Source organism: Leptodactylus fuscus, chromosome 3 (genome assembly GCF_031893055.1).
Source record: "Leptodactylus fuscus isolate aLepFus1 chromosome 3, aLepFus1.hap2, whole genome shotgun sequence".
Taxonomy (NCBI): Eukaryota; Metazoa; Chordata; class Amphibia; order Anura; family Leptodactylidae; genus Leptodactylus; species Leptodactylus fuscus.
The window spans coordinates 143,233,423-143,343,087 of record NC_134267.1 but is presented as its reverse complement, the minus strand read 5'-3'; the positions used below and the strand labels follow the sequence as shown (position 1 = coordinate 143,343,087).

Here is a 109,665-nt window from a genome sequence, read left to right as displayed (position 1 = left end):
GATATTTTTTTTTTATTCTTCTGTATTAGCATATTTGATACAAGTAATCACTGTTTTTCTTTTTATCATATAGAAATGGGCACATGTTTACCGACATGGACTTTTATAAGTTGGTATTCACACAAATAATGGACGAGCGACAGCATGAAATACTAAAATATAATCACCTAGATGGATATAAAAGCTGTTCACTTAGTGAAATAATTACAGAGCTTCATTCAAGTTTCTTACCAAACAGCTACATAATGTAAGATTTTAGACATTTTAGACACTAGTTTTCTATACATCTTATTAAGATTTATAAAGTTCTAAAATTGAACCTTTGGTCCACTGACACTGTTCTGGGCAGGTTTTGGGTGACATCAGACTGCAGTAAAAACCTACCTCACAAAGGGTTTGTGACTGTGGAAAGTGGTTTGGAATCTACAGTATGGGAATTATTTTTGTTGATTCACCTGCAATTTTTATCTTTTCTAAAGTGAAACTTTAAACCTGGCCTAGCCCCCCCAGGAGTGACGGCTAAGTGCCTCTTCCAAAACAATAGTAGCATATTATACAGAGAGAAAATGAGAATTGCAATTTATAGGGTTACATTGTTTGTAGTGAGAAGCCAAGTAAATCATAACAGGCTTCCTAGCAATGACATTGACAGCGCTGATATGCACACAGTTACATTGAAATTTGTCAATCATCGTGTGTGGGTGTAGTAATCCCCGCTCTTATCTCTCTCTTACAAAGCATGTAAATGTTTACTACTGTTCAGGCTGGGTTCACATCTGCTGACTGTGTTGGAGACTCCAGCACAGAAAAGCAAAAAAGATCCTGCATTTAGGACGTTTCTCTCTCCTACCCCACTACACACACACACACTTTGAGTATGAAAAAGGAACACACCCGGTGGACTCCATTATAGTTAATGGGGTCTGTGTGTGACTGCTGATTTTGTGCAATAGAAAAATTTGAGCCGCTTCCAAAAAGAGCCTATGGGAGTCCAAAGCATCCAGCTTCACAAAGAATCGGGGTGAAAGCAGACCTTAGGGAAGATATATGGATTATTGATGAAAAGGAGGACTCTTCTGAAAGCAGTACAAGCTCACTGGATATTGTCCTGATAAAGGAGCCTGACACTTGGGTGACTATAAACAAAATAAGGGTCCGTTCCCACGATATAACGCAGCGCTGATTGACACAAAAACTCGTGTCAGAATCAGCGCTGCAAAACAGAATCCCATTGACTTCAATGGGTACCGTTTAGCGCGCATAATACATTGAAATCAATGGGTTAAAAAGCCTCCCATTGATTTCAATGAGTTACGTGTGCTAAACGGAACCCATTGAATTCAATGGAATTCTGGTTGGCAGCGCTGACTGACACGAGTTTATGTCATCGTTACATCGTGGGAATGGACCCTAAGGCTCACTAAGGGCGGGTTCACACCTGCGCCCAAACTCCGTTATGCAGGTTTCCGTTTCCTGCCCATGAAACTGGCACTTTTCAAACCCATTGATTTGAGGTTTTTTTTTTTTAAACGGACACAAAGTCGGACATGCAGGACTTTGTGTCAAATTTAAAAAAAAAAACGGTGTCTCCGCGGAGAGCACAAAACGCTCAAAGGCGCTCACCGGCAGGCAGTGAATGCAGGTTTCCGTCTTCTGTCAGCAAAAAACGGAAACCTGCATAACAGAGTTCGGGCGCAGGTGTTAACTCGCCCTAATACAGATCAGACAGTTTTAGAAAATAACAAATGGCTTGATGACAAAATAATGTCTGTCAGTACCTCATTTCAATTGCCTTTCCTCATGTGGCTAGTCTTTATGATACTTTGTTAGCTTATGAAAAAGTATCCAAAGCCAGTGTGACCGAATGTATTTTACAAATTCACCATACTGATCTGTACTGGCTTTTGTCACATGGGTCTAAGAGGTATCATCATTTGACTCCCTTAAAGAGGACCTTTCACCACTTTTGGGCACATGCAGTGTTATATACTGCTGGAAAGCTGACAGTGCGCTGAATTCAGCGCACTGTCGGCTTTCCCGATCTGTGCCCGCTGTAAAGAGCTTACGGTGCCGGTACCGTAGTGCTCTATGGTCAGAAGGGCGTTTCTGACCATTAGCCAGAGACGTCCTTCTGCCTCGCGGCGCCTATCGCGCTGTGCTGTGGAGCGGGGAGGAACGCCCCCTCCCTCTGCTCACACAGCTCGTCCATTGACCAGCATTATCAGGAGCGGGAGGGGGGAGTTCCTCCCTGCTCCACAGCACAGCGCGATTGGCGCTGCGAGGCAGAAGGACGTCTCTGGCTAATGGTCAGAAACGCCCTTCTGACCATAGAGCACTACGGTACCGGCACCGTAAGCTCTTTACACCGGGCACAGATCGGGAAAGCCGACAGTGCGCTGAATTCAGCGCACTGTCAGCTTTCCAGCAGTATATAACACTGCATGTGCCCAAAAGTGGTGAAAGGTCCTCTTTAAAGCAATACCCTTATAAAAAAAATAAAAAAGTGACATCTGTATAGTGATTTTTTTTTATAGGTAAATATTGATTTCTGGACATAGAACGCCTGTGTTTTTTAAACCAATCTGGGGAAAATCACTGTAGCATTTGCTATTGCAGTTTAAACTGATTCTCAGTGGTGTATTGCCAGCTAACTCAAGTTATGACTAATAACTACATGTCCATGACAGTCTGGCATAGATTAAAGGGCGTTCACACTTCTGCCCCTGTGTCATTCCACCGGGTTTCCGTCCTAAGCCCCAGAGAAACTGGATAGGGTACGTCTTCCCAGCGGTCAGTTTTAAAACCCATTCTTTTCAATGGGTTTTAAAAGCAAACCACTGGTGTCCACATGCAGCCTCTTTGTGGGGAAACCAGTTTTTTTTGGCTGGACAAAGTCGGACATGTAGGACTTTGTTCAGCCAAAAAAAAAAAAAGTTTCCCCTCGGAAAGGCTGCATACGGACATTGGCAGCTTGCTTTTAGAACCCATTTGAATGAATGGGTTTTTAAAACTGACCACTAGGAAGCCATCCCCATCTAGTTTCTCTGGGGCTTAGGATGGAAACCCACCAGAATGACACAGGGCTCAAGTATGGACACCCCTTTCATTTAGCTTTGCATTGAAATGTCCATAATATTTATTAAGTGCAACGATATATACTGCAGAATAGTTTGGTTTAAAACAGTAAAAACAACTTTTTTTCATGAAATTTTAGTTTTTTGCAGTGAAAGGCAGCACAGATTGGTCTGTATCATCCCCTTTAATTTGTCCTATGACTGCCCCGCCTATATAGCAATGAAAGTTAATTAGCCTAATTGATGGTATAAGAACCCCCGTTTTCAACCATTTTATTATGTTTTAATGGACAACTTTTTTTTACTTCATAATAAGTTGGGAGGGGAGGCAGCAAGGCCTTGAACACAAAAAAGAAAGTAAAATTACAGGTGAGACCAAATTGTTTTATTTCATCTTCATTGCAGCACGGATGGGACTTAGCTACCTAAGTGGGGGAAGAAACAGTATTAAGTACTGCTATGCCAAAGGCTGGACCGTCACAGTGGATGTCCAAATGCTTGATGGAAATAAATTTGTTATGCCTAGGCATGTTCCCAGAAAAGTTCTATAAAAAGTGAAGACTTTGCACAATAAAATTATAATTAATTTGATACATGAGCAAGCTGTGTGTGAAGTGTATTCTCCAGGCCTGTATATTATCATTAATTTGGAACCACACAACATACTCCGGAGGGACCACTTTGTTGTCCCTAACACTAATCTAGAGACCTCCAGAATAGTAGATTTGATCCATCTTGCCAATGTGATTTCTTCCCCTTGCTAGAGCCTGAAACAAGTACAAATAGAATTTCAGAAATCAGGAAAATGTATCACAGTTGTGTCAATGTCCAAAAACCGTGGTACTGAAAGGTGCTAGCACTACTAGGGAAACAGGGTAGGTGAGCTGTCCCTAATGCCACGACGGCTGACTAGGCCCTGCCTCAGGGTGTTGGTCAGCTGTACCCGAGCTAAGCCCGGCCCCGACAACTACTGGCTCTCTAAAAACATGAAGACCTAACAGACAGTTAGGATGAGAGCTTTAAGAGGCTAGGGATTGGGAAACTAGAGACTGTCACCACTAGCAAAGGGATTAGTGCCGCTGCAAACAGTACTATCTAGCATGGGGCGTGGAGGAGAAATAACTGGTGCAGCACAACCAAGAACACACAACAGGAATTGAGGAGAGGGAGAGTGGAGTAGAGAGGAAAGGGTATCACAGGACAGGAGCAGAACAGACCTGAAACCCTACACAGAAACTCACTAACCAAAACAGTGACAGGCAGCCAGAAATGCAGTTTAAGGGTTGAGTAGGAGTGTATGAGGGAAAAGCAGACTATCACACAGTACAAATCTCACACTACTTCCAATTCAGCTCCAGAAACAGTACAACTCCAACTAAACTCTCCTTCAAGACTGGCCCAAGAATCCTAGCTGGTAACCAAGAAAACCAGTGAGGACTGAAGCCAGCAGTCAGCCTTATACAGACCCCGGAAAGTCCTGATAGGTTGATGACAATAACACACACCTGAGCTCGCATCCACCGAGACACAAAGCAAGCTCAAGTAAACACTGTGGCAGATCCCCAACCACTATCCCAACAGCTCAGTTGCCAACCGAACTGACCGTGAAAAACACAGGACACCGGCTCAAATCCCCAGACGAACACCATCAAAAACACAATCGTTTTATAAATAACTCAGACTGACAAGGCTGTAGCAGGAAAAAAAAAAACAAAGTGCCATTATGGACCTGTTAGAGTACTGGTCATCAAAACCATCTATAGGATAGAGGATAAATACCTGATGAGTGGGGGTATGAACACCGAGACCCCCACTTATCACAAGAACAGGAGATTCCTTTTGTCTTCTGCACATTGAGGCATAATTAGTAGTGGATGGCGACCTCATTCTCTTCAGTGGGTGCATCGGAGATAGCCAAAGTACAGAAATCAGTATGATCAGGCACGATTCAGGGAAAATATGCGCCAGCTCGTAGCTACCATACGTTTCCTCCCGTCCCCTCGTTTACGCCAGATTTTGGGTGTAAATGATTGTAAATCTGGCAGTTCTTCTGAAGAAGTGGCACAGGCTGCGCAGAAACAAAATAATTTTTTTTTTGTGCAAATTGCTTTTTGCAATTTTTATGCCTTGTATGCCAGAAGACTGCCACAGTTGTGCTTAATTGAAACTGGCAACATTGTGTGAATGCAGCCCAGCTGACAGAAAATTTACTGCAGCTAATGGGGTAACACAGTGGCTCAGTGGTTAGCACTGCAGTCTTGCAGCCCTGGAGTCCTGGGTTTGGACTCCTGCCAGGAACAACATCTGCAAGGAGTTTGTATGTTCTCCCTGTGTTTGTGTGGATTTCCTCCCATTCTACAAAGACATACTTAAATAGAAAAAATAAAAAATGTATATTGTGATTCCTATATGGGGCTCACAATCTACATTTAAAGAAAAAAAAAGCGTCTTGTGCTCCAGTTTTTCTTTCTTCTCGGTTCAGTCCAGGCGGACGAGCCTTCATTCTTCACTTGCATTGATGAGCTTTAGATTCCCATGACCCCGTTTGCTGGTTCATCGGTTGTCCTTCCTTGGAGCACTTTTGGTAGGCACTAACTAATATATACCATGAACACCCCACATAGCCATATTGGAAATGTCCCCCCAATCAACTGGTCATCATAATTCGACCCACATCAAAATGTTTTTCTTTCTTTGAACACAGTGTGGGAAATTCATCAACCCCTTGTGCTTGTGGCAAAAAAAAAGTCGCAAACTTTGGGTTTGCAATATTTTTTTGAAACAGGTTTTGCACAAATATCCTCTTTTACGCCACTATTGGCACTTTCTGAATAGGAGGCAGGGTGTGGATAGGTCATCAATATTATAGCAGTGTTATCACACCAGGTCTCCTCACATATCAGCGGTATGACACCGGGCCCCCTAACATATCAGTTGATCATATCAATCACATGACCTGTTTACAGTTCACTCCTATTCAAGTGAATGAGGCTGAGCTGCAATTCCAAGAACAGCCTGGACAAATTAAGAGGAGAGGTGACAGATAAACAGCATTTCTTCCCTGAACTGCCCTTACCCTCTTGTCTTTCTCTCTCCTTTCTTTCCTTATGTGTGCCCTTCTCAGGGCTTGTCTCGTCTTTTCCTTTTTGTGTATTTTAGTCGTAATGTTGCTGATGCATATTTATTGTATTGTTCCCTATTGTTTGAAGGGATGTTTTGATGTTTCTCTGTTATTGACAAAACTTTAATAAAAATTATAGTTAAATAAAAAAAACAGCATTTCTGATATAGAGTTTTTGCTTTTTCTATGGTAGCCACCTTACTGTATAAATAACATTACATTTACAATTTAGTGGGCTAAAAGACTTATTCACCCGGCCACTAGAATACAGCTGGTTCTGAACATGGGTTAAGCTTCTCTGCGCACCTTGAAGAAATTCAGCATTTTTTTGTTGCAGATTTTGAAGCGGTTTTCTGAGCAAAAGCCAAGAGTAGCTACAGAAGTAATGGGAAATATATAGGAAGCTCTTATACTGTTCTTCTGCTCAATCCACTCCTGGCTTTGGCTCAAAAAAAACGTGGCAAAATCTGCAACAAAAAAAACTTGAGTTTCCGTTACGTGAGGCCTCAGCCTAAGGGTGAGTTCACACGGGGTTTTTTGGACCAGATTTTGAGGCGGGAATCCGCCTCAGAATCCGGTCCAAAAAACGTCTCCTGTGGCTAGCCATGACTGTCGTGGCACTCCACTCCGGATTAGGCCCAAATGAATGGGCCTAGTTGGAAGGGAGTGTCATGCCACAGACGCCCGCGGCTGATTCAACCGTGGAATCCGCAGCAAGAGAGGGCAGCTCGCTTCTTTTTTCCACGAACAGAAAAAAAACGCACGTGGAAAAAGGAAGTGAATGGCTCCCATTGAAGTCAACGGGAAGCGGTTTTTTGAGCCGGATTCTGAGGCAGATTCCGCATCAAAATCCGGTCCAAAAAACCCAGTGTGAATTTACCCTAAGGATGCTAGTTGGTTAAAGGACCAGCTCCTTCTGAGCACTAGAACAGTGTTTGTAATCTAGCCACAAAAAGTTTCAATCAACTACCCCCCAAAGATCAGTTCCAATTGGCAACAAAATAAGGGGATCGTGGTGTATGTGGGGAATCCAAAAGATTGCACAGCTCTTATGGGAGTCTCCCAGACATTTCAGAGAGAGATGACAAGTATTACTATGAAACACACTTAAAGAGGACCTTTCTCCTCATGCAGTTTTATATACCGTTCGAAAGCTGACAGTGCATTGAATTCAGCTCACTGTCGGCTTTCCGGTATGTGCCCCAGAGCTGGAGATATTGGTGCTGTTAGTTTCGGCACCAATCTCTGCCCACTGTCAGAAGGGCGTTCCTGACAGTCTAGCTGGGCTGCTCAATGCTCAGCATCATCGATGGACAGTAAGGAATGCTCCCTCTGACAGTACAGGGCTATGGACTAGTACTGGCGGGGGCATTCCTTACAGCCCAGCTAAACTGTCAGGAACGCCCTTCTGACAGTGGCCAACGTTTGGTGCCAAAACTAATGGCACCGCTATCTCCAGCTCTGGGGCACATAACGGGAAAGCTGAGCACACTGTTGGCTTTCTAGCAGTATATAAAACCGCATGTTCATAAGGACATGAAAGGTCCTCTTTAAAGGGGCTCTATCAGCAAAATCATGCTGATAGAGCCCCACATATGCGTGCATAGCCTTTAAAAAGGCTATTCAGGCACCGTAAAAGTCATATTAAACTACACCCCCCCCCTGTTTTAAAATAATAACCTAAAAAAGAATGTGCTCTACTTACGGATCGTGCACCCTGGGCGGGCATTCAGGGTGTGTCTTCATCTTCCTCCACGCCTCTTCTTCCTCCTCACTGTCCATTCGCGAGCGCTGGAGGAAGACGGGACCGGAGGACATCAGAGGAAGAAGAGGCGTGGAAGAAGATGAAGACACACCCAGAATGCCCGCCCAGCGTGCACGATCCGTAAGTAGAGCACATTCTTTTTTAGGTTATCATTTTAAAACGGGGGGGGGGGGGGGGGTAGTTTAATATAACATTTACGGTGCCTGAATAGCCTTTTTAAAGGCTATGCACGCATATGTGGGGCTCTATCATCATGATTTTGCTGATAGAGCCCCTTTAACTTATTTTATGTCGGTCCATGTGACATATTTAGTCTGAATGACTGCCCCTCATATGAACCAAACTTAGGCCGGGGCTCCACGGGCCAAAAACGCCGCGATTTGCCTCCGGTGTAAATGGCGCAGGAAAAATTGCGGCGCTATACAGTATCTGCAAAGTGGATGGGATTCATGTTAAACTCATGGCCACTTTGCGTTAAAATCTGCAGCACGAACACGCTGTGATTTCTAAAACCAGTGCGGTTTTGGAAATCGCAGCATGGTAATTATATCTACAGAAACACCAGTGGCTTTCCCATAGATATAATGGTAACAGAAAGTCCGTGGAGGAAAACTCTGTGAACTTTCTGTTCAAAGCGCTGAGGGAAGAACCGCGTTGCGTTCCTGCCGCGTTTGTTCCTGCAGTGCTTTAGTGTGACGTTTCCAGCCTCTGAGGCCTTAGCCTTACTGTGTCATAGTGATCTATAATATAGTGAGTTTTGCGCATCTGACCCATGGTCAATCAAGGAAATGCGGCCAATATCGGCATCATTATATAGAGGGGGCTAAATCCAAGTGGGTAAAGGGATCCTTTAGCCCAGTACAAATTATCATCCTTACATAGAGCAGGCTTAATTCTAATGAGCTCAGGGACCTGGTCCTTCTACTCAAAACTAGCTATTTGTAGGGGGAAAATACAGATTGGCTGGAGTCTCCAGCGGATCAGCGTTCACGTGAGCTGTACTTGATTTCACAGCTCAGCTCATTTATTTGAATGGGACTATGCTGAGATCAGGTCATGTGGCTTACGTCATAGGGCCAGTAAAATGGAAGCGGTTTCAGCGAGCGCCACTGCAGCTTCAAACAGCTGATCAAAGCCCCTGATCAGATAAGTCATCAAAAAAAGGAGCAAGAACCTGAAAAGCACTTAGAAATACATTGGCGCTTTCAAAAAATATAAATAAATGAAAATAAACCATTTTGATATTTAAAATAGAAACTACACTTCTCTATATATTACATATCCTTCAGCCCACTAGGATTTAGAATTCTCTATACAGAACAGGCTACATCCTAGAGGGCATCGGGCCCAGGGCCTTTAACTAGGATTTTTACTCAACCACTGTATAATCCCAAACTAGCAGTAATAGCAGTTCTGTACTAGACTCCTCCGGCGGCTGTGCTATACCTCCTTGTGGATGTGCTCTATGTATTTGGGTGTACCAAGATGGCTGAACTGTAGCGTGACCGTACATACTGTTTTTGTCTCTTCTAGGCCACCATAGGCGGCGCCGGGCGATACCGAGTACGGTGGCCGAGAAGGTTAAAGAGTGCATGCGTGAATATCATGGCTTCGCGTGTAGGCAGACGCGGTGCGGGGGGAGACGATGAGCTGCCCCCACTTCAGGCCGTGCTGATCGCGGACAGTTTCAACCGGAGGTTTTATCCCATTACCAAGGATCGGCCCCGGGTGAGCTCTAACAGATGATATGTGTGACCTGGGCAGCACAGTGCCCCTACTATCTATGCAGCAGGTTAAGCGGCTCCGGCTGTGTATTGCATCAGTCTTACTGAAGTCATAGTACTAGGCTGGTTCATCACTAGGCTGCCCCATTGTTGTTGGCTATTCTGTGGGTGCTGAATTAGATTAGTCATGGCTCTAGTTGTGAGGTAGTCTATGGGTGCTGTACTAGATCAGTCATGGCTCTCGTAGTTAGGTAGTCTATGGGTGCTGTACTAGATCAGTCATGGTTCTCGTTGTGAGGTAGTCTATGGGTACTGTACTAGATCAGTCATAGTTCTCGTTGTGAGGTAGTCTATGGGTGCTATACTAGATCAGTCATGGTTCTCGTTGTGAGGTAGTCTATGGGTACTGTACTAGATCAGTCATAGTTCTCATTGTTAGGTAGTCTATGGGTGCTGTACTAGATCAGTCATGGTTCTCGTTGTGAGGTAGTCTATGGGTACTGTACTAGAGCAGTCATGGTTCTCATTATTAGGTAGTCTATGGGTGCTGTACTAGATCAGTCATGGTTCTCGTTGTGAGGTAGTCTATGGGTGCTGTACTAGATCAGTCATGGTTCTCGTTGTGAGGTAGTCTATGGGTGCTGTACTAGATCAGTCATGGTTCTCATTGTTAGGTAGTCTATGGGTGCTGTACTAGATCAGTCATGGTTCTCGTTGTGAGGTAGTCTATGGGTGCTGTACTAGATCAGTCATGGTTCTCGTTGTGAGGTAGTCTATGGGTGCTGTACTAGATCAGTCATGGTTCTCGTTGTGAGGTAGTCTATGGGTGCTGTACTAGATCAGTCATGGTTCTCGTTGTGAGGTAGTCTATGGGTGCTGTACTAGATCAGTCATGGTTCTCGTTGTGAGGTAGTCTATGGGTGCTGTACTAGATCAGTCATGGTTCTCGTTGTGAGGTAGTCTATGGGTGCTATACTAGATCAGTCATGGTTCTCGTTGTTAGGTAGTCTATGGGTGCTGTACTAGATCAGTCATGGTTCTTGTTGTGAGGTAGTCTATGGGTGCTGTACTAGATCAGTCATGGTTCTCGTTGTGAGGTAGTCTATGGGTGCTGTACTAGAGCAGTCATGGTTCTCGTTGTGAGGTAGTCTATGGGTGCTGTACTAGATCAGTCATAGTTCTCGTTGTGAGGTAGTCTATGGGTGCTGTACTAGATCAGTCATGGTTCTCGTTGTGAGGTAGTCTATGGGTGCTGTACTAGATCAGTCATGGTTGTCGTTGTGAGGTAGTCTATGGGTGCTGTACTAGATCAGTCATGGTTCTCGTTGTGAGGTAGTCTATGGGTGCTGTACTAGATCAGTCATGGTTCTCGTTGTGAGGTAGTCTATGGGTGCTGTACTAGAGCAGTCATGGTTCTCGTTGTGAGGTAGTCTATGGGTGCTGTACTAGATCAGTCATGGTTCTCATTGTGAGGTAGTCTATGGGTGCTGTACTAGATCAGTCATGGTTCTCTTGTGAGGTAGTCTATGGGTACTGTACTAGATCAGTCATGGCTCTGGTTGTGAGGTAGTCTATGGGTGCTGCACTAGATCAGTCATGGTTCTTGTTGTTAGGTAGTCTGTGGGTGCTGTACTAGATCAGTCTTGGTTCTCTTGTAAGGTAGTCAGTGGGTGCTGTACTAGATCAGTCATGGTTGTCGTTGTGAGGTAGTCTATGGGTGCTATACTAGATCAGTCATGGTTGTCGTTGTGAGGTAGTCTATGGGTGCTATACTAGATCAGTCATGGTTGTCGTTGTGAGGTAGTCTATGGGTGCTATACTAGATCAGTCATGGTTGTCGTTGTGAGGTAGTCTATGGGTGCTATACTAGATCAGTCATGGTTGTCGTTGTGAGGTAGTCTATGGGTGCTATACTAGATCAGTCATGGTTGTCGTTGTGAGGTAGTCTATGGGTGCTATACTAGATCAGTCATGGTTGTCGTTGTGAGGTAGTCTATGGGTGCTATACTAGATCAGTCATGGTTCTCGTTGTGAGGTAGTCTATGGGTGCTGTACTAGATCAGTCATGGTTCTCTTGTAAGGTAGTCTATGGGTGCTGTACTAGATCAGTCATGGTTCTCGTTGTGAGGTAGTCTATGGGTGCTGTACTAGATCAGTCATGGCTCTCGTAGTTAGGTAGTCTATGGGTACTGTACTAGATCAGTCATGGTTCTCGTTAGGTAGTCTATGGGTGCTGTACTAGAGCAGTCATGGTTCTCGTTGTGAGGTAGTCTATGGGTACTGTACTAGATCAGTCATGGTTCTCGTTGTTAGGTAGTCTATGGGTACTGTACTAGATCAGTCATGGTTCTCGTTGTGAGGTAGTCTATGGGTACTGTACTAGATCAGTCATGGTTCTCGTTGTGAGGTAGTCTATGGGTGCTGTACTAGATCAGTCATGGTTCTCGTTGTGAGGTAGTCTATGGGTGCTGTACTAGAGCAGTCATGGTTCTCATTGTGAGGTAGTCTATGGGTGCTGTACTAGATCAGTCATGGCTCTCGTAGTTAGGTAGTCTATGGGTGCTGTACTAGATCAGTCATGGTTCTCGTTGTGAGGTAGTCTATGGGTACTGTACTAGATCAGTCATGGTTCTCGTTGTTAGGTAGTCTATGGGTACTTTACTAGATCAGTCATGGTTCTCGTTGTGAGGTAGTCTATGGGTACTGTACTAGATCAGTCATGGTTCTCGTTGTGAGGTAGTCTATGGGTGCTGTACTAGAGCAGTCATGGTTCTCATTGTGAGGTAGTCTATGGGTACTGTACTAGATCAGTCATGGTTCTCGTTGTGAGGTAGTCTATGGGTGCTGTACTAGATCAGTCATGGTTCTCGTTGTGAGGTAGTCTATGGGTGCTGTACTAGAGCAGTCATGGTTCTCGTTGTGAGGTAGTCTATGGGTACTGTACTAGATCAGTCATGGTTCTCGTTGTGAGGTAGTCTATGGGTGCTATACTAGATCAGTCATGGTTCTCATGTTGTGAGTTAGGGCTAGTTCACGCGGGGACATGGAGGAGGAATTTGACAGCGGAATCCACTTCATAATCCTCCTCCATACAATGGAGCCATATGTGAACAGCTAGCTTTTCGCACGGAAACGCACGGAAAAAAAACACTAGCTGTTTTTTTAGCCCATTCACTTTATGAGAGGGGAAAACAGCCTGGCTTTTTTTGGAAGCTGTTTTTACAAAAAAAAGCTCCAAAAAAAAGCTTGACAAGGTAAAAAAAAAAGCTTCCTAATTAGGAAGCTTTTTTTTCCAGTGCCAAAATAAGCCACATGTTATTTACGTCTGAGTTAACCCTAAAAAGGATTCTATCATTAGGATGCCATTTTTTTAATATTAACACGTAGGAATACCCTTAAGAAAGGCTATCCTTCTCCTACCTTTAGATGTCTTCTCCATGCTGCTGTTCCGGTGATATTCACGAGTTTCTGCGGCATGCAAATAATTTTTCTGCTGCGAGAAAACTCTCCAGTGCCGCCTCCATCTTCTTCTGCAATGCCTCTCCACCACATCTTCTTCCGGCATGGTCTTCAAAATCCTAGGTGTGCGCAGTCGGCTTCTACAGTGCGCTCGTGTAAGCGGCCACAAGAAAATGGCCGCAGACATGCACAGTCGGCTCTGCCCAAAGCCCGATGGCAGAGCTGACTGCACATGCCTAGGATTTTGAAGACCAAGGCGGAAGAAGACACGGCGGAGAAGCGTCGCAGAAGAAGATGAGATTTTTCAAGCAGCATTGGAGACGCCCCTCAGTGCTGAGAGAAAAATCACTTGCATACCACAGAAAACCCAGAATATCACCGGATCAGCGGCATGGAGAAGACTTCTAAAGGTAGGAGAAGAATAGCCTTTCTTAAGGCTATTCCTATGTGTTAGTCTTAAAAAAATGGGAATCTAATGATAGAATCCCTTTAAAGGGATTGTGCACAAATAAATGAACACCTCCCTTCCCTGTTCTAGCACCACTACTTGATGATGTTACCTTGTAGTGTCCTTGCCTCACTGGTACACACAGCATGTAACCTCTGATACCAGTGGTGACATCATGAAGGGCTGGTCCTCTTTGGAAACACTATTTTTAGCCTGTTACCCTTTTTGTTTAGTACCTATACAGCCTCAAATAATCCCCTTCTTGTGTATTGAAGTTTTCCCGTAGGTATTTTCTTTGGTGTTGGCTTTTGTGAATAACTTGGTGGTCTTTTCCTTTTTTGCTTTCTATTGATGATATCAGTCTGTTTCCCGAAGACTCAGAAAGTGGTAACACCTTGCACCAGCGGAGGCGCATACTACAGCAGTCCATATGTCTATACTGGCCTATATCAAAATTCAACTGTATAGGGATGAAGAATTCTTTTACCGCCATAGCGCTGTGGTAGTCTACTAGATTTAAATCCACCAAACCATCAGGCTTTGATGGAGATCATGTATAAGAGGTCTGTGTATGTTCCTCCAGGTTTAGCTAACACCAGTAATCATCACAAAATCCTATACTGACCTGAGAGACATGGCTGTAGGGAGGCTTAAAATATCTTTTAAATCCCCCACCAATGTTCCCTTTGCCATGTGCTTCTTTTGGGAAGGCAAGTTGGAGGATGTTTCAGATTGCCATGTTGTTCTGCTGGATGATGAGGTGAAGGATGCTTCTACAGATAGGCTTGTGCCAGCTCCTTTTGCTGTTTTGGAGGTGCATGCACAATGTGTGCTTATCTACCTCTGTGCAATCCCATGTAAATGGTATTGAGCACATTCATTAAGTGTGTCAGTATATACTGATTATAGGCAGTCTCCGAATATTTATGGTGTGATTTACTGTGTGCTGTCCAGTGCATATTTATGTGTTATTGGGATTGCATTGAATCATGCCTGTTATGTTCTCCATATAGCAATTATTTTTAATATGGTTGCTTGTCATGTATTATTTATGGTCTCTGCGTAGAACTTGTAAATTTAATAAAGAGGTCAGGTTTGTTTTGCCGTATTATTTTTATGGTTACTGGAGGGTTTTTGTTGGTTTGATGATTTCATCATAAGCTGTTGGCTTGGAAGTTCTTCTTATGATTGTCGTCCTCTCTTCTAGTTGTCTTAGTGACTCCAGTCCTCCACCTACTGTTGTAATGACATTCTTTGCAGCACGGCTGTAAACAGAGATAGCGTTCCTGTTCTGTTCTATTTGTATTTTTTTAATAATACTGTGCAGTAAAAATAAAAAATTCTAAAAACAAATTGTTTTCCATGAATATTAAGCGTGATAAAATTATTTGGTGGAAATGTTCATTTAAGGAGGTTTTCAATATCTTAACAGTGTGATCTGATGCCTGGCACTCCCAACAGTAAGCTGACAGATAGGACTGTGGGGTTCCAGAAGTAGGGACAGCTACGTGATGTATGTAGTGACTCCAATTCAAATGCAATGTGTTACCCCACTCTTGTGTTGTAAATTGCTATAGAAGTATATCAATAATTTGGTGAACTTTCACTACAGCCTAAAACCTGTATACATCCATGACATTAGATGTTGCTACAACAGTACAGTTTTTGCCCAGCCATAGGATGACGTGTTTATTTGACTGAGAATTCACAAGATCAGCAGCCTATAGACATCTGGAATTGCCGATTCATTTGTTGAATATTGTCCATTCTTAAATTTTGCAGTGGACGTTTCGCTTTTTAAGTAGATATCTCTTTGTAGGTTCACAGTGAGTGTATCATATGCTGTTTGGTGAGCAGACTGTTCTCTCAGTTGTATAGTATGATCAGGATCTGTTGCCAGATGAACTTCATTATATTAGGGTATCTATAAGGTCTTATTCACATGTCTGCATTTCATATACGTATGTATGACATCCACAGTTTTCACAGATGCTATATATATAATCACTAATCAAAATGTGTTTATTCGGACATCTGCATCTCCGTTTATTATTTTTTTTTACTTGTTCACCACATCAATCAAAGTCTATGGTTTAGTGAAAAAAGATGACGTTCATCTTGCACAGAGCTAGAGACATACAAAATATAGAAAATGAAAGAAAAAATTGATCTGCTTTCCAGAGATGTACCAACATACCATCCACAAAGAAGCAAGGTGGGGTGCCCTTCATGAAAGGGCACTGATCTCACAAGTCCGTGGATGCAAACGTGTGAATGAGGCCTAAGATGAGCAGTATTCCCTGACTGTAGCTCTTCCCTTCTCCAAATTACAATTTTGGGGCTCCTTAAGAAAATTGTAACACAACATTACTGCTTTCTAATTGTTCTAATGTAACTAAAAATGTGTCTGTGGCTTGTCACAAGATCCCACTGTGGCAGTAGGTAAGAGGACAGGGGCCATTCTAAATTCAGTGCAATATGACTGCCCTGGTATTGGAAGTGAGGATGGGTTCTAGTACTACGCGGGCATTTTAATGGTAAACCATCAGCTCTGGCAAATGGAAAGCCATCCTATCTGTCAGAAAATTTGTTGAAAGTGCTTACAATTTCTCAGTTAGTAGGCACTGCTGTATCTAGTGCTTTCTATCTGTTACACGTTTTGACCTACAGGATAACATTTTCATTGTCGTAAAGTCCTAATCTTATTTCATTTGTTTTTTTATAGGCTCTTCTACCATTGGCGAATGTGGCCTTGATAGATTATACCTTGGAATTTCTCACTGCCACTGGAGTTAAAGAAACATTTGTGTTTTGCTGCTGGATGGCAAATGAGATAAAAGATCATCTAAGGTAACAGACAGCAGAATGACAGAAAATTCCTGACCACAGCAAAATCAATTCTTTCAATCAATATCTTAGTTAGGGGATGTAAAATATAATATATTCACATCCATTGCTCAGCTTTGCATGCAAAGGTAATTCGGAATTCTGTAGTTGGTTAATCTGCTGCAATGTTGCACAGTGTGTGGCCAGCCGGCTATAGTGTCTAGCTTTTTAGTGGAAAAGGGTCATCCCATCAAATATAATCCCTTTCAGAATGTAATTCCTGGGACAATCAATGCTCATGGCACCCTCAGGAAATAGATAATTTTACTGGGTGAGCCATGTCGGACGTGAATGTCCCTTGCAGAGGAAATACAACACTAAAGGGATTCTATCATTAAAATGCTATTTTTTGTCCCTAACACGTAGGAATAGCCTTAAGAAAGGCTATTCTTCTCCTACCTTTAGATGTCTTCTCCACGCTGCCGTTCGGTAGAAATACCGGTTTTCTTCTGTATGCAAATGAATTCTCTCGCAGCACTGGAGGCAGTCCCAAGCACTCAAACAGCACTGAGGCATCCCCAATGCTGCGAGAGAACTCTCCAGCGCCGCCTAAATCTTCGCCTAGAATGGCCTCTCCCTGCGTCTTCTTCTGGCGCTGGCTTCAAACTTCTAGGCCTGCGCAGTTGGCTCTGCTGTCGGGCCTTGAGGACGCCACCAGTACTGTTTGAGCGCTGGAGACCACCCCCAGTGCTTCGAGAGAACTCATTTGCATACATAAGAAAATTGGGATTTCTACGGAATGGCGGCGCGGAGAAGACCTCTAAAGGTAGGAGAAGAATAGCCTTACTTAAGGCTATTCCTATGTGTTAGGGACAAGAATTACCATTTTAATGATTGAATCCCTTTAAATGGCAGCTAATTCAGTTGAATGACTTACCTTGTAAATAGAAGGACCACTCAAGTCCCCAGAACTGCTGAGCAGCTCTCTGTTCAGGCTCATAGAGAGGGTCTGTATGGGGTCCATGTACCTGAAAAATGATTTTTGCAGAAGCTACGGTTAATTGAGTGGTACTGTGTGATGAGTCACCTAAATACTCGTATGTATTAAGCTGGTGTCTAAAATGATTTGCTCCTTGACAGGAATTCTAAATGGTGTCAGCCTACAAGTTCCAATGTAGTGCGTGTAGTGACTTCCGAACTTTACCGGTCTCTTGGAGATGTTCTCCGAGATGTGGATGCCAAATCCTTGGTGCGCTCAGACTTTGTGTTGGTTACAGGAGATGTAGTTTCTAATATAAACATTGAAGCGGCTTTGGAGGAGCACAGGTCAGAATTTAGAATTTCAATAAAATTCTTATTTACACTATTATTTGATTCTCTAAGCCAATTACTAACTTGTCTCCATATTCTCTTACAGGACTCGACGGAAGCTAGAAAAGAATATTTCAGTTATGACGATGATCCTTAAGGAGTCCTCACCAGTGCACCATACAAGGTGTCAGGAGGATGATGTTATTATTGCTATGGATAGCAAGACTAAAAGAGTGCTGTTGTACCAAAAAAGCCAGGACTTGAAGCGCTACCACTTTCCAACGGTTAGAGATGAGTCATCATCCATATTTGCTTGTAGAAACTATATACTGGTTACAGTACCCCTCTTACTTTAATCCAATGGACCTAGGTAGGCCTCCTTAGCAGTCTATAAAACAGCCTTATATTCTGTCACCACCATCTTATGAAGATAAGACAAACACATATTAATTGTTTTAGGTGCTTCCATACAGAGTTAAATGAAATGATTTTTTTTTTTTTTTTTTTTTTTTTATTAATGTTGTTTTAATGTACTTTGTACTCTTAGAGCATCTTCCAGAGTAAGGCGGATGAAGTAGAGTTGCGTCATGACTTGTTGGACTGTCACATAAGCATCTGCTCTCCCCAGGTAAGTGCATTTGGCATGTAAGGGCTAGTTCACATGGAGTTTTTTGGTAGCGGATTTTGAAGCAGAATCCACCTCAAAATCCGCTGCAAAAAATGGCCCCTGTTGACTTCAATGGGAGCTGCTCGCTTCTTTTTTACGCTAACTAGTAGCGGAAAAAAGAAGCAACCTGCCCCTTCTTCCCACAGATTCCGTGGCTGACTCAGCTGCGGCGTGAGACTCCCTCCCGATTAGGCTCATTAATTCAGACCTAATCCGGAGTGGAATGTCGTGACGAAATGCCATTGCACTGCATCGGCATTCCGTCGCAGCTTGTCGCGCAGTATGTTCACAAGCGGAATCCATTTTCCACCGTGTGAACTTACTCTAAGGCTGCAGATTAATCATAAGAAAGAATTAAAAAAACAAAACAAACTTGAAATAGCAATTTCATTTTTGTGCTGCTGACCTGTAAATTAGGATCCTGAGATTGTGGCTAGTAAGAACATATTGTAAACTGCTTATGATGCAGTTTTCTAACATATGATCCTGTGTTCCACCAAGACAGAGATATGTCTTTGTGAAGTTGTTGTTGTTGTTTTTTTAACTATTTATGTGACTATTTGATTAAATTATATTTTCTTTACATTTATTACATTATAGGTTGCAGAACTGTTCACAGACAACTTTGACTACCAAACTAGGGATGACTTTGTTCGTGGTATACTTGTAAATGAAGAGGTGAGAAGATTTCGAGTAGAAAGCAGGATAGGGTGTCTGATGTTACTCCCCATCCCATTTCTATGAATATTTGACCTGAATTAACCTTTAGGAAACTGAAAAAGCTCATTGGTGGCCTTTATGTCTGCTGTGCTGTAATAGCTGCAATATTGAAAGTCCCAGAAAAAAATAAATAAACATAATGCCTCCCCCCTCCCCATAAGTCATTACATCTGTATTTTTTGTACTTGTCTTCTTTGACATTATCACATACATCTCTAAAAGGGTATCTTTCCTATATTCCTATGTACATGTATGTTGTAGTGGTCATGCGAGGCATAGAAGTTATCATCACCTGCTAGGGGCAGGCAACTGTACTATACACATGCTATGATTTCTAAGGTACTTATCTTTTACACAGATATTAGGAAATCAGATACACCTCTATGTGACTCAGGAAGAGTATGGTGCACGTGTATCCAACCTATCAATGTATGAAGCTGTGACTTCTGACATCCTGTGCCGTTGGTTGTATCCTATAACGCCTGAGACAAACTTCACTGACCAGGAGGAGCAGAGTTGCACACACTCCCGTCACAATATATATAGAGGGTCAGAAGTCAGCCGTGGCCATGGCAGTGTCCTACGTGAAAATGTATTAATTGGGAGCAACACGACAATTGGCTCAAAATGCACCATCAGCAACACCAGTATTGGGAAAAATTGCAGAATTGGTGAGCTATAACTGATAAAATGAGATTGGTAAACTAGACTTATACTCCATCAATAGCCTGTTGACCATCACCAGTACATAGATGGCACTAATGTACTGTTAACCCTAACATATACAATCTGGTTTCTTTCCTAGGCGATCGAGTCATTTTGGAGAATGTGTATATATGGGATGATGTCCGCATTGAAGATGATGTCACAATTAGAAAATCTGTAGTTTGCAATAATGTGATTGTGAAAAAAGGAGTGAGGATTAATGAACACTGTGTCCTGACCTCAAGGGTAATGGAATACTTAACCACTAATCTCTTAGAGCTAATTGCAAATTACATTCTCTTATAATTAGCTTTACTTTGTCAACCTTTAGGTCATAGTCGGCCCTGATTTAGAGCTGCCAGAGAACACTGTTATTTCATTGCATCATCCAGATGAGGATGAAGAGGATGATGATGAATTCAGTGATGATGCAGGAACTGGCAAAAAAGAGGAGAAATCAAAGGTTAAAGGTAGTAAACACAATAATAATAAGAACCAGCAAATAATATTATGTTAAGCACAATGCTATTGAATACCCTTAGGTTGTAAATATGCACTAGATTACAATGCAGGGATATTTCCTGTGCCTGAACCTGGTTAGTGAAATTCCATTAGGTCTAGTAATTCCGCCTGCATTGTTCCTGGAGAATATTTGCTGAAATGATGTCAATGGTTGGCATTTACCTTGTCTTTATTGCATTTGTGTCTATATCAGGCAATCCTAGCACTGGTATTCTCTGGGGAGCTAGAGACGAAATATGGCAAGCGAGTAATCGTAGTTCACTTTTCTGTAAATTGATGTACATCTCTACATATAATGTCCTACTGTTTAAAACTATCCTGTCATTTGGAATACAAACTTTTATACCAATTTTCTGTGAACAGTGTACAACAAAGCAGAGGTTGGATCGGAGGGTGAAGGCTATGTCTGGAAGTCTAAAGCAATTCCAGATGAAGAGGAGGATGAGGAGGATTTGCAGAAAAGTCTATGGAGTGAGTGGTTAAAAAGGCATAAACAGCTACCTGTATGGTATTACTATGGGTATACAGTGTGCTAATATGAACAGCTGAAATGGTAGCACAGTAGTCACTACATGCCACAGTGTGTACATATATCTGTATATCTGTGAGCAGCGGCGGACATCTGTCTTAAAGAAACAAGACTCTGTATTTTTATTAAATATGTGGTAAATGTGTGGTAGAATAAAATGGCTGTCTTCTTCCAAAAACAGCATCACACCTGTCTACAGTTAGTGTGTGGGATTACATCTCAGCGCCATTAATGTAAATGGGGCTAAGTTGCAGTACCATACACAACACATAGACTGGTGTGACTCTGGTTTTGAATCAAGGCAGACATGGTTTTGTAATCTTGGAAGACCCCTTTATCTAACAGGTAAGAGCAAATAAAAAAAAAAAGTGTCACAAACCTATCCTTTACGATTTGTCTTATAGATAAAGGATTTGTTTAGCCTCATGTATATTTTATTCACTGCTTAAGAAAGGCTCTTGTGGAGTTAAAAGGTTTCATAGTATATTGGACAATACAAAGTATCTTTTTTTTTAATGGAATTTGACGTCATTTACCTGTTGTTTGAAGTTAAGAGAGTGGCTAGGAGCTAACCTGTGTGAACAGCCCGCTGCATTCCCCTTTCCCAAATTTGGAGTGATGGTTGTGCTGTTCTCATGGTTTGTTTTTTTTTCTGCAAGGCCTTCTTAAATCGGGACTACTGACAGAATTTCAGTGTCCAGCTTCAGATGTAGGACTTTTTGTATCTGTTGACTGTCATAGAGTATATGTACTGAATACTTGTCTATTTCTTTGGTCAGGTCTCAAGATTACTAATGAAGAGGATAGTGACAGTGAAAGTGACAGCAGTGTATGCGCACAGCAGATAGAGATCCGCCCTGATTCCCCCATTTTGGATGACGTAATATGTAAATATCTGTAGTCAATGTGGTTTACTGATATGTGGGGGTTAAACTACCTGTCTGTGAATATCCTTGATATATTCAACCTTGTGTTTCTACCATACATTTGGTTCTGTAAATGACACTGTTTCTTCATATAGTTTTTCAGAATGAAGTTTTGGGAACGTTGCAGAGAGGTGTGGATGAGAATATTTCCTGTGACAATCTTGTGTTAGAAATTAACTCTCTCAAGTAAGTTGGAACATGAAACAAGTGTTTTGTTTTGTTTTTTCGCCTTTTTACATATGGATATATTGGGTCATTAGAAATGTTGTGGTTTATTAAATGAGAGTTCGGTGTGCATTGTATTCAAACAGGAGACTTGTCCCGCTTTATTCTACAGATATGCATATAACATCTCTCTTGCGGAAGTGATGCAGATTTTATGTAAGGTGGTCCTGGAGTTCCCCTTGCAGCAACTGAATGGAGTCCTTGATGTGAATCCTTACTGTGATGTGTTACTACCTGTGAGTGTTGCATTTCTCTATCATAAAGATTGAGAATTACTATATTTTGTTGGATTTTAAGATAAACTTGATTATATGAAGTACCCAGATTTTGGTCACATTTAAATTTGTAGATAATTAGAAGTTAATTTTTGTAAATGTCATGATAGGATGCCAATGGATATAAACATAAATGCAAGAACTTGGTCTAGCACATGTCAGAAACCCAGCCATGAGTTCATTGTTGTGCTCGAGTTATTCTCTATTGCAGGAAGACAGAAACAACAGGGACAAAAGCCTCCATGAGAACATAACCCAACCATAATAAGGCAAATGTGGCTAGGTGTTTGACTAGTCCAGACCATTGGCATCCATTGACAACCTACAAAAGATAAAAGTGACCACTAAATGATTAGAGGAAGATGATTAGAGAAAACCTTGAAAATGCTGCAAATTAAAATTTTATGTTCTTGGGAAAATCCCTTTAATATTTTTAACTGCACTGATAACCCTAATTCTTTCTTGCCATACACAGAACAGCCTCCTACACACTATACATCCCTACTCTGAACACTGCACGGCTGAACAGCCTCCCAAATACAAGGCGTTCCCATGTATAATTACCAGCATTTCTGACATTTCTGACCCCTACTTTTGTCTCTTAATAAATAAACCCCTAGCCACCCCTCTCACAAAGACACAATAGTCTACAGACCCCCAGAAAATGTCAGGAACTGACCCATTTGTGCATGTGGTAATGGTACAGTCATTCATTATGAAAAGTCTGTATTACTACTTTATCTATATCAGGCGCTGTACCTGTGCTGTAGCAGTTTAATAGAAGGATAGAACAGAGATGGGGAGGGGAAATGCATGGCACAAATGGGACTAAAAGCTACTTGGATACAGTGATAGGTGGCAGATTCCACTAAACAGATCCAGAACAGGCTCGCTGTAGACTCCACGACTCCTCTTACCCAATTCTGAAAGCCTTCAGCTTAGGGGGAGTATCCTTGACACTTGAGCGTGTCTCTTCTCCTAAGCTGATTTTCCCTCCCACTAAGCATTTAGGGGGTCTGATACTGCTGGACCTCCTCTCTGCAAACTAGAACGTGCAGAGACTTTTCATCTAGCTCTCAATTACTCCTTATGAGAGGGAATAAATTCCTTCCTAACCCCAAATGTGGCAGCTAGACTAAATCACAGGAGCAGCAGTTCTAGTTCACATAACCTGTGATATTTTTATTTTCAAGTGAGGCATCCAAGCACCTCTTAAACTTGTATATGTTATCAGCCATCACAACAGCCTGTGGCATTCACGAATCCAATCCTGCGTCAAGGATCTCTGTATTTCCATTGATATATTTCTACATTGTAATTAGGTTGCCCCTTTTTTCCCCCAAACTAAATAAAAACCTAGGTACGATAACCTATCTTTACACTCGAATCCACTAATTCCCACGTTCGCACTAACGTATTGGCTAACTTATTGCAGTATGCCAATTTGGGACAGACCTTGCTGATAGTTTTCTGGAACCCTAACAACTTACATATTATAAGATATAAAGTCATATTGAGTACATTTCAGTGAATGCACAATATATAATCATGCATTTTATGTAGATTCATTTTCTGTTTACCCAGCTCCTAAAAAAATGGACTCCAGTTTTCAAGAACTACATAAAGCGGGCATCTGACCACTTGTGCTGTCTTGGTGCAGTGGAAGAATTCTTTTTGGATCATGAACCTCTTTGGGCCGCAACTGCAAAGGTAACAAAGTAGCCAGGCGAAATATAAATTGACTTACACATGTGCAGAACTGTATCATCACATTTGTAGAAATATATGTTATGATAAATAATAATACATTTTATTTATATAGCGCCAACATATTCCGCAGCACTGTACAATTTGTAGGGTTCAAATACAGACAGATACATAACAAAGAATGTCATTTCACACAATGTTCACATATATGTTGTGTATATTTCCAAGGAAAAGGCCATTAAAGGGGATATACCAAATTTTTACATATTTTTCACTTATCCAAAGCATAGATGGGAAATGGTGAGTGACCACTGATACCCCTACCAATCACAAAATCAGGGTTCCTGTGTCCTCCATATGAATGGAGAAACTGGCTGAGCATGTGCATTACTTCTCTAGTCATCTCTATAGAGTGTTGTACTCGGCTTCTCTTTTCAGTCCCCTAGTAAAGAAAGGACCGGCAGCGATGGTGGGGTTGACAGTGGTTAGACGGCTATTTTTTTTATTGGGGTTAAACTGTACCAATTTTCTTTTTTTTTTTTCTTTTACTGTTTTTTTTTTAAAATTTTTTAAATATGTTAATATATGTGTTTTTGTTGCATAAAATGTTCCTTGGGGACACTTACACACTTTTTTCTCCTACTGTAATTGGGACATCCAACAAAACTCAAGTTACATGTGAAAGCAGCCAACATTAGTGATAATAGTCACTGGCAGAGACGAGAAGACCCTGCAGCTTTACTACATTGAAAGTAACCTGACGATCATGTGATTGTTGGGTCCAACAGAGGCAGCGGATCTGCTGTTTCCTCTATTCACTGCAGTACTATGTAGTGTGTAAATGAGAAGCCAGACGCAGTAATAAACTGCTTTTGTCTTCTTCCCAGACTTTTCTGGATGTCTGTGATAGCCAGAAACATGATCTGCTCCTGCTAGATTGCAGGACATTTACTGTAGCAACCCCTAAAGACATTGCTGTGGAGTTAGGATCTGCATCACTTGTTGCCAAAAGAGTGACTGTTGCTCTCATTTGTCACAGGATGAGAGTAAAGGACATTAAATGACAGATGCAGATGGAGCCTCCCCTGTTGGGTGTCTGTCTAGATTTACCCCAGTGTAAAAAACATGACTGAGGCTTTTGTCTGTCAATTTTTTTTACTTTTCTGACGGAAGATATCGTCCATCATGTTTACATTAGAGTCAGTGGGATCGGACGCAGACGAAGGAGCTCCCATCTGTGTCTTAATATGCTATAGTTAATGTCCATTTCTATTATCCTATGACGGAGCACTATGTTTAGGAATCCGCAGATATCCAGTACCCCCACTACTACTACAGCCTTATGACGTTTTGCTATAACATATTCAGAGATCATGATATCCTGGATTTCCTCTTCTAAATGTTGTGTAGCAGTTTTTACTGTGAAAATAAGAGTTTTCCATTGACAGGTAAAACTGATTTTAGAAGTAAACTTCTCTCTCGCTGTTCCCCCTTTCTGTACAGGTTCTAATGGGATTTTACCAGCAGGATGTGCTTGCTGAGGAAATGATTCTCCGTTGGTTTTCACAAAAAGAAATAACAGACAAGGGACGGCAGCTACGTAAAAAACAAGCAGTAAGAATAAGTTTGTGCTTTCTATGTAGTGCTTGTCATTTAATATAATTTTTAAATTATTAGTTTGTATATTCCATAATTCTCCTTAGTGTTAAACAAATAGGATAGATGTACAAGTCCATAACTATACAAATACACACGTGCAAACAATACAGTAGTAGAAATTGCCTTCCAAGTGAGCTTCCATTCTTGAGCTTCTCATACACATTAGTTTTAAGTCCTCTAAACCTGCCAATTTTGGAGAGATCATCTGACTATTTCATGTGTATGGAACTATCCCAGCTCTTACCCATTGACGAAGAAGAAGAATAGGCTTATTGCATTTCAGCATGCCTCATGATTTGTTCTGTAGGAGATAATGGTTTCAGTCAAGCTAAGCATTCATGTCTGTAGTTTTGTTCAGCTGACAGCTATTCAAGGCTGAGGCTCCACATTGTTGAAAAACTGTAAAAAAAATTTGTTGCACATTTTGCTGCAGCTTTTTGAGCCTAAGCCAAGTATGGATTTAAAGTCCAAAAAAGAAAAGGTTTAGAGCTCACCGTGTGTGTTCTGATATTCCAACCGGGGTGCACGATCAGCTTTCCGGGCAGAAAAGCAAGTGAAATGGGTAATCAACAAGAGATGAAGATCAGCATCACTCCGTGGAAAATGTAGAAAAATTCTTTAATCCATTTCAAGCGTAAAAAACATACAACAATGAAGAAAAATTCAGAAAATCATGGCCATGATTAAGGAACTGCGTGTTCTGAAACGCGTCGGCTTTTTTAATGTGTTTTTTGTCATTACTTTTTCTTCATTGTTGTATGTTTTTTACGCTTGAAATGGATTAAAGAATTTTTCTACATTTTCCACGGAGTGATGCTGATCTTCATCTCTTGTTGATTACCCAAGTATGGATTTAGCAGAAGAAAGAAGTAGAAGAGCCTTCTTTAGATTTATCATTCTTTTTAAACTATTACAGGTTTTGACTAAAAAAAAAATGCAACAAAATCTACAACTAAACAACACAGCTTTTCCGCAACATGTAGCCTTTGGCTAAGGCCCCACGTTGTAAAAATATAGCCTTTTTGGCTGCTGTAGAAATGGAGTGGTAAAAAGCTGTACAGTACCAGCAAAGTGAATGAGATTTCATTCATGTGGTTAATCTCATCCACACATTGTGGCAAAAAAAAGAGCTGCGAAAAGCTGAGTTTTTGAAAAACATAGCATGATAATTTTATCTGCAGAATTATGAGCACTTTTCCTTTTCCTTTTTTTTTTTAGATTTACTAGGGGAAGAAGGCAAAAACACAAAGAAAAATGCAGCAAAAACTGCAAGAAAAAATAGAGTTGTCAGGGAGCTTTCACGGAGTTACACTCTGCTCATTCTGAACACAAAACTCGTTCACAATGAGCGCGTAAAAACCAGATCCCATTAATTTCTATGGGTTCCGACATACGTGCGCTCCCCATTGAAATCAATGGGAGGCTTTTTTCCCTATTGCTTTCAATGTGATACGCGTGTATCAACAACAGCTTTAGGCTAAGGCCCCACGGGCCATATCCGCAGCACTAAAGCGCTGCGGGAAGAACCGCTGCGTGAACGCATAGCGGTTCTTTCCGCAGAGCTTTTAAGAGAATGTTCACAGAGTTTTCCTCTGCGGACTTTCTCTTAACATTATATCTACGGGAAAGCCGCCGGCGTTTCCGTAGATATAATTGACAACGGCTTTTCAAATCGCAGCGTCTCCGCTGCGGGCAAATCGCGGCGTTTCCGGTCCGTGAGGCCCCGGCCTTAAGGTGTTTTCTAGGTGTATGAAGTTCACCTGTTGTTTGGATATGTCCTCAGACAGAGATCTGCAGGGGTCTGACACCTGAGAAGCTGCAGATCAACTACTTGAAGCAAACATTTTGTTTAGGGTCCAATAACACAGAGGAAAATGGTAAAGAATTTGGTGTGGAATTTCATCTGAATCTGACACGGATTCCAAACCAAATTCAGCACCATTTTCCTCCGTTTGAATGCACCCTTAAAGTTCAGTCATGTCCGTTTGCAGCTAAGTCCCATTTGAGTGCTTGGGGCTGAGCTGCAAATCCAAGCACAGCCGCAGCACACTGTATGGCAGCGTGCTAGGATTTTATTGACTAGATCTCTGTGATAGTCTGAATGCTGCAGTTTCTTTGAACAGCTGACCAGCGGGGGTCCCAGGTGTCTAACCCTTGCTAGTCTTCGAATGATTATTCATTGGATAGACCACCAAACTTATAAGCCCAGAAACTCTTTAAGACTTATGGCTACCTCAAAGGGATTGAGGAGTGATAAAAGAGCAGGTGACGGTACAAGTTTTTAGAGATGGTACTGAAGTGACATTTATTGCAGATTGTGATTGCAGTATTTTATTAACTTTCCTATTTGTTAATACAGCTTCAGAAGTTTATACAGTGGTTGGAAGAAGCAGAAGAGGAATCTTCAGATGATGAGTGATGTGGAGAAGGTCACTTTACTTTTACTGAAATCCCATATGTTTTTGTTGGCTAGTCTCCTCCAATAAATGGATCAGAATGCAAAACGTTGCTTTTGGAGGATGAGCCACCTATATTTCCTTCATGGCCTTTGTGCCACAAAATACAAATACATCATTTAAGTACCATGAATTACTTAGACCAACCTCTCCACATAAGCATTACTACCAACATTGTAAAAAGCATGTGCAGGTTTCCATAGATATTTTTTACTGCTTGTGCTGGGCTCATGTAAAAACAAGCCTCTTTTAAAGTTTTATACCACAAAAATGATTTATGCCCCTCAGCTTTTTCTGTTACTCGCATTATAATGGGGCATACATTCTGAGCAACAGAAAAACACCCCAGTTCTCTGAATTGGTCCCATATCCGTAATGTTTGTGGTATAATCCCTTTAAACAACCAATTTTGTATTCTCTTTATCACATCTCATTTACAAGCCTCTGAAATGTTCCATGACCTTGTGTCTGAGTGGAGTTTGATATATGGCCAGTTGTGCTAGTGCCGACCTTCACAGGAATAAAAGCTGATGTGTTTGAATGCAAATATTTATTTTGGGGAACAAATAAAGACTATATGGATGTTGACTGGTTTTTTTTACAGTTTCTATTGTAGTGGGGGTTTTTTTTAATATAAATTTGAACATGTTCATTTGTTTGTTTGCTCACAGTTCAACTGCAATAGGCGAGTTTTACTCCCATTATATTAAGGTGTATGATCAGTTTGAAATACATTATTTTCAATGCAGAGCAGCTCTACAGAATGTGAGACAATTCAAAGAAAATTATTTTTTATATTATTATTTATTAAAAGCAGGGAGAGAAAAAAAAAATCACTTTTCTTTTACTATGTTAATAACAGAGAAAATGTTTGTTTTTGTACCGCGTTAGCCAGTGGGTAGGAAATATAAAAAAAAAAAAACAAAAAAAAACAAAAACTTGAGTCTTCAGTAGATGATACCTTTTTTTAATGGCTAACTCATAATGATGACAGAATATAACATTTCAAAGCTCTTTGGCTTCTTCTTCAGATATAACTAAGAACAATTTCTGAAGGCTGCATATTTATGTACAACAGGACACATAGGGATAGGATTTCAGGAGGGAGGGGGGAAGGGGGAAGAGGCTTATTAGTATATACATGTAAACAATTCACAGGTCCCAGGTTCTTATATTTATGGCTGTCTTAGTTCAGTGATTTCTATAGCATGACATGAACCCATGTGAGACATTCATTCCATTCTCCAGAGTGTTAATTAGGGTCATGCTCTTGTATTCATGAATCAGTCGCTGTTTCCTTGATTTAAAATTCCCTCTTAAAATCAAAATTTTCATGTCATTGGTGATATTATGATCTTCATTGCAGAAATGTTTTGGTATATGCAATGATATCTGATGGCCTGGCTGTATACAATGGAGTTGTTTATGTGTTTCGGATGAAAGCTATCCCATCTTAGGTAGGTAGGGCAGTAGTAGGCCAGAGGCCGTTCATACCTCGCTTTTCCATGAAAAACTGGCAGGCGTTTACACTGTCCTGGTGTGGGATGTTGGAGTACAAGGATTCTGCATCCATGGTGACCAGGATGGTTCCATCCGGAAGGGGACCTATAGTGGATAGTTTATTTAATAGGTCTGTGGTTTCCTGAAGGTAGCTGGCTGTATCCTTCACTAAGGGTTTAAGAGTACCCTCCACCCATCCAGAAATCTGTTCAATGAGGGCGCCAACACTTGAAATGATTGGTTTCCCTCCTTTGTGCAGTTTTGGAAGCATATAAAAGGTCCCTGTTCTTGGACTTGCTGGTATGAGGCCGCTTAGGCTTTCTGCTCCATTAGATAAGCCGGAGGACGCAGTCATTAAGATACAGGATAAAAAAATTGAGACATCACTGTATCGGAAACCAATTGACCGCCCTACCTACCTAAGATGGGATAGCTTTCATCCGAAACACAAACAACTCCATTGTCTACAGCCAGGCCATCAGATATCATCTCATATACCAAAACATTTCTGCAATGAAGATCATAATATCACCAATGACATGAAAATTTTGATTTTAAGAGGGAATTTTAAATCAAGGAAACAGCGACTGATTCCTGAATACAAGAGCATGACCCTATTTAACACTCTGGAGAATGGAATGAATGTCTCACATGGGTTCATATCATCCTATAGAAATCACTGAACTAAGACAGCCATAAAGATAAGAACCTGTGAATTGTTTTGAAGCATAATGTAGGGCCCAGTGTGAGAAAGCTGGGTCTCCCTCAGAGGTCATGGGTCTTCCAGCAGGACAATGACCCAAAACACACTTCAAAAAGCACTAGAAAATGGTTTGAGAGAAAGTACTGGAGACTTGTAAAGTGGCCAGCAATGAGTCCAGACCTGAATCCCATAGAACACCTGTGGAGAAAGCCCCCTTCAAATCTCAGGGACCTGGAGCAGTTTGCCAAAGAAGAATGGTCTAAAATTCCAGCAGTTATTTTGTCTAAAGGTTGTGCTACCAAGTATTATGCTGAGGGGGCCAATACTTTTGTCTGGCCCAGTTTTGGAGTTTTGTGTAAAATGATCAATGATTTGACTTTTTTTTTCATTCTCTTCTGTGTTTTTTCATTGCAAGCAAAATAAATGATATTAATACCAAAGAGTTTGTGCTTGCAGTCATTTTCTGGAAGAAAATGAGTATTATCTGACAGAATTACAGGGTTGCCAATACTTTTGGCAAACACTGTATGTGTTCTAGGGAAAGGGTGGGTGATTTGATTATTTTTTTAACTTTTTTTTTTTTTTTTTTGCATTTGTTAGACCCCCCTAGGGGTCTGATCACTAATACAATGCATTACAATGCTAATGCATTGCAAAGTACTGGCGCTTCTATTGCAGGCTACCTAGTGTAGCCTGCAATAGTAGAAGAAGTAGAATGACAGGCCAGGGAGCCTTCGCAATGTGACGCTGGCCCTGGAGCTTACTTGGCAATCACAGGGAAAATGGCGGCGCCTTTGTCAGCTTTGACTGAGGCGCTGGAGGGGTTAATGCCCCTGAACGGTGCAGGCACTGACCAGGGTCATTAGCGCTGGGTGTCTACTGTATAAAATAGTAGACTGCTGGCTCCCGAGTGGCCGCCATAATTAATTGAGGGTTATGAATGATAACCTGTTTCCCTTAGTCCAAACAGCAGCACAACAGATGGGGTATTCCTGCCCCTGTGTGCGGTTTAGGACAGGTGGAATTTTAATTAGTCAAAATTAAATGCAGCCGTACCCCCTCTATAAGAGGGTAAGAGAACCTCCTCCCCTTGTGTTAATTATAAAGTAAAAATAATATCTGCAATATATAGGGAGGGAAAAAAACTTGTGCTGCTGTTTGGACTAAGGGAAACAGGTTATCATTCATAACCCTCGATTCCCCCACGTCCAAACCGCAGCACAGCAGATGGGGATGTAGCGAGATTACCCCTAGGGAGGGCCCCCTCGACATACAGATGACAATACGTTATGACCGAAGGTGGTAGCCTCTGACCTTTGCAGGTCCAGACGGTAATGCTTAACAAAGGTTGAATGAGACTGCCAGGTAGCAGCCATACATATATGTTCTAAGGAGACAGAGTGCCTCTCTGCCCAGGAAGTGGACATTGCCCTAGTGGAATGGGCCTTTACAAAATCTGGGGGAGTAAGCCCCTGAGACACAAAAGACAATCTTATAGCCTCCTTAATCCATTTGGATAATGTAGGTTTTGAAATTTTAGACCCTTTGGACTGCCCAGAAAAGGAAACAAATAAGTTTTCCTTCTTTCTAAACTCACTGGTGCGTTCTAAATAGATGCGTAAGCACCTTACCAAATCCAGCGAGTGCCATCTTTCCTCCTCAGGAGAGGAGGGAGAGGGAAAAAACACAGGTAATGAAATAACCTGATTTAGGTTATTATAAGAGGGAACCTTAGGTAAAAAACCTGGCAAAAACCTTAACTGCACCCGATCAGGGAAGAAGGTTGTATAAGGCTCATGTGCTGATAGAGCCTGCAATTCCCCCACACGTTTGGCTGATGTAATCGCCAAGAGAAAAGCCAGTTTAACAGACATTAGTTTAAGGCTTGCCTCCTGCATGGGTTCAAATGGAGGGCTGCAAAGCCCTATCAAAACCGTTGAGAGGTCCCACTGCGGAACCGGAGGTCTTGTAGCAGGCCTTAGCCTGGTTGCACCTTTAAGGAACCTGGATATAAATACGTCCTGTGACAAGCGCTTGTTTAAACAAGAAGACAAGGCGGACACCTGCACTTTAAGTGTAGCAGGAGTAAGGCCCTTGTCCAGACCGTCCTGCAAGAATTCCAGTAGGCTTTGCGTGGATGGATCAACATGTGATCTCTGCTTATCCATACACCAGGTTTTAAAGGTGTTGTAGACCCTGAGATAAGCCTGGTTGGTAGCTGGAGCCCTTGAATGGGCTATGGTGTTGCGGATGGCTAAGGACAATTCTTATAGTCCTGGTAAGGACCGGTCAACTTCCAGGCTGTCAAGTTGAACCTCTTGAGATCTTGGCATACTCTGGCACCCTGAGTGACCAGGTTGTGCACTGGGGGGAGCCTCCAAAATATCCCTCAACTCATCTGAATGAGCTGGGTAAACCAAGCCCTCTTTGGCCAGAATGGTATGATTGCTATCACGGACGCCTGCTCCTGTCTGACTTTCATCAATACCCTCGGTATCATGGAAAGTGGAGGGAAGATGTAGGCCAGCCTGAACCTCCATGGAATCGACAGGACGTCTACTGCCAAGGGCTCGTCCTCCAGGTAGAGAGAGCAAAATTTTTCCACCTTGGCATTGTACTTGGTGGCCATTAGGTCCACCTCTGGAACTCCCCACATCTCGGTAATTTGGACAAAGATTTGCTTGTTCAGTGACCATTCGCCTGACACCGTCAGACCCCGGCTCAGTTGATCTGCCAATATATTCAGGGACCCCCCTGATGTGGACCGCCATGATGTGGGTAAGGTTCTTCTCTGCCCAGGAGAAAATTAGATTTGTTTCCCTCAGGAGGGCAGGTGACCGGGTGCCTCCCTGTTTGTTCACCGTGGACTTCCCGTCCTTTAGATGGGACCACCACCTGAGTGACAGACGGGTCTTGAGGGACAGGCGGATTGGTGCATCCAGACTTAGAGGGCTGCGGTTCCACTTCTGTAGGACCTCGCTCTGGAGCGGGCGCATGTGCCAAAGGGCCCAAGGGACTGCGTCCGCAGCCGCTGACATGAGACCAAGGACTTTCATGGCAGTTCGGACTGACACTCGGCTGTTCTGGCAGAGATGGTTGACCGCTGCTCTGATTTTCTCCTTCCTCTGAGAAGGAAGAGAGACCGTCATTTGGATGGAATCCAGGATGCAACCCAGAAAGGTTTTCCTTGTGGAGGGTACAATGTCTGACTTGTCCCAGTTGATGATCCATCCGAGTTTCTGGAGGAAGGAAGTGGTCAACCGCATCTGGCTTACCAGTAGCTCTTCTGAGCGTGCTTTCAGCAGCCAGTCTTCTAGGTAGGGCACCACAAATATGCCTTGCAACCTGAGATAAGCAGCAATGGGAGCTATGACCTTCGTGAATACGTAAGGAGCTGAGGTGGTGCTGAGAGGCAGAGCCGCAAACTGTAGATGGCGTAACCGGCCGTCCAAAAGAATGGCTATCCTCAGGTATTTCCTGTGAGCTGGACAAATCGGGATGTGAAGATAAGCATCTCTGAGGTCCAGGGTGGCGAGAGCCTCGCCAGGTTGCAGGAAGGCGACCACCGACTTGATGTTTTCCATCCGGAAATGTAGTTTGCGGATAAACTGGTTTAAGTAACGGAGATCGATTATCATCCTCCAGCCTCCTGCTACTTTGGGCACCAGGAAGACTGGAGAGTATACGCCCAAGCCCTCTTCGGCCGGTGGCACTGGCTCTAAGGCCGCTTTTTCCAGATATTCTCGGATCATTCCTTCCAGCCACACCTGCTTTTGATTGAAAGAGCGGGTTGCGATATATTTGTCGCGAGGCGGAGACACGAAATCTATGCGGTATCCGTGTTGAATTAGTTGGAGGACCCAAGGGTCCTGGATGTTTTGTTGCCAAGCTGGAAGGTATTTCGTTAAGCGACCTCCGACAGGTAGCGAGCTGTCCACCGACGGGCTGCAGTAGTTGTCAAAAAGACTTTTTGGGCTCTTCTTTAGAAAAGTGACGGCCAGATCCTCTGGCCTGACCCCCAGATCTTCTGGAATACTGCCCTCTGGATGAAGACTGGCGGTATTACCCTCTACCACGAGACGAAGTCCCGGGTCTATTCCTGTATGGCTGTGGAAGGGATTTCCCCTTACTGTCAGCAAGTCCCTCCATAATTTCATCCAGACGCTTGCCAAACAACCTGCCAGGCTCAAATGGAAGAGCACAAATATTATATTTGGAGGCGTTGTCTGCCTTCCACGGCTTAAGCCAGAGGGGTCTTCTGGCGGCAGCAGATAAGGCTTCCTCCTCGTCAACATCACGCCCGCCTGGACGGATGGACTTAATCAATTTCTGCATTCTTTCGACAGGGAATGCAGACCCAGCGGACTCCGGATCTTCATCAGAGGAGGAGACATCAACATTATAAGATCCTTCTTCCGAGGGATATACTAAAGGCTGCAAATGTGTACGAGGTCTTTTAGCGGTCTGTGAAAAAGACTCCTTCATCTCATGGACGGTATCCGAGACAAGTTCCTTGACCCAGGCGATCATGTCGCGCATAGCGGGTTCTTCCGGGGGAGGGGCTCGGCACTGATGGCACCTATTAAATTCATAGCTGTCGGGAAGAGGAATATCGCATCCTCTGCAAGCGAGATGCCTACGCTTGGCCGTCCCTTTCCGTCTCGGCGGTTCAACATCCTTAGGAGAGGAAGACTGGACCTACCCAGGAACCCCCCCTTCCCCTAGATCCCAAAATGAGGGCTTAGAAGCGCCCCCTAATACAAAGCTGATAGGGGGAGGGACAGTAGAGACGCATCACGCATCCATCCTCCCCCGTCTTGCTGAGAGCCGGCATCCGACTCCGGCCAGGCGCATGCGCAGAGCGGCCAACGCGCAGGAGAGACGCACGCCGGCCCGAAAAGCAGCAGCCAGCTCCCGCACAGTGAAGAAACACATAGGGAGCCAGCTAGCGTGGACCGGCCGGCGGACTCCGGATCTCTAGGATCAGCTAAGCACTGGGGAAGGGAAACCAAAGTCTGTAAGGGGGTAAGAGAACCTCCTTCCACCTGTCCTGCACAGGACAGAAAAAAACACAAGGGGAGGAGGTTCTCTTACCCTCTTATAGAGGGGGTACGGCTGCATTTAATTTTGACTAATTAAAATTACACCTGTCCTAAACCGCACACAGGGGCAGGAATACCCCATCTGTTGTGCTGCGGTTTGGACGTGGGGGAAACACCCTGCATCTGCCGTACTAGTACTCCCTAAATTTTGTTACACAATTTCTCATGAATACGACAATACCCCATTTGTGGTTTTAAACTACTGTTTGTGTACATGGTGGGACTCAGAAAGGAAAGAGAATTATTTGGCTTTTGGAGAGCAGATTTTGCTGGAATAGTTTGCACGTGCCATGTCCAATTTTCAGGGCCCCTAAAGTACCGATTCGTTGGAAACCCCTTAAAAATTATCCTATTTTACAAACTGCAACCCTAAAGGAATACTGTATATCCAACGGTATTATCAGTTTAAGCACAAGAGTGCTTCCTGAAAGTTAATGTACAAAGTGAAAATTGAAATTTTTAAAGAAATATGCCATTTTCGTGCCCAAAACGTTGCAACCAGTTTGTGTCATCAGAAACATACACTCATAAAACTATTAAGTGGGCTGTCTCTGAAAGAAATTGTGTATGTGGGTGTAAATTTCTGCTTGGGCACACAGCAGGGCTTAGAATGAAAGGAGCGCTGCATTTATTGCCTTTTGGAGTACAGATTTGGAGGAATTTTCTGGACACCATGTTTTTGCAGAGCTCTGGAGATGCCAGTAAATTTGAATTCCCTAAGAGGTAACCTCATTTTGTCGGGGCATTTTTAAAGGCTCTATAAATGTGACACAGCATCCAAAAACCACCAATCTAAGTCAGTGATCCAAAACACATAGCTCTCCTTGACATCTGCACCCTGCTGTGTACCCAAACGACCGTTTTATGCCCACATGTAGGACACCGTTGTATCTGGGATAACGTACTCAATAGAGATGAGCGAATCGTATTCAAATCTATTCGTCGAATACCTCCGCTCCCATAGGAATGTATGTATGCGACCGAATCCCAAGGGGTTAAGCGCCGGCCACTTACATGCATTCCTCTGGATCGAGGTATTCAAATCTATTATTCGAATCAACACTAGTACTTGACAGTGCCATATATGGATATAAACTGCTTTTGGGCACAGAAGGGAAGGTGTGCTATTTTGGAGCACAGTTTGGTTTTTAGACATCATGCCACTTTTGCAAAGCCCCTGAATTGGCAGTAAAGTAAAAACCTGCAGACATAACCCCACTTTGGAAATCACACCCCTCATGGGATTTATCAAGTGGGGTAGCGAGCATTTTTACCCTTGAGTGTTGCATTTATTTAATTTCCAAATTTGAATACGCAGCTGATAATGAATAGTGAAAGCTTCAATTACTCCATAGATACACCATTTCAGTGCTTGATACGTTGCGCCCAGCTTGTGTCAGCAGAGACACACACTCCAAAAACTGTTAAGCAGGTATCCTGGGCACAACAGCTTTTGGAGCTTTCATCTCTGATACAAGCCAGGCATAACATATTATGCACTGAAATGAAGTATTCCTGAAAAAAATTGTCACTTTCACCATCAGCTGCGTATTCATTTCTTGAAAATTAATTCAACACTTGGTGGTTAAACATGCTCACTGTACCCCTTGTGGGGGGAGGTAGGCTCAGTGGTAGCAGCAGTGGACGCACACAGTCAGAGACAGACACCAAAATCAGGTTCAACAGGTTTTTTAGCATTTGTGTTTATTTTGCAAAAAGAAACTGGCAGAAAAATAAACAAGCCTTAGCTTCAGGCAAAAACAGTAACAAAAATCCTGCTCGTCTGAGCGGCTAACTAAATAAAGGTACTCTAACTGTACTTGCTTCAGCCACACAGTAAAAACAAAACAGAAACTATGGTTCACACTGGTCTCTCACCAGATGTCAGGGTGTTGGGACAGAACCTAGCTCCTGCACTCTCCCCCAGGATGGAAGTCTTGACCGGCTTTATAGGCTTTTAATGAGGTCCAGCTCCCACCTGCGCTTGAAAGCTCCTTCCTGCTGTAAGATAAGAAGTGGTTAAGTGGAAGGCTATCTCACAGGTGAGGTTTTGCTACAGCTATGTATTGACCTCACTCACCATACATAAGAGGAATCTGGGGAGAATTTTTGTATCCTTCCAGGACTTTGGGTCCATTCACACGGAGGAAAATGGTGAGGAATTTGGTGTGGAATTGCAGTGCTGAAAAAAGAGCCTCCCATTGAATTCAGTGGGTTCCTTTAGCAGAAAAAGGAACCCATTGAAATCAATGAGTGGCTTTTTTTTCAGCGCTGAAATTCCACACCAAATTCCTCACCATTTTCCTCCGTGTGAATGGACCCTTTACCTGGCACTTTCTCACACCCTGGATAAAATCCTTCAGTGGTGTAGTTTGGAGTTAGGAGATTCCAGTTTACTGGTGTAGCTCTGAAAAAGTGTCATGACGTCCAAAAACTGTCTAAATCTGTGCGCCAAAACCCAAACAGCAGTTTATACCCACATATTACATTAAGTACGTTATCCTGAGTACACCAGCATCATACATGTGGGCAAAAAATGCAGTTTGGCTACACAGCAGGGCTCAAGAGGGAACGAGCGCTATGTGACTTTTGAAGTGTATATTTAGATACACTGGTATCTGGACGCCATGGCATGTTCACAGAGCTTCCAAAATACCAGTAAAGTGGAATTCCTTAAGAAGTGACCCAATTTTGAAGAGTTCACCCCTCACAGAATTTATCATGGCTGAGTGCATACAGGCTTTTTTGGTCCGAAACCTGAAGTGGAGGCCGCCTCAGGTTCGGGACCGAAAAACAGGTAGCCACGACTGGATGCCTGTGCACCACGCACTCCACTCCGGATTAGTCCCAATGAATGGGCCTAGTCGGGAGGAGGGAGTGTCTTCAGGCAGATTCGTGAGGTGAATCGGCCTGAAGAATGAGCATGTCTGTTCTTTTTTCCGGGAGCCGTATGTTCCGGACCTGACTGGCTCCCATTGATTTCAATGGGAGCCATCTTTTTGGTCAGGATTTTGAGGTGAATACAGCCTCAAAATCCTAAACCAAAACACCCCGTGTGAACTCAGCCTTAGTATCCCAGACGTGAATGCCGGGGAACCGTAAATAGTAAATATGTAAGCTGTGCAGAGTACATTGGGAACACCAAATTCCCTACTATTTCCCCAGTAGCTCTTCTGATTGCGGTGGAGGGGGGGGGGGGTTACTCTGGGGGTCACTTCTAGTGTTTTTTCCTTCATAAGCTGTAAATCTGGGGTGTACCCTGATATACTCTGATATATTACTATTATGATCGGTGCCAACACTGATTGCAGCTGTTAACACGTAAAATGCCATAGTCAAAAGCGACCACAGCATCTGAAGTGCGATTGGTTGCCATTAGAGTAGAGTTGAGCTGATCTTGAGATTTCAGGATAATTTTTAAAATCCGATTTCTGATCATTTTCCATTTGAACCCGATCCCAATGCAACTCAATGGGATTTTTTTAAAATAATCGGAGATCAGATTTTAAAAACGATCCTATTCACTACACAGCGTGGAATCCAGAAATTGAACGCTTTAATTTTTAGACTCCACGCTGTGTAGTGATTAAAAAATCCCCCGGCTACTTAAGTCCCCCCTGCTGTCCACTTACCTGCACAGCAGTGTTCGGGAGTATTTAAAATACAACTAATTAAAATAGTATTTAAAATACTTGTCAGGTATTTGAATTTTGTAATTAAAATACTTTTTTTATTCAGTATTTGTAATTAAAATACTTTTAGGAAGTATTATATGTATTTTAATTACTGTCTGAATTCAAAACAAATGTTGTAATTTAAATAACCCGCTTCACCGCACTTAAAAAAAACAAACAAACAACAAAGGCATTCAATGAATTTGGTGAAGAAAATCCATGGTGTTCTGATTTCTGTGCCTCTGAAGATGTCGATTCAGAAGATGAAGATAGTGGCCATGTTGAGGATGACGACTTACAAAGGCTGGACATTAACAAAATTCTTCAGCATGAAGAAATGGACAATAACAGCACCAACGATGCCCTGGATGGAGGTGACGCCATTATCCTGCCTCAGCACTTAAGGTCCTTGAACTTGCTTGCCACAACCGACGTCAAGAACGCTTTTACAAGCACTACAGGATCGGGTCAGTACAAAAAACTGTACTGGTCCACTTTTGCCAAATGCACGAAACTCTGGAATTTGGCATCTCGCTGTACCAAGACCTCAGACTTCATAAACTCCGTCACTGGATTTTCCCTAAAACCACCCGGTTAGACGAGATGGAACTCTACGTACGACTCTGTCTGTCGTTTGATTTCTGAAAGCATGGAGCCCAAATTACACGAAATAACGACAGCCTTGAAACTTCCAGCCTTCAAGCCCTGTGAATTGGAGTTGCTACATCAGTATAAATCCATTATGGAGCCAGTTGCAAGGGGTTTGGACCTATTACAATCAGAAAAGGAGTCGTTCCTGGGGCTGCTCATGCCAACCATCTTGCAAATTCAGAAGAAATTGCTCGCACAAAAAAACAAAACATACTCAAAGCGAATTTCTAGTCAAAGCATTACTTTCGAATTTGAACACGCACTTCTCGCAATTTCTTACGTTCAACGATGACAGTCGTTCAAATTGAAATGGATTCCAGAAGAACATCGGGACTGGGCAAGGGATTGCTTTATTGCAGACGTGCAACGATTGGAGGCCGAAAGAAACGAAGACAAAGGACAAAAACAACGTGAGGAATGTGAAGATTATGGAAATCCAAAGAAAAAACAATGCGAAAACATCAATTCATCACCGTTCTTCGACGTCAGTGATTCGGACGATGGAAACTCCTCTGACAGTGGACCACAAGGACCTGGGCCAGTCGCGAAGCTCGAGTGCCTCAGATATTTAGAGGAGAAAACAAACAGTCAAATTCACGTTCTGAACAAATTCCCTCACATCAAATATACATTTATTTGACTAAACAGTGCATTACCCTCATCGGCTCCAGTCGAACGCTTATTTTCTCGAGCGGGAATAATTCACCAAGAAGAAACCGCCTGTTGGACAAAACATTTGAAATCCTTGAGTAACAGAGATAGAACCATGGTCAGAGCACGAGATAGGCCCAATATCTGCATCTGCCAAAAGTCGGAGAGTCAGCGTGTTACCAAGGAAATAATCTATCCTTGTATGTGTCTTATGAAGATGGGAATAGAAAGAATAGGAGCAAGCAGTAGGGTTATTGACCCTCCAGAGGTCATAAAGAGCTGTGGATTGAACGAGTCGTCGGAACTCTCGGGCAAGGCGCAACTGAGAAGCACCCAAGGGGGCGTCCCCAAGAGTCAGACGGTCCACCTGCTCAGAAAAGATCATATTAAAAACTCCTCCCAAGAGGAGTGCCGCACCCGAGAAGTCTGAGAGGTATTGGGGGCATATATATTACAAAGAACAATGGGACGCCCATGGAGCAGGCCTTCTAATATAATAAAGCGCCCATGGGGATCTAAATGCGAGGCTTTAACAGATATGGGGCAGGACCTAGACAACAAGATAGCCATCCCACCCTTTCTACGACTATCAAATGCTGAGTAAGCCACAGGGTACAGATGGCGGGCAAAGTTGAAAGAGCCCGTCTGGTCGAAGTGTGTCTCCTATAAGAAGGCCACATCCACCCTGAGGGACTTAAGGTCAGGGAGGACCATACGTCATTTCACATTGGAGCCCAGACCCTTCACATTTAAAGTAATACAGTTAGCCATTGGAGAGCAGCAAAAATACGACAGCAAATGGAAAATAATAAAGAGCACAGAAGGGTCTCACCCAATATAAGATCACCAGTGCAAAAACCAGTCGAAGGAGGTCTGAGGGATATGCCAAATACCACCACAGCGGGCGTCCTAGGGCACTACACCTGCAAAGAGAAAAACACAGGAAGGACACAAGAGGACAGGGATCAAACAGGGGGACATAAAACAAACAAGAATAATAAAAAACACAGAATACTATCATAATGGTCAGGGCTAATTCCCCCAACCAGGGCTAGTAGAGCGCCCTAAGCGGGTGCAATCTAATACACCCAACGAGGCCAAACTAATGCCTCACAGCTAGGCCAAGCCCTATAAAAGGGAGTAGGAGGGCGGGCAATACACCGCCAAGAGGCCAGAAATAAAAGAAAAAAGGAATCACAATACTTGCAAGAAGAGGGGGGGTGAGAGTAGAAAAACAGGAACTCACACCCCACTCCACCCGCCAGGTAAACAATAACTCAATGAAAGAACTGATACAGGACCAACCAGTATAAGCACATAAAAGACAGAAAAAGGTGTAGGCATCCTCAAGGGAGGAGGGACAAACAATCATACAAGTCAGGTAGGCGGTGGGACCGCCTGCTGATTTCCAGAAACGGAATGGATTCGTGGAGACTGTTGGGCATGACGTCTAGGTGGCACCACAGTCCACACTGGTGGAGGAGGAGGAGGTGGAGCCACTAATTCCCAATTAGGTAAATCCGGCGGAATCAAATCCAAAGTCTCACAGAATGAAGGCAAATCAGTGTGGCCTTGGAGTGTAGCAGAGCGGCCAATTCTCCGGGCAGTAAGAGCAAAAGGGAAACCCCAGCGGTAAGGTATTTGACTGTCTCTTAGCAATTGAAGGAAGGGGCGTAGATTCCTCCTATTTTGCAGGGTAATCCAGGAGAGATCCTGGTAGATCTGTATTTTAGTCCTGTCAAAATCCCTGAGATTTCGGGTTTCAGACAAAATGGCTTCTTTCGTAGTGAAATCATGCAGGCAACAGATAACATCCCTAGGAGAGGGACCCACACCTTTGGGATGCAAAGCACGATGCGCCCTATCAAGCTTGTTTTTATGAGTTGGAGGTTCCTCTAGGATAGCATTAAACATCCCCTCCAGAGTAGCATGTAGATCCTCAGCCTGGGTGGCCTCAGGTAGGCCTTTAATTTGGATATTATTGCGTCTTCCCTTATTATCCAGATTTTCCAGGTGTCGCTGCATGTCCTGGATTACTTGGCACTGAGAGGAAGCAAAGTCCTGCAACTGAGAAACCGAAGAGTGGGTCTGATCATGGTCAGTCTCAAGGGTCTCAACCCTATTAGAAATGCCTTGGAGATCCTGCCATAATGTAGAAATTTCAGCACGTATTTCAGCCCGACAGGCAGTCTTTACTTCTGAAACAAGAGCATAAAAGTCCTCCCTGGAGGGTAAATTAGCAAGCAATTGATGCCATGGGACTGAGGCCAAGGGTTCAGGAGGGACATTCTCACTATGTAAGCCAGGCAGAGGCGTAGGGGGAGACAGGGAGGGAGATTGCATAGCATATGGAGACAAGGATGGAGTATCTCCTATACCAGCATCAGTAACATCTGGCAAGGCCACTTGATGGGACACTGGAGGCCCAGGAGGGGGACACTGTACTCCCTGAGGAGGGATATCCATTTTTCCCCATGCAGAGGCAGAGGCTCCCAGAGGATGTGAGGGAGAGCCTCTAGTGAGCTGCAGGACAGGCAGCTTGGATCCCATCAGGGAAGACAGTCCAGAGCTAGCAGCGGAGCTTAGGGAAGATGGCTTCCCACTCATATTGCAGTCCAGCAGAGGGGGAGCACTCACCGGAGGAGACTGTTGGAGGGGTGAGGAAGTCGGCGCAGATATTGGTGGCAGCGGGGATTACAACACAGGAGGTGCTCGAGAGGCTTCAGGCTCCAGCGGAGGTGTCCCAGTCACAGGCGACGCAGCGCCGTCAGTCTGGAAAGAGCGCTGAGGCCTGCTATCCGGGGCCGGCAGGCCGGGCAAGATGGCCGCTGCCTCGTTGTAGGCCTCAGTGTGGATGGAGCTGGGTGGAGGTATCCCCGCAAGGACGCCTGACCGGAGGAGCAGAGGAGGCACCAGGGACAGACCTGAGCAGTTTCCTCCCCATAGGAGCCAGCAGGAGAGCGGTTGGTCCAGGTAAGCCGGCGGAGAGAGCAGGAGCTGTGGATTATGCGTCTGCTTCCATGCAGGTGCAGGCCACGCCCCCCCTAAATGGGTTTTTAAAGGTGACTGCTGGTGTCCATATGAAGCCTCTAAGCCTGGAAACCATTTTTTTTGCACGGACACAAAGTCCTGCATGTACAAATGTGTTTGTGCAAAAAAGTTTTAAAGCTGACTGCCAGCAAGCCGTTCCCTGTCCAGTTTCCCCGGGGTTTAGAACGGAAACCCTGGGACAGCCTGTGGCAGTAGTGTGAACACCCCCTTACTGCTGTAGAAACCCTGTTACTGCCTCTTTGATTGCTTTATCATCAGGAAATCGTTAACCACACAGAAATTTCTTCAGGTCTGGACTGTAGGGTGGACGATTAAGCTTAAAGAGTTTGTCAGGGATAAAAAGGAATTTTTACCCTAAATTAACACCCCCCCCTCCACTTTATAATTCACTTTTATTAACAAAAGTTAATATGTACCCTGATCGCAGCAGATCTTTATAGTATCCTGTGACTCTCCGTCTCGCTGCTTCCAGAGACAGGGGTCACATACTATATACCTCCTTTCTATTCTCCCGGTTCCAGCCCTCCACTCCCGTTTCCTTGCTTCCTGTCCCCTCCCCTCACTACACTGCTCCTGTCTCCAGCCCTGCCCTCACTACACCAGACCCAGCATACTTACCTTTCCTTCCTGCCATCTCCTCTTGGTTGCGTCATCAGTGACGCACGCGCAACGAACTATTACGCATGTGTGAGCCAGTTAGCTAGGGAAAAAAAAGGAGGGGGCGTGTGAGAGGGAGGTGTGGTTAGGGATAGCTAGTATTATAAAGCTGAGTTCACACTGAGTTTTTTTGTCCGGATTTTGACGAGGAATCCGCCTCAGAATCCAGCTCCAAAAAACGCCTCCCATTGACTTTAATTGGAGCCATTCACTTCTTTTTTCCACTAGCGTTTTTTTCCCGCTTGCGGAAAAAAGAGGCAAGCTGCCCTATCTTGCCGTCTGCGGCGTGACACTCCCTCCCTACTAGGCCCACTCATTTTGGCCTAATCTGGAGTGGAATGCCGCGACTGGATGTCGGTGCCCTGCACCGGCATCCAGTTGTGGCTAGCCGTGGGAGATATTTTTTGGAGCTGGATTCTGAGGCGGTTTCCTGCATCATAATCCGGTCCAAAAACTCTGTGTGAGCTTTCCCTAATGATGGCTGCTGAGGGTATAGTTGGTGGGCAAGCTAAGGAAACCGGGAGGGGGAGTGTGGGAGGAAGGGGTTCAGTTAGTGAGAAAGGGAGTCGAAGTGAGGCATCCTGGAACTTGTAGACAGCTTGAGACTTGTAGGACACAGAGAAGAGTAGGTTAAGGATGTAAACAAACACAGAGGATGATATGTGCTGAGAACCCCAAAAATCACTCTGAACACTGCTAAAGGTATTTGGCATTTATTAACCCATTAATAGCACTAACAGACCTTTTTTGTAAAATTATTTTTTGCCCGGAAAAACCCCATTAATGAAACCACATTCCTTGATAGCAGCTTGAGACTTGTGAGCTGGCACAGTGTCATGAAGCAGTAACAAACCTGCTGACAACTTCCTATGGTGTTTCTGATTTTTACTTACAATGCCTTCATTTTTGAAGCATATGTGTCTCCAGTAGTTGATTTCTTGTGTGGCATGAATTCTAGTAATAAAACACCTTTTATATTCCCAAAAAAACTGTTACCATGACTTTTCCAAATGCACCTGTCGTGCTTCCATTGTATGGACTCTTGTTTGGTCTCAGGATTATGGTAGCGGACCCTTGTTTCAGCACCTGTAACAACCTGGATTTTGTCTAAGCATGTCTAAATTCCTGGCGACTTCTTTTTTGAGCTCAGCATCATCATTCTTGGCATCTACCGAGAAGTGACCTTGGACATCATCATAACATGATAAATGATGCTGGAAACTGTGCCAACTAAAATGCCTCATACATAAGCTATAACACTGACTTGACCCGACAATCTTCCAAAATCATGGCATCCACTTTATGGTACATATGCTCTGCTTCAAAAGGTCATCTTGAATGGGGTCTTAGTTAATTCCCTATTGCATTTTAACTGCTTGGCCCAAAACTTTACTTGGTAGTTGGAAGGCGCATCCTCAACTATATACAGCATCATCCTTTCATGGATTTATTTAGACTTTGTTTCTTCCGTAAAGAATTGAATTATGGAACGACGCTCCAAATCCCTCATTCTCTTTGTAGACCCGCATTGTACAGTACTTGTTGTCCTGTAACTTCCAGTGCTTTCATCAGACTGAACTGCTATTGTGTGGGTTATGTGTATAGACATGTCTCAGCCTGCACAGTGAAGCTCAGCTTTCTATCTCTGACAAAACATACTGAAAACATACTCATATAATGGACTATGACATAGTGACTTCTATGCACACAGCTGAGTTCAGTAAAGGTACTACGGCCCATACATGGACCATTTTCAATGGACGGGACTAGGTTGTGTGCATGTGCCCTTAATGAATAGAGTTGCATTGCAACCTTGAGCGTGTTGAGACGGTGCCTTCCAGTCGCAAAAAAAGTTGAAGGTTGCAATGGAACTCCATTCACTAACATAAATGAAGGAGTCACCATGGGCAATACTGCGATCATTGGTTGTAACCACAGACACCTTGGACCCTAGTCTCGGAGATCTGACTGAAAAAGTGAACAGGATGCAAGCTGAAAAAAAATCTACCTCCCATTGAAATGAGTGAGAAGCCGATTTCAGACACAATCTGCCTCAAAATCAGCAGCGATTTCCTCAGTGTGAACATACCCTTGTGATTTACACCTGGTGTTGGAATAATCAATAAACCTGCACATGGCATGAGCCTCATGGTTTTTTGTTTTGCCTTCCTCTGGATCAACACTGTAGGGATTGTAGGGTTATAGGTTGGACTTGATGGACTAATGTCTTTATCCAACCATATCTTCTATGTAACATGATCATGATGGTACAGGCAAGTTGGCTGGCAATATGGTGGTGTGGCCTAGCCAATAAATGGAGAGGCATGCCCTAAAGAACACCTTTCTTTTTGTCTCAAATTTGAAGATTTTACATTCTGTTTTTGCTCCGTACCGTTACTAACAAATTACAAAGGAAAACCATTTTAATGTGTATGCCTAGTCTTGCAGCCAAGCACACAGCACATATCACTTTCCGGCACTCCACCCTGCCAGTCCTTTACTACATCCTCGCAGTAATTAGCTAAAGGGCGGATATCCGGCGCCACAGCAGGTCACCTGATTAGGGGCGTGGTTGGAGGTCGCTGGTCGCATCTGCGGCGCATGCGCAGGAAGCAGCTGGCTCTGTACTCTTTTACGCATGCTCAAATTTCAAGAGACGGACACCGAGTGACAGAAACAGACCGAGAAACCGGCCGGGAACTGGCACTGGAGGAGTACGCACAGGCCCGACCGCACATATAGGCAACCGCGAAATCACCGGAGTGCGTCCGAAGCGTGTTGTTGTCGGAAGAGCCAGCCTGGATAGCTCAGTGTGGGACAAGGGCTGACAGGCCACACACAAAACTGTTTATTAGTGTCCCCCACCCCCTCACACTGTCTGCAGCCGGCGGCACTCGCTGCTTACCGCATTTTCCTGACATCTGCTCCTCCATACATTGTGTGTCATCAGGTCACCGCGGATCCTCTGTATTCCTATGGCCTCCCTTGCATGACAGCCACTGGGGCTGGGCCCCTATTCACACCTGGCTAAAGTACTGTTCTCCTGTGCTCTTCCCACCCCAGCAACATCATCATGGGGGAGACCAAGGTTATCTACCATCTGGATGAGCAGGAGACCCCGTATTTAGTCAAGTTACCGGTGCCATCTGATCGAGTGACACTCGGAGATTTCAAGGGGGTGCTCAACAAACCCAACTACAAGTTCTTCTTCAAGTCTATGGACGATGATTTTGGGTGAGTGTTTTGTGGAAGACTTTACTAGAGTTGGAGTTCTCTGCTGGATCTATACACATGGTGTATGTAGGTTGTGCTCTGTTTGTGTATGGCATGTATAGGTTGTGTGCTGGCGTATGTTTGTGTATGACATATATAGGGTGAGCTCTGTCATATGTTCGTGTACGGCATATATAGGTTGTGTGCTGGCGTATGTTTGTGTACAACATATATAGGGTGAGCTCTGTCCTATGTCTGTGTGCAGTATATATAGGTTGTGTGTTTCCGTATATTCACATCATCACATATAGTTTGTTCTCTACCCTATGATGTATATAGGTTGTATGTTTCCTTATCTTTGTGTATGGCATGTGTAGGTATTGTCACTACTTGTGTGCATGGTATAAAATTTCAGCACCAGCGTTAGGTGCTGAAGCACTCTCCTATAGGCTTCAGTGGAACAGCACCTCAGTACTAAAACCCACTGTTCCACTTTGTATGGCGAGTGAGCAGTGAGATTATCGGGAGCTGCACTGTCCTGGAACAGCTGATCTGCATGGATTCTGGTCATTGGACTCCTGCAGATCTGCTATTGAAAGCCTACCCTAAGGGTCTATGTGATCATTACCCCCCATATGCAGTCCCATATACTGATTTTGAAACCGTGGCAAGAAAGTATATACTCTCTCTCCACACACACACTTCAGGTGTTAAATCTGCACGAAGGAAAATCTGTTGTGTGAACTTTGGTGCGGTTTGCCATTCAAAACGATGGGAGGTAACGGCAAGTGTTTTTTCTATGCCAATTGTGAAACAAAAAACACATTAAAATCAGTGTGTGAATATGCCCTTATTTATAAACGCCATCGCCTAAGGTTTCCTTGCTTATATTTACATGTGTAATGACATCCATGGGAGTGATACATTTGGATTGAATATGCATGCTATTGTTATTTCTAGTCTTCAGGGATCCATTGATGTGTAGGACAAGCTGCTGCTCAAAAAATGAGTCCAGACACTCTTCTTGGTGGACATGAGTCATTGTTCTGTAGGATTAGGGAAGAATAACATAGCTGTGATTCTCTGTGTAGACGCATGAGTTGTCACTATGTGTCTGATATTACACAGTCATTATATAAGCTGTTGTGATGTCATCAGCCGGCTGTGGACGGGCATAATGTAAGCCCGGCATCACTGAATACAATGGCTCGGCTCGAGGACTGTTTGTTTCTTCCATACCTCCTTGAAGCTCTGCCCAGGCCCTTTGTCTGCCGGAGAGTGAGCAGAGCCACAGAAGCTAACATTGCTGTGACAGGGAAGAGTTTAGAAAAAGTAACTAAGTCTTCCTGCCAAATGTAAACAGTGGCAAAGGTTAGGCATTGACTGCTATAGGTGCCTATGCTATTTATAAGAGGGCTTTGCAGGAGTGGCCGACATGCAACAGAATTTTGTGGTTATGGAGTTAAGACTGCGCTAGCTCACATAACATCCACAGCTGGCATTATGATAACTTGTCGCAAAGAAATAAGTGAATTTTGTAACTGTCCTCATTGAACGAGAGTGAACCTGATCTATTCTCAGATGTAAAGACACAATCGCCCGGGAAGTGATGCTTTCCTTGTGTTATATTTCATAGATGGTATGGATCATGTTTCTAGCATTCTTTACTTTGCTCTATGAAAGGATGTTTTTTATTTGTATTCCCTCTTATTATTTTATTTATTTTTTCAAAAGTGGTAGTATGGACGCTTGGAGCCTGTCCGGAGCTGTAGGTAGCTCCTCAATACTGCTTTGAGGATTAAAGAGTTACTAGCACATGATGCTGTCACTTACCAAGTATACAATGCGCTACAGTAGCAGAAGAGAATTAGTCACATTAATGGTAGTTTTATTGTGACATGATACATTGCATTGACATGTTGTCTGTGCACATTTATCTTCACACATTCTGCTTCAATATTAATTTTAATGATGTATGCTGGTGAAAGGCCGGAAATCTTATGGAAAAAAGTTGCATGTTAGTCTTTGAACCGCCATCACAGATGTTGTGAAAAAATGTGGATTAAAAGGTCCCATATGAATACTTTTTACTTCCAGGAAAATATCTCTGTGTGTTTTTTTTTTGTTTTTTTTTTTTCGTAACAGTTAAAAAAACAAAACAAAAAATAACATTTTGTACTTCTTTCTGGCGGTTTTACTATCCGCTGTTCAGATTTTGCGACATGTCAGAAAAACAGATATTACAGGTGTCTGCAGAGCATCGCTGCGAAATAGACAGCAGGGGAAACACAATATGGTTTTTGTTTTCTTTTTTTTCCCCCCCGAAGTCCTCAGAGTTTTCCTCTGCGGATTTTCTACCTATTTTCTACCTATATGGAAAATGCAAGCGTTGCCATAGGTATATTTGACATGCTACGACTTACAAAAACGTGAGTGTTCTTGAAATTGCAATATTTCTTAGCCAGAATTTTATCCACATTGCAGGCAATGTGAAATGCATCATTTCCACAATGTGGGACACTGGCCTTAAAACTGCTTTGTGAAATCTAAGTTTTCCATATATTCCTTTTAAATGATATAGTAGGCTTCGGCAATCCCTGTTGCTTCTTCCCTGTTATTTGGAGTGTAAAATGCCTGTTACACAGGGCGATGATGGCTAGATTTATCGGTCACACAAACATTTCATCCCAATTGTCTTGTCTAAACACGCTTGGCAATAAAGCACATATCTTTCATGGACTGCATCTTTTATGTGGACCTACTGAAAATGGATGACAGGTTTGTGGTATAACATTGGGCCCCTTCATACGGCGTAAGCGCTCGGCTCATTCCGAGCCGTACACGCGAGCGCTTCTAAACACTTCCCATTCACTTCAATGGGTGCGCGCGTAAAGTTGGCTTTACGCACGCTTCCATTGAAGTGAATGGGAAGTGTTTAGAAGCACTCGCGTGTACGGCTCGGAATGAGCCGAGCGCTTACGCCGTGTGAAGGGGCCCTAAGTCATGGATGAGGTCTTATCGGTGATCCTATACATGGTCAAAGACATTGGAAGAACAGAGGTTTCAATGAGTATACTGAATCTCCTTCCAGAAGATTTGTCAATCTGATCAGTCCCTTCTGCTCTATAACATGCTGCTTATGTTTTTAACAGCATTTTCCATGTGACCTGTTCCTTTTAAATAGGTTGTACCAAGGCATGACATAATCCCCTACCAATAAGAAAGGGAAATGGTTGATAGGAGTCTGACGGTTGGGACCCCACTGATTGTGAGAATGGAGCTCTTCTTCTCTAAAACTGATAGAGTGGATAGGCCGAGTATGCACCCTGCTGTTCCAGTCATTCTTTATGGGAACACCTGGAATGGCAGATCACTTTATTCTTTCTCTGGCACTCTGACAGAGAAGGAATGGTATAGCAGTGCATGCTCAGCTTACTCATTAGGAGACCCTAGCAATCATGATCTTACCCCCTCTCCTATTTATAAGGGATAGCTTGACACATATTTTGGCACAACCACTTTAAGATCTGACTGTCAAAAAATGTTAAACTATGAACCCTGACTTCTTTCCAAATGACTTTTCTACTGTATTACTGCCCTATCTGCTGGTATTGGTATCTGGGAAGCCATCACACTCAACAGTCCGTGCGCCTTGTATCACGACTACTAGTGACCAACAGCTCAGCAATATGCGCAGGACATCCTGAGGGTTACATGTTTCCTCTCATGGCAAGGCTTTAAAGTGACATTTTTCAGCAGGGTAATGCCCACCACATTCAGCAAGGGTTTCCCAAGAATGTCTCCATTAGCCTACAACAGTTCTTTAGCCTGGTCAGCAAATTTATCTTCAATTGAGCATTTATGGAACCAGCTGGGATGCCAACTTCAATATACGAGTGTGTGATTGGGAGCAAAAACGAAGACTAAAAGATTCTGTGACTTCCCATTTCCTCTAGAAGGACCATGGTCCATAGATACGCTGATCTAGAGTACACCCTATTTACTTGTATAGGATAGTTTTCTAGGTGTGCTCAGGGGTTATTTCGTGGCATGGGAGTAGATAAGCTGTGAAATCACATATAGTCTTATCTTAATATACACAATTGTTGTCATTGCCAGTGGGCTGATGAGTGAGGGGGCAGCTACAAAAAAATAAAACCCTCTTAGAGAAAATTTGAAGTCTCGGCAAATCGTATTGGCTAGTGGACAAATATTTGTGGAGTTTTTTTTTTAACCTGAGAGAATTTTAAAAACCGCACAAAAAATATTTAAGATGTTCAACATGAAAACTTGTTTAAAAAATAAAATATAATAATTTTCTGGCAAGGCTTTGCTTCTATGTGTTGAGCTCCAGTTGCCCCTTTGCTATATTGATGTACTTGATATTGTCGTTTGGGTTCACATGTGCATCGATACCTGTTTTTTGCGTCCTGTTATGAGAAACGAAGCTCCAGATTAATAGAGTTGTTGGATTCATCAAATGATGGGCAGAGGCAGCACCTCACCAAATTCACTGACTATAATGTTGGGGAGTCTGGCATGCTGCACTATTTTGTTTGGTATCATAGATGGAATCTGCAATGCAAGTTCCTAACAAAACCTTCTCTGCAGACGTGAGTGTAACTAGATGTGTATGTCCAAACAAACATTGCATGGCCTGTAGTGTGGTTTCTCTCATATAGTCTTTAGTATCTTTCCACTAGTGAGTAATTTCCTTTATAGTTTTGCATCATTTATAGACTGAACCAGGCACAATACACAAATATTTTTCAGTACTACAATAATAATGCCACTGTCTCATGATAGAAGTATTTGTCAGTAAAATAATGGAAAGGTTTCAGTCTTATATTATGTTTCTTTAAAGGACTATATTTGTGTGCGGAGTTGGACACAGAGAAACAGTTCTACAGTTTCAGCAGTCTCAAGCTGGCAGGAATTTGAGGCTGGCTCGAGGTCTTTTAACAAGCCCCCTCCCTACGCACATCCTTTAAGCGCTGTGCCAGACCATTTGAAGGTTTTGGGTAGAGGGAAGGACTGCAGATGTGAGACTTCTTCCGTTTAATACAGTAAAGCAGAGAGCACAAGGAATCATTTATATTTCTCTCACCCAATTTGTGACCACTAGAAGAAGACCTGGGAAGTAAAAATGTGCTGACTCATGAAAATACTTGGTACATGATATAGACTCTTCTTGAAAGGCTGCGGTTCCCTAGAGTCCCTCTTAAGTTAGGATACAATGGTAAGATTACCAAAGTGTGGTCTTTTAGGACTGCAGCCATAAAGACAGTTACAATTTTATGGTGACTAACAAGTACCTACAGAAAGCCGTAGCCTAATCGGAACACCAGACCAAGTCCAGCAGTAAATAAGCAGTGCCATTGTTGGCATACTTCCTCTGGTAGTCAAGCTGGTCACATGACTGAGGAAACCAGCATTTGGGGGAATACAGCCCCACATGCAGTGCCCAGGATCTCTTAACTGAATGTTGTCTAGGCCCCCCTTCTTTGAATGCCATATATGAATTGCTGTGAGACTTTAGCCACCCTACCTTACACAAGGGATAGTTGCACAGGAAGCCCATTACCCATTTAGGGCGTATTTACTCATAGCAGATACACTGCAGATCCAGATGGAAAATCTACAGTGTATTAAAATAGCAGCAAAGTGGATGGGATTCTTGCCAAATCTCATCCATACACCGGGGAGACAAGTCCACATGGAAATTGCCATGCAATACAACTTTTAAGTTTGCAGCAGGTCAGTTCTTTCTGTGTGTTTTCACAATACAAGGAGTGTCCTAACACATATATTACATGTGGATTTTGCTGGAATTATGCGTCAAAATTCTCAACAGCTTATTTTAGTCCTATCCATGTTCATACTATGAAATCTGCAGTAGAAAAGCTGATCCTTAAACTTTTGCCTCAGATTTGCACTGTAAGATGCCAGGGATTTTATCATTTATATACTTCTAAGCAATTTGGATATAAAATCTGCGACAATAGTGTGAAAATTCCGATTTAAAAACGCAAAGCAGATTTCTATCTTCTGAACAGAACATGGACCAACCCTTGTGGAAACCTAGGGAGGTATACAATAAAACCATATTCTTCTACCCACTAGTGTCTGTTTGGCCTTGAGTCCCAAGTCAGTGAACTGGCAGGCTATCTAATGTGTATAGGTCCTAAATTGGGAAGGGTTGGGGGAAGTATGGGTTTGATTTTTCAACTGCCTGTTCCTTTTGTTCTGGTGAAGATGTCTTTTGCTGAAACAGAGCATGTGGAGCCTGTACTAACCATTCTGACATGGCCCATGTTCTACACTTCTGGTATCAGTGTGTGCAGAAGATATCTAGCTTTCTAGGATTTTTTTTTTTTTTTTACCATGTTAGGCATTCACATCTGCGTCAGAGGCTCTGTGAAAGACTTTGTTGCAGCAATTTAACTTTGATACGCTGCAGATCCACAATTGCAGATGGGTACAGACCCACAAATTACAGTCGTGTAGATGGGACTTTACAGGGCTTTCAATAATACAAGCAACTTTGTACTGAAAGGTAAAGGTCTCTGCATTTAGTATGTTTGAACAATTAATGTTCACTAATTGCATCGCAAAGGATCTGATTCATAGTGACCATGCAATGTTGTTACAACTTGTACTAATATCAGGTCTGCTATAAAACAGATACTGTGTGATATAAATAGTGTAGGCCCTCCCCACAGTATTCTATGCTCCACAGTAGCCACACACACACACACACCATTATATGCTTCACAGAAGGCCCCCCACCAAGTATTATATGCTCCTCAGTACACCCCCAAAGCACTGTATACTTACCATTAAAGAGCCACTGCGCGTCATCGTCCTCCTTCTGACTGCAGTTGCTGATGACTTATGTCGTCATGTGTGCGTCGGGGGAGAAGGTCAGACTCTGCAATCAGTGTAGGCCGCGGTTGTGCGGACCGCGGCCTACAGTGACAGCTTTCAGCTGTATGTGTATTTATACATACAGCTGAAAACAGCAATCGCTCACTAGCGGGGATTCCTGTACCGAATTCCCTGTTAGTGAACAATCTGGGCGACGACGCACGTGCCAGCAGAGAGGGCTCTGAGTGTCCTCTTTGATACGCGTTCCATAGGTTCACCATAACGGGTCTATGGTGTCCGCAAACTCTCCGTCGTTCGCAAGTGTGACCCTTGCCTTAGTTCTCTATGTAACCGCTTGGTAGGTCATTGCCTATAATGTTTTTGATTATATTTATCATTACTATACACACTTTTTTTTTATTTTCTAGACCCGGTGGTAAAATACTTATTCCTTCTCATGTTAGCAGCTGCTGTCTGACAGCTTGGTTTCCAGAGTTTTCTGTAGAATGGTGTTTACAGTAGGCAGGTCGCAATTGTGGTGGAAATTCCTGGCGGCAGCTTTTGGCTCTCAGTACAGTTGCAGTGGTTGTCTGTTAGCTGTGGACCCTCTTACCTATCTGTCCGCTGTGCGCATTGCATGCCTTGACCAGGTGCAGACGGTTGTGCTCTGTTCTCCTGCTGAGATAAACACTCTTTTTTTGGAGATTGGTTATTTTGCTTTCCAAGCACTTTTTGTGTAATTTATTTTGGCAGACGAGGCAGTTTTCTGGGAATTTGGGATGAAAGGGAATGGACTATATAGTAATACGTTGCCTTCATAAATAGTTGTAGAATCTTACTTTTTTTTTTTTTTTTTGCACATATGTTTTAACATTTTTTTTTAGCCCAATGAAGATGTCCATTTAATGAATCTGGCATAAAGTAAAGTGTAGAAGAATTACTGTTTTCCATCAGCTAAGTGCATTCAACTTTTACAGGAATCCTAAAGAATTAAAGAGAAAAGCAGGGCTGTGGCGTCAGCCGTGGCGGAAAAAAGACTCAAGCTTCAAAATAAAATATTTTTAATTATACAGTTATGAAATTAGATGCATAGTTTGTTGTATGTTTTCATAGGGCCTCAATCGCCCGGCTTTTTAATGAATTTGAGGATTTATACTTCATTATTGACAGCCATTGATGAAAGAGTTGGAGTCTGGCTGTGGAAAAATAGGATTCAGGGGTTTGCTTACTGACTTCACAACCCTGGTGAAAAGGAAGCAATGTTCATTTCACCAGTCCCCCACTTCTCCTGCATCAACACTTAGGGTTGGTTCACATCTACTATTGTATTCCGTCCAGGGAGAGCGGAATGCAAACGCAATTGCAAGCACTGTGCTGTAAAATCACATGGACCCCATATACTATAATGGGGTCCGTGTGCTTTTACATCACAGTATAGTCTATGGGGTCTGTGTGCTTTTACATCACAGCACTTGAAATTGCATTTGTATTCCGTTTGGGGGGGGGTGTCTCCATACGGACTCTCCCTGGACGGTATACAAAAGCAGATGTGAACAGGGCATTACTGGATACACTCTGGTATCTAATTCCAGGATATACATATCAAGAAACAGGAGATGACGGATCTGTAAGTAGAGACTGGCAGCAGTCCACAATAGTAATGCAGTAGGATTAGTAAGAAATTGGGGAGTATTTGTTTTTATGTTAAATAAAAACAAACAAAAAAAAAACCCTGTTCTAAACCATATAAAACGTATCCTGGAAAAAAACTTTAATTGTTATACCGTCAGGTAAAGGTGGTCATAGGCTGATCTCTTCAGATGAAGGCTATCCATGTAATACTATGATGTCTTGAGTCTTGTACATATAAGTTCTCCGTTTTGATTCATAGATGGGAAATCCTGAGTGGGGACCCCATTACTCTTTAATGTCCATACGTTATGCCTTAATAGAACCTAAACCTAACTGTTTCCCCAAGTGCCAAATGTCATTCCACAAAAAAAGGGGGATTTCATCAGGGTCCTGTAAATGTATGTAGTGTTTAAAGAGGTTGTCCCATCACAAGGATCCTATCTATACTGCTTGTTAATGTGAATGTAAGACTTTTCCTAAATACATTGCTTCAGCAAAACTGCTTTGTTTGTCCACTATATCACTTTATTTATTTATTATTTTTTTTGACACATCCCTTGACTTATCTGGTCATGGGGGGGGGGGGGGGGCGGAGCGGAATAACAGCATCGCTTCTGCCGCTGCTGGCTTCATGCAGGGCAGAAGCATAGCAATGTTGCAGGCACCTGTGCATCTGTGCTGGCGTCTACACTCCCCGGCATCCGCCTCTCTATTACAGCAGATGCCGGGGTCTGTATTCACATATGCAAAGCCAAGCGGCGAGATGCCACTGGCTCTGTGTGCACGCTCATAGACCAGTCTAGCCTTCACAATGCGAATACAGACCCGGCATCCGCTGTAATAGAGAGAGGCGTGCACGCAGGGCCAGTGGCATCTCGCCGCTGGCTTTGCATATGTAACCCTGCCCACCAATGACGCAACAAAGCCCACCAATGACGCAACAAAGCCAGAAGAAAGAATTTACAGCAACGAAGACTGGTGAGTATGCGACGTGGGAATACCCTTTTAAAAGAGGTTATCCACTCTCTAATTGATAGTCTATACAGGATCCGATCTGCTCATTTACCATGTGATGTATAGTGACAGCTTTAGGCATTGCATAGCTGTCCCATAGACTTCATTGAACATTTCTGTCCTGGAATGGGGTGATCTGCTAGGTTCCCACCTGTCAGACCCCTGCAGATCTTATATTGATGGCCTTTCTTAAGGATAGGTTATTAATATAAGTAGATAGCTGCTTTATTGACTGCCAAGTTTTTGTAATGTGCAGTTTCTGAATCCCAGGCAGTTTAGCAGTATTGCTACAAGTGCTGTGGCATTTAGTTGGTGTAGTATAAAATAATCCTTGCCATTGCTACCATGTTCATATGCCATATTTGTAAATGGCTGCTTGGCACCCATGTGCTTGTGATGTTTACATGCCAAGGAAAAATGGGCAAACAGATGGCGCTGTTATAAGTCAAGGGGTGGGGGGTCATTTTCATAGATCCTTCACGTCTGTCATGAATCACATTTTACATCTGTGATTAAAACATGAGTGAAAATCTATAGCGACCTACAGAACCAGGCCCAGGTTTTATGGGGCACGTTTTCATAAGATGTGTCCTATAAGGATCATAAGTCCTTATTTCAGAGCATGGCTTTTAGTCATTGATTTTCAGGAGGAGTTAGAGGGGATCAGCACAATGCAGAGCTCAGGGAAAAGATATGGTTATTTTATGTGAATTAAGACAATGTATTTACAAAAAAAAAAAAAAAAAAAAAAAATGGCCATGACATCTGTATATTATTTCCTCCAGTACATGGGGTGCACAGATTTTTGGATGTATTCCATATCAGTAATTGTAAAGCAATGCCAGGATTGGAGACTACGCCAAGATAAGGTATGATATAAACTGATGCACCTTTAGCAGGTGTATGCGGCCTTAGTGTGTTCGTCTTAGACTGAGATTAGGCTGTACGTGTGTAGTCACAGTGACTTCAGGAAATCTTAACTGCAGAACAACAAAGGACAGGTGTTCTACACTATAGTCTGACACTGACAGCTGCCCTGTCCCAATGGGTGCTATACAAGCTCTGACACTTATTATTGGTCATCCCCTCATAGTCATCGGGGGATGGGAGAGTTTGTCAGTTCTTGATATAACAGCTGTGTATCTGCTATTCCTCACTGTTGGGAGATTGTAAATTCTGCCGGCTTAAAGAAACCTAGTAAGGCCGTGTTTAGACCGTGCCATTGATGCACATATTTTCTGGTTAAAAATGGGGTCGGATTTTGAAAATTAGCTTGTATGAAGTTTTGTTTTGTTTTTTCTTAATCTGTAAGGATGTAATCCTGAAATATTCACAACACACAGGCGCCATCTGATCACATCCTAAGGGTCGGATGTATGCAGAACAGTATCATTATTATGGGCCATTTTGTTACTTGTGTGTACAATGCACAGTGATATTACTGGACGTGTCTAAGTGTGACGAATAAGGATACTTGAGACCCAAGCATACGTGTAAATACGGGCTGGAAAATTTGGATCATATAATTTGTTCTGGAGTCCAAGACTCTGTGCTTCATGTTGATCTATTCTGCTAGGAGTCCTTTCCTGCCCTCCGCTTCTAGTGTCCCAAACGATATACAATAGTCATGGGGAGGCAGGGATTCCTATATGCATCAAATGTATCTATCTGTGAATAAAGAGTTTTGGTCTGTAGACCAGATTCATTCCCGGAAATGCAGGAAATAGAAGCACTGGATTTTCCAGACTGTTTTTAGCAGTGTGCATGTGGCCTGAGTATCTTTTGTATAGATTTTTTTTTTTTTTCCTTCACAAGACCATTTCCAAAGAACATATAGGAGAGAACACGACAGGTTCTGATTTGGTCAGAACATGGATATCGTGGAGGCTTTGGGTCTGATCTCGGTAAACTGTCTCGTAATGGCTCTATGTCGTCTTTCTGTGAGAGTGAAAATTGTGTATGTTCATGAATCTACTCTCAGGTTCTGATCACGTGGAATCTGCAGGTGGATGTGTATGTCAGATTTCCCTGTTTATTGGCAATAATGTTGTTTAGATACCATGCAATAGTGTGGGTTTTTAAAAAAAATAAATTTTTTACTCTTTCAAACAATAGCAGGAATTGATTAGTGATTAGTTTGTTATTGTATTAATTAGTATTGTAACACTTTTTTTTTTCCTCTGGGTAAACTGGAATAGATCCCAGAGAATAATAAAGGAAACCATCCATGTCGCCATTTGGGGTACATAAGGCTCCCGTCTGACAGATTGTGTTGACTTTCACTGCTTGATGATGACAGCTGGCCAAAATCTTCAGAGGTCTCTCTTAGTCTCTGTTTCTAAAGCAATACAAATCAATACACACTATTAGTATAGTTGTAGTTTTACTACTTTACATCAGTAAATACATGTTTTTGTCATGAAACCTCACTTCTGGATAATTGTTTCTCAGAAAGCTGCATTTTTTTTGGTTATCTCTGTATTTCTCATACTACATAAACTGACAACTGGGTCTTTTTGTTCCTTGTCACAATGGCATTTCTTTACACAGTCTAGCACTGGCAACCTTGTGGTCCATGTCATGACCATGCCACCAGTTGTCAGATTATTCATAACTTTCTCAGAGGAACCGCACAGTGCCGAATTCCATGAGAAGATGTTTGACTTTTTTTTTTTTTTTTTCTCCTTGAGGAATACATGGATTTACTAAATTAGACAAGTCAGGAAAGGTGCACAGTCACAGATATTGAAATATCTCCTGGCACATAAAAAAAGAGAAGATGTGAACAGAGCCTAAGGAAAAAAAAGACTCCACCTAGTGCAGATTAAAAATTGTATTGGTCCATGTACAAGCCAATGATGTGAATTGGTTGGTGTTCCACACTTCCTTCTTGCTTATAATAAACTTTGGGAGGGTCGGGTTAAGTAGAGTCTCGTTCACTGTGTGTGGCCTGCAATGACAGCAGGTAGAAGTTTAACACTGTACAGTACCCGTTGTGAGTGAAATCTTCTATATTTCTATGCTGGTTTGTTACACATATAGACTCCCATCATAACCAAAGTAATAGTTCCAGACAGTAGCAGCCAACAATCTGCCACTTTAAAGGCAAAATTCTAGCATTTCTGACAGCAATAACCACCCTGTTATTCTATGTTCTCTTCTGCAACATAGGTTTGTTCAGCTGTGCCTGCAGATCCACAGTTGAGACATCCACCCTTACCAGCAGGAATCCCTATACTTATGTCTGCTTTTATTGTGTTTGCATATTCCCAGTGTGGAATTTATTCAGAAGGTTTATGTTATTTGGAGTGTCTGCTGCTTTGACTCTGCAGACATCTGTTAATGTCCCAAGGGACTGTAATTGGGTGTGCAAGTCACAGTGATGCCTGCTATATGTTTACTAGGACATTAAAGGTCATGGCTTGGAGAGCATCCGAATCATCTCCCCTTAATATGCCATTTGGTTTTGTTTAGCATTGGTTCCCCCAGTATTTTCTGCTGCTGACTAACCTGATTGAAAACACATTGCGGCATCTACTGTGCACTAGTTCTGGCAGAAGCATTTTTCAGTGTTGCTGTATTTATTGTGTTATTAGTTACTTGATATTGCTTGTGCGCCTGTTATCTCCTTGAGGCTAAGGCCCCATGGGACGTCCCGTAGAAAAAAAACCCTGCGGAAGAAAACACAATGGCAACACAGGAGTTTTCCTCTGTGGACTTTCTGTTACAATTATAACTATGGGGAAACCACACCGGTTTTGGAAATCATGGCATGTCCGCACCACGGTTTTTACTGCAAAGTGGGCATGGGATTCACTAGATTACTATTATTATTATCATAATCATTTATTGTTTTCTCCATTTATGTATTGATTTCTCTATTTTTTACTTGTAGGGTGGTGAAAGAAGAAATATCTGATGACAATGCAAAGCTACCATGCTTCAATGGAAGAGTTGTATGTTGGGTAAGTGATTTTGCTTGGATAGATCATCAATATCGTACAGCAGAGATCCAACAATCGTACCCCACACCAATATAGTGGATGAAATGTAAGCTGAAGGCTCCATGCTCTGGTCCTATTCTCTTCAATGGAACTAGAACTGATGGATTTCAATTGCTATGATACTAAAGACCTATTCGGAGAATAGTTCATTGCTATCAAAATCAGAAAACCAATTTAAAAAAATAAATAAAATTAAAAAAAAATATTCAGTATTTGTATTCCCATACACTTGCAGACAAAAGGCTTATTTCATGATTACAACTTAGCCATAGGATATGACGCCCCCCAACTTCTAGAGTGGAGGGCCCAGTGTGTTGCCATTCCATTCACCTTATGAGGCTGTTGAAGAGAAACCAAGTACGGTGTTTGGCTATCTCAGGCACTACTGTAGACTTACACAGAATGGCAACTGCTGCTCCATTCAGATGGGGGTCCCACTGTTCTTGAGATTGCTGTGGGGGGGGGGGTTTGACTGCCGAGGCCACCATCAGTTAGACACTTATCAGGTAACCTATGGATAGGTGATAAGTTATTTTCTTGGCACATCCCTTTTAATGCATTCAAGGGAGCCTGTCAGGTAATTGTTCTACTTAAACCCTGGGCACTATGAAATACTGAAAGCCTCTCATTACAAAGAACAATCTTATACTCTGGAAAGGTAAAGCATTTCAGAGAATACTTGGTTTAAAAATAAGCTGGTAGGGAACAGCCCACAAGATGGATCTCCATGCCTGGTTTGGTGTGATTGACAGGGCTTGCCCTATTTTTGATCCAGAGAGGGAGACAAAAAAACAAAACAAAAACTAGGTCCTTTTGATCCTCATTTCAGAATGGGTTCCACCCTCAGAAGTTTAATTGAGTTTTACTGACTTCACAGTAAACCCCATTTCATCATAATAAATACATAACTATATAATGAGCTAAACCAAAATAGATACAGTATGTGACACACGGCATTGCTGGTGTATGATCTATTTTGCAATGTTCATATCGAAGACTGCTGCTGTCTGCTGTTCTAGTCTGTCAAAGGACCAGAACCATGGACACATGGACCACTAAAATAGCAGACACTAACAGTTCCTGATGGACTCCATTGTCTATAATGGGATCTGTTGAGTGTCTGTTCTTTTAAACTGAAACTGCCAGACAAAGTCAGACTTTCAGCACTTTTTTGTTCAGTGATGATCGACACACACTGCAAGTGAAGATTGACGCAGATGTGAATATAGCCTGAAAACATAAATGTTGTACAGGCCTAGGCCTAGTTTTTAGAGATGAGCGAACACTGTTCGGATCAGCTGATCCGAACAGCACGCACCCATAGAAATGAATGGAAGCACCTGTGACGCCGGCCGCTGGCAAAGTCAGCATCACAGGTGCTTCCATTCATTTCTATGGGTGCGTGCTGTTCGGATCGGCTGATCCGAACAGTGTTCGCTCATCTCTACTAGTTTTATATTTAGCCTTGAGCCTAAACATTAAATGACAGACACACAACCCAATAACATGAGTGTTCCTTTTTTGGATGATAGCATCCATGTTTCCTTACTCTTCTCACCCTACTATTTACTGGTTTCTGCAGCCTGAGGCAGCAGCCATGGCATTGTCATCTTACCCAGAATGCCCTTACTGGTATTGAGCTTGTATCTGTATCTCACATCCAGAGACTTGCAGCTTGTGTTGGTGTACAAGGTAACATACTCAGCCTGTGCATACCATGTCTCTTACTTTTAGCACTTCATTCTTGGTAGTATATTTCTTAGTTTCTACTGAATTTAGATGGGCTTGTTGTTTTCACTATCATTAGCTGACAGTGGGAAATCGTTATAGTTGTCATTTCTCTTCGGCCCATCTTGCTAGAAGTTCACCAAACTTTTCCCAGACTTTAGTTATAATGAACATATTGCTTGGCAATGGACCTTTGGGCTTTCTGTATTTTATTATATACCATCAAAGCTAGCCTGTGGACCATGCAGTATCTGTAGCCTGTTGTGTTACCATTACATATTGATATAGTTAAATCCATTGTATACTTCCAGATCAAGTATGTTCATTTAATGCTTACATGGCTATCCAGTAAAACGCATCTCTCCTTCAGCCAGGCTTCTGTTATTAGCATATGTTTCTCTAGCGTTTGTTTCCCCACATTGAATCCTTTACTCCATTCCTCTTTGTCTTTCCCTTACTTGGCTGTCGTCTTCCTATCTACATATTTGTGCTGTGAGTCATGGCGTGTACCAGGTCTTTCTGCTTTCAGGGAGAATGGCTGACCACAGACTTCTCTATATCTTTTTGAAGTACAGGTTAGATGAGGTAATGGGATTTTGTCTGCACCAGTTTCTTAACTTGTAATTGTGGAATATACATGACCATAGTGAGGAAGTAACGGCCTTCAAAGAACCATTGCACCTCAGTCTCCAAAGTTCTTGTCATACTAGGGCACTTGTTCATGGAAAAATATACTTTTGATGTGAGTTCACGCATTCAGGTTTAAATAAATAAAAAAAATTAAAAAAAAAAGTAGCTGCACCTGTTTTCTATACTTATGTTCCTTTTTTGATTTTGGCTTCTATAACTTCATCAGAAAAACAGCCACTTTCTGTCTTTATGTACACTTTTTTTTTTATTTTTTTTTATTGTAGTCACAGAAAATATTGCTGCTTGTATGTGTGATTTTCACGAAGCTACTAGTCTTAGAAGACATTGCACTTAGGTGGCAGTCAGAAATTACTTGGGTGTGTCTTTCTTTCATCACATGGTGGCAGTATACACTGTTACAGTAGAGGCTGCTGTTAGGTTATTATTATTGTTTGTATAGCACCATTAATTCCATGGTGCATTACATTTGGGGGGTTACATACAATACACAGAATATACAGGTAGATAAATAATACTAACAATGACCGACTGGCACAGTGGGGTAGAGGGTCCTGCCTGTGAGGGCTTACTATCTTGCAAATGCATTATGTGTGTGGTCACTGTGATGATGATGATGATGATGATGATGGATGTATTTATTCTTTCTACAGCTTGTCTCCGCAGAAGGCTCACAGTCTGACGCAGGCTCTGTATGCGCTGACAGTCATTCTGATTTACCCCCTCCAATTGAACGAACAGGAGGCATTGGAGACTCCCGTCCTCCATCTTTTCAGTAAGTGTATAAGCTGCTAATGTACATTGGTGTCCTCTTGTTTGTCTTGTGCACACAGTGATCCAGTGGATCTATCATGTGCATGCATTACTAGGATAGCCATTTGCTTTTCATAAGCACTGTGTAATTCTTCAAGCAACCCTCCAGTCTCCCTCTTTAGTTGTCGGTTCTTTACAATCCTTCTGCCATAAATTGAATCTTCATGCATCAACTTATTGGTGACTCTATGACAGAGTTGTCTATAAATAGAGCAGCCAGTCAGAAGAAGCAGAGCTATAGAGAGGAAGGAGAGAGAGGCAGCCTGAATCAATGATGAGAAAGTAGGTGTGTGTCAGACTACCTCAGAATCCATCAGCACACTGTAGTCGCACATCACCGTCCTGGCCTAATAGAGCTGATAGTCAAAGACTGAATAATTCATTACCTATAGTTACAGAGTGAGGCCTGGTTCACAACTGCGTAAGGGTTTCCATTCGGGGGGTCCCCAAGCGAACGGAAACCTATACACATTAAAAAGCAGTTGCCATCATAGACTATAATGGGGCCCTTGTGGTTTCCGCTAGGTTTTCACATGAAACATGTGGAGAGAAAAGGGCTGCTTGTTTTGTTAGGAAACTACACAGACCCCATTAAAGTCTATGGAGTTTCTACAGGTTTCTGTTCACGGGATTCCCAAATGGACTCCCCAAACTCAGATGTGAATAGGGACATTGGAGCACAAGGTGATTTTTATTTATTTATTTATTTTTTAAATGTATTCATTATATTGTCAAAAAGACCCTATCAATAGTAATACTTGGCTACTCTCATGTCTTACCTTATCCTGCTTTCAGCTCCATCACAGTGTGACCTCAGATCTATTAAAGTCCTGCCAGCTCACCATGCCCCCATTACTTTCTTTAGTGCTATCAGCAGCAGCAATTCTTTTTGCTTCCAGGACCTGTGATGACTTCATCACTGTGTAAGGGCCTGGCAGGTATATAGCATTATTAGCTTTGTACCGTATTTTTCGGACTATAAGACGCACTTTTTTTCCTCCCAATATGGGAGGAAAATGTGTGTGCGTCTTATAGTCCGAATGCAGCATGTGCAGTGTCTGTGTGCCGTCTGTGAGAATCAAAAGGAGAGCAGCACGGTGCCTGCCTGCTCTGCCCCTCCTTCCCTGTCTGTGTCGCATGTTTGCAGGAGCGAGATATGAGAGGCAGGGAAGTAAGGGCGGGCCAGACAGGTGAAGGAAGCGTGGTTTCAAGCTTGCCGAGAAAACCACGCCTCCTTCTCCCGTCTGGCCCGCCCCTCCTTCACTGCCTCTCAGATCTGGCTCCTGCAATGATGCCACACAGACAGGGAAGGAGGGGCGGGCCAAACGGGAGGAGGAGGCGTGGTTTTCTCGGCAAGCTTGAAACCACGCCTCCTTCACCCGTCTGGCCCGCCCCTACTTCCCTGCCTGTGTGGCATCATTGCAGGAGCCAGATCTGAGAGGCAGTGAAGGAGGAACAAGCCAGACAGGTGAAAGAGGCGTGCTTTCAAGTTTGCTTAGAAAACCACACCTCCTTCACCCGTCTGGCCCGCCCCTTTTTCTCTTCTTGCATAGCTTCACTGCAGGGTGTCTCTTTCCATCCATGGATGAGATTAGATAGATAGATAGATAGATAGATAGATAGATAGATATCTAGATAGATAGATAGATATCTAGATAGATAGATAGATATCTAGATAGATAGATAGATATCTAGATAGATAGATAGATAGATATCTAGATAGATAGATAGATAGATATCTAGATAGATAGATAGATAGATAGATAGATAGATATGTTCAAATCACCCCCATATCCCTAGAATACATATAAAACAAAAAACATTACTGTGAAACACATACACATTTGGTATCCCTGTGTCCGAAAGCCCCCGGTTCTATTTACATTGGTGAAATATTATATTATTAGGTTATTAAATATTTCACCAATTTTTTTTTTCCTTATTTTCCTCCTCTAAAACCTTAGTGCGTCTTATGCTCCGAAAAATACGGTATATATTGCAGAAATAGGATTTGGGCATGGGTACAAGTACTGGACACATACCTGTAAAAACAAAGAACCACTGGAATGTTACGTAATATTCCATTTTTAGGGTGATTGGACCATTTTTGATTTCTCTTGGGTAATGCTTCAGGTTGTCTAGTGGATACATGTGTTAAAATTGGGTCCTGGTTTTATTTATTTATTCCATATTAACCAGTATGCTAAAACAAAACAGAAAATGCCTATAGTTTGTATACTTTTTTTTTTATACATATAATTTGTTTTCCTTCTTTTCAGTCCAAACACTCGAGGCAGCCAAGAAAACCTGGACAATGACACAGAGACAGACTCTGTAGTATCAGCACAACGAGAGAGACCAAGGAGAAAGGAGACCTCAGAACATGGTAAGTGCACATGCTACACTGTTTTCACACACAACACGTTCATGTATATCAGAGAAACAACACGGTGATCACAAAAAAAGTGTTGTAAAATTTACCTCTTTTAAATAATGGAAATAATTTGTTTTTGACAAAATATTTAAAATTTTTCATTTAAAAAAAAGTCTCTAACTAGAGATGAGCGAGTACTGTTCGGATCAGCCGATCCGAACAGCACACACGCATTGAAATGAATGGACGTAGCCGGCATGCGGGGGGTTAAGCGGCCGGCCGGCGTCAAAGCGGAAGTACCAGGTGCTTCCATTCATTTCAATGCATGCGTGCTGTTCGGATCGGCTGATCCGAACAGTACTTGCTCATCTCTATACTCTAACCCTTTCACTGCTAGGGGTCTCCAGAAATTTTGTACCTCCGGTAGCCAGAGCAATTTTCACAGTTTTGAGATGGACAAATAAAACCTAAACTGTAACGTTAAAAAATAATCCTGATGTTTTGAAAAAATGCACTAAAATACATATTTGCACCTAAAACTCATATTCAATTCATATTCAAATTCATATTCACCTCACATTCGCACACAAAATACATTTAAAATAATAGCTGAAGGTGTAGAGTGTGTGTGTGTGTGTGTGTGTGTGTTTTTGCTGTTGTTTTGCTGCTGTTCACCAGTTTGTTAAAAATGTATACTGCACCTAGCAAATTGTGACACCGACACCGAAATCTAACTTCTTTGAGATTATACAGCATACCGGATATAAAAAAAACAACTTAATATTTCATATATATATACAACCACCTTCATGCAACTTTGCAGCAAACAGATTACAAGTAAAATTTGAATAAAAATTCAAATTTGCCACTAAAGTGCCGCTCAAGCAATCCCTTTCTGCAAACAAAACGTACTTTCCAAAAAACTGCAATATGTGAGGAGTTGATACATACCACACACATATATGTATATTTTTCAAAGGGGCTGGAGTTAAACGCCAAAATCGCAGAAATGCGCCAACCAATTTTGTGCAAACAAATTATAGTCTACATAAAAATATTATCTATCCCCCATAAAAATTTTAGCAACCTATACATTCATCTCTAGTGATAATCGTTATGACTGTTATTTTAGCATCTAGAGAAGTATTTTATTCTAGAAAGCTCAGGTGTGGACAGGACAGGGATTGGATGAAACGTAAACTTTATTCATGACTTTGTGCATTTGTTGTGTGTTTGGTGAAACTCCTTTGGCGGTGCAACTCTTTTGGCGCTGCAACCTGGACAATGGTAAAAGCCTGGGTGAGAGAGTATTACATAATACCCTTCAGAGGCTCAGATGGGTATTACATTATCCCTCTATGTGACAATCAAAGAGCAAAGTATAGCATGCCCTCTTATTGATAGGAGAAGGGATAACATGAACAGAAGTCCATGCTAACACTACCCTTGGGGTCACATACAGTTTATTCACTGATGATGATGATAATGGCGATTATCTACACCAGAGATGAAGCAGAGCTGAGTGTGCGCTGAACCCTGCTGCACACTCAGCTCTGCTGCATCTCAGCAGAGCTGAGTGTGCAGCAGGGTTCAGCGCACACTCAGCTCTGCTTCATCTCCGGTGTAGCAGTGCTGAGCGCACGGCTAGCACTGCTACATCTCGGCATAGGAATGCATTGAACAGCGTTGATTGGCCGAATGCCATACAGAGTACCGCATTCGGCCAATCAATGCTGGTTCTGCCGGAGGAGGCGGAGTCTAAGATCGGTCCACAGCAGTCTCCATTCTGGTCCGATCTTAGACTACTCACAGACAAGCCTCCGGCAGAACCAGCGTTGATTGGCCGAATGCTGTACTCTGTATGACATTCGGCCAATCAACGCTGGTTAGTGCATTCCTATGGGAAAAAGTCAGCTCGCGCATATCACAAGCTGACAGGGATCCTGACCAGATACAGCCCCAAAGAGCTGTGTGAGTAACATTCCCACCTAAATAAAGGTAATCCCTAGCTAACCCTACCAGTATGCCAGTACATCTATCCCTGTCTCACAGTCACACAGTTCACAATCTCATATGAACCGGATATTAAATCCACTTTTCGTATAAATTGGAGGTCACCTGATGTAGCCAGCCAATTACTTTTTCTGATTTTTTTTTTTTTCGATGCCTCCGTTGTCCTAGTTCCTGTCCCACCTCCACTGCACAGTTATTTATTCAAAAAAAGCGCCAGGGAAGGTGGGAGGGGAATCGAATTTTTAGTGAGTTTGCCACGTGGTGTTCGACTGGAATCGAACATCTCGAACAGCCTGATATCCGATTGAACATGTACTCGGTCGAACGCTGTTCACTCATCTCTACTGATAGTACAAAGCTGTGGCAATTGTTTTGTCTCTGACTAGACAAAGTCCATGGTCTAGTTGTACATGTGAACAGAGGAGTAGAGCAAGTCCTACCCCACTTATCTAGCACTGATGGCCTAATGTAGGGATTGGCCATAAGTTATAAAGAAATAGATAGTCACATTACTTTCAGGGGCTCCCTGAGATATGTGAAGCCTCATTTTAAAGTGATCTTTTGCTTCTTCTATGTCGGTATATTTGTGTTTCCAGTGGAGCATCTAATGTGAGTTTTCATGTAGTGACCATAGCCCTCAGCACTGCTTATGTGTCACCTGCTTGACTATGTGAATAGGGAATGTGGATTGGCTTGTCATGTTCGAGTGTGTTTGTGTGTGTTTTGTTTCTTTATTAAAATAAATCTGTCATTTGAAACTCTGTCACAAGCTCATGATATATTCACAAGCTCCATAGCTGGTCTATGAATTTTTAATGACACGGCTTATAAATTAACTCATTGCATTCCAAGTAAACTTGTTTTTGTGAATACATTTTATTCCCCCTTCCCCTCCCCCTTCCAGATACCTTCAACTTTTTTTTTTTTTTTTTATACTTATCCTTCCATAGCGCCCTCCAACAAGTACATAATAACCTCTTAAATTAGCTAAGATATGTGTCCAAACCTTATGATTTCAGTGGAATGGACCAACTATCTAATATTCGTAGCAACAGGCTGACCCGTTGAGATTTTAATAAGCCCATTCTCCCAGTCCAACCTCCGGCACCTCTAACACTCACTTATGTTTATAAGTCACATGACATTTTTGCAGCTCTTTCCCGTTCAAGCTGCAATACCAGACACAGCCACTCTATAATGTGTGGTGCTATATGTGGTATTCAGTAAAGTTTTTCCAAGTGCTGCAGGCCCTTCAATCAGGTGATCGAGGGTGCCGGAATCCAGACCCCCACTGATATGATTTTGATGAATCATCCTAAATATAGCTCATCAGTATTAAACTTCAGTAAAACCCCTTAAAGTAGACTGGCTGCTCAGCTGCAATTGTTTTCATTTCATTAAATGCAAAGATTATCATTAATCATTCAAAGATTGCTAGGGTCATTAACACTTTCTCTGTCAGTAGACACTTCAGTTAATTTTTTTTTTTTTCTACGCACAGAGATAGTAGTCAGTCATCGGCTGGCAGGCTGGGAAAGCCTACATATTGTGAATGCTTTGGGTTTCTGTCTCACGGTTCTGGTAATATGCTGCAAGGAATAACCCTATAGAACTAAAACCTATTCACACACACACACTTCTGTCACTAGTGCACTTGTCGGTTTTTTTTTTTATTGCCAAGTTCCCTTTAAATGAAAAGAGTTAATACTATTCTAGTCATAATGATTTGGACAATGATGACAGAATAATGACTACACTGAACTTGTAGATGTTATGATGTGCAGAAGTATGCTCTTGTAAATGCCTGAAACATTTGTGCTGTTATGACGTCGGGATGAATCAGATACGCTGTTTACCCCTACCCACTAGGTAGTCTGAAATGTCAACCTTACATCCCAGGCATATATACACTATATATATATATATATATATATATATATATATATATATATATATATATATATATATATATATATAATCTATCCATCCCATCCCATCCCATCCCATCCATCTAGAGTAGGCCTCAGCCCAGGTGTAGATCCTCGGCTCATTACTGGGCCAGAAAAGGCTGCAGATCCTGCCTTGCAGTGCAGTTCCATGGAGTGAAAGGAGGTGTATTGTTCTGTCTTGTAACCCTGAGTCCGGCGAGACTATATTGCGCTTGTTTTGTTTGTGTGGTTGGAAGTAAGCCACACATATAGTTAGATTATAAGTTATGTTTAGTTATTGCTCAGACGAACAGGTTTTTATTTTGTTTTTGCCTGTGTGCTTGCTGCCAGATCTCCGCAGGGATCATGCGGACAGGAAAGTAGTTCACAATCTACTTTCCTGTCTGCATGATTCGTGCGGGCAGCCCGTGGCAAGCGGACAGGCCCCCATTATAGTCTATGGGGTCCATGTGCTTTCTCTGACACACTGCTTGCAATTGCGTTTAGTATTCCGTTTGAGGGGGGTCCCCATACAGACTCCCCAGGATGGAATACTAACACAGATGTGAATGAGGGGTGTCTCTTTTTCACTATGGAAACTCAGATGTTCCTGCAGGTGACTTCCTCCTCTACACCTTTACTTTGAGCAATTTCTACCTACAAATTAATCTCAGTTGAAGCAGTTAATCTCCGCTAACAATTTCAGAGTTTAATTTATATCTAGAAATTGTTTTAGCAGTCTTGTCGTAGCCCTAGCCGAAAAATTCTTGTACAACCTGCACCAAAAAATGTCGTACATGTCTTCTCTATAGATCTGTGTTTTAGACACTTTTAGGCACATTTTTTTTCCATTGGACAGTGTGTGGTTGGTCTTACGATACTCATTGTGCATTAATGGTGCCACCAACATTCCTCTGCCTGCTTTTGTTGCTATTTTCCAGTTGAATTAGGCCCATTTTTACCATGGGGTATTTTTTATTTTTTTTTTTTAACTTACTTGTAATGTAGATTACTTGGTATAGGTGTGGTCAAGCAACACCTGTCTGGGAATTTTTCATTTAAGATCCCATTGAAAGTCACAAAGAGAAAATTTCCATTTCCATGTCTGTTTTCACACACCCATCTGTTTGTAGATTCTTTGGAGGAGACTTGCCTTTATCCTGAATAGTTATTACCCAGATAGTGGGCTGTGGGGAAGTCCAGAGGTATCTGCTGAAAAAAAACACTTGCTTTCATAAATGGTTTAGATGATATATAAAGTTCATGAAGAGACTAGAAATAAAGGAAAAAGTATATAGGATTTATATCTTGTGTATGTAAATTCATGTCCTTGTCACCTTAAAGTCCCTGATGTTTCCTTGTTGTAACCTTTACTGGAAAACTATGTGAAGACTACAATAACACAATATAGCTCACAACTTTTCCAGGTTCCTGAATGGCAGTAGTGCGATCTGCCCCCACTACATAGACACACATGCTGTGTATATTTGTACTACTGTTTCTAATATATTTGCTTTCCTGCTTCTGATTTCAGGATTATTTAGAAAGTTTTGGACTTTTTGTGTAATTAATCAGTTTTAACGTTTGTGGTGTTGAGGTGACTTGTGTGGTAACCACCAGGTGTGTGTATAGGTGCTCTTTTGTGCTGACAGCATAGGAATAATTTGCAATATTAGATGGCAGTCCTTATTATAAAGAAGAAAATATTCTGCTTAAACCCAGCTTTCCACTCAAACCCTAAATAAATGGCTGGCCTCCTTTGTCTCCGCTGTGTGGTGTTGGTGAATTATTCAGGCTGTTGTGTAAGCTCCAGTGGCACCAGCTGTATTCATAACATTGAATGGTAAAAGATAACAAGTGTAAGTAGACTAAGGACAGCCTACACCCTACAGGTAGCTATATTGTTTGAGTTTGTTGCTCAGAGACAAGTTTCCCACCCCTCCACAAGGTAAAAGCGTGGGAGAGGAGGAGGAGGAGACGGATGAGGTGCTAGAAGCGCGCAGAAGCTAGGAAGCCACATATGACTTACAAGTATGAGCAGCACCACTGCAAGACTTTTATCTATATAAGAAGATAATGACATTTCATTGTTTCTTAGAAATGAATCTCATTTGGTTCTGAACACAAGCCAACGAGGACAAGGATGATTATTGCCCTGTCTTGTGTGTTTGTAGCTGCCAACTCCTTGGTGCTTTGATGTAGTGTAGGTTTAATAAGATTGTGGGTACCATATAATGCCAGAAGAATGGTCATGGTTCTCTGCTTTGGAAATAAGGAGAGGAGTCGTTCGACATCCAGAGCTCAGTCAACTGCCCATCACCGCTTCAATGTGCACCCAGATTTCTGGTACCCGGGTCCTGATCAGCAAAGTCTGCAGTGTAAGTCTCTTTACAAACGTCTTGTAATGTTTAAAGCTGTGCACAGATGTGCTTTTCTTATATAGTTTTGATTTGGCTGGGTTCACACTGGCCTTGTGGTTTCTATATACATAATCCATGATGGCTCCAATATGATCATCTTGCTGAATGAAATATGATTTTTCTCATATGTACTGCATACTACACTTTTCTGATGGCAAACTGAAGCTTACTTCTTTAGCATAGCAGAAAATCTCATTAGTTTATCTCGAAGACCAGCAAAGTTTTGGGAATCTATACAGTTCAGTATGGCAGTGTATTTTTTTTCCCCCAGGCTTCTGCTGTCAGGGACCTTCAGGCTGCTCCCTGACACATTAAAATCTTGGCTATAAAATGCAGATTTATCTGATCTTTATAAAAAATTTTGCCACCTTAAGTTTACAGAAAGTTTCAAAACAAGAACTAAAATCAGAACATCTACAGCAGGCTTTCAGTGTCATGTATGAGACCTTATGTACTCCAAGTATACTTGGCTCAGGTCTGCCTGGTTCCCCACATTCTTTCTGCTGCTTTGTTAGTTCTGTGTTTGGCTAAACCGGTTATTTTGGTTGCTGAAGGAGACGTCACACTTCACATATCGGGTATCCGTGTAAGATCTGTCTCTGCTGTATTTGCACTTCATGCCTGACATACTGCTTGCGTGTTGCTGTTTTGTCTGCTGTTCGTGTTCTGCTTGAGCTTGATGGAATACTTTTATGTATTTTTCTTGCCTATGTTACAGCATAAAACTGTAAGGAAACATGTTACATACTATAACTATGATTCTCCTAGAGGTCCCTAAATTAATCATCAAAGTAAATGTAAAGGACTTAAGCATTGTAGGCCCTACACTCTTAAATATTGGCACATCACAAGTTAAGGGTGTGGTACCAAACTCATCAGCTCTATGAATGCCAAGTTAGGTGCTCTACGGCCTGGTTCACATCTGCGTTCGGTATTCTGTTCAGGGAGTCTGTATGCCCCCCCCCCCAATGGAATACTGAACGCATTGAGCTTATGAAAGCACACAGACCCCATAGACTATAATGGGGTCCGTGTGTTTTCTGCATGGTGTCCGCACCAGTCTTGCAGAGAGGAATGTAGTTCATGAAGTACTTTTCTCTTTGCATGACTCATACAGAAAACACACGGACCCCATTATAGTCTAAGGGGTCCGTGTGCTTTCATAAGCTCACCGCTTGTCAGTGCGCTCGGTATTCTGTTTGAGGGGTCCCCATGTGGACTTCCCGATCGGAATACCAAACACAGATGTGAACCAGGCCTTAGCCTTAGAGGAATATTTCTTTTTAAAATGTAATATTGTAACTATTTGTGACTTGATTTATGCAACTTTAGTTTGCCTCCTAAATAGTTGCAGATTAGTTTGTCCAATTTAGGTAACTGTTTAGTAAGAGCATAATGTCGAAACTGGTCTGAAACTGGTACACAATGAGGAATGTGTTTAATGCTTTGTGTATGGATTTGTTCCCCCCTCTCCTTGGATACAATGAATGTGTAGCAAGGGAAAGTGTAAAGGGCTGTATGTCTTGTATTAACCTACAGAACAAAATTGTGCCAATACGAAGCATATATAAAATAATGGACAGGAGATTTCGGTTAGATAGTGTAAGATGTTTTAAAGGGGTTTTCCCACCTGGTTTCCTTTCTACAGTTTTATCTCTGTATTCTATACTGTACTATATTTAAGTGAAGGGGTCTTCAGCAGGTAGAAGCGCTGCTGTGTAGGTAACACTTATGTTCTGCAGCCTCCTATTCATCATAAAGTGATGATGACATGTCCTAGCAATGTGCCATCACTTTAGAAAATGGGAAATACTCATTAAAGCCTAGGTAAACTTTAAATCAATTTCTTAATTTTCTTGTGGCTTTTGTGTCAATAAATATTGTAATATACTTTTATTAATGAATGAACTTTAACTCCTTTCTGTGAATCCTGTGCTTCATGATTTTTTTTCTTTGAGTGCTGCTCAAGTAAGATGGCCCCATACAAATGTATAGAAATTAGAATTGAAAAATCTGCAACCAGAAAGTATAAATGTATTGTAAATAAATAACTAAAATTAGATAGTGAAATGTAATATATAGGAAAATTACAGGTGATACCTTAAAGGGGAGTCACCAGAATCAAACCCAACAGATAGGTAGGTTAGGGTCACTTAAATAAAAGTGGTTTTCCCACTTGTGAATCAGTGCATCCATTGTAGAGATAATTGGATTTTTTTTGTTTATGCACATAAGTTTTTTCAAGCAACAAGAAAATCAATAATGTCCACATTTCTCTAAACAATAAAAAAAAAAAAAAAAAAATCATATTTGCTTATTGACAAAAACTGATCTGTCAACTATGGAGGCACAGATTGACAATGGGAAAACACTGTTTGATTCAAGTAATCCAAACCTATCTATTTGCAAGGCTGGGGTCAATATGCTTGGGTTCTGAGGACAGACTCCCTTTAAAGCCTCACTATCTATATTGACAGGTGGGCTTAGGGGAGTAAGTAGCAAAGACTGGGCACCATAGCATAGCGCTCCCTTTACTGGTCCCCATTCACTATAACGCCTCATCGTCTTGCGTTGTAACACTGACCTGAGCCACAGGATGTCTGTGACATAACTATAGAGGCCTGAAGCCTAGGAGAGGTGAGTAACGTCGCATATTTTATATATATATATATATATATATATATATATATATATATACATACATACATACATACACTCACCGGCCACTTTATTAGGTACACCATGCTAGTAACGGGTTGGACCCCCTTTTGCCTTCAGAACTGCCTCAATTCTTTGTGGCATAGATTCAACAAGGTGCTGGAAGCATTCCTCAGAGATTTTGGTCCATATTGACATGATGGCATCACACAGTTGCCGCAGATTTGTCGGCTGCACATCCATGATGCGAATCTCCCGTTCCACCACATCCCAAAGATGCTCTATTGGATTGAGATCTGGTGACTGTGGAGGCCATTGGAGTACAGTGAACTCATTGTCATGTTCAAGAAACCAGTCTGAGATGATTCCAGCTTTATGACATGGCGCATTATCCTGCTGAAAGTAGCCATCAGATGTTGGGTACATTGTGGTCATAAAGGGATGGACATGGTCAGCAACAATACTCAGGTAGGCTTTGGCGTTGCAACGATGCTCAATTGGTACCAAGGGGCCCAAAGAGTGCCAAGAAAATATTCCCCACACCATGACACCACCACCACCAGCCTGAACCGTTGATACAAGGCAGGATGGATCCATGCTTTCATGTTGTTGACGCCAAATTCTGACCCTACCATCCGAATGTCGCAGCAGAAATCGAGACTCATCAGACCAGGCAACGTTTTTCCAATCTTCAATTGTCCAATTTCGATGAGCTTGTGCAAATTGTAGCCTCAGTTTCCTGTTCTTAGCTGAAAGGAGTGGCACCCGGTGTGGTCTTCTGCTGCTGTAGCCCATCTGCCTCAAAGTTCGACCTACTGTGCGTTCAGAGATGCTCTTCTGGCTACCTTGGTTGTAACGGGTGGCTATTTGAGTCACTGTTGCCTTTCTATCAGCTCGAACCAGTCTGGCCATTCTCCTCTGGCATCAACAACGCATTTCCGCCCACAGAACTGCCGCTCACTGGATGTTTTTTCTTTTTCGGACCATTCTCTGTAAACCCTAGAGATGGTTGTGCGTGAAAATCCCAGTAGATCAGCAGTTTCTGAAATACTCAGACCAGCCCTTCTGGCACCAACAACCATGCCACGTTCAAAGGCACTCAAATCACCTTTCTTCCCCATACTGATGCTCGGTTTGAACTGCAGGAGATTGTCTTGACCATGTCTACATGCCTAAATGCACTGAGTTGCCGCCCTGTGATTGGCTGATTAGAAATTAAGTGTTAACGAGCAGTTGGACAGGTGTACCTAATAAAGTGGCCGGTGAGTGTGTGTGTGTATATATATATATATATATAATATATATATATATATATATAAATAAATAAAACTTCCACTTCACCTTAAGACCTCCAGGGGGCCTCGTGCACCCCATATCACATTGTGGTCAGAGACATCCTGACGTGAGTAGAAACTGGGATATGTAAGTAAATAGGGCCTATTTTGAAACAAATAAAAACACAGGTGCCCTTAAAGTCATTAGCCCCACAGCAGTAGTTACTCCACTGGGTAGGCTCCTAAATAATGCAGCGTTAGTTGAAGGTGGGGGAGGTTAGATCTTGAGGATTCTAAAACCTACAACAGCGTTTTTAAATTCGTGTAATTGGAAAGATGACAGTGCTAGCTTTATAGGACACATGTGGTAGGCTACCTGTATTATTTTTAGAGATATCACATGGTGAAAAAACAGTGTGGATTGGGAGCAACTGCAGGTGCTTGAAAATATGTCAGTCCTGTCTTTCAACTGGTGATTCCTCTGGAAATTTTACAGGTGGAACTGTGATAGGGAAATTCTGAGCTGAGAATCTCCTGTTTCATATAACACCAGTAACACTACACAATTTCAGCTCCCAACAGGGAAACAAGGCGAAGAATAAAGAAATGCAGGATTTACAGAAAGAGACAAAGTTTGTCAGTATCATATATTATAAAATGCATTAATGTTAAAAATTGCCGGGGCAACATGGTGGCTCAGTGGCTTGCCTTGCAGTGCTAAAGTCCTGGGTTCAAATCCTACCAAGGACAAAACATCTGCAAGGAGTTTGTATGTTCTCCCCATATTTGCGTGGATCTCCTCCCATACTCCAAAGACATACTGATAGGGAAAAATGTACATTGTGCGCTCTATCTGGGGCTCACAATGGAAAAAAAATTGCTGCTAGAAAATCTAAAGTTGTTTGAAAATGTAGTTAGGCTTAGGGCTCGTTCACATCTGCGGCCCGGTCTCCGTACTTAGGTGTCCGTTTCCTGCCTAAAACACAGGCAGGATACGGAAACCTGCAGGAGACTTTCTCACCCATTCATTTGAATGGGTGAGAAAGCTGTCCGGCCGTGCGCGGCGGTGAGCGTTTTGCGCTCTCCGCCGCGAAACCGGTTTTATAATCCGGACACAGAGTCGGACATGCAGTACTCTGTGTCCAGATAAAAAAAAATCCGGTTTCGCGGCGGAGATCGCAAAACGCTCACCGCCGCGCATGGCCGGACCCGGTCTATGGTTTCCGTCTTCTGGCATGCAGAAGACGGAAACCATAGAACGGAGACCCCAGACGCAGGTGTGAACCCAGCGTTAGACTGCTAGATTTTCTTTAATTCTATTTTCTATACATCTTTATAGGCTCTACCATCTTACCTGAGCTGTTCACGGCAATTAGAGCTATGTGCTACAGTGGCCACCTTGACCATACTCCCAATACAGTGGAGATGTTCACACTACTGTTTGTGTTTCTGTCTTTCGGGTCCACTTGGGGACCATAAAAACAGAACTCTATCTGCTTAAAAAACAGATGACCCCATAGACTATAATGGGGGTTCGTCCGGTTTCCGCCTGAAATCTGTGGAGAGAAAAATCCTGCTTGCAGGACTTATCTCTCTGCATGTTTTAAGCAGAATGGGGGGATAGAGTTCCCAAATGCTACCTTAACCATAGGTGTATGGGAGAATTTTCTAGACATTGTGTAGGGAGGAAGATAAGATGTGTCTATTACCTATTTTGAGTGGTGTTCTGTCATTGTAATCCTGCCTCTTCTGACACTGAGGTGACTGCTGCAAAGATACCTTACAGAAAACCGCCGTCAACCTAATATTAGGCTTAGAGGCGAGAGTGTAATCTGTAGATTTTTTTTTTTTTTAATTGTAAATATGGACTTGAAAATTTAAAATGGAGTATAAAGTTTTTTTTTGTTTTTGTTTTTTTTTAAAGGTAATTTTCTTAATATTCATATTCCATGTAGAACAGGGTCCATACAGGATGCCTCTCTCCGCTGCAGGAAATCGGTGGATTGGTCTTCATTGCTGGCTGGTTGCAGCTTTCACTCTTTGCATTGAAAACCACAGTATACATTGACTATAGTATACATTTTGTGTCTCGCTTGTCCAAATCTCATTCACTTTGCAGCTAGAGTACATCACAACAGATTAGCTGCAGGCTAATCTGTGACTGCTCATCTGCTTCAAACCCTTCCTGTGTGGACCTAGCCTAAATTCCATCCCATTCCTTGCAGGAGAAAGGCAGAAGGGTAGACTTTCTACCAATCCATGCTGACTTACTCTGATTAGAAACACACACAACTCTCAGCTGAATGTTTCTGTCCTTATATTTTGGTGCCATAGAGAGACAGACTGTCTCCAACAGAAAGACTTTGCATTTGATCAGGTCTTTTTGAAGATGCCATAATTTTGTATTGTTTATAGACATTTGCCATATATTCTACTATGACAGGAATTGGAAAATAACTTGTCATATATGCCCTTATTTGTATGCTTTTTCTGACATTTAGGAAAGGTAAGACGTCGTCCTTAGATAGTATGATTGAAAGAAGACATATGTCCATCACACATTCAACATTCTATACATTTCCATAGCCATCAAGGCTATTTTGCTCTAAAAAGGTAGCTAATCTTTTTTGAAGCTGTTACTCGTCGACCAGCTCATGGGGTAGGCTATTCCACAGATTCACAGTCCTTACAGTGAAGAAGTCAGCTCTCTGGATTAAACCTTTTTTTCCCCCAGACAAAGAGTGTGTCCCTTGTCTTTTGATGGGATATTACATGGAACAACTTTTCCCCATATTTCTTGTACGGGCCACCTATAAATTTATACAGGTTTATTATATCTCCCATTAAACGCCTCTTTTCCAGACTAAATAGATTTAACTCCTTTAGTTTCTCCCCGTAACTGAGGTCCTCCATGCACCTTATCGGTTTTGTGGCCTTCTGTTGAACCGTTTCCATCTCTAGGACTCTATCCTTTCTATGTGCTGGTGCCCAGAACTGAACTACATAATGCAGATGGGGCCGCACCAATGACTTGAAGTGTTAATATCACCTCACTGTCCCATGAGTCTATACCCCTTTTTAATACATGACAATATCCTGCTGGCCTTAGAAGTAGCTGATTGACATTGCATGCTGTAATTTCACCATTGATCTACATGTACACCCAGGTCCTTCTCCACCAGCGACCCTCGTAGCTTTACTTCCCCTAGGACATATGTTACATGTGGAATATTTTTACCCAGAGGCATAATTTTACATATAACCACATTGAACCTCTTTTGTCATGTGGATTCTGAAACACTGTCTGTCCATGTCTGCTTGTAACCTATGTACATTCTCCATAGACTGCAGTGTACTGATGAGCTTGTTGTCATCTGCAAAAATAGACGTATATCGTTAATATATAAGCTAAATAATACAGGACCAGCATTGAACTCCTGGGGTACCCCACTTATAACAGAGGACCAATCTGAAACGCATTCATTGACCACAACTCTCTTTATAAGATTCTTCAACCAGTTTTCAATCCAATTGCAAAACTATATTTTCTAAGCCAATAGACCTGATTTTACCCATTAAACTTATAAGGAACAGTGTCAAACACCTTTCCAAAGTCCAGGAACGCTGTATCCACAGCCTCCCCTCTGTCCAGACTTCTACTCACCTCTTCATAAAAACAAGTCATGTTAGTCTGAACTTCTGTCTTTATTAAAACTATGCTGTCTGTCATTTATAATATTACATATAGTCATTTAAGAGCCACTCAGTTTCCGCACAATGGATGTTTGGAAGTTAAGCTCACTAGTGGATAATTACTTGGGGAAGACCACCTATAGGCACTACATATCCCTTGTGCCAGTCCCTTGGCACTGTACCAGTCACCAGAGAATCCCTAAAAATTAAGTATAGAGGTATAGCAATGACTAGACTGGATTCTTCCTCATCTCCTTCAAGGTGCCCCATAGTGCTATAGGCTCTGTGACATTCGTAGATATCATACCTTCATTATGTTGTACGGTCCAATGGATGCCGAAAAATAGATATTCTTCATTATGCAAATTAGATACTCAGAGCACTGCGGCCATCCCAGAGCATAGCTTTCTCTCTTAAAAACACGCCCATGTGCAGCTCTGTCCAGTGGGAAATGATTGTCTTGCTGCGACGTCATCATCCGATCTGTGAAATCTCACACTTGTAGACACATATGAGCTGTATGCTCGTATATGCCAAATACTACAAGTGCATACTGCACATGCACGAGACTTCACAGGGATTGAGTTACTACCTATTATATGCATTTTAGGGAAAATTGTAAATACTTGTTCACCTATGACAAATGAGTGTACAGCTGCCAACATGTAAAGATGGCATGTTTGCTGGATTTACAGATGTTAGTACTGTACGCAAAGCAGTTCAGAAATTTGACCCCGTGAAATTTGCTAACCAGGTAAGTTTTCATAGTACACATATTCACAATGTGATAGTGAACTTGTCTCACACAATGTTGAAAAGCAGAACTGATCTAGAATACGTAGCTAGCATTCTTGTCTAAAACTCAGTATAAGCTTTGTAATTCTTCCCATGACTTCTCCTTCCAGTGTGCATAGAACGTTATTTTAAGGCAATGCAATACTATTTATGCATGTGCCAGGTCTAAGGGGTTTTCTGGAACTTCTATTCGATGCTGTAACCTTATGATGGACCACTATGTAACTGGTAGGGTGAATCTGTCCCAACATGGTGCCTTCAGTGTATTATTTGACACAGAACCGCTCTCGCCAATGCAGATGTGTCCAATACTGGAGCTTCAGCCACACCTGACCCTCAGGTTCATCACATGACGTGCAGGATTCGCATAGCATATCACCATGATGTGGAAGTTAGTTTAACCTATGAGAATCTCATGGTTATGAATAGAGAGACTAACTTCTACTGCACACCTAAGACACTGTGTGTATTGGAGGATGCTATTGTGGATTGTATTATACACCTGAAGCCTGTAACAAAGCAGATGCTCATTAATGATCTCCTCCTATGACAATTGAGCTCTCTACTATATATCTAATGTACATATAATAAGTGTTGCTAGGAGTTCTTCTTTATCATATGAGTTGGTACAGTGTATGGATAATACATTTATTTTTATTTTTTTGCTAAAGCCAGGGTAAAAAAAAAAAAAAAAAAAAAAAATTATAAAGATTCCCATTTCTGGTCTAGTTGCATATCTGCACACTGTGTGAATAACCAGTTCTATGTAGTCAGTAGGCCAATCCAACAACTTCAAAGCTGACTCCTCTATTTTCCAAGACCCCAACGCCGGCTCCTGCTCTGTCTGCTTCATAAAAGGCTCCTCTAATTTGGAGAAAAGCCAGTCACTGCATATTCATTTTCATAGGAATCCAACAAGCTATGCATCTAATTAAATATACAATGTCAATAATTGTATAATATATACAAGGTACTAATCCTTATTGGTTTTTTCCCCAGAGTCCGATTTCATTTTTATTTCTCTGAGATCTAAAACTGCACCCTACTCCGACTCCTCAGTCCTGTAAATAAGCTTGTCACATCTTCTCATTCTTTTTCTGAAGGGGCTTCAGCAGTCAAAAGATGGCATATATTCACTTTTCTCAACCCACCACACCAACAACTAGTCACCTCACCGTTGGAGAAGCTTTACATAACTTATTCAGGAACTTGCCTGCATGTCATTATCTCACTTGTAACCATATACTGTATATATATTTAAAGAGGTGTCTCAGGACCTAAAGGGGGTACCTGGGCTTTTTAAATATCTGCAGGGTCTTGCTGGCGAATCTGTTCTGCGGCTTTATGAACCTTCATACATGGTGTCCTATACTAATAAGGCTGCAGTGCATTTTTTTTTTTTTTAATGTAGATTGTGAGCCCCACATAGAGCTCACAATGTACATTTTTCCCTATCAGTATGTCTTTGGAATATGGGATGGAAATCTATGCAAACACGGGGAAAACATACAAACTCCTTGCAGATGTTTTTTTGCCTTTGGCAGGATTTGAACATCAGGACTCCAGCGTTGCGGTGCCAACCACTGAGCCAACGTGTGGCCCCCTGATGCAGCGCATTTTTGTCTAAAGCAGGGACATGTATAATGAGTAGTAGTCTGCCTCCTTACCCCCATCCATTATAACTATAACTACTACTGCTAGAAACTGATTTCTTTATATGGAATACAGGATTAACTGTAAAATGGCAATTAAATAGCTGAGAAGTCCAAGTGTCCATAACCTGAGATCCAGGGACATTGTATTGCAAATACAGGGCATGATGCAGCTGATGCAGGAGAAGAGGAATCAAATATCCTATCAGTAATTAACACAAGTATCTCTTCAGAAATATTCTCACTTTGACCTGTGAGAAACTTCTGTGCTATGTGGAATCCTCCCCTCTCATTCATTGTGTGAAGAAAGCTTAGCCCCTCCTGCATTCAATGTGAACCAGTCTTTGAGATATATATATATATATATATATATATATATATATATATATATATTTAAATGATATTTATAAATTAGAGCTGTATGATTGTGACCTAAATTTATCTGACATTTTACCTTGATTTATTTAGGTCACACCCCCATTTAAAACCACACCCCTTTTAAAGTAGGAGTATGTATTGGGCAAAGCTTGCAAAAACAAATTTGGAGCAATCTCAGTTGGAAGCTTTAAAAAACTTTGATAACCGAACCAAAATAACAAATGTGAACAAAATTTACCTTGGTTATCCGGGTTGAAGTTCAGTTTGTTACTTAAAAATTAATTGCCCAGCCCTGCTATGGATGGACCAACCCTAGTAACAGGAAGTGAACAGCAAATTGGCTACAAGGGAGACTGCTAGTGACAGGAACATTACAGTACATTTACATTTCCAGGTCCAGAATCAACGGTCTAGTAAATGAGACTAAGCTGTCTCAAACATTATTGACAATTTAAAGGGGCTCTATCATTGGGAAAAGTCATTTTTAGCGAAGCACATCCTTGCATAGGCTTTAGAAAGTCTATTCCACACCTACTTTTAGTATGTAGATTGCCTCAGTGGTTTTTTTAAAAAGTCAGTTTTTATTCATATGCTAATGAGCTTCCAGCCAGCACAGGAAGTTCCCAGCAGCACTCGTCTCTGCTATTATCTCCTATGTGTGTGTGCAAACCGTTGAGTCATCATCATCAGCAGCCTGTGCATAGGAAACAAAGCAAAGAGGGTGCACAATGCATCGTGCACAGTCTAATTAGCATATGAATAAAAACTGACTTATTCAAAAACCACTGAGGCGATTTACATACTAATGGTAGGTGTGGAATAGACTTTCTAAAGCCTATGCAAGGATGTGATTAGTTAAAAATGACTTTTCCCAATGGTCAAACCCCTTTAAGTGATTGTGGTGGTAGTAGCACTGATGGTCTGTTGCTTGAGTTGAGTGTGACTGAGCTGGCAGAGTGCAATGCTAGGTAGAATAAGTTATGAATGTTGTTTGGTTTTTTTTGAAAAATGTTTTTGAAATTTTTGTTTCTGGCTAATCACCTATAAGGGATATGATTGAGTACTTTGTATAAATGGTGGATACAGACATCAAAATATTTTCTGTTCCTATCAATCAGTGGCGTAACTATAGTCTTGTGTGCCCCGTTGCAAACTTTTGTTTGGGCCCAAAGCACAGTATAATATGCTCGACAGTGGCCCCCATAGTGCATTATATGCTTCAAATTTCATTAGATGAGCAGTATATTCTCCTCCTTCGTCAATGTAGAAACATTGCAAGAAATGTGGTTTATTGTTCCCTTAGTGTCTGAAAAACTGAACTTATGGCACAAAACAGACTGCTCCATACACTGTGCAGTAGATCTGCTGGGATATTGCCATTCAGCTCTTGTTTACTTGAATGCATTGGGGGGGAATTTATTATCCCATTGATGTTGGGGTTTTTGGCATGTACAGGTGATAACGTGGTGCTTCTTTGGCACAAGGACCCTTCTTCTCACTTGTCACTTTACACTGATGTGAGTGGGGCGAGGGTGCCTCAACTGGAAAGATTTCTTATAACTCATGGAAGTTTTCTAGTGTGACTTGCGCTGGGAATCTACACCAGTTCCTGACTGGCTTAGACTTAAATTCTGGTGCTCAGATGTGTGCCAAATTTCTTAAAAGGCCATTACCTCTTAATAATTAAGATGGGCTGGTCCTTCCTTATGACTGGCATAAGAAATGACAGTCTTAATAAATCTGTCCCACTGCAGCTAATTGGTGGGGGTTCAAAGGTGTCTGACACCCTTCAGTCTGGTATTGATTATCCTAAGGATAGGTTATCCATATTGAGTTTCTGGTTAACCTTTTTTAATTTATTTCTTCCATTTTCTGTTACAGCTCCCAGGCTCAATGGCACGTCAAAGGTGGAAAGACGCAGGGATACTGGCGGATATGAAAGTTCATCCACCCTAATGAGCAGTGAGCTGGACTCAACTAGCTTCTTTGATTCTGATGAGGATGATTCTACTAGCAGGTATGGAGGAATTCACAGTTTGTGGAATGTCTAGCATTGTCTGACAATTCTTACATGTTTCAAGGTTTATTGTACACACCTATAAACATGAATTGAATTGTATGTTTACACAGAATGATGATCATTATATGAAGGCAGGTTGATCTGGGTCTATCATCTGACAGGTGGGACATAAAGCTTTGTCCCACCTGTCAGATCTCTGTTTTGTTGAGAGTTCTGTGGCTGGTTCCAATTAATATCAGACTGTTGGCATATGCAATTAAGTTGGAGATTTTGGTGCACAAATTTGTGACTTATTCAATAATAAACAGTGTATTGAGAAGCAACAGTCATCTTGTATCAAATATGGTTTCAAACTGGGATCCAGACAAATTGGAATTATAACTGGTCAGTTCTTCCCTCAATCGAAATAACATGCCTAGGCAGTTACTTCAATATCCTCATGGGACCACTAGCTTATGTGAAGCCTTAAAGGATCCAAAGAAATACTGTTGTCTCCAATAATAAGATTTTGAGTTTGACTGACGCACTGGATACTCAGTTGGACCTATATCCATGCTATATATCTACTTCTCCATAACATCCTGGTACACAGTAAGTAAAGATGGGAGGTTGATCTGGACCCTTACAGAACAGTCATTGCAACATTCCCTGAAGATGGAATTGATGGTTGTCACTAAGTGAAGTATACAGACTCTTTTATACATATTACATTGTATGTGTATAGAACACCTAAATTCCTCTAAGATAATAGGGTTATGGAGAATTGTTCTTGTCCCCGTTGCCAATCCAAACTAGCTAATTTTATTTCCTATAATTTTGGCATGCTCAGAGCTAGAACCATTTTGGATTTATGTGGTTGTCTACTGCCAACAGGGTCTTTGCCATTGATATTCTCGCCTTCCTACTGGTGTGTATGTTAGATTATGCATGTGACTTGTCAGTTAGCAAACCTTGTAACATTACTTTCGTAAAATTATTAGAGATGAGCGAACACTTCGGAACAGCGGTTCCAAACAGCATGCTTGCATAGAAATGAATGGAAGCGGCCAGCATGCGGGGGGTTAAGCGGCCGGCCGCCGGCAAAGTCTGCGTGCCAGGTGCTTCCATTCATTTCTATGGGAGCGTGCTGTTAATATATAATAATACATTTTATTTATATAGCGCCAACATATTCCGCAGCTCTGTACAATTTATAGGGTTCAGATACAGACATACATAACAAAGAACGTCATTTCACACAATGGGACTGAGGGCCGCCCTCAAAAGAGCTTACAATCTATGAGGTAGAGGGGGTGACACAAGAGGTAGCAGGGGCGGCATTGCTTATACAGTGTTCAGACAATTTTGTGCATTAGGAATTGTGATAGGCTTGTCTGAAAAGATGCGTCTTTAGTTTGCGTTTGAAACTGTAGAAGTTGGGAGTTAATCTTATTGTCCGGGGTAGAACATTCCAGAGAAGTGGTGCAGCTCGGGAGAAGTCTTGTATATGAGCATGGGAGGTTCTGATAATAGAGGATGTAAGTGTTAGGTCATTGAGTGAGCGGAGAGCACGGGTTGGGCGGTAGACAGAGATGAGGGAAGAAATGTAGGGAGGTGCGGCATTATGGAGAGCCTTGTGGATGAGAGTAATAACTTTATATTTTATTCTATAATGAATAGGCAGCCAATGTAGTGACTGGCACAGACCGGAGGCATTGCTGTAGCGTCTAGCCTGATAGATGAGCCTGGCCGCTGCATTCAGAATAGATTGTAGAGGGGAGAGTTTAGTGAGGGGAAGACCGATTAGTAAGGAATTACAGTAGTCAAGGCGAGAATGAATCAGAGAGACAATAAGTGTCTTTAGTGTATCTCTGGTAAGGAAAGGGCGTATTCTGGAGATGTTTTTGAGGTGGAGGTGACATGAACGTGCAAGTGATTCAATATGAGGGGTGAAGGAAAGGTCTGCGTCAAATATGACCCCAAGGCAGCGGGCATGCTGCCTAGGAGTTATAGTAAGGCCTGAGACTGCAATGGATATATCAGGGACAGATCTGTTAGATGGTGGAAACAGTAGTAGTTCAGTCTTAGAGAGATTTAGTTTCAGATAGAGCGAGGACATGATATTAGAGACAGCAGAGAGACAGTCACTGGTGTTCTGTATGAGTGCAGGGGTGATGTCACAGGAAGATGTGTATAATTGGGTGTCATCAGCATAAAGATGGTACCTGAAGCCAAATCTGGCGATGGTTTGTCCAATGGGGGCTGTGTAGAGAGAAAAGAGCAGGGGGCCGAGGACCGAGCCCTGAGGAACCCCAACAGCAAGGGAAAGAGGGGAGGAAACAGAGCCCGCAAATGATACACTGAAAGTGCGGTCTGAGAGATAAGAGGAGAACCAGGAGAGCGCAGTGTCATTGAGGTCGACTGAGCGGAGCATAGTGAGGAGAAGTTGATGGTCAACAGTGTCAAAAGCTGCAGAGAGGTCCAGAAGAATAAGAAGAGAGAAGTCACCATTGGATTTAGCCTTTCGGCTGATCCGAACAGTGTTCGCTCATCTCTAAAAATTATTAGAAATGATCTGAAAACTTATTGCCCATTGTTGGGCAATACATGAAGGAAATTTAACTAGCATGAAGGAGTTAACTAGTTGATGGGTATGTAAAGGGTTTATTTAAAACATAGGCTATTGGGAAAAGTGGTATTTGAAGACTTGCCAATCTGTGTTCTGCATTGGCCAGAGTAGGGGGAACAATTGCTAAAGTGACACAGCCCTTATTAGACAGGGTGATGTGCTGCGACAAACAATTATTTATTTTCCTGCTGAAATGATTATTGGCACTATTAGGTAGGCCAGTTGTTAGGAACAAGTTCTTGTATGAGCGTTTGTTCTGACACTTGGCTGCTAAGGTCCTATTAGAAAGGGTGATTTAGGTTATATGGATATTAGACTTTGCTTTGTATCAGTTCACTATGTTTACCTGAGTGGGACATGGATCAGGGTATAACTGGCCTGCAAGACATATTAAATTTGCTCTATCATGTCCTCTAATGTAGCTTTACGTCTTTCATAAACAAAAACATTTTGTGTGTTTTCTTGGGGTGTGTTCATTTTTGGGTTGTTTTTTTTTTTGGAATTTAAGAGATTCTATTTCAAGCTAATATCTTTGCAGGTTCAGCAATTCCACAGAGCAGAGTAGCGCATCTCGACTAATGAGGAGACATAAAAGACGCCGAAGAAAACCAAAAGCCCCTCGGATTGAGCGGGTGAGTAGAAAATGTGTTTTGATGGATGCATGCGTGAAGGCAAAGATTACTAATTTTACGGTGAAATATCAGGTCCTTGTTATAACTTTAAGAAGTATAAAAAAAATACTTCATAGCCATTCTTGCCAGCAGTAACCATCACTCAATTGATTTATTATGCTGTAATGTTTCATTTTGTCTGTACATGAATCCTATGATTTGTAAAGTGCTGCAAAATCTGTTGTCTCCAGCTGCTATACAGAGAGCAGAGCCTGAAACGGATAGCTCTGTTCTCCATGTCACACCTCAATACTGAACACTTGTATAGGGGCTGAGCTGCGTTGACTCAGCACAACCACTACACAGAGTTTCTGCTTCATGATCTGCTCTTTCCACCAACCTGATATTTATTTCCTATCATAAGGCTATCTGTTAAGAAAAGTGTGTGCCGTGATCTTTTTTTCAGATGCATATGTGCTAGACAAAACAACACTAAACATGTCATCCCTAAATAAGCCAGTTGAAACTCACTTGCATAATAGATCAACTCACTAAACTTAGATTAAACCATATATGAAACAGAAAGAATACTGCACTGAGAACAGTTTTACAACTCCAATGATGTTTAATGTGGGAAGTCTATTGTGTGCTAATGTGGTCAGAAGTAACAAATATCCATAAATAAACCCCTCTCTGTTTGAGCGGGGGCTGAGGAAGAGGGTTATCAATTGCTATTTTTGGTTACTTTTTATGTTAATCCAGGTTTTTTTTTGGCTTCATGTGTTAGATCCCTGAGGAACCCTGGTGTCCTCATGGTGAAATGCGCATAAGAGACCACACAAGATCATATTCGCAGGGCTTGTTTGGGTATTGCTCTTGTCAGGATCGGAATTACATTGGGGTGTTCCAGAGATTGCATTTTTGAGGGCAGTTTTTTTTTTTTTTCATCTTTTGTGACACGCCAGTTACTCCTGATGACATTTCTAATAATAATAATAATACATTTTATTTATACATTAAACATCAACCAAGCAATAAAATTGTTCCAATTGCAGTATTCTTTCCGTTTCATCTCCGTTTGGTGTGCTGATTTATTATGTAAGTGAGTTTCAACTGGCTTTTTTTTTTTTTTTTTTTTGCCTTGACACTTTTAGCGTTGTGGTGTTTTGTCTAGCACATTTGTTTTTAACATATTTATTGTTAAAAGCTATATTTTAGTCCTCATTCTATTGCTGCTTGTTATATGCTATTGGGGCCCTAAGATCTCATAACCAAGTATTTTTGCACAATGAATTATCAGGCTCACTTGTATCATTCATGTTCTGTATTTCCATTATTGTCCTTACATTCCTTTATGTATTCTTGTTTGTCTTTTGTTGTATCTCCTAGAAATTTATGAGCAAATTGACAACTCTGTTTCATGTTGGCCGGTGTCCCTACACAGTCTGCTGCTGTCCGGTTAGACTGCCTACCAGACTGTCTAGGGACATACACCATTGATAATGGAAATGGCAACACTTATTCGTACTGATGGTAATATACCGTAACTCAGTCACTGTAGATGGTGCCCGGAAAAGGCCTCTTACCGCCATAACCAATAATAAAAGAATTTCCAGCACTCGGAAATGAAGCTTCCAATGTGTGATATTTATTACATCCGATATATACAGTACAAACGTTTTGGTCAAGTGTATCTGTGTAAGTAAAGAGACAGGTGGAAAGGAAGTATCTATGATATACTACTTACCTGGACACCATAAGCTTGACCCTTTGGCTTCCTTTCCACCTGACTCTACTTACACCGTAACACTGAGGAAAGTCTATTCTTCACCGAAGTATTTGTACTGTATATATCGGGTGTAATAGATATCACACATTGGAAGCTTCATTTCTAAATGCCCGAAATTCTTTTATTAACACTTATACGTACTACACTATGCCATTCTTCTTTAGGATTATAAGAAAAGATGCACCAGAATTATTTCTATGCAAGTATTTACTAACACAGATTAGTGTTTTACGTTCAGAATAAGCTTCAGTATACGTAGTGTGAATGCACCCTTAATTTGAGAAAAATACACCAGTGCAATATTTTGTGTGGCTGATGCAGATAACTTTATTTTTCTACAGTCTTCCTCATTCAGCAGCATAACAGACTCTACCATGTCTCTGAATATAATCACTGTCACTCTAAATATGGGTGAGTATGTCCAAGCCATCCATCTTTAATTGTTTCTGTCATGTCCTTGGATATGTGTTAATAGTGTTTATTTTTTTAATTTTTTGTTTTATTCTACTAGAAAAATACAACTTCCTGGGCATCAGCATTGTTGGACAGAGTAATGAACGAGGGGACGGAGGAATATACATTGGATCTATCATGAAAGGAGGAGCAGTGGCTGCCGATGGCAGAATTGAACCAGGCGATATGTTACTGCAGGTGCTTATCTTGATCCGAGGATTGTTAAAATTTGGGAGTAGGTTAATAGAGAGCATAGACCCTGCAAACAATCATATTAAATGTTAATCATGTTTGTAATTTTTTCAGGTCAATGATATAAATTTTGAAAACATGAGCAACGATGATGCAGTGAGAGTCCTTCGGGAGATTGTGCACAAGCCAGGGTAAGCATTTTTAGTCATGTTTTGTTTTGCAGCATGAATATGATTGAGATTTAGCAGTTGCCTCTGTGTCCGCTTCAGGCTTTTGTGGGACCTTGGGCAACAGATCCTCAGTGGGCCCCTTTTGGAGAAACTCATGTGCACCACAGCAGAAAAAGCCAACCGAAATTGGGTTACAATTCCAATACAAGTAGATAGAACCTGTTCAGACATTAGAAAGTAAAGAGAAATTTGTAATGGACAGATGCTTCGATTCTTCTTTATTTTCTTCCCCACAGGCTCATGGTGCCAAGCATCAGTATGATTGGCACCATGATTCCACCTTGTGAACTGGTGCCTGATACTGTTATCAGTGCAATGAACACTTTCACTTATTAATGGAAATGCTCAATGCAGAAACTGCTTGTGTCCCCACAGATATTAATATCTATCGATCTCTGCTAGTTACACTCCTGTAGATATTAAGACTGGGCCCCATAGCAAACTTTTGTCTTGAGGCAACCACACAGCATAGCACCCCCTTTGTTAGCCCCTACATGGTATAATGCCCCATTTACACACAGTATAATGTTCCATAGTGGCCCCTCCACACAGTATAATGTTCCATAGTGGCCCCTCCACACAGTATAATGTTCCATAGCAACTCCTCCATACAGTATAATGTCATATAGTGGACTGTACTGCAGTACCATACACAGCCCGTAAACAGGTGTTGTGCTCTTTTGGGAGTAAATAATCATCGTTTTCTAAACCTGGATATTCCCTTTATTTTTTATTGACATAGCATGTCAAGTCTCAAGTTCAGAATTTAAGATGACTTTTTATTTGGTATACTGAATTATTACAGTTCTGAGAAGCTTCACATTGTTGTATTTTACAGGCCTATTACTCTTACTGTCGCTAAGTGCTGGGATCCTTCTCCTCGTGGTTGCTTTACTTTGCCAAGAAGTAAGTTACAGGGGTCCCCAAATATAATGCTGTTTTCAGAATTGTTGATGCTGCAGTTTTTTGGAGGGGAAGGGTTTTAAGCATAATGAAAAAAATACAGAACATAATCATCAGTAAGGAATGTGAGCAGAGTTTAGTTATCTTCCAAAAGGAAAAGATCCAGATGTGGGTTTGAGTATTCTTATGACTAATGGTATGGTTTCCATCTTACAAATGTATGGCATATCGACAGGATATGCTACAATTGTCCTAATAGATAGGTGGGGTTTACCATAGAAGGAACCCATTACAAAAAATGGAATGTCCATTGTTTTGTTGGGGGCAAAACTGTATCCACCTCCAGATGGACGTGAGGGGCAAGCCGTATTTGTATAGCTAAGTCTGTTCTGTCTGTGGATGAATGGAGCCCCTACATTTGCTGGGACTTGATGGTTGTAAACCTTAATATTACTTTCGCTACACTGGAATAACTTCATGTTCTGTAACATTAAAATGCTTTTCCACAATGTACTTGTCCCTGGCAAAGATAATGTTTTTGTGCATGTGTGTGTATAGTAAGCTCTCTCTATCACTTTCTTTATATTTTTTACTCATCCTAGTCTTTCTGCTTGATGATGTGCCTTTTGATAATTTTGCTTTCCACCAGGTGAACCTATCAGGCCTATTGACCCTGCAGCCTGGGTTTCTCACACAGCAGCCATGACTGGTACCTACCCAGCCTATGGAATGAGTCCTTCTATGAGTACAATAACTTCAACTAGCTCCTCCATAACCAGCTCTATACCTGAAACTGAGCGTAAGTGTGACTAGCTCCTAGTCCTTTATATGAAGGAACTCCTAGCCCGCTATAAGATGGACATGTCATTAAATGCCTGCTTTTCACTTTTTGCTCTTAACATCTTTTTGTCTCCACTTAGGCTTTGATGACTTTCATCTGTCCATACATAGCGACATGGTAACAATTGTGAAAGCGATGAGCTCTCCAGAATCTGGTTTGGAGGTGCGGGATAGGATGTGGCTTAAAATTACAATCCCCAATGCTTTCATTGGTAAGTAAGGAATGTAAAATCTCTACAGCAATGGTAGTTTTCAGGGAAGCACCAGGTATATGCTTGCATTTGCCCCTCAACAAACTTTGGTAAATTTCCATACATATGTTAAAAACCACAGAGAGATATGATTAAACTTGTTTGTTTCCCTGTTGAGTCATTTATTGCCTTTTTTTTTTCTGTGTTCAGGCTCTGATGTAGTAGACTGGTTGTATAACCATGTGGAAGGATTCACAGATCGCCGGGAAGCAAGGAAATATGCCAGCAACCTTCTAAAAGCTGGATACATCCGCCATACAGTCAATAAAATCACTTTCTCTGAGCAGTGTTACTACATTTTTGGAGATCTTTGTGGCAGTATGTACTTATCCATTATCCTACATTTCACAGCTCTCTTGCAAATGATCTGCAGAATTGCTTTGGAACAGGTTTTATTCCTTTTTATAAGGGGCTTTCCCACAAAGGACATTTATATATAGGTGTTAAATAATGGATGGGGGCCTCACTGCTGTAAACGGAGTCAGTCAAATGAGCAGGATGCAGTGTGAATGAAGCAGTAGTTGCGTGTATATGCTGCTGCAACGTTCAAAGTCTATGGGGGGGGGGGGGGGGTCAGAAGATGAGAAATGTCTCCACTCCTCAATTCTCTAGTAGAAGATATGGTTTCCAGGCAAATTTTTATATAGGCCTGGGGAGGTGGCGAGGAAAGGGGGTATCATATTCATCTGTGCTCTGACATCCTCCCAGCCTGGTCCCGTCCTGCTGATCCAGTGTCTCCTCAAAGTGAAACTGCTTGCAATCTGTAATGTCAGCGGCCTTGGGAAGAGACCCATGATGTCACAGGTAGTGACATTGCATGCCCTTCGATTGCATGCCGCACATCAATACTGGACCGAGAAGACCAGACCACGCTGGGAGGCATCGGCGTATCGGGAAAATAAATATATATGTGTATATATCTATATAATCTCGCGCACTCTCTCTCTCACTAATGTAATGTTCAGTTGTCCCCAACAGGACAGCAAAGCTTGCATTCGTAGTCTACCATTCACAAAGGTCATCAGCTCTGTGGACTAATTATTTACTTATTACTGAATTAACTTCTTCTTTTTTTCTCCTTTCCTTCTTTATTCCTTTTATTAGACATGGCAAATCTTTCCCTAAATGATCATGATGGTTCCAGTGGGACATCTGATCAGGACACATTGGCTCCACTTCCACATCCCGGAGCTGCTCCCTGGCCCATGGCTTTTCAGTATCAGTACCCATTGCCTCATCCTTACAGTCCACACCCAGGATTTCCAGAACCTGGATATAGCTATGGAGGTGGTAGTGCTGGCAGTCAGCACAGTGAAGGTAACTGTTTATGAAAATATATTAAAGACCCTATTTAAACATGCTTCTAAATACTAGTAAAATCTACAAGTGTTGTAAGTTTTTATTGTTGTTATTTATTATTATTGATGAAATTCTTTTTAAAACCTAAATGGTTATAGAGAAGTACAGACAGATATTTGTGGATACAATGAGCTGCTGTGGTTAAAACTGATTAGTGTTGGTGCAGAATGGTTTGTTTTCTTTACTGTAAAAACTCTGTTTCTGTATGCTACAGGTAGCAGAAGTAGTGGCTCAAACCGCAGTAGTACAGAAAAGAGGAAAGACAGAGACCCTAAGACTGGTGACTCCAAATCTGGAGGGAGTGGAAGTGAATCGGACCACACTACACGTAGCAGTCTAAGAAGAGACAGAGCAGCAAGTGAACGATCTGTACCAGCAAGTGAACACAGCCATAGGAGCCACCACTCCATAGCACACAGCATCCGGAGCCACCATACACACCAGTCTTATGGTCCTCCAGGGGTGCCTCCTCTATATGGCCCTCCAATGATGATGATGCCAGCTCCACCTCCAGTCATGGGCCCTCCAGGAGCCCCACCAGGCCGCGACTTAGCCTCCGTCCCACCTGAACTCACCGCTAGTAGACAGTCCTTCCGCATGGCTATGGGCAATCCCAGTGAGTTCTTTGTGGATGTTATGTGAGCAAAATTTACAACATTGGCCCTATTTTTAGCAAGTTTTGTTTTCTGAAAATTTTATTTACATTCTGATACTAAGTACGGAAATGGAGAGGCCAGCACGATTCCGCTGAGATGTATGTGTGATGTTCGCACGGACTCTCACACTTGCCACTAATCCATGCACCTAATCTATGAGACCCCGCTCCAGACTGTGTGTTTGTGCAGGGGGAGGAGGCTGGCCACATTCTTGCCTGGTTGCTTGGCTTTTGTAACAGATTGATTTTAACAAATTAATATTGCATCTGTTTAAAAAAAACAAAACGCCAGTAATGGAATGGATTTACTCTTGTTTTGCTTTTTTTCCCTTTACAACTGTGTTTCTTTTATTAAGCAGCCAAGAATTCGGGGGTCTTTGACTTTCTCTGAGCAAGTTGCCAGTGAAAGTGCATGATCCTCAAGTCGGAGGGTATGCCTTCCTTGAACATATCATGGCGTCATTGTATAGATGAAGAGAATCCGTTGCAACAGGAAGATTTTGGTCTTTAAGTAGAAGACGACAGATGGGAGTGAAGCACCACAAGCCTTACATATTCATAAACCACAAAGAACATGACTATTTTGCCTTTTGGAGTGCCATGATTTTTCTTATTTTGTATATAAACTGATGTACATGAAACCTCATTCTCTCATAACTACTCTTGCAAAGAATTCCGCCCTCGTAGCTCCCTTTTCTAAAGGTACTTATTTTTTGAAGAGTAGTAGGGATGTTAAAGTGCATCATTCTGTCAGGGACGCCTGCTATTTTCCCCATATTCTAATTTTGTGTTGCAGTATATTGCACATCATACAGGCAGCAAAAGAATTAATACCTCTTTTCAGGAGCTTGTTATCATGTAGATGCTAACACTACAATTTATTTTTTTTTTTAATTTTATTATTTTAGTTTTTACTATGTCATCTGGAGAAGGACACCCAGAAATGGTGCTAATACAATACGAATAGAGGAAAAGAAAAAATATTTTAGATGTTTTTTCCTTCCCAAAAAACATAATCGTTTTGAATTTTTTCAAGCCCCTCCCCCTCTCAGCAACACTAAATAAAGGCACAATTGGGGCTAGAGGCAAACAGATTGTACTTCCACTGACTTTTTAACTTTTTCTTGCATACAAACTGACAGAACAGCGCAGAATGGCACAATTTTAGAAAACTGATGATTTGCCTTAGCATCTACCCAAAGGGAGACTTGTGTTGTGCACAAGGTCTGCTCCCATTTTCTAGGCTCTGCAATGGACTGATGCATTGCTGCAATGTGAGTGTCTGGAAGCAGCGCACATAATGCAGAACTGTGAGCAAGAGCCTGCGTTTTCATTTGTTTGTTTTTGTTGGTTTTTTTTTCCATTGCTTTGTTGCACTGAGATGTTTCTGCTGCAATAAATCTACACACATTTTATGACTTGTCCTATGTTCTTGTAGGTTAATGTAAGCGAAAACTACTTAACTCATATCATGTTGGTTCTTGAACTACTGTTGTTTATTTTGCAGTATATGTCAATATTACTACATGCTTTAAAGAGGACCTTTCACCACTCCAAGCCTGTGCAGCTTTCTGCCCCATGTAACCCCTATAGCCCCTAGGCAATGAGCATTAACCCATAATAGCCCCTATGCAACAAGCATCAACCCCTCTATAGGGGAATACTGCTCATTGCTAGGGGATACTGCTTGTTGCCTAGGGGCTATAGGGGTTAATGCTCGTTGCATAGGGGCTAGACCTAGGTCCACAGGATGTACTGGGCACTTATGCTCATTGCTTAGGGGTTTCTTTACTTACCTGTAGCAATGTCAGTGAAGTTCTCCTTTATCCACTTCAATACTCGGCCTGGATCGCTTCTCTGGGTCTTCTGTGCAGCCCTGTGAAGAGAGGACTGCCTGATGTCACGAGAACTCCCGAGATCACGCAGCAGAAGCAGCTCGGACACTGTCCACTGCTAATTGGACAGGGTTAGACTGACATAGCTGCTTTCTTCATTGTCAGAAACGCCCTTCTGACAGTGAATCCCTTAATTAACATACAGGGCGCCAGAATTAACGGGGCTCAGAGCTCCAAAACAAGGGGGGCTAGAGAGATAATTCAAAGTGCACCAGAGTCTGTGCAGCTGCATCTATAACATGGGGCAGAAAACTGCACAGGCTTGGAGTGGTGAAAGGTCCTCTTTAAGGGAATATTTGCATTAATTTACATAAAAACATACCTCCACCTGGCGTATATGCCAGACATGCCTATAGAGAATTATTTTTTTGGGATGCAGGGAGTATGAGTCAACATGCCTTTTACTTAACTGTATTGAATATAGTAGTTGACTGCACTTTTTAATACAAGAAGATTTCCATAAAGTTTTCCATAGATGTTTACATTTGTTTTTTAAAACACAGATGGGAGTTGATGGGCAAAGCATAAAACTTTCTAGCCTACATTTAAGCACAGTGGGGCTATACCTTTGGTATTAACAAAGCAATATTTTTTTTCATATATAAAACATGATATAGATTTGGTGTGCATAAAACTAGAAAATCAAGAAAAATATAGCGCCCAATACAAGTCAGCAGTATACAGCCTTAGGTTATTTAGTTGCACACACACTCACAATACAGGCACATTTAAATGTCTGCTTTATGGCCAGAATAACAACCATACATCCCCATGGTGCAGCAAGTTTGGTTTCATAGAATCATATAGTGTCTGGGTTACAGTCTATTAAACATTAGTACGATATGCTTAGTCTGAGGCTTTAATCTTCAGTGTCTGGTCTCTTCTATATAAATCTCCAATGAGCTTTGACTGTAGTGTAATTCTTAACCACTCATCTAGGTGGTACTTTCATTATTTATGTAGTTATTGTTGGGTCTATATTGCAGGTGAATTGGAGTTACATCCTATATTTGCATTTGAAAACTACTTTAAGAGCTCAGCTTCTGCAACGTCAAGCTAAGACTACACAGCAACATTGGCTGTGCAACACCTGTCACAGCTAAAGATGTGTGTCAAAACTAATGATAGTGAAAGTGGTGCAGTCTGCATGGTACCAAGATCTAGACCAGGGGTGCCCAATACGTCGATCGCGATCTACCGGTCGATCGCAATGGCCGTATGGGTCGATCGTGGAATGCGGTCGACTCTCAGCCTGCGCTGTGAACAAGCACTCCGGACACTTGCAGGCCGCTCTTAGGGATGGAGGGGGCCGGGGTGCTGCTTGTTCACAGCGCAGGATGAGAGTCATCTATGGACACTGGCAGGCCGGGCTGCCGCAGCCCCAGCCTGCCAGTGTCCAGAGATAACTCTCAGCCTGCGCTGTGAACAAGCAGACAGCGGGGATCTCTGGGCGGCCACAGAACCCCGCAGTCTCCTGCTCTCACGCTCCGCCCGGCCCCGCCCACAAGAAGTGGGTAGTAGATCTTTCAACTTGGTCATGTTATAAAGTAGCTCACATGCTGACAAAGTGTGAGCACCCCTGATCTAGACACTGTATTCACTAGAAAGCCAGGTTTCATTAGTGGCAATGCAGACAGAGAAACTCTGCAATATTTGGCCATGCATCATGTCACAAAGTTACACTGTAGGCCTAGATATACAGTTTTCATAAGTTTAGTGAGCTCTGGCTATATGCACTGCATTACTGGCTAAAACGTGTGGACTGATCGTAAAGGGAACCTGTCAAGTCAATTTGGGACACTAAACCACCCACAGGTCCTTATAGACTGGGATTTTAGTGTCCCAAATCACCCAGTCTTAAATCTGGGGGTGGGGGATGAGATGAGTACAAGGAGGAGCTTCCAGTGTCTGCACAATCCTTCAATCTTTTTTTTTTTTTTTTTTTCTCGAGAGAGCATGGGTGGCTTTGGAACAGGGGGATTTGGGAAACTAAACCCCTGGTCTATAAGGACCTGTGGGTGGTTTAGGGTTTCATATCACCCTGCGAGATTCCTTTTTTACCTGGTGCCTTTTGTCTTTCACTGCCTGTGCTGTATGGACAATGTATACACTATATTTAATCAGTGTAGTTAGATTAAATCCATATTTGGCTTACATTCACATGAACAAAGGGGAAAACAAACGTTTAAAACATCCATTTTTAATGCCCAGTTTACACCTGAGGGGCACAATTTTCTTGGATACTTCATGTATTGTGCAGTGTGAAGAGATCGCTGAAAATGGACAAAAATTAGCTCATGACCGATCATGTGAATATAGGGTTAATGCTTAATATGTAAAACATAAATGCCCTGTCTTGCTGCTGTCCAGTGTGCGTATTTGGCCTAATGGGTTTAGTCCAGCGTTTGCCAGAGAGCATGTAGGCATATGAAAGAGAAGAAAGAAAAATGGCCAATCTTCTAGACATCCCTCTGCTCCAGCACAGATTGTATGGTCCATGGTCTTCACATGCCTGGTTGGCTAATAACAGGAGGGGAATCGAATTTTTACTGGATCTACCACGTGGTATTCGACCGAGTACACCAATAACTATGCAAGGGAGGTATTCGATCAAATACTACTCGCTCATCTCTAATACTCATCCTTCCCTCGCTTCCCAGCAGCTCTGATTGCAGTCTCACTCACAGAGTTGTAGGTGTGATGTAAGTGACGTCATCACATCGCACCTACTTCTCCAGGAGCCAGAGCTCCACGGTAAAACTCAGCTGTGTCGGCTCTTACTTCAGTTGCCTGTTTATTCCAACTCATCTGGGTTGAAACCAGGACATGCCTCCCACCGACGAGGACTGTGGGACAGGACCCCGAATCTGGGAATGACCCACAGAATCTGTAACAGTTTGGATGTATGTTAAAGGCTAGTTCACACGTTGGGGGCCGCGTGGGTTTTGACACAAGTTAGTTGTTGCATCCTGAGTATGCAATTCTATCCTGGCCATGTACTGATCACATCAGTGCCTGGTCCTTTTATAGTCTACTAGCAGTTACCCGCGACTTCGTCTACGGGTTGGCGGTGAACTGCTTATATTTCTTGTTCCCCCATCTCTGCCCTCAGTTTGTTGTCCCCTCCTACCCGCGACTTCCTCCGCAGCCCCCCTGACCCTGGCCCTCACGTTCCTTTCCTTGCGGCTGCAGTGGGCCCCTCCTACAGGATGGTTGGGCAGGAGGCAACAGCCTTGCTGCTGCACCTCGGCCTCCCCTCTTTCCCGCTACCTGCGTCCCCGACCCTGCCCTTACCCACCACCCGTTCCCCCGACCCCCTGCCCCCATATAGAGATTACAGTGACCTCCTACATCTCCCCCTTCCCCCCAGCACCAGCCACCCGTGACTGCGGTGACCGTAACACACACACACACTCTCCCTTCCACATGTGCAATCTGCCCCCCCCCCCTCTACGCACCCTCGGCCCTGTGGTACCATTTCCCCCCCAGCAGAACCCCTCCCTAACCACTACCACCTCCCCCCATATTACACACCACCTGTTGTAACCCCCCGCCTCCGCTAAGCAACCTGCCGATCAGTGTCCCCACAACACTGACCATGATGATACCGGGGAGCTGTGTGTGTCACGGCTGCAGCTTCAGCAGTCATGCGTGGTGTTACCCGAGGCGTCTGTGTTCCCAGCTGCAGAGTATGGGGGTTACGTGCGGCTCGCCGGGTTCCGCTGCTGTATGGTATGCCGGCCTGAGGCAATGTGTGGCGGCCGGCATATGAGCGGCGTATGGAACCATGCGGCCAGCCGCCATGTTCGTGAAAGTGTGTGAAGAGAGTGGAGTAGTCTGGTGGGCGGAGCCGCGGATCCTCCCAGTGGTGGGGGTCGGTAAAGATGGCTGAGCCGGAGAGTGAAACAGGTCGGCTCCTGCAGGATGGTGAAGGTGAGTGTGAAAGTGCTGAAGTATATGTGAATGTGATTGTGTGTGGTTAGGGGCTAGGTTGTAGAGAGGAATGTGAAGTTTAGGGGCTTGCTATGGGCCAAAGTGTGTGATTTTGCAGAGATGGTGATGTGAGTTGGATGTTTGTGTGGGTCATGGGAAAAACGTATGTGCGTTATTGTGACGAAAAGTAGCCTATTGCGCAATCCAGTGTATTAGCTATGTTTGTGGAACATTTGAGCCAAATCGGTGGAGCGGTTTTTCGGTGATTGAGGAACAAACATCCAAACACACAAACTTTCACTTTATAATATTAATAGGGTAATCTATTCCACCATTGCCTGTGTCACTATGTATAATGCCCAATGCATAACAATACAACTAGTTTGTTAGGTTTTTTTTTTTTTTATACAGACTGGAGGTTCTTGAAGAATCTACTGCAGCAACTGTTTGTATTGCACTTGAGAATGCCAAAATGTGTTGTGCGTAATAAACTATTGAAAGAATTCTCCAGAAGTGTTCGGTTGTGCGCGCGCCCCCCCCCCCCCCCCCTTTCCTGTTTGGTTCACCTTGAGGAAATTTTTATGTGACATAGGATGACAGCAATGAACATTAATCCCATCCACCCATTTCAAGAAAATCTGTGCAGCCTACACACTGCGATTTCTAAAACCATTGCCACTGCGGTTTTTCCCCCGAGTTTTGGGTTTTTTTGCTATGGCCTGCTGCGTAGAGCCTTTGCCTAAATCTGCGAAAAGTCCTGCAAGCAGTATAAAGTTGGCGGAAACCCAGCAGGTATCTAAACGGACTGGGGTTCTATTATTTTGGTCCCAAAGGACGGAAACCGAGCACTAGGGTGAACCTATCCTTATGCAGCACGCAGAGTGTGTACAGGGCCCTGGTATGGATAGCTAGTACACTACATGTACACACAGTATTTTTTGTCCTATGAAACAGCCATTAGTCAAGGTCATAAGAGATCATCGGCAATCTGTGCAGCCTCCCTCCATAGCCACACACCTGCCCAGTCGCTGCTATATCTGCCCTGTAGAATATACAAATATAACGCGCATATGTAATGTATATAACAGGCGGGCACGTGCACGATCACTTAGCTCCACTCGATCACGTGATATGACCTGATTAGTCAGGTGACAAATCGAGTTCCATATTCTAGTGCGCTTGCGCACACCTCCTGCCTGTCACGTCTGGAGGAGAGGGGGCGTTAGGAATTTAACGCAGCTGCGCGATGACGTAAGCACTGCGGAAAGGAGCGGGTGGGAGGAGGATCGGCCATCTTCCACTCTCCTCAGACGCTCTGGGATTGAGAGCAGGTAATACGGCAATGACAGGCGGGATGTCTTGTGCGCTCATTGAAACTCTTTTTCTCGGTGGGTTCTGTGTGAGCTCTCGGTATGGGAGTGATATGTGATGGGTGCCGGCTGTTAGTGTGACTTACCCCAATAATCCCGGCTGTATCCCGGGGACAGTCCATCGTGTCAGGCTGTGCTAGGAGCGGGGTATACAGGCTGTGGGGTGTACGGGCGCGGCTGTCACATTAGTCGGGTCCCAGTTTCCGGGTGTGGTCTTAGCGCCGGCTGCTGGGCCTGTGCAGCCATTACTGGTGAGCTCCTTCTTCTGCAGCTCCGCCTTGTGATGGATGCGGCGGCCATGGCAGATCTCAGGATGGAGAGCGGTGCTGCTTCCTAGGTTTGCCTGCCATTGGGCTCCTAGTCCCTGGGATTGATATGGTACACGTATATAATGTAGAAGACCTGTCCCTGTCTCAGCTTCCTCTCTCCTGGGGCTTGTGGTCAATTCATCAGACCTTTCCTGTGTACACACCCTGATCAGTGGTCACCTGTCACCAGGAGACTGGCTCTCTAATGTCCGGGGGTGTAGAGGGGATCTGTAAGGTGATCTGTGTGTTTCTCCTGTCACTGTCATGAGTAGCTGGCAGAACTGTAGCCTCAGGCTTCTTGTCTGTCATGGTTTGGCTTTTCCTTTTTGACGAATTTGGTTCCATTCATCTGTATAGAAGATGCTGTTATCCGTGTACTTGGTGCTAAAACATAGTCATTGAATTAAATGGAGCTGGTTTTCGTGTACGAGCAATTCCTTTAGCTAATCTACTGCTTGCGATTCTCCTTGTCTCAATGCTGCTTGGGCTCCATTGAAGAGCTATCTCTTTACTACCTCCTATGAGAGACTCTGAGCTAATGTGGGAGGAGCGGTATTACCTTTTCAGGTCTGTATAGACCAGAATGGAGTGTGTCTTGCTGTGGAAGATTTTGATCTTTTTATAACATCAACTCAAAAGTTCCTAAGCACACCTTAAAGGAGGTTTCATACTGATGATTTATCCACAGGGTAGGTAATCGGTGGGGGTCCAACACCCAGACTCTGCATGTGATCAGGTCCTGAAGGCTGGTGAAGTGGACAGTAGCGTGTGCAGGTGGGTCCTATTCAAGTAATAGAACCTGCGCTGCAGCCCTATCTACTGAATAGCGGTTGTTTTTGGAAACTGCAGTGCCTATTACTTGAATAGGAGCAGTCAGCACACACTCCTTGTTTATTGTACCTGTTGCTTCCAGAACTGCCCTTCTGTGTGTTGAGTCCAGGTGTCATACCCACACAGATCCCCAGTGATCTATGCTGTAAAACTTAGGGATTGTTGAAAGCGGGGAACACCTTCAAAACACTCCCTGAATTGAATGGGATGTAAATAGTTAAACTTAAAAAATGGCTCTGTTCAGTGTAACAGTGTGCAATAGTTTTCATTGGATAGATGTTAGGTTATTGAGAGCTTTGTCCCCATAGTTGTTCTATATAGTCTTTGTAGAAATAAAGTACATGGTAATGAATCCTCAGACCTACTAGGTGGGTTGTGACCAGGGGTAGGTCTAGAAAGGACTTGGAGTGGTCTTGCTACTCTCCTCTAAACTGGCCTGACTTCTCTACACTTGTTGACCATGTGTATAGCTACTTTTCTGCCTACAAACATAGTCCAAAGTTGATGCCTGTTTGCAATGTACAGGTATGTTCTGGTCAGCATAGACAGTGTTCCTGAAAAACAAGCTAAATTCACACGTTAGGGTCTCTTCACAATGGATATTTTGCATGGTATAAAGCAAGTGAATGGGTTTTAAACGCCACCAGGGTGGCAGAAAAACTCTGCAGGGGGTTGTGGACCTGCTGCATTTTTTTTTCTTTGTATGACAAGTATACCACACTTAAAGGGGCTCTATCAGCAAAATTATGCTGTACGAGCCCCACATATGCGTGAGTAGCCTTTAAAAAGGTGAGCGGGCATTCAGGATCCGATGTCCTCTTTAGCCACGCCTCCTCTTCCAGCAATGTCCTTGGGACCCGTCTTCCTCCTGTGCTCGCGAACTGCCATTGATAAATGGCGCGGGTGCATGCACAGTAGCATGCTACTGCTCATGCACCCACGCCATTTTTTATCATTGGCAGTTCGAGAGCACCGGAGGAAGACTGGACCCAAGGAAATCTCTGGAAGAGGAGGTGTGGCTGAAGATGTCAGACCCTGAATGCCGCCCACCTTTTTAAAGGCTATTCACGCATATGTGGGGCTCGTACAGCATAATTTTGCTGATAGAGCCCTTTAATCTGAAGAAGGAATGTGACTACAAACAGCTAGTCGGTGTAAAGCAACATAATCCATTTGTCTATTAGGTTATGGCCCCACATTACGGAAATGCAGGGGGGGGGGGGGGGGTTACAGTTTTTTGGGCCAAAGCCAGGAGTGGATTGAGCAGACAGTAGAAGTATAAGTACTTTATATATCTCCCATTCCACTTGTAGCCATTCTTGGTTTTAGCTCGAAAAACCGCAACATAATCTGCAACTAAAGCTGCATTTCCCCAACGTGGGGCCTTAGCCTTAAACTGTTAATTCCTTGATGTGTCATTCCATTCATTGCATTCCATCATTGTCCTGTATATACATATTGGGACAGAGCTATGAAGACTGACATTTTCATTACTTATTGCCTCATAAATCAGACCTATTCTACCCCTGGCCATGCACCTGCGCTAAGACTTCATTTATTATTTACACTAGTAAATTGGCATAAATTATCATAAATCTGGCGGGGCAGTGCAAATGGGGAGGGGGCTTTCAGATTTTTGCAAAGAACAAATTTGTCTGTGCAATATTAGCAACTTTTTCATACCTTGTACTTCTGAAAACTGACATACAAGGCATGGTAAATCATCCCATTGTTTTCCTTATGCATTTCTAAATCACTAGCTGGTATGTCCCTGACATCATTGTCAGTTTTCCCTTTATTATTAAATTTTGGTGCTCTGTTCACATGAATTTCTGTTGGTGCGTTTAAGATTCTGTGAACAGACTTGAGGTCTTCCTTCTGGTCACTTTAATTTTATCTTCCATCGTAGCTCGCAGTTTTCTTGTCGACTTGTATCACAGTGAGCAGATGGAAATATCAAACTGTCTTGTACTTTGGTCCTCGAACCAATCTAGCAAAATCTTTAACTCTTTCCTTCACACTTTACTTCGGTTTCTTCTTCCTTCCATTGGACTGAAACCTTAGGTGAAGACTTTAACATTTGCCAATGTATAGGTTTACATTGTTGCCTTCACGGTCCATGTCCATGGGTGGGGTCATAGAAAATGCACTTTCCAAATTTATTAAGCACACACATCTGCCCAACATATAACCAAGGGCCCTCAATTGGCATAATGTGTAACATGCTATGGATACTTTGGCATATGTGCCAGGAGCTTTCCCAGATGAATATAGAGTAAAAACAATAGGTTATCATGACTGGCATTTTTTTTTGGTAGTTTTGGTTCCTGCGTACTAGCGTGAGATGCGCCTAATTTATCTATAACCATTTGTGCCCCACAAAATGAAATCTATGGCCAAACCTAGATTCCAGCTATAACTTTACACGTGACTCGCACAAACTGTAGTAACTTTTCTGTACTGTATGATACTATGCCTACTTATTTTGCTAAAAGGTGGATTTGCATAAAAATATGCAACACATTTCTTTTTTTTTTTAACACACACACACACACACACACACACACACACACACACACACACACACACACACACACACACTCTCTAGCATAGGGAGATAACTGACCCCCCCACCCTTCCTCATATTTGAACAGAGCCTACTGGATGCAAAAAGTATTACCTCTAGCACTTTCCTCTGAAATATACCGCCGAAGATCCGCTCTTATTTGTACTATTGCAAAGGACATAATTTGGCTAATACAGGATATACCGTGCACAGGCTGCCCATCCCCCGCAACACCGCCCGTGTCTAGAATTCCTCACGTCTGTAGTCATTTTCATCTGGAAGGCTTTAGGGTTTTTTTTTTTCCTACCCCCTCCTGCATAAATCCATGTGCAATACAGCTGTAAGCCCCCTGTCCATGTAATATGATGTGTCACTTATGTTTTTTTCACAGTACACTATTTTGTGCACTCAGCACTTCCAATTCCTGAGCAGTTTCCCTAGAAATCGGTTTCCTCTGAATTCAGCAGTTTCTCTTGAATCTCGTATGTGAGGTCCCGGCCTCTTCCTTCCTCTTGATAGTTGCAGGGAGTGCTGACTGTTCATTGTTCCAGATCTAAGACATCACTGTATGATGCTTCCGTGTATGCCGGCTCATCTTACCTACCCGCTCTTGTCATCTGGTGCTCTAGACAGAAACCAGGCCCCGGCCATTATGTAATAAAGAGAAATGGAAATGGTCTTAGAAGCCGTAGAAGTTGCAGGGACATGGTTAGGGCTCCTGTTTTGTGATGGAAAATATACAAAAAATATCTTTCTTTTTTTTTTTTTTTTTTTTCTCGTGGAATCCTAAATGCACAGTTGAAGGAAAAAATTACATGTAGGTATCTTTTGCTGAATGGGCAACAGCTCCACATAGTGAAACACATTGCATTTGTATTTTTTCTGCAACATTTTTCTTTTTTTTTTTTTTTTTTTTTTTTTTTTTTGTATTCCCTTATTAAATCTATAGAGAAACTTAACCAGAATCTCATTGGTTTTGCTGGTACTGTAACCATGCAGTGTGTGGGGGGTTTATGCCAAAAATGCATCCTTGCCGCAATGTGGTGTCTGCCTGGTAAACATAATTTTTGTGCTAATTCTAACCTACTCAAACCCTTTCTTTTCTTTTTCTTTCTTTTCTTTCTCTTCCCTCTCTCCACAGGTCTGTTATAATCATGGAAAGAGGAGACTGAAGGAAATCCACCATGATCGGAGGGCTGTTCATTTATAACCACAAGGGAGAGGTCCTCATCTCCCGGGTGTATAGAGATGACATTGGGTAAGCATCACTTATCTTTCTATACCATTGCTCACCTTCCCCTCCCCCTGTGATCAGGCGTTATCGCTTTTTCTTGGCAGCATTACATAGCATTCATGGATGAGCGTGGTGCCGCTAAAGCATATGTTCAGGAGTTGTTTGTAAAAGTGAAAAACTTTTTGTAACTTTATTTCAGTCTCAAGGTTGCCCATACAATAGTAGTGACTAAATAACCAGTGCACGCTTTAAGAAAGGGACAGGGCGGCTTCCATGGTGTCATATGTATTCTTTTGTAACTCTTATTTTTCTGCCAGGTAAGATATTGTGCATCCTGTGTAGGCTTCCTGTTTTTTGCAGAATCCACCAGTATCACATGCATTAGACAATGAGATGGGTTTCTTTTTTTTTTTTTTTTTTCTCCTCTCGACAGAATTAGTTTTGTCTGCTATGAATCTATTTTATGGTGTGTAACTTTGTTTTCTATTTGATATTGGCACAAACATATTTTAATATTGATAATTGAAATGGAAAGAGTTAGGTATTTGCTGACAAATTTTCGCAAGGTAGACAATTAGAGCAGTTCAAACCTCAGTTTAAGAAAAGCTGTGGGTGTCAGTCTTGTGGAAAAGAACTCCCAAAATGTTGCTCAATGCCACTGCTTTGGAAGCTGCCCACAATATTATAGCTGACCGTTTGGCTTTCACAAATAGTTTGAACCTAACCTCTCTCTGGTGTCTTCCTCATTCCCTAGTTTACCTAAATAACATGATCTACTTTACAGCCTAAGCTCCCTTGGAAAAGTCCTAATTGGGCAACTTGAAGAAAGCCCATAGAATGTATCTTTGTTTTACTTGTCCTTCCCTTTTGGCCTTGGTGTGTTCTGTATGTAGGACACACATGTATCTATACTGATTAGAGTACAACTTTATGGGAGGGATGGAAAGAGCAAGTTTATCTCCTACAGTTATGTACCGTATGTGTATCTGGTGGTTAATGGATTCTGATCCATTTTGTAAAGTACTTTGCCATGTCACATGCTTCTAAAATCTCCTCCACAAGATGGAAACACCTTATGTATTGTTACCCAAAGGTTTACCAGTCCTCTAGGTGACATATAGCGCAGCAGATTGGTTTCTAAAGACTGTTTCTAGGAGTTCTAGATTTCAGCTCTCATGCACTTTTCTGCCTTCCTCTGCTCATGAGTATTGTCCTCTTTATACATTGCATGTTTGTTTGCCATGTTGCCTTTTTTCTTCTGCACTTTCTATCCTTACTGCTGAGTACAGTCCACAACCACTTTTCCTCTGTGCACAGAACAGGTTTGATGATAGACAAATGTTTCCCTCTGTTATTCCCTTTATATGGAGAGGCAGTGCTTCTAGTTGACTGCTGCTCCATTTAAACAAGCATCTCAGAATCTTACTATGATGGTCCGCTGACAGTCAGACATTAAGCCTATGACACTGTCTCCAACCAGCTTCACTACCTCACTAAGGTATATGCGGCCAGGGTCATGCATGATAGCCTCTCCTCACACACTGCTTGGTGCATGTCTCCTTTTTATCTGGTACTTTTTATAAAGATATTAAAAATTATACCCATCAATGTTTAGCATTGCTTTTTGGTGCTGACTACTGAGTACCAACCCAGCTTTGAGTTTATCATTGGAGACCTCTAAAAGCTACTGTTTGCTAGAAGAACAAAGCATACTTAAACCACTCATGCATCACTTACCCAGAGACGGTCTCATGACTGTTTTTTAGCTTCATTGGCAGTGCATGTGGCATGGCTGTTCTACTGGGCTATTAATCGGATTTTTACAGGCAGAAAAACTCTTAGTCTTGACTACTGTCGCATGATGAGCATTGCTTCTAGGTGCTGTACTGTGCGGTTGGGATGTCTTGGCGTGCACTCCTCCTGGGTCTTTGCTAGAGTGTGCTATGTTCCTTTTTTTTTTTTTTTAGTATTTTATTTCTAACCCTTTCTTTCATTGCTGTCACTGTCCTTTTCCTTGCTGGTGCCATCTCTTTCCATCTCATCACTTCATTGGCTGCTGTAGCAATAGGTAAGATCTTACCGCTGCAACTTGCCCTGTACTGTCTGCTGTTTGTTTCCGTGCCTGTACAAGATATGCTGTGATCTTGACTTTAGAAGCTTCCATGTTCTAACAGTCTTAACAAAAATGTTTCTGGCCTCTTCAAACATATTTCAAGGTGCAGTTTGTATTTTTTTTTTTTTGTTTTTTTACTCACCAATTACTTATTCTAACCCTTAAGCTTTTTGGGACTTCTGCTGGGCCATAGGTGGCATATGTTCCATACATTGTATAGTGGCTTTGTGATATTACTGCTGTTCTGCTCACATTGAATTGAATTTGAATTGACGTACCGCAGCCTGTCTAC

At 42.4% G+C, this 109,665-nt stretch overlaps 3 protein-coding genes across 6 annotated transcripts in view; all 3 read left to right on the top strand.

Moving 5' to 3' along the window:
- Window positions 1-9,525: 9,525 nt before the first annotated feature.
- EIF2B5 (eukaryotic translation initiation factor 2B subunit epsilon) lies at window positions 9,526-28,704 on the top strand. Its single transcript, XM_075268459.1, has 16 exons — window positions 9,526-9,688; window positions 16,317-16,441; window positions 17,558-17,743; window positions 17,835-18,012; window positions 18,276-18,356; window positions 18,996-19,073; window positions 19,474-19,786; window positions 19,921-20,066; window positions 20,152-20,290; window positions 20,706-20,813; window positions 21,651-21,758; window positions 21,893-21,983; window positions 22,135-22,258; window positions 23,882-24,007; window positions 25,508-25,618; window positions 28,023-28,704. The coding sequence occupies exons 1-16, from the start codon at window positions 9,566-9,568 to the stop codon at window positions 28,080-28,082; spliced, it is 2,097 nt and encodes a 698-aa protein (XP_075124560.1). The 5' UTR covers window positions 9,526-9,565; the 3' UTR covers window positions 28,083-28,704.
- Window positions 28,705-46,716: 18,012 nt separating this feature from the next.
- On the top strand, window positions 46,717-96,536 carry DVL3 (dishevelled segment polarity protein 3). Of its 3 annotated transcripts, none has more exons than XM_075268461.1 (16): window positions 46,717-47,342; window positions 60,730-60,799; window positions 63,868-63,989; window positions 66,307-66,413; window positions 85,094-85,229; window positions 88,379-88,472; window positions 90,582-90,651; window positions 90,752-90,891; window positions 91,000-91,076; window positions 91,954-92,021; window positions 92,668-92,817; window positions 92,939-93,070; window positions 93,260-93,427; window positions 94,214-94,426; window positions 94,683-95,084; window positions 95,483-96,536. In XM_075268461.1, exons 1-16 carry the CDS (start codon window positions 47,182-47,184, stop codon window positions 95,512-95,514), a joined length of 2,142 nt encoding a protein of 713 aa, XP_075124562.1. In that variant the 5' UTR covers window positions 46,717-47,181; the 3' UTR covers window positions 95,515-96,536. The 3 variants fall into 3 exon arrangements, with proteins under 3 accessions (XP_075124562.1, XP_075124561.1, XP_075124563.1); XM_075268460.1 differs by having other exon boundaries at window positions 95,480-96,536; XM_075268462.1 differs by having other exon boundaries at window positions 94,683-96,536.
- A 5,648-nt stretch (window positions 96,537-102,184) lies between these two features.
- AP2M1 (adaptor related protein complex 2 subunit mu 1) overlaps window positions 102,185-109,665 on the top strand; it is a 16,570-nt gene continuing 9,089 nt past the window's right edge. The window contains exons 1-2 of one of the 2 annotated variants that reach the window (XM_075268457.1): window positions 102,185-102,282; window positions 107,168-107,284. In XM_075268457.1, the coding sequence (XP_075124558.1) occupies window positions 107,211-107,284 (74 nt within the window). In that variant the 5' untranslated portion in view covers window positions 102,185-102,282; window positions 107,168-107,210. Of the gene's footprint in view, window positions 102,283-102,320; window positions 102,340-107,167; window positions 107,285-109,665 lie in introns of those variants that run through there. The other variant, XM_075268458.1, reaches the window with a different exon arrangement.

Bases quoted from the DNA above. Each gene is read 5' to 3' on its own strand.
- DVL3 (XM_075268460.1), top strand. From the start codon at position 47,182: ATGGGGGAGACCAAGGTTATCTACCATCTGGATGAGCAGGAGACCCCG. The intron at 92,022-92,667 runs GTAAGTTACAGG...GCTTTCCACCAG, and splicing joins TTGCTTTACTTTGCCAAGAA to GTGAACCTATCAGGCCTATT. The intron at 92,818-92,938 runs GTAAGTGTGACT...GTCTCCACTTAG, and splicing joins CTCTATACCTGAAACTGAGC to GCTTTGATGACTTTCATCTG.
- EIF2B5 (XM_075268459.1), top strand. From the start codon at position 9,566: ATGGCTTCGCGTGTAGGCAGACGCGGTGCGGGGGGAGACGATGAGCTG. The intron at 19,787-19,920 runs GTGAGCTATAAC...TTTCTTTCCTAG, and splicing joins TGGGAAAAATTGCAGAATTG to GCGATCGAGTCATTTTGGAG. The intron at 21,984-22,134 runs GTAAGTTGGAAC...TTTATTCTACAG, and splicing joins TTAGAAATTAACTCTCTCAA to ATATGCATATAACATCTCTC.